The 103,192-nt window shown below is 40.1% G+C and overlaps 5 protein-coding genes across 8 annotated transcripts; 3 read left to right on the plus strand and 2 right to left on the minus strand.

Moving 5' to 3' along the window:
• Positions 1-2,938: 2,938 nt before the first annotated feature.
• On the minus strand, positions 2,939-19,881 carry mrrf (mitochondrial ribosome recycling factor). Its single transcript, XM_053516022.1, has 7 exons — positions 19,795-19,881; positions 13,991-14,155; positions 13,510-13,662; positions 10,065-10,183; positions 5,770-5,861; positions 4,130-4,289; positions 2,939-3,549 (listed from the first exon to the last, which is right to left on the minus strand). The coding sequence occupies exons 2-7, from the start codon at positions 14,151-14,153 to the stop codon at positions 3,472-3,474; spliced, it is 765 nt and encodes a 254-aa protein (XP_053371997.1). The 5' UTR covers positions 14,154-14,155; positions 19,795-19,881; the 3' UTR covers positions 2,939-3,471.
• Positions 19,882-19,939: 58 nt separating this feature from the next.
• On the plus strand, positions 19,940-35,467 carry rbm18 (RNA binding motif protein 18). Its single transcript, XM_053516023.1, has 6 exons — positions 19,940-20,092; positions 21,050-21,163; positions 27,096-27,222; positions 28,004-28,084; positions 32,688-32,776; positions 34,531-35,467. Exons 2-6 carry the CDS (start codon positions 21,057-21,059, stop codon positions 34,694-34,696), a joined length of 570 nt encoding a protein of 189 aa, XP_053371998.1. The 5' UTR covers positions 19,940-20,092; positions 21,050-21,056; the 3' UTR covers positions 34,697-35,467.
• A 2,075-nt stretch (positions 35,468-37,542) lies between these two features.
• lhx6a (LIM homeobox 6a) lies at positions 37,543-56,833 on the plus strand. Of its 4 annotated transcripts, none has more exons than XM_053516015.1 (8): positions 37,543-37,791; positions 41,282-41,470; positions 44,102-44,223; positions 53,805-54,025; positions 54,174-54,274; positions 54,382-54,477; positions 54,644-54,818; positions 54,916-56,833. In XM_053516015.1, the coding sequence occupies exons 1-8, from the start codon at positions 37,714-37,716 to the stop codon at positions 54,993-54,995; spliced, it is 1,062 nt and encodes a 353-aa protein (XP_053371990.1). In that variant the 5' UTR covers positions 37,543-37,713; the 3' UTR covers positions 54,996-56,833. The 4 variants fall into 4 exon arrangements, with proteins under 4 accessions (XP_053371990.1, XP_053371991.1, XP_053371993.1 ...); XM_053516016.1 differs by having other exon boundaries at positions 53,808-54,025; XM_053516018.1 differs by lacking the exon at positions 37,543-37,791 and adding an exon at positions 38,541-38,696 and having other exon boundaries at positions 41,279-41,470.
• Positions 56,834-58,692: 1,859 nt separating this feature from the next.
• Positions 58,693-74,716, minus strand: morn5 (MORN repeat containing 5). The gene is made up of 7 exons (XM_053476195.1): positions 74,527-74,716; positions 74,202-74,349; positions 72,697-72,808; positions 72,396-72,527; positions 59,540-59,633; positions 59,339-59,401; positions 58,693-58,966 (listed from the first exon to the last, which is right to left on the minus strand). The coding sequence occupies exons 1-6, from the start codon at positions 74,571-74,573 to the stop codon at positions 59,395-59,397; spliced, it is 540 nt and encodes a 179-aa protein (XP_053332170.1). The 5' UTR covers positions 74,574-74,716; the 3' UTR covers positions 58,693-58,966; positions 59,339-59,394.
• A 315-nt stretch (positions 74,717-75,031) lies between these two features.
• On the plus strand, positions 75,032-81,227 carry ndufa8 (NADH:ubiquinone oxidoreductase subunit A8). Its single transcript, XM_053515593.1, has 4 exons — positions 75,032-75,189; positions 76,671-76,834; positions 80,388-80,553; positions 80,905-81,227. The coding sequence occupies exons 1-4, from the start codon at positions 75,139-75,141 to the stop codon at positions 81,040-81,042; spliced, it is 519 nt and encodes a 172-aa protein (XP_053371568.1). The 5' UTR covers positions 75,032-75,138; the 3' UTR covers positions 81,043-81,227.
• The last annotated feature ends 21,965 nt before the right edge of the window (positions 81,228-103,192 follow it).

Below are 103,192 nucleotides of genomic sequence, written 5' to 3' on the forward strand. Positions count from 1 at the left end.
AGATATAAATGCAACAAAAACCATGCATTAAGTGTTTCATTACCTATAGGCCTGATTATTAAACTGGAGAACCTTTATCTGGTGAATTTAAGGTAAAAAATTGGATAATTCCCTTGTAAAGATTTAAATTTAACATTACAAAATACCCAGGGAACATGTTAATTGTGTGTATATTGCGATTTTGTTTTTGTTTAATAAAAGAAAATGCCTCACAAGCAACTTTTGTTTCTCTGTGATAAACAATAATGCATTTTTATTTTTTACTAAATATTACCAATATTATTAGTTTGCTGGAACTTTCTAAATATTAGGGTTCACTCACGGGACCTCATGCAATTTTAATTAAAACCTATATGATAGGAAATGCATTCAAGATTCATGTGATGTGATATATATCCATTGTATTGCCATACATACAGTACATGACAGCACCACAGTGTGACGGGGAATAAAAAGAAGAAATAATATTAGAAATACTTTATGGTATAACAATTCATCAGTGGCCCTAGGGGTCCAATCATCCCTATATGCACCTGAACATTTAAAGGTGCAGTAGATTATTTAGTGCCTTTATCTTAAGGTATAAAACCACATGCCTGGCATTTATGCTTCGCCGCAGTGATACGGTTTGTGGCCTGAATGCAACTATTTAGAGCCTTTTCAATCCAAATTGCTTCTAAAAAGTGCAGTGTGTAGGGTATGACGGAATGGCTTCTACATCCTATGCACAGTATGCATCTTAAGTGTTGTCTCGAGTTTAAGGCTTATGGCGCAGATGACCCAGCTGTCATATTGTCAGGAAACAGGAGCGCTGATTAAAGTGCGCAGTTCGTTAAGGGATTAGATTGGTTCTTAAGATGTAAAAAAAAGAAGAAGAAGAAGAAAAAAAAACATCATTAAAAAAAGAAGAAAAAAAAGGAAACGACAGACCCTGAAATAATTTTACACTTTTGAAGTATGAGCAGAAGCGCAATGAAAAAAAAAAAAAAAGATTTGACAAAAAGAAAAGAAAGAAAATGGTGTTAATTTTCTTCGGTGCAATTTGCATATGCAGTGAGGCCGCGTGCCCTCTTTTTAAAGGCACCGGTGGAAAAGAGAGGAGGGAAAAAAGAGAAGAAATATCGCTTTCCGAAGTGCATTCTGCAGTTAAGCTGATTGGATCCTTGATGAGGCCGTCGGGTGGCCTCGCGCACTTGAGAGACAGGCGAGGACGCGGCGAGCCAATTCAGAGAGGCGCTGAAGTGATTAAACGCGCTCTCGAGCCCCACCGTCCTCCTCGCGCCTCACCCACCCATCCACGGCAGAGCGTGCGCGGCGTAATCAGCACGGCCCGCGATGAGAATAATAGACCACTGCTTCTTCTTCTCGTGCTTCGTCTTCTTCTTTGCTGGAGACCCCGCCGTTTGCACAAGTGCTCGTGCTCTCCACTGAAACTGGAATATCGGTGCTCGTGCGCTGCCACGAGACTGTACACGCCAGGATGAGTGATGCAGCTCGAGCGTAAATAATCTGCATATAAACCAGACGGGGGGAAAATGCCTGAGGCAGACAAAGATAGCTATACATATTATATATATAGATTTCAGAGAAGAAGAATGAATTAATCATACGGACAGTTTAGACCTGAATCTAATCATCATCAAGTCTCTAATCTCTACACACTCCCTGCTCGGCAACAGCAACAAATATAAAAGAATTTCCATCAGTTCATATAAAAAAACCTAGAAAGGGAAAGATTGCCTTGATGCATAGAGCTCCTGCTGGTTAACATTCCAATGCAATATGTTGAAGTAATTAAAAACAACCAATTACCAATTGGGCAAGGCTTCTATAAATCATTCAAGCGAGATACACAATGATGATGCATCCACGAGTCATTAGTTTGCATGTGTAGCTTTTCTTAATACGCGTTAATGAAGTATGCGTGTATAGATAATTTGTAAGGAATAAATAACACACCCCGGCTGTGCTGCTGCAGGAAAATAATCTTAATTTAGAACACAAAACGCGTTCCTGTCCCCTCTTCTATAAATGTTAGAACCTTCTGAAACTGAAGAATCCTTCCATAATTAACTCTATACTGAAAACGTAACACCATCTGAACAATTGTACACATTTTTTATTCTCCATACCATAAATAAGTCGTTGCCATAGAAACCATAACATACGACAACAAGGCCCGTGATTTGTGTTTGAGCCGAAACTACCGTCAGGGCTGCTGTCTGAAAATTAATTAACACTTTCTCTGGTATAAACAGTAATCTAGAACTGGACTAAATTCAAACCGTCCCTTCAACTTCGCACCGGATTTTCAGATCGAGCTGCCAGAAAAGCAGCAGCCATTTTGTTCCCCTCTGTGGTTTTATTATATTAAGGCGTGTTTGAGACGAGTTTGAGCGTAATCGAGAGTGAGACATCGACCGAGGAGCTCACTTTCCATCCCTGAAAGTTTACAGAGTCAATTTATGCGTGTATATTTTCAGCGACACAGAAGGAAAAACATTTGGCCCCGGCTCCTGCCACCCCGATCGCCTCCATCATGGCGGCTGTAAACAGAGAGAGACACGCCGCAATCCGCGTGATAAATGTAAAGCGAAATGAAGCTATCAGCTGAAAGCAATTTTCAGGCCGGTGCACGGAGCCAGCGACTCGGGATTTTCACCCCCTTCATCGATCATGAGCCTCCAGTCCAGGCCAAGATACACAATGCCCCCAAATTACTGACATATGGACCCGGCCTCAGTGAAAACCTGCCCGTGGACTGCCTCGCCTAAACGCCTGTTTATTCAGTCGACCTGATGGCTTTTTTTGTGTGTTAGGGACGAGGCTTTTTGCTACAAACCCGTGCATTGTGTAACCTTTAAAACTGAGGTCCAAAATTGAATAGATCTGGTTTGGTAAATGTCACCCATGCTAAAGAAAAACACGACTAAATCGGTTCCAAAAATGCTTCGTATTTTATTCTGACAAACAGAAAGTCTTTTTTTCCTTCTTCTTTTTTTTTCCCAGCAGCTATGTATGAGAAACAAACAACCTTATTATGGGGTCGGTTCTGTAAAGACTGACGAGTTTACATTTGCTTCTGCACTTTCTTCCATAAACGCAGCCGTGTGGCATCGCTCCACTCTGATTAGCAGGGAGGAGAACCCCTGAATCACATTAAAACTTCATCTGTCCTCCCGGCTGTTTGTTTGAGGATGTGAGGATGTGAGGATGGGCGTGGAACGCTAACAGCCGCTGCCGTGCCATGGCCACGTTTGTGTACGCCTGATACAAACACACACAAACAACTAACACCCAACTCGTGCCTTCTACAGTCCGGTTTCATCACCACGCTGGTTACGGGAGATTTAGTTTGGAGAAAAAAGATCCGCTTGTTTTTTTGGGATGTCTGGCTTCCGACTTGACTCACGACATCCGGAATAAATCGTGTCGTGCTGCACGTTGGAAAGCTTCGTCAGAAAGTCCGAGTCAGCCCAAGAGCTCTTTGGTTTTGGAGGCGAGCTGTTTGTCGATGTCTGCCGCGAAACCGTCTGCCATCTGCTGGACCTGCGACACAAATCAGGAATGATGAGCGGTTCTGGTTTAAAGCACATCCCACTTTAAATCTTGAGTGGTTTGCACCAAAAAGGGTTTTAATTAAACAGTTCTGAAGTAATCAAGGATTTGTTGATGCTAGTTTTATTTTTAAAACCTCGAGCTGGGGTTTATTCTGACAGCGTAATGGATCATTCGGTCTAAACAAGTACTAACCGGCAACATTTAATGCTGAGGGTAAAGGATTATATCAGGGCTGCAGGGTTTGATTAAATTGCGATTATTTCAAAATACTGCGATTTAAACTGCGATATGTAACTATTAATGATATTTAAACATATTTCTCATGACTATTTGCATCTTAGCTGTAATAAACTGCAGCCTTTTGTGATTAAACTAACGATCTGGTTCATATTGCGTTTTCGATTAATTGTGCAGCACAAATGTATATTTTCATTTAAAGTGAACGCAACCAGATTACATTTTACAATGCAAGATTACATTTTAATCCATTACTGCGAATTAAATTTTTCAGGTTAAAGTGTTTATTTACGCTTCATACTGAAAACAGAGATACTAAACTCGCCCTGACCTGCTTCTCTATCAGGCGGATGGTGTCCTCGGACACGCCCTCTTTACTCCTCTTCACCTGCGCCAGGGAGTTGGAGCGAATCCTCCTCACAGACTCCTTGGCCTTGTTGCTGAACTGCTTCGCCAGCTTGGTGAGGTTCTCCCTGTGCTCCCGGGTCACTCTGCCAATCACACACACACACGTTCAAACACAAACAGCCTATACCAAGTAGCTGGTTTTATACTGTATATAGAAATAAAAAAATAACCAAAAGCAGACTTTCATTTTTATGTCACAAAAAAAAAAAAAAAAAAAGAACATCTCACATTTATGGCTCTAACTAAATGGTTAAAAAAAAAAAAAAAAAAAAAAAAAAATATATATATATATATATATATATATATATATATGTATATATGACTGCATTAACCAAGAAATTAACATCTTAAAAGCATTAATGGAAACTTTAGAAGGTCATTTCGATGAATAAAAAGATGCGACGTCAGATTCAGTCCTGCTCAGGATTCAGCTTTTTCCATAAATATCTAAATATCTTGAATTATTTTCCTTACAACCTGCTCGTCTAGCAGCAGTTCCAGTGACTGTGTTAATGAACGCAAAAAATTAATTAAAAGCGTTTTAAAACTTCTGTTGAGATACAGAATGTAAAAAAAGTATTTGTACCCCTGTGCTTTTTCAACAAACGGTTCTCACAACTGTGTCTTATAGCAGAATAATTTCCCTTAACTGGAACCAAGAGGCCCAAACCGGTTCTCACACACACACACACACACACACACACACACACACACACACACACACAAAGCACGTCCTGTCCGAACTCCTGGACACCCTAACAGTCACTCTTTAAGGTCTAAAATCTGACCATGTCTGGTGTTTTCTCAGACTTTGACACAAATCGAAATTCCTTTCACATCCTGCTGGAACGATACGCCCTGCCAAAAAAAAGCGCTAATCTGCGTGTCTTTAATTTCTGGTAGGTGTGTAAGCCTTCGTTTTGCCGCTCCTCCTTAATTAGCGCTTCCACACGAGACGCTCTGCAAACAGTCCAAGAGCGGCGCGTGTTTACTGCAAACAATGTGTGTAATTAGTGACTGGGATCCAATCAAGACACGCACTCTGTATTTTATACATGTAAATGTGTGTGTGAGGAGACTGCGCTGATTGCAGACGCCTCGCCCGGCCCATTCGCGATCCGCCGCCAGGCGAGCACCTGCCACGCCGGAGCAGACGCAGATGCAGCCGGCGCTGAGGACGTGATGGCACGTGACATCACTGCTGAGCTGTGAGACAGGACAACATGAAGGGGCAATGACACAGAGAGAGAGAGAGAGAGAGAGACAGAAGGACAAACATGAGACAGACAAGACAGGGGGAGTGAAAGGAATGGAGAGGTAGAAGAGGACAAAAAGAGTGAGACAGCGAGAGAGATACAGAGAGAGTGAGACAGAGAGTGGGTCAGAGAAAGACAGGACGCAGGACAACCGGGTGAGACAGATATAAAAAAAGAGAGAAAATATGAGAGAGACAGAGAAAAGTAAGACAGAGGCCATTGGAAGGTGAAAGTGGTTTAGAAGTGGCAAGCATTAGCCCTGAGGCCACACACACACACACACACACACACACACACACACACTTACTTGGGAATGGGGACTCTGATGATGGTGCCCTCAACTTCTGGGTTCAGCTTCATGCTGCTCTCCCGTAGCGCGCGTGTGGCGGCTGCTGTGGCCTGAGGACGGACGGACACACACACACACACACACACACACACACACACACACACACACACACACACACACACACACACACACATACAAACAGACCAGGGTGCGTGTTAATTACCGCCAGCTGAGGTTGGTGTGTGTGGGGGGGCAGAAGCTCTGCAGGGCAATGTCAGCACACACACTCCTCTGGGAGACGACTGAGGCGCTGCAACACACCCTGCTGACCTCTAATGACCCCGCCCAAGGTCCTGGTCTTGCTAGCTCAACAAGTCACACACACATCACACATATACACATCACACACACATCACACATATACACATCACACACACACACCACACACACATCACACATATACACATCACACACACATCACACATATACACATCACACATATACACATCACACATATACACATCACACACACACACCAGACACACATCACACACACATATACACATACACATCACACATATACACATCACACACACCAAAACACATGCATGCACACCCAATCATAACAACAAACTCATAACACACACACTCAGAACACACACACACACACTCAGAACACACACACACACACTCAGAACACACACACACACACTCAGAACACACACACTCACAACACACTCTCACACACTCACAACACACACTCACACACTCACACAACACACACACTCACAACACACACACTCACAACACACACACTCACAACACACACACACTCACAACACACACACACTCACAACACATCACAACACACACACAACACACTCACAACACACACACATCACAACACACACACACACTCACAACACACACACACACTCACAACACACACACAACACACACACACACTCACAACACACACACACACTCACAACACACTCACAACACACACACACACTCACAACACACACACACACTCACAACACACACACAACACACTCACAACACACACACAACACACTCACAACACTCACAACACTCACAACACACTCACAACACACTCACAACACACACACAACACACACACACACTCACAACACACTCACAACACACTCACAACACACACACACACTCACAACACACACACACACTCACAACACACACACACACTCACAACACACATACACACTCACAACACACACACACACTCACAACACACACACACACACTCACAACACACACACACACTCACAACACACACACACACACTCACAACACACACACAACACACTCACAGCACACTCACACACACACACACACACAACCTCACAACACACACACACTCACAACACACACACACACACGCAACACACACACAACACACACACACACTTACAACACACACACACACTCACACACACTCACAGCACACACACACTCACAACACACACACTCACAACACACACACACACAACACACACACTCACAACACACAACACACTCACAACACACACACACTCACAACACACACACACTCACAACACACACAACACACACACAACACACACAACACACACACAACACACACACTCACAACACACACAACACACACACACACTTACAACACACACACACACTCACACACACTCACAGCAAACACACACTCACAACACACACACTCACAACACACACCTAATCAACCCCGTCATAAACACACAACACAAGCCACACACTCATTACACACTACACACGCAAAACACACACAATCACCACAACACACAAACACCCACATCACACTACACTTCCAACACACTCACACCACAACACACACTCTTACAACACAACACACACACACTCTCACAACACAACACACACACACTCTCACAACGCAACACACACACTCTCACAACGCAACACACACACTCTCACAACGCAACACACACACTCTCACAACGCAACACACACACTCTTACAACGCAACACACACACTCACAACGCAACACACACTCTCACAACACAACACACACTCAGCTTCACCTCCCTACTTATGTTACTCTGTCTCTTACGGTGTTCCAATGTTTTGGTAAATCTCTCTCACACACACACACACACACACACACACACCTGTCCATTCCTGTCTGTGACGATGTAACGCAGGTGTTATTGAACTCATTTGCATATTGCAGGTGCAGCTCTAACCAACACACCCACAAACACACATACCCATACCCATACCCACACCCACACCCACACACACAAACACACACCGGATGATCCTGATAACTTTTTCAACATTTGGGACTCAACCCCAAACCTCTGACCGCCCGAGAACAGCACAGCAAAATTATACCATAAAAGAGCTCAGATATAAAAGTGATTCGTGACATATTTGAACTTTACACATAAAAACATCTGGAGAAACGTCTGGTGCAGCTGTGCAACACGAACCCGGAATACGTGAGGATTTTTTCTGTATATTGGCGCATAACTTTATCTCGATCTCAGAAAAAGGTGCATTTTTTATCGTGTGTGTGTGTGTGTGTGTGTGTGTGTGTGTGTGTGTTTTTCCCCCCGGAGCACCTCTCACGCTGAATGATCGATACGGAGCGTGTGTGTGTTTGATTGCTCTCTGAATTTCATTTATCATTATTTCCTCGAGCAGTTCTCTGCCTCTAATGGCAAATAACACTCCGGGTTTAGGTAATGCCTTAGAAGTGGAAAAAGAGAAAAAGAAGAAAAGAGAAAATGCGAGCAGAGTTCAAAGTAAAGTGGGGCAAAGTGGAGCTAAAGTAAACACACCCCTAATGACTGTGTGTAAGGCAGCGAGAGAAGGCTTAAGCGTTCGCCCGCTGCTCTTTGATGAACTCTCACACAACAGACACTCGGAGGGGCGTTTTTTTCTCTTCTCTTTTTTCTTTCCCTGCAACTTCAGTGCCGCTGTAATGAATGACGGGAAAACATCCCGGTCTCTGCTGCAGGCTCGTGTAATGGATTAGGATCATTATAAAGCTGTTTGCCTGCGAGCCCGGGCCAGGCGTTAGTATTGTGCAGATCTGGTACGTAATCGCTGATACACAGACACTCAAGTGAGTGTGGACTAGAGCGCTCCGTCTCGATGTGATCTTATGGAAAAAATAATGGAAAAAATTAATAAATCAGTGACTAAATAAAGTGTCATTTAAAAAAATATATCGACTCCAGAATGTCATCAGCTCATCAAGTCAGGTCTAGGAGAAGAGAAGAGTCCTGACGTGAAGTCGTGAAAACAAAGGATATTAAATATCATATCTTATTCTAAAGCGCTGCAGATTCGATTAACTTCTGTTATTACACAACTCCGAGCTTAAAAACCGGCTTCACTGAAACCCTGTGCCGCCAGGGGCGAGCCACGGACTGAAACTAAACCCAGAGCCGTGCAGTCACTCTTTAATCCGAGAGGAAAACTCATCCATCAGAGAGAGAGAGAAAAAGAGAGAGAAGATACAGAGTCAGTGCCAAGGAGGGAAGAAGGCAGGGAAAGAGAGGCATGCAAAAAGACAGAGAGAGAGAGAGAGAGAGAGAGAGAGAGAGAGAGATGGACAGAAAAAGAATTGAACAAGAATCGAGCAGGCAAATGAGAAAAACAAGACAAACAGAGAGAAAAACAGAATGAGACAGATATGGGGTGTGTGTGTGTGTGTATATGTACATGTGTGTGTGTGTGTGTGTGTGAGGGCAGTGTGCGGTCATTTCCTGATCGCTGACAGACTCCTGGCCTCTGCTTCAATCGCTCTGAGAGATCAAAGAACGTTTCCCCCGAACCATCCATCAGAGTCCCAGACAGCAGGACTGACTCACTGACTCGTTCTGGACGCTGACTCGATCACGACGCTGACCCGCTCAGGACACTGACTCGATCAGGACGTTACTTCACTAAGGTCACTGACTCACTGAGGCATGTATTACTTCCTCAGGACACTGACTCGCTCGGGACACTGACCCTCTGTATGCTGACTCACTGACTCACTTAGGAAACTGACTCGCTCAGTACGCCAACTTATTATTTTATATATAGGTATAGACAGAGATAGACAGATATTTTATATTATTATACATGTTATTTTTAATATCTTATTTTCTTTTCATGTTTAATTCTTTTCTTTCTCTTCTCTTATCAGGAGAACATGTCTTTCTCTCTACACACAAACCACAGCTTTAATAAAAAAACCTCTGAGAGCGCTTAAACACCCCGAAGCCCGTCCAGCTGCCCTGTGTACCTCGGGGTAGCTGGTCATGTTGACGATGATGAGCTGCGGAGATTTCATGGAGATCTGCCCGAGCTGGTTGAGGGGGAATTTACCGTCCTTGGTGCTCACTGTGATGTGGTCCAGCGCACCTGTTTACAGGAAGAAAATGAAACCCAGAAACAGATCAGCGCAGGGAGATTTTTTACAGAACATTAAAGTACTGGCGTTAACTCAGTGATCTGTTCAGCCACGAACGTAAGGCGCTGAGAGTTTGCGGCTGAGGGATATTTTCCCTGCACTCTTTCTTCCTTCCTCTTTAATTTGAGCGTAAGATCAGGAAACAGAGCGCGAGGCCCGAGTCGCTCTGAAAGTGAGCCGCTCCGCCTCCTCGCTCTGCTCCTTCTCAACTTGGAGAACAGAGAGCTTCACGCCAGCACGTCTCCTCCACTCATCTGCATTTCCTCACACGCCACTGCTCCTCGTCTCGCTGTCTCTCCTGTCTTACCTCACTAACCGTCTTACGCCAGACACGCCGCAATCTACCATCATTCTTTCTACACTCTGGGCTTTTTTTTCCCTTTTCGTTTCCCCTCGCTCGACCCGAGCGCGCGCCAAAAACTCCATATTTATACCATTTTCTTGCATAACCCCGAGTCTCGATCTTCCAGGCAGTACCTGGAAAAAAATTACACCATTTGTGAAACTGCCATCAGAATCCGAGCCAGTCCTAATCACAGATGTGAGTTTAAAGCGAACCAAGCTTCCATTTTGTCATTAGGAAAAGCGCGTGCCTCGACTATGAGCAACAGCGCTGGCTGCCGCTAGCGGATAATGACTGGTCGCGGCCTGGATGAGTGTGTCTCAGGTCCCTGTCTCACGTGCGTTATACCTGGTCCGTCTCACATCTGCTAACGTTTCCCCCCGACTCAGACACCGTTTCCTCCATTACAAACCGATGAGGATCGTCAGGGAGGATATCAACCAATTGAGCTCTTCCTGGTCGTGCCACCACCACGTGCCCTCTCCTGGGGAAATGCCCAAAGGTCACGCCGCTCTCAGATTAAAGACATATTCCTTAATTAACGCTCACAAAAACCAACGATTTCCGTCTCAGCTCGCTGAATATCCTTACACACACACACAGTGCCTTTGTACAAGGCACTTATTTCTTGCAGGAAAACTTTACAGGTATCCAGGAATCCAAAAATCTTTAGAAATTCAAAACCTGTTTTGGCAATCAAGAACCTCATTTCGAAACCCAGAGACATAATTGTTTAGAAGCTCCAAAAACCCAGGAAGGAATTTAAGAACCACTGAGGACGCTTTGTAAAAACCTGGAACTTAAGAAACCTTCTTTGAGAGTCAAGGAACCCATACAGGAACCTGTTGGCAACCCAATAATTACTTTAGGAAACCAGGAGCCCATGTAGGAACCGTTTCTGGATCGTTGTGCCGGTTTATGGGATTGTAATGCTCATCTGTGCTCAACTAGAAGCAGCTGTAATGATAAAATCATGGCACAAAGTATGGTCAACCTTTAAATGTGACTTTCTGGTGCAGTTTCAGAAGGTAGATAAAAAGCATGGCATCTTGAGGCTTTCAGGAAGTGGCAGTGGGACCAGTTGCTGGTTCATCCAGTGGCTCCTCACATCCGGGAAACATTTGGTATCCCAGGAACCTCTGCAGGAACCTTGATGCTTTATAGGAACAGAGGAATTAATAAATTTTTTTTGAGAAAACCAAGAAACCAAGAAATTCTTTCAGTAAACCAGGACCTCTTAAGGTAGAATGGAATGAGTTTGTGAAGAGTGGAGCTGACGAGCATGGTGCTGTGAGGCCTCCAGAACAGCGGTGTGACCAGACGCTTGGTCATGGCATTAATCCACCGCCTCGTCATGTCCTTTCCAAACTTAAGGTGACTTTCTGCCCCTCCTCCACAACAAAAACACTCAGTAACGAGCCCCAGATGACTATCAGACCTTCTTAAAGAAATGAAGTCAGGCACTCCCAGTTTCTCGTCCAGCTCAGACGCTGGACAGATCCAGATCCTCCTGCTGGCTTTCCCACAAATGAGAGCAGAGAGACCAAGAGAGACGGATAAACGGGAAGGTCAAAAGGTCAGAGAACAGCATCCACCTTGCCGATACAGTTCCTGGACTGTTCTGAGGTGGTCAGCTTTGTCCCTGAATGACCATAAACAGGGTGAACATTCCCACCTCGGGGAACAATAGTCCACACCAAAATGGATCAGCGAGTGGATGCTTGTGGAGTAATCCCTAGAGGAGCTCGAGGTGAAACAATGCTTTTTTACCCTGACATAACCTCCACAACAAATATAAAGACGCCTCTGAGCAACCTGCAGAAACCTTGATTCTCCCTGAGCTGCTGGAATTCTCACACATGTAAACAAACACACACACACAGCTGACCTATGTATAGGTTTTTATTCATTTCAGCAGCCTTTTCCTTTAACTCTTTCAATCTTTCTTTAACTCAAACTCCTCTATGAACCAAGAAAACCATTTCAGGAGCCTAAAAAGCTTTGAACGAACCTTTGCAAAGCTAAGAAATCTCGTAAGAACCCTGCAGGAACTGAATAACCTATTCAGAAATCTCTTCAGGAATGCTGAAAACGTTTTAGAAACTCTTGGCCCCTTCTACAATTCTAACTAAAGAAATTTTTACTCCAAAGCTCCTTTAGAAACCTGAGAGCATCGGGAACCTTCCCAGGATCGCTCTGAACTGTTCAGGAACCCAGAGACTGTTCAGAAACCTTTTCTTGAACTTTTTTTTTTTTGGGGGGGGGGTGAAATGTAGAAATGTAGGAACCCAGGAAACAAGCGCACACTAATAAATTCAGGAAACTTTCAGGAACTCTTTAACCACTTTTTCAACCCATAAACTCTCAGGAACATTGGGATCAAATTGGGATCTCAATCAGGAACACTGAACCTTTTTGGAAAACCTAGGGACCTTTGAGTGAACCTTGGAAGTTTTGTTAGGAACCTATTAAGCAACTTTTTTAGGAGTTATTTAAGGAATCAGAAACCCATTTGGAAATATTATTAGTAGGAAAGGTTGAAGGAACTCATTTTGAAACTTTGTCAGGAACCCAGGAAACTTTTTTGCCATGGAGTAAACTAAAAACGTTTTTTTTTTCTTTCTGGAAACCAGGACCAAGAAAGCTCTGGATCCTTTTAAAAAAGTACCTGTTTTTTTTTTTTTTTTTTAAATAAAATGTTTTCCGGTTGCCGTAATAATTCCATGTTAGAATTAAAACAGAAGAACTGTTTCTTGTCTTCTATTATGGCACAAATGAGTCAAAATTATAAAACATCACCAGTGTATGTATTAATACTAAGTGTTTATACGGTTTGAAGTACATCAATCCTGACTAGAGTACATAAACTCAGGAATGATAACAGTTTTCCTTTAGTATAAGAGTGTGTGTATGTGTGATGATGATGATGCTGACCTGGCGAGGTCCTGATGCTCAGGTTACGGCTGAAGTCGTCCTTCAGCGTGGCCAGCACGGCAGCCATCTCCTCCTTCACCTCATCCAGGCTGATGATGTCCTCCACCAGGGCGGCGTTGATGCTCACTTTACCCGTCTGGCTCTTCGCTTTCGCTTCAGAGAGGGATGGGTGGAGAAGGCGGGGGACGAGAGGTGGGGAGGGGAGAGACAAGAGAGTTTAAAGCTACAGATTTTTCTGCTGGAGAAATGAAAGGACTCGCCTGCATGCTGGTAGATCATCAATGCCATTACATATGAAAGCAGGACGAGAGAAATGCCTCGTCCCCTCTCATGTGGCCACTTCACCGAACCTAAGCAAGCACTACAGCTGGAGAGCCGAGATTTTCTCCCAGAACAAAGGTTCGACCCCGAGCTCAGCCTCACAGACGGCTCTTTGAAATGCTCCCTGCGGCGAGACGGATGATGCGGGCGCTACACTTACCTTTGCTTTTCTTCGTAGCGTAATGGCGGCCGTAACAAGGTGGAGAGACGACAACATGGGGGCAGAGATGTTGAGTGAGAGGAGGCACTCGTGCGCTGCTTACAACGGGGCTTCTGATGTAGCAGAGTAACGGACGCAGGAGGCCTAGACGACTAGACGCCATGTCTGTACATAAAAACACACGCAAGGGCAAAGGGAACAAATTCAGCTTTTAGAATCAACTAAGATGAAGTTATTTATGAGCTCTTTTACTTCTCAAAGCCTCAGCTCTAAGGGTCTGATTTTAAAAGATAATTTTCGCAGATTGAGCTCAAACACAAAACTTTTTTAATTAATAAAAAATTACATTGGTTTATTTGTATTTTATTCAAGAATGAATAAAAAAATCTAATCTTTTCAGCGTACTAATGTACAGTTTGTAACACTTTCTTTCACCACCAGAGGACAAAAATTTGACAATTATTTGTCATTTAAAATACAAATACTTTCCCTCCCTGACTGCTGTAATGAGATCATACATGGTGTTGGTTGTATAACAATAAGCCCCGCCTTTTTACCCATGGCTAATTAATTAAATTTGTATGGAAAGGTGTACTAGGAAATGAATACAGCAGATGCTGGGTTATCAGTTTTATTTTAAAACCTAAAAATGTAATTTGATTACAAATTTTATTGGAAGCAGCGTATTTGATCTTAACATTTGATACACAAGCATTATTATACTAAGCTACACGTTTCATGTATCACAGACACGCCTTTGCGATAATCGCTACCCGATGTTTCTGTCGTATCGCCAAACCTTATGTCTGTTGCCATGGCAACAGCTGTAAACAATAACACCCCACCAAAAAAAAACTACAATTCACTAATGTACAGATTCTAACAGTGAGGCATCATCACAGGTCTCTTTCTATTCGAAAAGTCTCGCCAGCTAAAGGGGCGTGACCAAAATGGCCGCCAAGTGAGCGCTCTTCTCTCTTGATGGTCTCTGACATGACTCACTACGGATAATTCGAGTTCCCAGGGTTTCTTCTCAGGATCTTTCCGTAAGTTATAAACAGAACAGCTGTTAGTGATAGAAGACGCATCAGAGACTGACTCACATCTGTGCACATCCTTACCATTAACGTCAACAACGCACAACTCCTAACCACACACACACACACACAAACAAGGATTTTTAACTCATTATCATCTGATCGCATGTTTCACTGTTTTAAACAGAGACTACTGTTTAACACAGGATCGAGTTTAAACGCAAAAATGCTACACAAGGAAGAAAAAGGAGAAGACGAGAAAAAAAAAAAAAAGAGTCGAATCTCTCCACATTTTCAGATCTGATTTGTCGGCCCTGGTTAAAGATGGCACTGATCCAGGGCACAAGACAGGTTTCGGGTGGATGGAAGGAAAAAAAAGTGGATCAGACATGAGGTGGGGAAAAAAATAATGACTAATCAGATCTTTTTAAAAAAATTTATTTTTCATATAAATTTTTCATTTAAGTGTTTCTTCAATGACTTCGGTAACGTTAGTGTGACTTGACGGGTCTACTTTTTTATTATATTTATACATAACCTGGTTAAAAAAAAAAAAAAAAAAAAAACGTCGCCATTTCAGAAAGTTCAAAATATCAGGCTGCATTAAGCAAAAAAAAAAAACTAAGGAGATCTGATATTACAGATGGAAAAAAATAAGTGTACTACTTCTTCACTTATATCAGGTTTATGTTATTATTACAGTGTTTTCATTTTAACATAATACACTACCAATCAAAAGTTTGTACACCACATCTAACCCCATGGTCTCTCCCAATGTTTATTTCTCTCTACACTGTAAAACAATACTGATACTATCTAAACACTACATCTAAATAACAATACAATTTAAAATACACAATAATCTCCTTTGAACAGTTAATATTGAGATTTATATCTGCTACTTCTGCTCCGTAAAGCTCCATAACGGCTCTAATCTGAGGTGCTGGTTGTTAACTGGTGATTTCTAAGGAACAGACTTGTTTAAGTGACATTTAAACAAGACATTAAAACATCTGACATGTCGCATATTACCATATAAAAAAGCTTAAATGAATAAAACATTGGACTATAATCAGACTCAGACAGAGGATATGTCCGCTTCATCACGTCACACCTCACCATTGTCATTGTTAATTATTTTCCTATGAGGCATAATCTCCTGTAATATCTCTCAGACTCTCAGTTGTTACGTTACGTCGCTGACAGACGTCATTGTTTCCTTTTTTTCAATGACGATTTAAGCTCCAAACACCTCTTTCACAAGCTAAAACGTTCCATAATGGAAGCAGCAGCTGCCCTCGGCACCGGTCAGAGGTGCGTCGAGGTCCACGTTGCACCTGTGCGACACTTTTTCCGCTTGGTTTGCTCTGTTAGAACCTGCCATCACCCTCTCAGCCCGCGTCCTCGTCCTCTCCTCCTCCTCACCAGACCACTGCGCTTGTCAGGGTCTCTCTTGTCGGCTTCGCCTTTAAACTGCACCAGCTGTGGGCTTTTATTGAAGCTGCCACGCGCCGACGCCGGGGTCTGATAACGATCACGGTCGCGGTGCGAGGGCAGGAATCAGAGTGCTGGAGGTAAAGCTTGTGTATCGTGAAGCTTTATCGCTCACATGCGACAGCTCGAGTCTCCTCAACTCTGCAGAGACAATAATCAAGGCCATGTTTTGGCTACAGCGATACCTCACACCTAAACACAAAGGCGGAGCAGCTTTGTAAACATCTGGAACAGCAGCACCCTTCATGCTTCTGAAGAAGAATGGGCTTTTTTAGTTTCGCGTGCAGAATTGTTTGTAAGTACAGTGCCACGAAGGCGCCGGGAAGATCTTTATTAGTTCAGTATGTCTGAAAAAATATTAATTAGAAATCAGAAAATCGTAATATCATAATCAATGACGCATCATAATATGATATTAGAACACATTTCTACTAGCGATTTTTTAAAATCATTTTTGTTATTTATTTTATCTGTTTGCATTTGAGGTTGCAGTTCTTCTATAATCCTACAGGTGGAGCACTCTAAACTATTCACACATCGGCAGGCGGCACAGAATCCTCTGTGTTAGGAGAGAATAATTTGTGAAGTTTGTTTAGAATTGTAACAAAACCTTTAAAAAAAAAAAACAAGAACATATAAAATCGTGACACTCACAGAATCGCAATACAGGTGGAATTGACACCAGTAATATCGTATCGCCTGCTCCCTGGTGATTTCATCACTAATTACACTGATACACAATACGGTATAAGATTTCACAAGATATAATCTTCCTAAAAAAAAATTTTTTTTTTAAAAAAGCATGTGCTAAATAATAGTTTGTTTTTATTTTTCTTTAATTTGTAATTTTTTTATTTCTCATTTCTGTTTCCAAAGTTTGGAACTATTATTTAAAAAAATTACATTTTGTAAATACGCAGGAATTTACAAAATTTATCATGATATCGATATTATCCCGTCATATCACAAGGTCTGTTTGGAGTTTGAGTGCTTCATAAACTACCGCCTTGTTAGTTTTTTTTGTTATTTTTACACTTTGATATTTAGATAATGAAACCATTTCAGTTAATTCCAGTTAACATCAAATTATTTCTCACACATAAGTGAAAAGAGAACTTTCTGGTAATCCTGCTTCTCAGATCTGTTTGTGTCGCTTCATGGAAAAGTGCTTTGTAGTGATGCTCAGGAAAAAAACATGAATACACCATTTATTCAGCGTCCCACATCAGGTTTTATCAGGTCGAGTTGTAAACACAGCTGGACTAACATCGGCTTTGTCCGACCACCATGTTTTGATTTTTTTTTGGCAGGTTATAACTTTTCTTGATGAAAATGAACTGACAGGAGAGCGTACAGTCTGTGCAGCGACTCAGATTTATTTCGGCTCACAACGCTCCTCAAAGCTAAATCAATAAACAATAATTTATGAATGAAAGTAAAACTCTACGTTGCTACATCTGCACAAGGCTACTGTTTATTTTACTGCCTTTTGCGCTCTCGTTCGTGTCCTCGATTTTACTGCACAAAATCCAGCCTCCTAACACACATCCGATGTCACACAAATGAGGATGGCTTCTCTGCTGGGTCTGGTTTCTCTCAGGTTTCCTCACTACTGCCATCTTAGAGAGTTTTCTCGATCTGATCATTTAGATTCATATGTATTTCCTCCCATTTTTTAAACTTATTTCCCTAATCTTTTTCGATTCTGTAAAGCCACTTTGCGACAAAGACCATTGTTAGAAGTGCTGTGCAAATAAAACTGGCCAGTTCATGCGTGAAAATGATTCCTCATGCTCCATAGATGTGATAACCCGGTGGTTCAGTACATTCAGGTGGTCAGCTGACTTCATTTTATTGCCCCATAACATTACTGAGTCTAGACCTGAGCAACTGATCAATCCCAGATCATCACACTGCGTCCAGAGGCTTGTACAGTGGACACTATGCATGATGGGAGCATCGCTTCATGAGCTTCACTTCTCACATCACTCTGGAATGGAACTCTTTATGCTCCCCAGCACTGAAGTCTCACTAATAAGGGTTTATTTATAGACACATGGCTGTTCAGTGTGATGTGAGTTCCCATCACACTGTGTGTGTGTGTTGAAATGCTCTTACTTTCACTATTTAACATTGCTCTGATTTCTTCTGTTGAGTTAATGCAACTTCAGCAAGTGTTTAAATGTTCTCTATTTTTTTCTGAGCACATTTTAGTGAACATGCAATTAAATATTTAAACATAATTTCCCCTTTTTATTTTCAGGAGACATAAATAAAATCTTTATATATGCATAAAATTTTATTTCAGGAAAAAAAATACATTTCAGTAGAAATTTTTTATTAATTAATAATTCAACAATTTTACAAGTTTCCTTTAGGATTAATGAAGTAATCTATCTATCTATTTAAAAGTATATATAGCTTACACTACCTTTTTGAAATGAACATTCGTCATGTTTATACTGGGCTTCATTCATGCATTAAACATTAAAAATTCCTGCTTTGTTCTCTTTTTTTAATTTCATATTTTTAGTAATAGAACTTTGTCTTCTATTCCATCTATATTATACTTTATATTTTAGATATATTTGTGTAATTTATTTAAACACTGTTAAGTTTGTACCTTAACCATTTATCTTTTTGCTAGTACATACAATTACATTAATTTTTGTGAGATTTTTTCTTTACACTTTTCCTATTTGATTTCAGAAAAAAAATGTAAATATTTTATTTTATTTATAATAAAATGTATTAATAAATTATTAATCAAACCTGGCCATGTGCAAAGTTTTCAGTGCTGATCACAACGTTATTTAAAACCTCGAATAATCAAATGAATTAATTAAACAAATGATTGATATTTTGAAAGATGTTTGCACTAAACTTTAGTTAGAATGAGTCTAAAAAATGCTGAAAAGATCCAAACAACAACAATCAGATTTTAAAGGCACAGAAATCAGGGAGAATAAATCTACACAATATCAGCTGTTTATATCACAGTCCTCACAGTCACTATAAAGACAAACTGATTTTGCCTGTGATTAGTTTAAACTTGATTAATAATGTATCTCAATGATGATTTGGTTATAAATATTTGATAAACAAACACACAGCAGCCTTAGCCACAGCTAAAGGACACACGTGAGACACTCACTCTCTGTAGTGTGAAAGCTCTCAGCTCGCTAAACTTTATTAATTAAACAAATAGCACGCAGTTTATACATTACGTCATGCTGACTTGTGTGACTGTGCAGTATTAATATAAACACGTACCTCACACACTACACCGCTCTCCTCTGCACTGTACTTCAAGCACGGGTCAATCCGATGCAGGAATGTGTGTGAAACGTCATCAAAAATGGCGCCCTGGTCATACAAACTGCTCAAATCTGCCGAAAACGTCATTATGTTGCGGCGCTTTTTGATGTCTTGTTAGTATTGCTAGCATCGAAGCTAAATAACAATTAAGAGATAGACATTTTGTGATAAATAACGACATGAGTTGTTTTTAGATTATTCCCAATCGTCGCGACTTCATTTCTCGTTTTTAGTCGCGATCTTAAACAGTGCGGTGAGTAAACAAGCATTTATTTAACGATAAACGCGACGTTAATCTAGTCAGAGAGTTAGCGAGCTAACTAGCTAATTTAGGAAAATAACCGTTTGAAGTTATAGATTAAGTGTTTGTTAAATGGTGTTTATGTCTTTGTCGTTGGATTATAAGTGTCGGGTAGGTTGCAAGCACGACATTTTTGGTTGGTGATTTTATTTAACGCAATAGGTATTGCGTTGTAAAATAATATGTCTATAAGTTGTATTGTCTTATATTTAAGGTTGTCATAGAAACCATAATCAGCCAGAAAGGTTAAGATATGTTTATTGTATGTTAACGTGTGTTTAAAGGTTGAATTGTAATTTATTTATGCATAAATATTTAGTTTTTATAGCATTAATTAGTCTTTGTGCAAAATACCAAATAAAACTAATAATTTCAGTATAAATCTGGTTTCTAAAGGCTTTTGAGCTTATTGATAATATGTAATAAATAGGGAGGGTTTTATTTGTGTGGTTGTCATGTGTTTATCTTGTGATCGACTGAAATAATGGATCTGGTCCTGAAAAAATGGGATTGGAAAATCTTTGCAATTTTTTTTAAATCCAAACTGTATTTGTAGGCAGTGAACAGACAAATATTGTGTAGATAATAATCCTAGAGCGCTGCTTAATTCTGGATTCTGATTGGTTGGAAGGCATTGATTAATTTTCTCTAGGAGTAGATTTAAATTAAAAGGTTATCTTTTCTATAGTAACAGCTTTGTTACTGTAAAGCTGTAACTTTTACGTTTTCCGATATGTACAGTACAAGACAGGGGAGGTTATAAAATTTTTCTTTGATGGAAAAATAATCAAAGTTGTCATGGTAACAGTAACCCTGCTTCATCATCATCACATTGTTGTTGATTATTTCACTACTACAGCAGGCAGTTTCATTGTTTAGTTAAGTGAACTACAGCCCCTCTGTCTTTAGGAGTCCAATGCAGTCGGCTGTGGAAACGGTGGAGAACGCCTCCATCCTTTCGAGCGGCTCGTCACAGGAAGGTCACCGCCTGTGGATCGGCAACATCGACCCTAAAATCACAGAGTGAGTACCCGGAGGCCACGATACGGTCTTGACCTGTTGGGATGATGGATTAGCCGTGTGTGTGTGTGTGTGTGTGTGTGTGTGTGTGTGTGTGAGAGAGAGAGAGAGAGAAAGAGAGAGAGGCTGGAGAATGAGCAGATGACCACAGGGGTGTGTGAGAAAAGAGCCGTGGAGAGCTGCTTGGTCACTCGGACGTCGTTTCCTACTCACCTGGCATGTTTACTCTGTCAACCTGCAGAGAGAGAGAGAGTGAAGGAGAGAGAGAGGCTGGAAAATGTACAGCTTACTCAGGCTGGTGTCTAGACAGGCGTTTCCTTCCCCCCCTCTCCGTCCCCTCCATCTGCTGTTTCTCTTAAATAACCTGCTGGATTGAAAACAGCCTGGATGCCCACGGGCTGGTGTTCGGGGAAGATTAATTAGTTCACATGCCGGCACTGTTTGTTGTATCAGGGTCCACTTCACTTCTCAGTAAAAATCCAGCAGTGTGACGTCTGCGCTCAGTTAATGCCCTCGCTTTCCCCCCTCCTTCTATGAGGTTTCTAAATCTTGTAGCTTGGGTGTCTATGTGTCAGGATAATGGATGGAGCCTGAGAGATGATGCTTTGCTTATTCTGCACACGGAAAGCGATTCACACTTGGTGTAAATATAAAGTGTGACCCTAATATAAATATCATGTACATGCAATGTGTTTACTCTTTATAAAACTTTTATTATGGGAATATTTTGGATAAGTCGGATCGAACTTATCAGCTTTACAAAGTGACTTTCCATGGTTTCCTTGGAAACGACAGCCTTCAGGACAGAAATGGATTTGGAATACGCAATTAAAAGTTTTCCTAATAAACTGACAATCACATAGTCAATCAGTAAAATGCTGATAAAACTTTTACCAACTTTTACATTTGGAAAGTTGAATTAATCAACTTTAAGGAGTAACTTTTCTCCTATGCGGAGGGTCCAGTGCGACAAAATCAAATTAATAAACTCATTAAAAAAATAATTAAGCTTTTAAGTAGGTAATTAAATAAATGAGTAAATTTTAGCTGAAAGATTTTTATGAAGTTTTCTATGAGGCTGATGTTTCCAAAGCAATCGACTTGAGAAGCTCAGCATTAGACTCTGCCCACTCAGATTGATGGCGCTGTCGGTATGTGGTGCGTCTCAGACCGACTTCAGTCTTTAAAGAACATGTTTAAATAGCAATTGAAAAAAAATACTTGTATGTATTTAAGTGTTGATTTTAATCATTATCAATTAATTGACACATTTAATCAATTCTAATTATTCTTGATCATTTATTTAATAACAATTATAAAAGTCATTTTGTTGTGCCCCACCCAGCGTATTCTCCCAAAATCTATCCTCAGTAGTGTCTTATTCCTTTTCCCGGAATTAATAAGAGATTTTCAGAAAAATTTAGAAAGAGTTTGATAAATAATTACATTTATTATAATAATACTCACTTCCTTCATGCAGGAGTCTGATAACTGTGAAACCCCGAGTGTCGGACAGTCTCAGTGTGAGCAACTATCATTTAAATATTACATAAACTGTAAATATAATAACGTATAAATTATAAACATAATAATACTGACAAAGAAAAGAAGTAAGGTCTCTCTTCTGCCTTAGTTATTTTGTTTTTTCTAATCTAATTTGCTCACCTGGTATACACTTTATTAGTTTTTTTATTGATTAATTCATCGATTGATTGATTTGATTGTCTGAGCCTGACCTCTGATTGCTACCATCTCTGTTTAATAGTACTGATCTTATTGGTCTTAAACCTGCCACATTAATACACTGTTGGATTTGTCTGATGTGTCAGAGCTTTACATTAACTATGTTCGTATCTGATTTATTGTGTAGAATTTAACATGAAGTGAAGTAAACATACACACACACAAACACAAGATTATGATCCTTTAATTTCACTCACGTGTACACACGCTTAAGAGTTGAATTCAGGGTTTGATACCATGGTAATGTGAAAGGTCAGCGACAGAGCAGCATGATGAACCCACTCACATTGAATGGCATGTTCACACACTTTCCACTTTACCACCCCCCTTCTCTCTCTCGCTCTCTCTCTCTCTCTCTCTCTCTCTCTCTCTCTCTCTCGCACTCTCTCCCTCTCTCTCTCTCTCTCTCTCTCTCGCACTCTCTCCCTCTCTCTCGCCCCCCCTGTCCTGCGCTGCATCACATCAGCACCTGGCAGCTCGCAGGAGTTCACAGCTCAGGAGAGGGAGAAAAATAACAAAAATTCGGGAGACTCACAGACTTTCCACGAGTGCTTTCACACTTTCTGTTTGCACTTGAACTTGAGATTTGTTTAAACTTGAAGCCGTGATATGGCTGACCTGAGGATGCAGTGGAGTGTGAGAAAGTCCATGAGCTCCTTCATTATCACGGCTACTTTCTTTCCCGGGCCAAATGTCGAACTTTAAGCGTTTGTGGTGGTTGACTAACAAACCGCTTGAAAAATATAATCGGCTCGGTCGGGCTGAAGTGTCTTAAGTCAGATTCTATCACAGGCTGAAGATTTTTTTAAATAAATATTAAAAGGTATAAAATGTAAATGTTTTTCAGAAACTTTGGGAGTTCCATTTTTGTTAATGCTGAGCTCGATGCAGTACATGTTCTTTATGATCATTGAACAATTAATCTTTTTTTTTTTTTTTACTATTCAAACCTCCTTCTAACCTCCTTAAACCTTTTAATTTGTTTCTGATATTTATAATACAGGAAATTGTCCACTTTATAATTAAGTATTGAGTTGAGCTTTATTGGGCTGTTGTCGTGGTGACGATATGATGATCCCTTCTTAAATCCCTTATCCATGGTCCATTCTTACCTCCAGCTTTGCCAGTTTTGGCCTTGAAAATATTTTGAACAGCTCCAGATTAAGCAAATTTTCCAAAGCAAACACACAACCTTATCAGTGGAGAGTTTCAATTAAATATACAAATAATTTTACTGTGATAATGATTACATGAATAAGCCAGTATTACCATACTGACTCTAAAATTAATTTTTTAATGATTTATTACATTTATAATAGAGGCTACATTTAATTACTCATGTTTAATTCAGTTTTGATATTAACGAATAAAGCTGAGGTATAAAAAAAGGTTCAAGGTATTAAGATTGAACATTTTACAAGAGCAGAAAAAAAATGTGATATTGATTTAGGATATTTATTAAATCGTGATACTTACAGAATTGAATTGATCGGCACCCCGGTATCGTGTTGATATCGTATTGGGTGAGAATTAGAAATCAATTAATACTCATTATATTACATAATTATAAATTGGTGGGCAAAAGATGTGTTAAAAATAATTTCTGGTTAGAATTACGCTGCTCCTTCTGTAGTTTTTTATTCATGAATTCACCTCTGATACTGAGCCCAGCTGGTCACACTGCCATGTCTCAAGGCATACAGGCTGTTTGTGGTGTTTACACGCTTCATCCTCTTTAAAGTGGCCACAAATCACAGAGCCCGAAGGTAGAGAAAGCGACCTCCTGCCATGTGCTTGGATCATCAGAACCCACAGAAGTAGATCTGTATAATACGCCTGCTGTTTAACTGGGAAACACTGCCGTGTTGTTTTCCGATTATTATTATTTATTTATTTTTTTTTCGTTTACATCTTCCTGCCTTTCGCACTCAGATCTCCTGAAACCTCAGTGTGAGAGGTGGGTGGAGTGCTGGAAAAGGAGAAAAAAAAGGAAGGAGTACTCTCATTCCATTGGCCTGCACCGCACTCTCTCTTGGCTCTAGTTTGTGCCGTCAGAGAACGAACTCTGAATCCAGACCCTGCTTCTTTTTCCTCCCAGCCGCTCTGTTTATTGCCCCCTGGAGAGGTGCATTGTGGTCTGCGAAAAGCCACAGGTCGTCCCTTGTGCATCACGCCTCGATACCCTTCTCGATCCGGAAGATCTGGTGGCCAGGGTCGAGTGGGTGGAGTCTGGGAAAGTGCGAAATGCTCCTCGGGGCAAAGCTCTTGGGAGAGGAGGGGAAAACATTAAGACAGTGGCCAGGACCCCAATTCTGGCCCAGGATTTTAAAAATAACCCCTGAGCAGACCACAACAATAACGCAGACCCCCCAATCAGGCCCGCAGCTCGGCCCGAGGACCCGCCGTTCCCATACCGCTCTGATTGTTTACGCAAGAATAACCAGGATAGACGTGGTGTGGTGTTGATGTTGCGTCCATAATAATTTAGCAGAAACTTTTCATGTTTTGAAAGTGTTCAGTTGTGAATAAAATGTAACTTGTACATACCAGTACACATGATGTTTGCTCCACATTCCAGTATAACTCTGGAAACATGCAAATTTCCCAAAAGTTTCCTTTAAGGGTTCTTTAGTTTATCCCTCTGAAGAACCTAAAAGTGTTTTCTGATTAAGGAGGATTCCAAGTAGAACCTTTAAGTTTCTTAGATGTTTGTCGTGTTTTTGTTTAGCAAGTTCATCTAAGGAGTCATGGGAGAGTTACGCATTCTTAGCATTCTTAAAAGTGTTTCTGACAGGAAATCAGCTGGCTTATATTGATTTACGGCTCTACACAACCTTTCACGTGTGAGAGAACCAGAACTCGGTAGCAAGTAATTTATAAAAAATAAGTACATTATTTTTGTCTACCCCTTTTAAAACCTTATAACAAAAGTGTAACATGTGCTTTATTTAACTATTCAGCTAAAATTGTTTTCGTTTGAATCTGATTAGATTTTCCAGTCTGATGCACGTTGATATTACTGGATGTTTTTGACGTGGCCACGCCTCTCAAGCAGGATGGTTCCTTACAGCTGCAGTCCAGACGTACGCAGGCTGAAGCATGAAGGATTTCACGTGTTTTTTCTCTCTTCTTTCTCAGAGGCGTGTGAGGAAAGTCACACATCCTCGCACGGTGTGCAGCTCGAGTATGGAGAAGTCGTTCCTGGTGTTGATGGATTTAAGGATTGTTCAAGTGACTGCAGTCTATTGCTCTCACTCACAGCAGATATGGAACTCGTGGGGCGGGATGCTGATGGTTTTTTCTCGTCCGTGATTGGCTGTCAGTGCATCCGTGAACGTTTTGGGGGGTTTGGATGGATGATGTTTGTTCTGTATTGAGCTCTGGAGGGAATTCAGACTTCCTCTTTTTGATATTTTCATTGTCCTCTTGCTGTATCCTCTGTATTGTGTGAATAAAAGATTTACGGTTGCTAAAAAGGTGTAAAGTGACCTGTCATTCTAATCAAAGTCATCTGCCGGGTAGCCGGGGGGGGGGGGGGAATTTTTATCGTTTTTCTTTTTATACAGAGCCATGTATAAGATCTAACGGGTTAACATGACACATGCTATTAGTTGTTTGAATTCTGAATCCTAATTGGTCAGAAGATTAAGTCTTGAGTAAGATTCTATAACTGCTTATTCAGGAACTTGTACAGTGTGTGTCAGCATTGTCGCGGTGAAGTTTTGTGTAAACAGAAATGTTTTACTGTCTTGTTACTTTTCGGTAACAAGACAAACTGCATTTTTTTTTTTTTTCCCCATAAACTGTGAAGGAGTAAAATATGAGCTGTCTGTGAGGAAACAAATTTTTGTTTGGTATAACAGGAACTCATTTGTTTCTGAAATTTCATAACAATAAATATAATTAAATAATATTTAAAAAACAAAAATAATTGTGCATTAATAAAATTATACAAATTAAATTGCATGGTTTTATTATTTAATAAGTAAAACTGTAATCATTGCTATTGTATGAGATAATAAAATCACTTTAGGTTTTGCTGTTATGTTGTTAAAGGAAAATAATCAATTTCAGCATGGAAACAGTAACTCCACTTCATTACTTCACACTGTCGTTGATTATTTTACTGTAACGGAATGACCTGTAGCGTTTTATTTAACACCTTGATTGAGCTGAATTTGTTGTTCTGCAGGTATCACCTGGTGAAGCTCCTGGAGAAATTCGGAAAAGTAAAGCAGTTTGATTTCCTGTTCCACAAGTCCGGACCGATGGAGGGGCAGCCGAGAGGATATTGCTTCGTCAACTTTCACACCAAAGAGGTTTCTTTCACATGTCCAACTCTAGTGTCCATGTGTGTTGCTAATTCTGGTCTAAACCCGTATGACTGGTTTTATATAAGAGCTTCTAGACTTCCAGGTTCGCTAGCCGAGTCCAGGATGTTTCAGGAATTAAAAAAAAACTCTGATATCGCAGACAATTAGCAGTTATTAAATAAAATGATTCTAAACTAATGCTAAATAATTTTATGTGTCTGTCAGATTTAATTCCTCTTGAGTGGTGTAAGCTGGAGGAGCGCTTAAACGTGAGCGTCTCGGGCCTCCGTGATCCATCAGCACCATTACTGCTGCTTTGTGTTGTTACTGAGCAGCCGCTGATGGAGGCAGTCGATTTCTAAATCTTCAAACAGTCTTTATTCTTCAGCTCTGGCGTGCGTTGAACGATTCCTGATGAAATGGAGATCATGACATCATCTCTGTCCCTTTTACACTGATCTTCTCGAATGGTTATTGTCTTTAAATAGACCTTAAATAAGAAAGTAATATAAAGACGAGTTTCTATTTAGACAAGTCATACTGAATTCTGTTCTCACTACAGTTGGATAAAAGTTTATTTTTTTTTGGGGGGGGGCACACCCAAAATTAGATTATTATCTGTTTACCTTTCCAGATTACACAGTGTTTTATTTTTTTTAAGTGTTTTTTTTAAGTGGTTAAAAGAAACAGTATTATGTCATACTAAATTCCCTGTTGGAGTGAGAGTCCCAGAAACTCATCGCTGTATAATTTCAGTTCCATAACGCAGATTTTTCTCCGTACACAGGAAGCAGAACGGGCCATCCAGTGTCTCAATGGAAAGCTGGCATTATCCAAGAAACTGGTGGTGCGTTGGGCCCACGCACAGGTAACGGTAAGTCTCAAAGCCATTTCAGACTGTAAACCCCAAATCAATTTAAACTCAGAGTTAAGACTTTAAACACCAAGTCATAAACAATATTTTAATCCCAAATTCAAAATGGAAACTCAAACTCGAACCCAACATAATTAGTTTTTTAGTTACTGATGATCTGATAAACTGTAGGAAATCTAGCTTGACCAATCAGGATCGCTTAATGTACAAAACCATAAAGCAGGTTAAAGTAGGTGACGCACTCACAACAGGAGCCACGTGGCTTAAGGTCAACAAGAACAATAAAATGTGAGCTATTCAGTAAAGTCATTCACAGGAACAGATTTTTGTGTGGAAATCTTCAACATTTAAGGAAACTGGGATGCAAAATCTTCAAATATATATTGATTTGAATGTATTTTGGTTTGGATTATTATATTTTTTTCTACATTCTGTATATATCTCTATTTACAGAACTATGGTTTTGTACCAGGACTGACTTTTTTTTATATAGGACTGCGTTTTTATCTCATATTCATAGTTAGGTTTGTTTTGTTGTTTTGTATATTTTTATTAAGGGTAGTGAGGGTATTAAGCGCTGCTGTTAGTGTCTAAAGAGAAACACTCTTATGGGCATCAGTATAGACTCTTAGCCAACAGTTTCAGGATCAGTCTTAGAATTAAACGTGGAGTCATGCCATCTGTAGTTAAGGTGCATGGTAGAAGAGAAACGGATCAGAATGTCAGAATTTTCCGGTAGCCGCTCAGTGAGACAGAAGCAACGCTGGGCGGCTGAAGGACTCGTTCAGAGAAGCTGGTTTTGTAACAATAGGCAGCTGCCTCCGAGGGAGAGGAAATCCTGTATGGTCGAGAATGACGCCCCCCTCCCTTCACCCCATCTCCTCCCGTCCCGGTCGCTCCCCGTCAGAAAGGAACGGGACACCAGGCTGAGGTCAAGGTCATCAGAGCAGAGCTGTTGACAACAACAAGCAGGAGCTGATCTGAGCCGCCTCCACCCTGCCCTGTAGAGCCGTGGCGCGCACTCCTGACTCCTGACCGCTCCAAACTGCACGTTCGGGTGTCCTCTGCTTGGTTTTCCATCCGCCTTTTAAAACACTTGGCAAAGACAGGCTGCTTTGTCTCTGTATCAGAGCTTCCATGAACGTCAGATTTACTTTAAGTAATCTGTCAATAATCGGAGCGACAGAATTATCTGTCTCAATAGAAAAATAATATATTTTTTTTTACAGTCACATTTTGGGCACACGTTCTGCACACATGTATTTATATGAAGGAATGATTTTTTTTTTTAAAATTGAAGAAAAAACATTTCATGTTGAAAGAGGTTGGAAATATGATACAATATTGATATAAGATTGGATAAGTGAAGCCCATCTTTATTATTCATTCTTCAAATGGCATTTTGCTGAGAGCAGGAAACTATTTGAATCCTGCATCTTTTGTTTTCATGGAAACATTGACACCAAAAACCCATCTCCTGTAACTTTAGATCAGATTATAAATAAAATAAAAAGTGCATGGGCTTGTACACTGTTTTAATGACAACGTTAAATATTTTATGTATGAAATGTCTACACAACCATCAATATGTAGTAGTTTATTCTTCAAAACCTTCTCTATCCGTCTGGGCGTGGAGTCAGAAAGACGTCTGCAGTACTCTGGTGTCACTCGCTTACTCGTGCTTGCTGGATTGCTTCCTGAAGATCATGTACAGAAATAAATTTACAACAGAAGTTCGCAATTAATGTGCAGACGTGGATACCCGGGCTTCAGAAAATTCTGGGGCATATCTTTTTTTCGTTATTAATTCAATCAGCTGACTGCAATTAGCACAAGTTTTCAGCCTGATAGGAGAGAGAGCTAATTAGTGACGTCACCTGCTTGTGCACAGGGAAAACTAAAATACATGCTGTCTGTTGTCTTAATACTTTTAAGCACTGCTGTGTGTAATTTTTGGATATACAGTAACAGTTTCTTAAGAATCTGTTCACATTGCAGTTTTTTTTAAAGGATCGCTAAAAATTTCAATTTTAGAAAACAAAACTTTTAATGCAGAAAATAATTTTAGGTTAAATTCTGGAAATCCAAACTGCTTTTTTTTTTTTTCTTTTTCTTTTTTACTCATCATTTAATGAAGGTTCATAATTTAACTTTTTTCTGAATATCTGACTGTCCCAAAAAATCCCAAATTTATCCTGTGGCATTTCAAAATGGCTGCTCATATTTGTTAGCAGTAAATAATAAATACATGACTACTTAAAATTAGGTTATAGGCATGTTATTGGATATTAAACATGCAGTTCACTATTTTGAGAAAGTAAATACATCATAAACTCATGATTGCTAATGTTAGCTGTTAGCTTGTAGCTTTCATGGAAGCATCTGTTTTGTTTTCTGCTTTGTAGTTTAAGCACGGCAACCTTAAAAATGATTCGCGTTTCTTCTCTTCTGAGGATAATTTGTAGTTAAAATCTGCATTGTTCTGGTCTGAGGTCATGCCCCCTAGAGTGTGAAGCTGGAACTGACCCTGAAATCCAGACATAACGCAGATGATGATCTATAAATTCACCTTCACTGTATTACAGACCAATTTTATTCAAGTCTGAAAGATTTTCAGCTTCCGTTACATGTTAGCTTTCAAACTCCAGAAACTTGAGATACTAAATCAGCTACATTCAGCGTAATAAGAACATCATGCACGGTTCATTTCCATGAGGTTCCCTTTCAAGTGTACTTTTTAGCCTCAGAGCCCGGCTCAGTCTCGTGCGTTTCCACGGACACGTCACTGAAAGCACCTCGTCAAACCTGCATGTGGATCGATGTTACAGGAAAACCTACAGCGCCATATTGAAGCCATCAGAGATGCGCTGTTTAGTTTGGATAATTATTTACACATGCGGCGGGCACGGGATTCTTTGTCAGTCTTGTTGGTTTGATGAGTAGCTACAGGAAACCAGCTGCTTTAGCGTAAATAGCTATGAGGGAAAGTTTCTCTAAAGTTGCTCTTAAATTGAAGAATCTTTTTTTTCTATTGTTTGATCAGTCAGAGAAATTAACGTGTTTGAGAGAGTCGCCCCCTGAGTGCTAGGATAAAGCATTGACAATTTGGCTTACCTTTTTTTTTTTTTTTTTTTTTACGTAAACACAATAATAAATTAGTTTAAAAATTTTAAACCCAGAAACATAAACTACCCTGAACAATATGTTGTGGTTTTTTTTTTTTTTTTATGTTTATGACTTGAAGCACTTTTTCAGCTTATTATCATTACTATTATTATTATTATTATTATTATTATGTAAATTTGTGTGTAGTCATAAATATGCAAAAGCAGTTTTACCTTTAACATGAGTAAATATAATTTTGATTTAAGGTTCAATTTGTCTTTTTTTTTTTCTTATAAGTTTAACGTATAAATCTGTCAATGTTACCATGACGAGCATCTTATATTTTTAGTATTAACATTATCTAAGTCAGCTAGCTGACTTAAGCATAGTGTGCGTTTTCAACCAATAAATGGTCCCTGGAGACAGGGTGTGATCCGTCTCCAAACCAAAGCTTTAAATCTTATTTACTGACATTACAATGGGTCCTAAGATTTAGCCCCTTTACTTTAAATAAGTAAAGATTTTACTTTTTTTTTATAAGCCCTGCTATGAAAGACCCTGCAATACTGTACTCAATACACCACAGAGTTCTCGTAGTTATACACCACTATACAATTACTGCCATATTTATTTCTACCACCTTAACTACAGTTGTCTTTTTTTTTTTTTTTTTTTTTCAAAAGTTTAGTTCTCACTTTAAGCACTGCTCTAATTTCGCTGTGCTTAGTACAGTGACAAAGAATCTTAAATATTAAAATTGCATATATTTAACCTATATTTCATGTCAAATCAGAATCTAGGAGAAGAAAATAGTTTAAAATGTGATGTTTGAGTTATTATTTCTTAATTTCTTAACGCTCTCTGAAATTTGCCATTTATGTTTTGCAGATGCGATCGTAACTCTGCCTCTTGTTCCTGTTCTCCGCAGGTTCTCTCATCACTACCGAACTCACAGACGAGGAGGGAACTGGACCCATCATGGCATTTCTTCTAGTTCTGGCTAGACTGTGGACTGAATATTTACAACAGTTTTCTTCATCATTAAACGCCATTCACAGTATAGTTGTTTAACAACCATAGCCACGCCCACAAAACTCCAACTCTCGAAAAGAAAATGCCAACTCTCTATGTAACATGCGCTAAATCTTCCAGTAACGCAGCACATCCACCGTCTACTGTAGACATGCTGACTCCGCCTTCTTTTATAGGGGACCAATACTTTTGTGCTTTAGTCTTGAGTGTGTAGTATTTATTTGTAAACAGATTTATTGTCCTTTAAGTTGTTAGAATTTGGAATGACTGAGATTGACGTAATGTTTTTATTCGAAGTGATTAAATAAGAGATTTAAACAGACACACACAAACACACTCACACACACAGGATTAAAAAAAACTGAATAATATGTGAGTTTGTATTGTGAGATGTGCTACAGTAGTTTTTCATTAGGATCATTCTTGTGTGTGTGTGTGTGTGTGTGTGTGTTTGTTTCAGAGATTTGAGCCCTACAGAGGAGATAAGAACCTGCCTGCCAGCTTGGAGCCGTCATGCAGCGAGGCGGAGGACCAGCCCACCTCTCTGAGGTTTGTAGAGTTCGTTCCTCCTCCCCGTGACGGAGTGAGAGTTTGTTCATCTCCTGTCACTCGTCTTCTCTCAGAGTCGCATTAAATCTTCCAGCAGAGCAGAACGACCGCACTGTGTTTCAGATCTAATGTCATTAGCGCTCCATCTCCAACCGCCGTTACTGTATGTCCTTAAGCTCTGTCTCTGTATGTGCGTCTGTGTGCGTGTGTGTGTGTGTGTGTGCGTGTGTGTAAACCTTTGCTTGATTTCTGTAGAACACAGAAAGTTGTCTGTATTCGCACGCTGTGTTACACTGAATAAACTGTAACAGGCTTCTGTGGGATTAGTTAGGCTACTATTAATATTAAAATGATTTTATATTAATTTATTTAAAGCTTTAATTATTTTTTATGTTTCAGATTTATGTCTGTTAGTGTTTCAACATTATTTGTTATTTATTTTAAAAATCCTTTATATAAAAAAATTACTGAATAAATTTAAATAATTAAAAATCCTTTTTTCCCCTTTGTGATAAAAGTACTATAATAACTAGTGCCAACAAATATCTAAATTAACATTTTTAGTTTTCCAAATATATTTTATTTGTTTAACACCTAATTTCTTTTTTGCAATTTATGTGAAATAACCGTTGTACAAACTTTTTTGTTTTACTTTCTAAATAAAACATCTTGCTTTAGTAACAGAGTAGTTATATTGAAAAAAATGTGTGTGTGTGTGTGTGTATATATATATATATATATATATATATATATATATATATATCATATTTTTTATATGGATTTATTTTTTACTTATTTGTTTTTTTAGCATCTAAATTTGTTAAGCAATTTATTCAATACAGTAATGAATATATGAATAATTAATTACTCCTATATTTTTATTTAAATATAAAACAATAAGCAAACAAAGATCTAAGTTGAGTTTAAGGCATTTTTTAATTTATTTTAATTTTTTAACTCTTTCTTGCCTATTTATACAACAAAAAACAAACGTATAGATGGGTAAATCCCTATTTTACAAAAGTAATTTTTCTAGCTTTTAAGCTGCTTTTAAACCCAAGTTTGGTTTTACTGAATATGTGAACTGGAACCAAGACTAGACTAAATAAAAAAATGAATAAATATAAATAAATAAAAATAAACAAAAAGAGCAATTAAAAAAAAGTGTATATATATATATATATATATATATATATATATACACACATGTATAGTTTTTGTTTTTTATCTTTTACAACACAAATATTACGATAAATAATAAAATACAATTGAGACACTTAGCTTTTTTTGTACATTTATTTGTTTTTCTTGTTTGGTTTTTGTGTTACTGTTGGAGAATTAATAAAGCGATCATGAGGATGGCACTAAGAAATCCAAAGACGAATAGAGACAACAGATCTCGGGAAAAACTTTGTATTTGTTTATTGTGTTACAGCATCTGAGGTCTCTGTGAAAAAAATGAGTCATTATTGAAGATTTTTTTAAATAATTCATTTCATTAAATTTCATTAAATTTGATAATGAATTATAGTTGCAGCATTTATATACAGTAGATTAAGAGAAAGTATGCACCAATTATTCCTATTTTAGATTTAGAAAGTGAAAAGAAGTCTAAGTCTGATTTAACAATCTCAATTAATTTTTTCTTGTTTTAATCACAAGCTGTTATTTGCATCTCATGAGTTTTGATGTTTGAGGTGATCAAATCACAAACTCTCTCCCTTGTGTATGTGTGTGTGTGTCTTGGTTAATAGTGTGAGTGCGAAGATTAAAGCGATCGAAGCCAAGCTACAGATGATGGAGGAGAACGTGGACGAGGAGTACTCAGGTCCGTCTCCGTACCTCTACAACAAACCTCCTGAGAAGAAGGACAAGAGATCTCAGCCCTATAGCAAACCCTTCCGCAGGTTCAAGAGATGACCTCCTCCTATCCTGCCCACATCACCTTCCCCCCCAACCCTACACACACATGCGCGCACGCACATGTGCGCTGAGGACTTCTGTTTAATAAAATACATTCTTACACCACTGGACTGTGAGCAGAAAGACGTTTGTGTAACACTTCCCTCTTTTCAAGCGATTATTTTTAAAAAAATACTTTAGTATTTTGTACATTTTGTACCTTTTCAGTTTTCAGCAATTCCTTACCTCCTCTCTAATTGAAACATTTGTGTTGATAAAACAGCATTAGTGCTCCGTCATATCGTAATTCTCCTGGCTGTGTTGTGTTGTTTTTTGTGTATTTTAATGTCGCACAATTATGATTATTGTAAATCTGAAGGCACAGGACTGGACCTCAGCACCGCAAGTCATTTCACTGTTTGCCCAGCTTTCTGCAGAGAAATTTGATCATGTGATCAACAAAGCCACAGCAAGGAGCAGTGTGACACCATGTCACGTGACATTCGGATCGCTGTTGAATTTTATATCTATTGTAACGATAACAAAACACGAGTCCATAAAACTTATAGCTGTGCTTTTATTGTTTAGTAACATCAAGAAAATATCTAAGTAATTATTACGTTGGTTTTAACCCTGAAATAGAAACTGTTGTCTTTTCATTAGTCTTCTTAATGTCAGTGTAAACCTGTAATACAAGGCCTGTGTTCATTATTATTAAAGATAAATGTTTAAATAATGAATAGGCTTATGGTTTGACCTAAAATAAAAATGGGAATCTTTTTTACTGGCTTTGCTCTGTTTGTCTTTTTTTTTTAAATATACCTAACATTTAATCATGCCTTTTATATAATATTTCCTTTATTTGTCTGTGTTATTACGTCATAAAACTCCAGACATTTATTTTTGGTTGTTATAATGCAAATCCCGCCCACTATATGTCACACGTCCCTTTATTGGGTAGGGGGTGTGGTTAGCTGCATTCCAAATTTGCATATTAAAATCACCTGGCGTTTATTGTTGATTTCTCTGTGCTTAAATAATGCTGTTGTTAAATAAATATTGTCTGATACGTCTGGTTTAATAAAGCATTAATGAAAATGATTTTTATGTTTATGCCCTTAAATGCATTTGATGTCACCATTTTTCTTTTTTGTTCAGAAATCTGGTTGTCATTTGGTGTCTCTTAATACAGGTGTGGTAGAGTTCCCTCGGTGTGCTGGAGCTTCAGATTCTGGAGATTTAATTACAGTTGGTCCATCACATGCATTTCTGTCAGCCTGATATTTAATAGTTTATTATTACTTACAGAAACATTTAAACATTAATGTGTGTGTGTGTGTGTGTGTGTGGTGTTTGTACTAGAGAGACAAAGGGAGAAATAAAAAATTGTGATGCTGAAGTTACTCGGTTAAATATTAATTTTCCTCTTCATTTTATAAAGCCTACAGCATCTCTCTCTCTCTCTCACACACACACACACACGCACACACCGCTTAAACTTTTCCTGTTTTGTTCATTACTACCACTTATTTAATATAATCATATAAAAAATGTCATGTTTTTCCCTCTTCCACTGAGCTTTAAATACAGGGCAGATTTTCATTATAACCTTTATCATGAAAATTAAATTATAATTTTGGGCTGTTTTAGCGACAACATATTATTGTTTCAGTCAATAAATAATACAGTTAATAAGCGCGTAAGTAAATAATATTTAATACAAATGTAATAGGTTTCTTGTAATAGACTGTGTTTTAGAGCTTTAAGCTTTTTCACTGGGGTTAGAAAACACACTTATAGTCGATCAGAATATAATTTTATATATTTAAATCAGTATAAAATATAGAAAATAATAATTCAGCTTTAAAAGTGCGAATTCGGTTTAGTAGTTTACAGTGTCAGATTTTCCAGGTGACTCCAGGTTACTTTTTCATATTTTACTTTAAATTATGTTTTAGTGTAGAAAAAAATAAACATCATTTGCTTTAGAGTGTGTGCGTGTGTGTGTGTGTGTGTGTGTAAGAGAGAGAGCGAGAAAGAGAGAGAGAGAGAGATTTAAAACATTGCTGCCTTTTCTGGAAATAATTTAATGCAGTTGTGGAAAAGACTACTGCAGTTTATTCTACAAAATGTTTATTATTATTATTATTATTATTATTATTATTATTATTATTCTGTTTATTTAATAAACATTGATAGTTTGTAAACTAAATTTTGTCATAACGTATTAAATAAGCAAACGACCGCCGGGAGTCAACGGGGCTGATGTTGATTTTATTTTATTTTTTTTAAGTACTAATAATTATTTAATATTTTAGGGAATTAAAATAAATAGAACAAAAACAAAATCCTGCTGCGGCCGAGGACAGCATTCTGAAAACATAACACAAACAACTAAACAGACATCAAAACGGAATGCAACAACAATTAGTATGTAATAAATCATGTGTATATAATAATAATAATAATAATAATAATAATAATAATAATAATAATATATGTGGTATAGAATAATAAACTCTAGATTATACTGTATTAGTTTTCACTCTAAACCTGATTAAATAGACAGGATACACCCGCGGTAAACACCACGCCGAGACGCTGCGTCACCATGGCAACCCGTTTTACCGTTCGGATGTTTAGTGCGTTAGTGTGCGGCTTCAGAAGCCTCGCGCGTAAAAATGTAAATGTTCTGTGAGCGGGAGAGGATTAAACCCCGCCAGCCCCTCAATTCCCATCCACTTCCTGCAGTCAGCAACTCCATCCATCCTCAGGAAAAAAAAAAGAGAAAAAAGGAGGTGGAGTGGGGTGGGGTGGGGGGTGTTTGGGGTGAAGGAGGAAGAATTTGAGCAGCAGCAGTAATCCTGAGTAACGCGGTGCAGCAGCGGAGCTGAGCGGACCGACTTCAGCGACTTTACACCAAACTTTCCGAACCGGGATCTTTATGGGAGAGAGAGCACCGGCGCAGCGCCTCCTCACACCCGCGGCACGACCGACTGCGCGCTCACGTCCGGCTCGCACGCCTTCCTTCTTTCATGTATTGGAAAAATGAGATTTTGGCCCCTCTGTCAGAGGGAAACCGAGTTTTATCCGGAGGAGTTCACTCTAAACAGGTAGGTAGAGTCGGCATGCAGGGGAGGGAGGAGGGGGGCAGCCGTGTCCTGGAGGTTGGGGAAGAAGGGAAACGTACAAAACGCACAAATTTGTTTTGTTTTTGTTGTTTTTTTTGTTTTTTGGCGTCACGCGGAAGGGATTAGTCCTGAGTCTCGGAAAGTCGAAAAGTGCAGTGAGAAAGAGAATCAGCTCCGTAAACACACACACACACACACACACATACAAAACACTGGGCATGTGTCATTATGATGAAGAGAGAGAGAAAGATAGGGAGAGAGATTAATTTTTAATTATCGCAATTAAAAAAAACAACAGATTTGCAATTCTTTTGGTGTCTCGTGTGTTTTTTCGTCTCCCTCCTGACTGACAGCTGAAATGAACACTCCTCCTCCCGGAGCCTCAACATTTCCAGCCAGTTGTAATTACAGGTAGTTTGTTATTATTGTTTTTTTTCTCTCTTCCTCTCTGTCTTTTTTTCTCTGCGCGATTATCCGGAGAGGTAATGGGTTAAGTGTTGTTTGAAGGAGGGGAAAAATCAATCCGGATTGAATGTAGCTTCATTAGTGTGTGTGTGTGTGTGTGTGTGTGTGTGTGAGAGAGAGAGAGAGAGAGAGAGAGAGATTTTTTTCAGTCTTGTATTTACGTCGGTGTTTTTATTGTTTTTGATGTCATGTCGTGTGTGTGTGTGTGTGTGTGTAAGACAGAGAGAGGGAGAGAGATATAGGGAGAGAGACAGAGGTAGAGAGTGATGCCGCACGTTGACGTCGCCTCGCCGTTGAATTGTGTCTTTGTAGCTGATCCGTACACACACACACACACACTTGCACGCACGCGCGTGCACACGCGTTATACCGGGAGAGTCACGCCGCGTGGACACCCGACACCGACACACCGACACTTCGACACTTCGACATGGTAAGCGGCTTCTTACGGATACACACGTTCTTCCGATAGAAAACGAACGCCGTTAAATCCTAAAGGCAAATTCGCTTTAACTTCTCAGTCTGACATTTCTGAGTTCTCTCTCTATTATTAGATTTAATCTCATGTTCAGCAGTTTCTCCGAATCTCACTGCGATTTAAAATAAAACTCTTTAACCATTTAAAGTCAATTTGTCCCAATGCTACAAACTTTGAAAATTAGACATTTACTCGAGCAAATATTTTCTCGGTTGTAGATTATTAGAGAACATTTGTGTGTTGAGTCAGTTTTGTCACATGAAGTTGTAAGTGTACTGTAGGTTGTCTCTGATGTTTTTGGACGTTTTGTATATATTGATTTACTTTGTGCATATGTTGTAACTTTAATAAGGTGAAAAACTTACATTTTAAATCAGTTGTAATCTTTTTACCAGATGAAATAAATATACTAAAGTTACAAAACCAGCAAAATGCAATACTTTTTATAGTAACACACCAGCGACATTAAAATGATCGTATCATGTTATTTGCTTGTCTAAGTTATGCAAAAGTAACCGACATAAACGCGACTTTAGTAAAAGATGGAATTATAATCTCTGAGTGTGTGCACGTTTTGTTGGGGGGGATAACACTGACAGTTTGCAGTAAACCTCACTTAGTCTTTAAAAATAAAAACACACTCCTGCACTCCATCTCCATTTTGTGCGGGTTTTGCCCTGCGTGCTGCTGCTGCACACATTTCTTTCTATTTATTTATAGATGGATTATTTGTGCATGTTCCGTACTTTTACTTTCTGTCACACACACTCAGGCTCACACACACACAGCGTCCTGTCCTGTCGCGGGTCATTAATGGTGTGTTGAATGTATTTATTTGTATTATTTTATTGTTTTTAATCATTAATTTTACCAGGATGGACAAAAACAACACAATACCATTTTGAGACAAGGCATAAGAAAATAAATATCTTCTGCTAAAGTAGCAATATATTTAATTTAATATTATTACTAATAATAATAATAATAATAATAATAATAATAATTTCTCTGTAGTTGTTTAATTTCTCCACTAGGATTTTCTGTGCTGCTTGCTTTATATAATCTCTCTCTCTCTCTCTCTCTCTTTCTGTCTGTCTCTCTCTCTCTCACACACACACACACACACGTGTAATACTTGATTTTAAATTGTTTCGGATGTAACTTTTTAACTCTCGCACGCGCGCGCTTTTTCCTTTTTCTGACATCATTAAACGTCACTAATCCGCTCCGAACTGCAGCGTGAGAGCAAAAGCATCAAACACTGTCCTGATTATCGTTTAGAAATAAACTAGTTATATTCATAAATGTTGTGACATTACGTAGACGAATTAATAGGATGTTTTTGTGCTTGTACCGCAGTAAATCGCGTGTGTGTACTCAGCACAGGTTTTGTGTAGTGTGTGTTTGAAGTCAGATTTTCTCTTCTGCCTGCTCACTGACCTTGAGCTGAGTGTTGCGTTTTGTGTTCCGACCTAATAATGCAGTTCGATCCTTTTTGTGCTTCTGTGTTCAATTCTGTAGACTTGACACTTCAATACACAGCTCTAAAGAAAATCCAAGAACAAACTGATGCACTTTTCATTGCCACTTTTTTTGTTTTTGTTAACATTCACGCAGTGCAATAAACAGTAAAACCCACCCGTATTTTACAGTAGAAAAAACACCAGACTAACTCCTTAATAAAGTCTAATGTAGGCAGTGTGACAGGCTGAGTGTTATTACAGGTTATTACATGTTATAGCGCTGTGTAGGATTGACAGCATAACGTCTTAGCAGTAATCAAGCGTATATTCTCTCTCTCTCTCTCTCTCTCTCTCACACACTCTCTCTCTGTCTGTCTTTCTCTCTGTCTCTATTTATTATTAAATATATAAGCCGAAGACTTATTAATCTCTGACTATGCAGTGTTATTGTGCGTTATAGATCAGAATTTGCTAATAGGTTTGTGCTAGTTATTTATATTCAAACATACAAAAAGTATAAAATATATAAGTAAATAAAGCTGTTTGGTTAAACTTTACTCCATAATGTGGATTTTTACAGTGAATCGTTTTCTAGGCAAGTACCAGGAGGGTTGCTTCATATGTTCCTGTATCACTAAAGAATTCTATTTTTATATTAGTGTTTTATCTCTCTCTCTCTCTCTCTCTCTCTCTCTCTCTCTCTTTCTCTCGCTCTCTTTTTCTCTCCCTATATATATAAACCTTTATTAATCTCTGATTATGCACTGTTATCGTTCGTTATAGCTAAAAATAAGTCGCTTATTTGTTTGTTGCAATATGAAAACAGCCAGAGCTAATTAATTATTTTGAAACATACAGTAAATAAAAAGACAAAATCGTTTATCAAAGTTATTTAAACTTTATTCCCTGATGTGGGATTTTACAGTAAATCATTTTTAGGCAAGTACCAGAAGTGTTGCTTCATAAGTTATTGTATTACTAAATAATGATATTTTATTATTAATGTGTGTGTGTGTTTCTCTCTCTCTCTCTCTCTCTCTCTCTCTCTGACCCCGGCCCTGTGCAGTCCCACTCCGACGGCGAGTCTCAAAGGTCGGTGATGGAGAAAGAGGAGCCGCGCTGCTCGCCCAGTCCTCCGTCTACACCGTCCATCTGCTCGCCCACGTCCAGCGCCTCCGCCTCGTCCGTCCCCTCCACCGGGAAAAACGTGTGCGCGAGCTGCGGTCTCGAGATCCTCGACAGATACCTGCTCAAGGTACGACAGTTACAGCGTGTACACCCATGACGTGTGGCGGCTTGTAGCGTTTTGTGGCAACTACACGTTATACGGCACGTGTGTTATGATCTCGCTTCGGCAACATCTCACGTTAGCAGATGCACGTGGGCAAAGTGCGTATTATAAGAGAATAAAAAGTTGAGCATGTGTCATATGGTGCACGCGGTGTGGTGTGATCGGCCGTGCAACTGTTGTGCAACATGCATTCAGGGTCTAAAGAACAATGCAAAATGTTATAATATTTACGCGACAGAAGCAATAAAAGTAATAATAATAACAACATTAATAATAATAATAATAATAATAATAATAACACAAAGACGCATGTGACTGTTCTGATTATGATTATGCAAGACAATTGAATTTACTGAAAAGCGATGTAATGTAATGTAAATGTAGCCTAATTTAATAACTAGTCCTAATCACAGTGTACGTGCACGCCGCATTTGTTCTGCTATTGTTGTTTTTGTTATGGCTTTTATGCAGCAGTAATATAATTACACAAAATTTAAATAAGGGGAAATAAATATAAGAAACTGAAGGTGTAGATGCATCTCACTCAGCGTGTCTTTATTTGTTAATGCAATGCTTATATGTATTTTTTATAGAAAAATTAGGCTATGCATTAGCAATATGCATGAGCAAAAACACTGACTAGGAGTAGAGCTGCGCGCGCGTGTCTGTCTATACGGTGCAATGGTTATAATTATGGAGCTAATAAATTATATCATTAAAAAGCCATTATAATGCCTTGACACTGGATGTGCATGTGGTGTGTGATGGTCGTGCATCAGAGATGTGTGCAGATGCGCGTGAGGCAGGTTGTCTTGGGTCGAAAAAAAAGTTTAATGCGTATTTTTAAGAGCAGAAAATGGATTTAAATTGTTGCGCGTGCACGTGGATTACAACGATTATTTATAATTATGATTATGGTAGACCAATCTAACTAATGCGAAACAAATGCAGAAAAGAGATTTAACAAGCTAAACGCTTGCTGCAGGTCAGACAGCGTGTCTTTTTGTTGTTTTATAGGGGTAAAAATTAAAGGTTCAGCATGCATTCATGTGGTGTGTTCTGTGCTCTGGTCACACACCACTAATCAGATGAAGCGAGAGTGCAGCCCATGCAGTGGAGGCAGCTTCAGCTTCTGTTTTTCAATATCATTTGTTCTCATTACCATGATTTTAGTGTTAAAATCAAGCAGCATCGTTATTTATTTATTTATTTATTTATTTATTTATTATTATTATTATTATTATTATTATTAGTCGTTTTGACAAATTTATAGTATAAGCTCTACAAAATCAGAAGAACGGAAGCGGTTTACGATGTTTTCAGATTCGCAAAAAATCAAGTCTTGATTTAATTTTTTTTTTATTGAAACATGAAAACAATATATAAAACCGAACTTATACAATGATATATGTAAGCTAACAACACTCAGCACTTTAATTGCTCGAAAACTACTGTATGACATATACAGTATCATTATTTTCCTCTGGGCAAACTGTAAAACCATAAATACTATAAAAACCATAAATAACTTGTTAAGGATGTTTGTTAGATTTTTATGAAATGTAACTAGGATTATAACGTTATTCAATACGTAGCCTATATTAGTTATTAGTCATTTAATGTTTACTTAAATTTAAGCTTCTTAACGTTTATTATAATAAGACATCGGGCTTGTGTTGAATGTGATACGGGGCTCAGAAAAATCTCCAGAGATTTAAGACGTTTTAGCAAAAAATGTTTTCGTACGTTTTTTTATTATTATTATTGTTTTGCATTGATTTTCAGACAGCCTTTAAGAATTAATTTGACAAACATTTGGTTGGATCAAGAACTTGAATTGACAATTGCTAATTTCTGCTATTTATTCAGGCTTTTCGGACTGTATTAATGTCTAAATTATTTCAATTTTTTTCCTGGTCAAAATCTACCCAGGAGACCGGAGTGCGGTGTCTGAGGTTTTTGTCCCGGCAATTTTTCTTTTCTAAGATAAGATAAGAGTGTTAATCTTTCACGAGGAACCAACGCGTTTCAGCAATATGACATGTGTTTAAAAATATTCATATAAACATAAACATGACGGTAGAGGTGTTACAGTGACAAAAAGACACTTAGACATTACTGAGACAATACCTGTGTAGTGTGCAGTAAATATCAGAAATATCTTGTCCTTGGTTTTAACGTTTATTACACATTACCTTCCTTAAAAATATATAATTTATTATAAATAATATCTAAAATATAAAATATTAATTGGTATGCAAAACGTTCATGCTTATATCTAGCACTTTGTTTATGATATAATTGTACGTAATCAGGACAGGACTTTTGCACAGGCTGTATTTATTATTTAATTGTTTACGTGCAAAAAACAAAAAGCAAATTTAACCTCAAAATATATTAAATATTTGTAATTTGAGCAAGGGTACAAACTTAGTATGCAATAAACCGGATTGTTGTGCACATGTTTAAAACTGCGGCTCAAAAATAATTGATACAAAATTGTCACAACCCGTCTTACAACCTACCAAGCTAAAAATATAAGTGTATTATTATTTTTATTTTTATTATTATTATTATTATTATTATTATTGGCAGGTGAATAATCTGATGTGGCACGTGCGCTGCCTGGAGTGCTCGGTGTGCAGGACTTCACTGCGCCAACACAGCAGCTGCTACATCAAAAACAAGGAGATCTTCTGCAAAATGGATTATTTCAGGTAGGGTAAGTTTTATTCCACTTCATTCTGAAACCAGGCTGCTTTTATTTTCAGTCTGCAAAATTAAAGAAAAACTAAGACTATTAAAGGAAATTTTATAAAGCAAACTCTAACGCGTCATTACGCAACCTTTGTGGTCTTTTAAAAGAAAAGAAAAAAAACACATACGACAAATATGAGGCTCAATATGTAAATGCAAATGTGGAATAATATTTGGACCTTTAGAGGTTTTAATTCAGGGACATTCCGCTCGTTCATCAGGTGCATGTGACAATTTACAGGACAATTCACCTCAAATGAGCAAATAAATCAACTACTTAATTATATGAACTCAAAAATAAATGTAATAATTTTGATAAGTAACTGTGTGTTGTGAAACAAAAACAAACCGCATGCTGCACTTTGGCACTTTGAGAAACACTCTAATAAATGATCTTGCATCAGCTTGCAAGGCAATTTATTTGTGCTGTTTGGAGGTTTATTAATTAAAATAACAAGAATGTTTATGGAAAAACAGGAATTCTTAGTTAAAAAAATAAGTATAAATCTTTTCCCGCTTTCTGTTTGTTTATCCTGATGCAACATGGCTTCTTTATGCAAAAGTGGAATATCTCTGTGCCTCAACTTAAATGCACACAGGATGACATGCTTTCAAAAGGAGCTAAGACATTTCTATTTGAAAGAAAAAAGTATCTATCTATCTATCTATCTATCTATCTATCTATCTATCTATCTATCTATCTATCTATCTATCTATCTATCTATCTATCTAAGGGTACTAAACAGTCCTTGTTCTTGTCTCTGGGGTGCTTCCCATATTGTACCTGTTCAGATGTACATTTTAAGTACTCGAATAATATATTAAATGTGCAATTAAGTACCTGAAATCAAGTTCCTAATGATTCATGTTTATTTAAAAGACGGGCATCAAAGGTAGAAAGGAGGAAAGGAAGGTGTGGTCCAAATGGTGTACTGACAAGGAAGTAGTATCTTTTTCTAAAGTGATCTGATTGATTATGAAGTAGGAAGCTTTGAAAAAATCAGTGCACCTTCTGAGAGTTGTGTTTTGATTTTGATTGTTTATTACATATAAAGCAGTTATCATATATATCTTGAACTATAGTAAGTGCTGTTTTGACTCATATCACACCTGTCATCGAAAATACCGACGAATAAAAATAAAATGAAATGATTTGGAGATCCAGTGGCATTTTTCCAAAACACTGTCATAAAACACTGCATGATTATACCCCGAGTGTTTTACACCGAGTGTACTACATGGCCACAGGTTAAAAGGTTGAAACTTATAGGTTAAAACATATATATATGAAGCATTGTGGATATGGAAACATTTCCCAGGTGTTATTACAGATGTGATGAAACGGCAACGTTTCGGTCACGATATTATTACAAGCCAATTTCCCTCTAATAATATTTTATTGCACGGACGAGAACAGCTCTGAGGATGAATCCAGGCATTGACACGATCCATCATGAACTAATCACGACAGGGCATCCCACTGAGACGGCTTTATGACATCCAGCCCCGCGGTGGAACCCCGAGCCGGTGGCGTGGCGGGATTGCGGGACTGCGCTCGCGCAGGCTGCGGGGCGCGGCGGTGTGAAAAGACACGCGCCGCTGCGCAATTGTCCTCAGGATGTGAGGGGATGTGAGGGGTGTGTGTGAGATGCGGTGATTGCAGTGTGTGCAGGATGTTGGCCTGCCTTCCCCGCTCGTTCGCAGGCCGTGTGAAGTGACTGGTCCTTTTAAAGCTGATACTGTGTTTTTAGGAGAACATTTGTTTTCTGTGTTAGGGCCAATAATCTGAAGTGATGCTTCACATGATAGGCTGTGAATGCTGCTGGCTCTTCACGAGCCGTGTTGGGGCTGGGCGCGCGCGCGCACACACACACACACACACACACACACATCTGTGCTGCAGTGTTTTTGGAGGAAGGCAGAAGTGCTGGGTTTACTGCGTTAGTTTTCTTAGACATTGTTGGTGTGTGTGTGTGTGTGTGTCTGTGGGTGAGTGTTTTTTCTCCATTCTGCATGCAATCAGGCGGATCAGATTCAAATCAGCACGCAGGGACAAAAAGTGACAAATCACCCAAGATTGAAATATTTTTCTCATTTGAACCGTGATAAATCTCACCACCATTTGTATTGTGATATAAAACATTTCACACACCACAATTCATTTTTTACGTGTCCTGAAGGCATGTTTTTTGCACACACAAAAAATCTAAAATACAATTAAAGCAACCTCTGGGACATGTTTTTTTTTTCTTCTCATTAGTGAAATTAATTTTAAAAAAGGAAAAAACTCTGGTTCCCACAGACACGTCAGCTTTATGTATGTGCTTTTTTTTAAAATTATTAATACCATTATTTCTGTGGAGGCCCTTGTATATCAGGGCATCATGGGAACATTCCCGAAGGCCATGCAGTGATTGACTGCGTTAGATATCTGTGCAGACAGGAAGAAAGCCTGCTGTAATAGTTTCAAGTTGTCAAGCAGTCATGGGTAAGGATCGAACTCTGAGCTTTTCCTGCATTCTTTTTGTACAGCAGCCCTGATACTCTCTGTTTCTCTCGCTTTGCTCTCCAGTGTGTTCTGTGATCAGGAGATACAGTGGCCTTCTTCCAAAACACTGTCATATAAAACACTGCATGATTTTACCAGACATGCCAACAGGTTCAAACACACATATCCATCATGCTTTTATTCAATCCGATGTAAATTCAGTTTCAAATAAAAAGGGAGTCCAATCTAAACCTGTCTACCTTTTAGATCACCTATATCTGTCACCTGGACACTGAGGTATAGTGACCTTTAAAGAGGTTCATCCTCTGTCCATATTTGCTTGTTTAAGTAAAAGTAAGTAAGTAAAAGTTTGACAAGATGGACAGTTTGCTAGATTAACAGTAAAAATTGTCACATCTTTAAATCCTTTAGCTGTTTTGATCCACGACAAAGTTGTAATTAGACTTCTTACTCTCAGCATTTTGAGCTCAAATCTCCGTTATTGTTGGTTAACTCTTTTCAAGCCGTGCTGCTGTTTATATTTATAACCTGCATTTTGTATATTGCTTAAAGAATAATTTTGTTAAACTGAGGACTGAATTCATATAAAGCCGTAGTCGTCTATTCCTTTGTGCTCGAGGTTCTAGAGTTTTAATTACTTTGTGCACATGGCTCTAGAGTATCTATTTCTTAATGTCTTGGTCTAGACTTTCTAATATGTTACATTCTTTTCTGTGGAGTTTTAGAGTTTCTATTCCTATGCGGTGGTCCTAGAGATTTTGTTCTGCTATACAAATAAAAGTGAATTGTATCCCTCTACAGTAAATGGGGTTCTAGAGTTTCTATACATCTATATGTATGGGGTTCTAGAGTTTATATCTACTTGCATGTTGGGTTCTAGAGTTTATCTTATCTTGTATAAACTAGAGTATAGGTTCTAGGGTCTCTTTTTTGCTTGTATTGTTCGAGAGTTTCTATTCCTGTGTGTGGGGATTTTAGAGCTTCCTTTCCATCGTTCTCGGAGTTCTAGAGTTTGCATGAGTTTTTTTTATTCCTTAGTGATGAGGTTCTAGATATCCTGTTCTTCTGTATATGAAATTGGTATTTCTATACCTTTATTTGAGGTGGTTCTAGAGGTTTTATTTCCTTGTATGTGTGGTTTTACAGTTTTTCTTCCCTTGTGTATAGAGTTTTAGAATTTCTTTTCCCTTGTGTGTAGGGTTTGAAAATTTCTATTTTTTCAGTGCATGGGGTTCTAATGTTATTCTTCCTTGTTGCAAGGGGTTCTAGACTTTCTGTTTCTTCATATCTTGGGTTCTATCATTCCTTGGTACTTGTGCTAAAGTGTTAAATCACAGCTAGAATAGACAAAACCTCTCGATTTATTGGTTAGGGAACTTACAGAGACTTACAGAGACAGTGCGGTTCTGCAGTGTGAGAATTATCTCATCATCAGGTTTACACATGCTCGCCATCACACGTCCATCATTGTGACTGACTGTGTGGATTGGGAATGATGTGTGTGCTCTGCAATGCTGCAGAATTCTTTTCCATGCCGTGGCATTCCCACACAGAACCCAAGAGACAGACAGACAAACAGACAGACGGACAGACAGACAGACAAGCCAAACTCATCTGATGTTAATATTGAAGCGACTCTAAATTAAGGCAGGATGCAGTAGGCAGATTATTGTCCATAATAACCTTATTGATTTGTCACACACTGCTTATCGATCCCTGGAGGTAAATCAGCAGCCACGTTACAGATTGCAGACACCGCAGACAGCGTTCCACATTGCAGGTTTGGAGAGACAGAACCTATAATCTGATTTTCTCTGGAGCGCAACTATGTGTTTTTATGCGTCTGAGCTGAATGTCAGTTTCTGGCAGGAGACATGAACGTGGACGTGTCGGTCTCTCATCTGCGCCGGACTGACAGCTGCTCTAATCGGGTGTAATTGCAGGAAATCAGAGTGGGTTTGCTCTCCGCAGCAGGGGAGGCAGGACACAGCAGAGGCTGTACCTAAGGAGGAAAAAATAACAACTAAACAGGCTGAGGAGCATGAGTAGAGGGCCACACAGGGAGGTAGAGACGGCTGCTAATCAGACGGGGAGCAGGGATGGTGGAATCTGAGAGGTGCTGAGACTCATAACGCAGAGACTCAGCTCAGATCCTCACGTCACTTCTGCACGAGTCTCGGAGCCGCTCGGGTTTCGTTATGCCTTCATTTCGAGTTTAGTCCAACCTACACCTTGACATTTTTTCACTGATAACTATCTTTGCAGGAAGCACTAAACGGATATTATCAGATAAAATGTTATATTTTAGAGAATTTCTTTTCTTTTCTTTTTTTTTAAGTTAACAAAGTGATGAAAAACACCCCGGTAAATGTGGAGATTTTTTCCTCATATATGGAAAATGAGTTAAATGTGTTAAGTAAACTTCAGGTGGCTCCACATCTCTGGTGCACCGCTGTCTTTTGAGGACGTTGTCAAAACTCCCTCCTAAAGTAAACCGTTCTGTTTCTGGAAATTAGAGACCGGCACGTCAGGAGAAATTCTCCAGTCTTGTACCTCGTCAGGTTTCGGGTTTTCTGTTATTTTACCCCTGTATGTGAACGAGATTAGAGTTCAGACGCTGTCAGAAATGCTCTGAACCTTTAAAAGACTCCTGTGGTGAGTTATCGCTCTGAATGACAAACGCAAATCCAGAACAAAACCGCAGGAAGCACAATTATACCTGCTGCACAAAACGCTGCTCTCATGGTTCATATTCACTGCACTGATGAATTCTGTTCCTGCAGGAGTGTGATGTGGTGAGGAGGATGAAGCTGCCCCTGGGGTAGCGGGGGTGTGGGGTGGGGTAGTGGGGGTGACCCTGCTGGTGTAGATGGTGGTGGTGATAGTACTGGTGGTAGTGCTGATAGTGATGGTGATGACAATGGTAGTAGTAGTATGCTGGTGTTGTATTGTTGGTGTTGGTGGTGATGTTGAACGTGCTTGTTGTGTTGACAGTGACGGTGGCGTTATGAGGGGCTGTGGTGTTGGTAGTGGTTATACTGTTGATTGTGGCAGTGTTGGTTGTGGTAGTGGGGTTGGTAGTTGTTGCACTGTTGATATCGGTGTTGGTGTTACTAGATTTAGCAGTGTTGATGGCAGCAGTGATCATGTTGATAGTGGCGGTGTTGGTAGAGGTTGTACTGTTGGTTGTGGTGTTGATACTGGTACGTAGTGGTTGTGTGTTGATAGTGGTGCTGTTTGTAGTGGTGGCAGTGTTGATAGTGGTGGTCAAGACTTCATCAGGGATCCACATTTTCCCTAAACAATCCCCTGAAATGGAGATGTCGTGTTGTTTGCGAGTTTGGTTCAAACAAAAATGCTACTAATTGGCCTTGAATCCTGGTTTCAGACATTTTTCTTTTTTTGTTGTAACGAAACAAACCTCTTATAGTGGCTCTGTGTTTCAGAAATATTCAGAATTTTAATTCAGATTATTGAAACACTCATTTTATTCTGGATTCTGTATTTTAGAATTATAGATTATAGACGTGCGTTTCCCTTGTGCCCGGAGCATTATAATCTCTTTGTGTACGGTGTTCTAGAACGATGTGGTCTGGGAGATTTTAGAGTTCATCTGTGCATAGGTTAAAATTTTTTTTTTTTTTTTAGAATTGATGTTCAGGTAATTCTAAAGCTTCTATTTCATAGTGAATAGACTGTTAGTATTTCTTACTAAGAACAGTAGAGTGCCTTAAGCTGTAGGATACCTTTTTATCCAGATTCCTATTCTTTAACTTCATTGTGGGATTGATTTTAGAATTTCTATTCTGTAAAGTATGTGATTCTTGAGATGCTTGCGCAGTGGTAAACTAGACTTTCCATTCCACAGGGTTCAAGAGTCTGAGAATGCATTTGTTCCTGGGCTTCTAGAATTTGTACTTACATAGATTTGCGTTATATTTATTATTATTTGTTGTTTTATTTTACTGAGCCTTCAGTAAGTCAAGCTTTTTTATGACACGTTTCTGAGATTTCTCAACATGGCTACTTAGTTAGCAGTGGATGCTAAATGAAACAATAGCGCGATTACAGCAGTCCCGAGGCTTCACTTGATCATCCCTACAAATATAGAAGAAACATGGATATTGCCAGGGGGTTTGTTTCCACTTCACATTGTCCTTAGAAAAGACTCCATGTCTGCATGCTAGCATACAAATCAATCATTAACTAGCTTATACTCTGTGACCGTGTTTTCCAGTTGCCTAGCAACAGCGTTCTAATGACTTCAACCACTTTAACAGAAGACGTATTGTGTGTGTGTTCTCCTTCCCAAGTCTAAAGCACAAATTCGCAGGTTCCATTTAAATGTATCAGATTTCTGGGACGTAAATAGAAACATAACGGCAGGAATTTTCTGGAACACGTTTCCAGGATGAAAAAATCGGTGCTAAAATCAGTGTTCGACAAAAAAGCAGGGCATTAATCACACTGGGTAACCGTTTTACAAAGTTTTTTTAGGGGACATGGGTACGGATCAGGACCATTCCAGCCGAGTTTTGTTTAGCTATCTATGAGCCTTTCTGAACTGGAATGATGTCATTTTCAGTGGCCAAAAAACCTATCCGACCTCCCGCTCGTCCCCCAAACCTGGGCCCCTCGGCCCCGCGATCCGGCGTGCAAGCCTGGTGTCATCATTCTTGGGACGAATGGAAAGGGGAACCGCAGCCAGATCAGTCATCTTGATATCCCACATTTCTCTGTGGTCGGAGGAGGTGGTGTACGACACGTTGTTTACACAAGCGCTCCGTGTGCCAGAGGTGTGGTGGTGGTGGTGGTGGTGGATGGGTCCATGTGTGTGTGTGTGTGTGTGTGTGTGTGTGAGAGGGTCCAGGCTATGGGGCTCCCACGCAAGCCACCGCCATCTGCACAGCATTAGTCTCAGCCGCTGCGCCAAGCCGCGCTGACCTTCTCCGTAGCAGAACCTGAGAACCCTCATATGGTCACTGCGCTATGTGTTCAGTCCGGTTCCGTCAAAATAAAATAATATCTCAATACCACTTCAGTGCTTCTGTCTATTTTGGTGCTGCATCGGTATGTAATAATGTCCATAGAGTCCTCATTTATCTGAGAAACGGAAGTGTGTTTTTTTTCGGAGGGGAATTTACATCACATATATCACATAACCACATCCCGGCTAAATTCTTATATATAAATCTTAAATCTGCCTGGTTTGAAGTGTTTCTTATCGACAGAAAATCCTTTACGATTTAATGAAAGATAAGTCAAATAAAATCTAATGTTCCTACTGAGCATTGTGTAAGGTCACACTGGTATGAGATTAAAGCATAAGAGTTTAAAGTTAAAATAAAATAATAATAATAATAATAATAATAATGTGTAGATAGTTACCAATCCTAGGTCTTTTTGTAAAATCTATTCATGCATTGTAGTTGCCTTTTACATAAAAAAAAGTAAAAAAAAGAAAAAAGACCAGCATCTTTATTTCAGAGGGGGCGTGGTTTATTTCAGGGCTGTAAAAAAGTCAAGAAAAAAGTCTTTCTGAGGTTTCTTCACGATCATATCATCTCATCAGGTCATAAACTTACTTCAACACTAAACACCATAATTTAAGTAAGATATTCCTGTTTCTTAAAAAGCATATTGGTGAAGGTGTTGGGTCATTTTTTAAATATATTTTATGGAAATTGAAGGCAAATTTTCACGTCAATACTCTTAAAAAAACTGGTATAAAGACACAACAGAATAAATCTCAGGTGGTCTATGACCTCTGTCTGCACTGCGCACTTCAGTCGTACCCACATATATAAAGGTAAAGTTACACCGACACCGCTTCGAAACCCAGCCATTCAGATCTGAAACACACTGCAGCACATTCAGGGATGAATTAGGTGTTTAGAAATAAACGAGTGCTGAGATCACGCTGGAGCTTTTGCCTACCGTCTGAGAACTTTAAACATTTTTCATGGAAAACGCTGGATCTGATTTCCGTTTATCACAATATCTCTTCAGTTTTATTACCCTTTGAGTAAAATGTTTCAATTAAAGGACATATTTTATTTGTGGTTTTTACAGTTGGATGAATTGCAATCACAATGAAACCCATTAAAAACGTTTTCTCAATCGAAAACAGCAGTTGGGGGCAGGGCTTATTTTAGGGCTGTAAAAATGTAAACAGAAACCTGAAAAAAAGTTAATGTTTCTGGTGGTCCATGAAAAAACAAAAAGTCAATAGGGGTTTCTGTACTTTACTCTGCATGGGTTAATCTCTTTGTTGTTATTATTTGATTACTACTCCATAACTCCATAATATTACCCCAAAATGCACTGGAAATGTTTTTTACTTAAAACACGTCAAACTTGCCCTAGTGTCAATCCGCAAAGGTCACGTGGCATTCTGAGTCAGTTTAACGTCAACACAAGCGGTATAAGGAAGTTGAATACTTTGCTTAATAATTGTTTCTTGTTTTGACTTTTGAAGGTAATAAAATTTTAACATTCTAGAATATAAGTGGCACGATAACAAATGTTCGTCCTGCTGTCCTGTAGAGAATAGAACTGTTAATCCTGCCGATACACAATCCACTCGGTCAGTCACAGTGACTCTGGCCAATCGAAGGCTATCGTCTCCTGAGTTCTGGCATGCGGAAGAGGGCGGATAGCCTTTTCCTCGGAGTGAGTTACAACACCCAGTTTGAAAAGCGTGGTGTCTGGCTTCATGTGTCTCAGGGGAAGCATGTGTTAAGCTTCATCTTCCCCACTTTTAAGCAGATGTGTGTAATAAAGAGCTGATGGGTGTGACAGAACTGGAATATAACCGAGTTGGAATAAAATGAGGTACAAAACAGATATAACTTTTACGCTTACGTTTGAGAAAAACCTTCGGGTTCAGGTAAGTCTAGCGTTCGTTCTCACGCTGCCAGATGAATATACAGTACATAAAGAGGGAAGGGTACTGTCGAGTTATCTGCTAAGTGCTTAAATAACTAGCAGCTGTGCAGAGTATTGATGCGCCAGGCCTTGTCTCTCTCACAGTAGGTTTGGTACTAAGTGTGCCCGCTGTGGGCGGCAGATCTACGCCAGCGACTGGGTGAGGCGAGCTCGCGGTAACGCTTACCACCTGGCCTGCTTCGCCTGTTTCTCCTGCAAACGCCAGCTTTCCACTGGAGAGGAGTTCGGCCTGGTCGAGGAGAAGGTGCTGTGCAGGATCCACTACGACACCATGGTGGAGAACCTGAAGCGTGCTGCTGAGAGCGGTGAGTGTGTGGGTCGTGTCTGGGATTCGGAAATGACAGAAAATACTCTATGCTTTCTGTGTAGCTCCCTGTACTTAAGAGTCATTTTGAGATTTACTGTGTACTGACCGCTCGCTGTTGGCTCCTCTCTCTCTCTCTCCCTGTGCAGGAAGTGGCCTCACGCTGGAAGGAGCCGTGCCGTCGGAGCAGGACAGCCAGCCCAAACCGGCGAAACGCGCTCGCACATCCTTCACCGCCGAGCAGCTGCAGGTTCGAAGCCCTGTCACTGATGACATGAGAATCTTTTAGAGTGATTAGTGCTCGCAGAGTTCAGAGTGCTTCGGTTGTGTGACTGTTTTGCGATGCTTCATGTACAGGTGATGCAGGCTCAGTTTGCGCAGGATAACAACCCTGACGCTCAGACGCTGCAGAAACTCGCGGACATGACGGGTCTGAGCAGACGAGTCATCCAGGTGAGCTGAGTTCTAACAAGTCTTCTTATTCTTTAGCAAATATAAAACATTGACATTGTGCTGGTATCGGAAAATGATCAACTTCACTTCATCACCCTGTCGCATGTGGTGGGGGAGGAGGAGGTACTGTAAGAGAGGCCTGAATCCTGTCCCGTTTTGTTTGCAGGTTTGGTTCCAGAACTGTCGGGCGAGACACAAAAAGCACACGCCGCAGCACGGCGGCCCTCCTCAGGCTCACCCGCAGGCCCGCATGCCACCGTCGTTGCCTGACGAGCTGCATTACTCGCCCTTCGGCAGCCCGGAGAGAGCGCGCATGGTGGCTCTGCGCGGCTACATCGACAGTGAGTGGTGGAATCCTGTATCTCGTAAAAGCTAACGTCATCACAAGATGAGCACAAGTGTAAAATTTGTGTCTTTTTTTTTATTTTTTTATTTTAGGTCATCCCTTCTCAGTGCTGACCACACAGAGTCTCCCCCACCAGGCCATGTCTCTGCCGCAGCTGCCCCTCAGCCGCTAACGACCCCGCCACATCGACCCCTGACCCCTCGACCCTGACCTCCCGCTCCTGACTTCCGTCCGCTCTTCAGAGGTCGCCTCTGGCTGAAGGACAGGGTCACCGTCCCCGCGTGCTCTTGACCTCCGATCTCATGAGGAGAGGGGGGCGTTTCCTCCTGCCTTTCAGTGGACAGGATTTTCCTCACCTGCAGGCGAGTCTCACACGCCAGTGAGCCGTTAGAGGCGGCCCGGAACCACCGCGTTATCCAGAGCAGGATTCGGACCTCTGATGTGCACACTGAAGAGCGGTTCGAGTCGGACTAAAGAACATTTGAGGTTCTTACTGCAGGAATAAAAACTAAGTAAAGACGTCGGGCCTGTGGAGTGAGACGTGCAACGTAGCGGAAAGATTCATCTTTCGCTCTTGTAAAAAACAAAACAAAAAAAACAATCAATAACAAACCTGATCAGTGATTATTTGTTGAGTTTCGCGCTGGATCTGTGAGTTTGTTCCCAAGTGTTTACATGGATCTATAGCACAGACTGCATGTGCTCTCTCTCTCTCTCTCTCTCTCTGTCCGATTCGGATGGATTTATCGGCGAAAAGCCATTTTCATCGCCTGCTAACATCCGAGTCTCCGTTCCATCAGACGTGCAGAACCCCAAGACTGATCACTGTCCGGAGACGCCGGCCGGGCGGAGCAGCTTCACAACATACACGAGTGACATCACCAAGATCTGACTGAGGATGAGCGATACGATACGGAGAAAACCAGACATCAATACTTGAAGACGCTTTTTAGAGTCAATCAGACGTATCTTCAAATTTTTGAGACTGAAGTAAACTGCAGTGGCACAAGATAGAAAAAAAATAAAGTTGAATTATTTTTTAAATATGGTATAAAATTGGTATAGAATAGCAATCTGGTTGTTACTGTAAATCATAATGGAGTCAGTGGAATAAAAACTCCCAACACACAAGATCTCAGAAAAATAAATAAATGTTTTCAGCGTGCATTGGTTGGGTCTTCTACTGATACACTGATGTGGTTTAAACAGTAAGAATCTGCAAAAAAAACAACAACAATGACAAAAAAAACAGGATGTCAGGAAATCTAAAATGGATTGTTTTTTGTTTTGTGGATGTTGTACCCAGAGAGTAGGAAGAGATGAACAGAAAACCGAGTACATGTAAAGAAACTTTAGTCCCCATGTATTTTATTTAAGTCGTGTCCTGTCGTGAAATGGAAGCAGAATATGTGTGTGTGTGTGTGTGTGTGTGTGTGTGTATGTTTCTCTGTTTTTTCGCTGATTTTGTGTCATGTTGGCTCGAGCCTCAGGTTCCTGCGGAGGAAAAGCGAGAGCGTGGCTCGGCCCCGGATTCTGACGTAGCATGGGACCGATTTGGGCGAATAAAGAAAGAAAGAGAGAAAGGCAAAAAAAAAAAAAGCTGTAGCTGTCACTAAACTGTATATTTGTGTTGCGGAGTACGCTTGTGTGTTCTGAGCGCGGTCGTGGGGGGAGGATGAGGATGAGGATGAAGAGGAGAGGCCTCGACGTTCTTGTATTTATTAAAACCGATATTAGCCTGTAAAGCACTTTTCCCCTTTTTGTCCTGTTGTCTGTTTTGTAAAATTGAAATAAATAAAATGAATAAATGACATGAAGCACAGCCTTCGAGTGTTCCTTGAGTGCAATCTGTCTCGATGTGGAGTGCACAAAGAAAGACGAATGTTCAAAGGGAAAGAAAGACGGACGATCCGGAGCTCATCGAGCTCTCAGACACTGATTTACCCCGAGCTAAATTAAAAACAGCCTCGCTCGCTGAGTGGAGGGAAAAAAATGGCTGAAAATATGTGTTTATCGACATGTTTATGTAAGAACGTACTGTCGGATGCTAACGGGAGAAAATGTAGTGTAACTTTCCATACTGTATTATTTAGTTATGTGTGTGTGTGTGTGTGTGTGTGTGTGTGTGTGTGTGTGTGCACGGAGTAAAGCAGGAAGCAATCACAGGCCGATGGTGGAGCTGCCAGGCCCTTCACGGGTCAGCGTGTGCAGTAATGACTCACTCACTGATTCCAGCACCATCACACACAGGAAGTCACTGTCAGGCTGCATCATGGGGCTGATCTCCTGTCCCGGGTACTGTTTCAAAAGACACACACACACACACACGCTTAAATATAAAGGAGGGTTTAGGTCTATTTTCCCAAATGGATCATTTGTTGGATGGAAAATTTTGGGGAAGGATCTGGAATAGGTGGGCATGAAATACACACACACACGCACACACACACACACAAATGTTACTATTCCTCCGCAGCAGCTCTCGCATTTTTATCTTTCCATCCATCACTCCATACACTGTGCATTTCAATTAACATTGTTTATTTTCCCTTTATGGAAAAAGTCTCCAGTGTCAGCACTTTATAACAGTCAGAGTTAAAGGTGTAACTTTGTTTTTAATCTATAAACTTATATCACAATCATTAAACATAACTATAAAAAGATAAATAGTGAGATGTGTTTGTTAATAAATGAAACACTGCAGTAGTACAGCAGGAATAAAACACGACTCAGGCTTGGAATATTTTCCTATAAGAGCACGACAGTTTTTTTTTTTTTTTTTACAAATATATATTTCAAAGGTATTATATTGTTGCATAATTTATAGAAAGTCTAAAAGTTTGCACCCCCCTTTTTGGGAAAAGAAGAAGACACATAAATGAAATTTCTACAAATTATAAGATGTGTTGCTTTTGCCAATAATTCTTTATTATCACATGTAACTAAACAGCAACTGTGTAGGTTAAATATTTACATGACAAAAACATTAACATTTGCCCACACTTTCGTTTAATTTAATTTTTACCTTCAATACAGACAGGAGAGCTTTACTATCCACTTTGACTCACTTTCTTTAAATCAGGCCTGAAGACACAAAGACTCATGACGAAATTTAATCCTGAACCATTAAATTTTTTTAATTCACGTAAAATTTTCAATTCGCTTTATCTTTTTTTCAATACACATAAGGGGGTGCAAACTTTTGCACTCATTTCTAAAAGCGACCTTAACAAACCTGTTCAATGTGACAATGGCTGGAGGAACATTTGTGCTAGACTTGTTCTAAATCATTACGAATTTGCTGAATTTATTTTAAAAATCACTTTACACTAATGCACTGATGCACCTTTCCCCTCTTCTTCCATGTATTTACTAATTATTGAAGTAATTTCTCTGCAAATCTTTCTTCAATATTGTTTTAAAAACTGCTGTAAATCATCTGATTCTTTTTTCACACACTATTTTTTATATTATATCTCATATTTAGCTGTCCTGCATTTAAGAAACATAGATTTAAAATGAAAGAAGACACGATACAAATACTGTACTAATAATGATATTAAACACTATCAACCCATGTCTAATCCTTTTCTTCTTCAAAAAACTATAAGCAAATGCAAATAATTTTTGTATAAAAGTTTCATGGAATTTGTTAAACTTATTAAGTTACACGAATTCCACAAAACTTAGCATTGCAAATATGAATATTATTTTTAAAATATCCTAAAGAAACTATTCCTTTCTTTTCCAGTTCTTACAGGATCAGGTAAAATGAATAAGTAATAATAATCTGATAAGTATTTTTTTCTTTATATTATTTATACTATGCATTTCTCTAAAAAGAAAATAAATTGTGCTATTTCAGTACACTTGCACGGCCTGCATTTTCCAAAATTTAACTAAATGTAAACTGAACAAATTTGTATTATAGAAAAGCATGAGACTGAAACAACACAAAAGTCTGTGCTTGAAACAAAACTGAATTTTATGAAGATAAAATTGGCTTTTCCTTTCTTTTTTGCTTTCTGGTTTCAGTTTCAATCAGGAATTATAATCCTTATGAGGCTTATCAATAAATTACTTCTGCAGATTCTATTCTGCTTGGATTTCCTTGTTCTGCCCCATGCATCTGCAATTTTCTCCCTGGGGTAAAGATCAGGGAACACACACACACACACACACGTTTAATCATTTAACCCACTGGTTCTCAAACCATCTTGCATCAGTTGCATCTTGTCTTTTAAGAAAAAAAAGGAAAAAACTTAATCCACCACTAAGCCCTATATAATCACAGCACAGGCATATGTTATAAACAGATTTATTTTATAAACAGTATTCAATAATATAGAGTTAAAATATGGTGCATTATAAACAGCAGTATTATGTTGTATTTTAGGTAAGAAAATTATTTTTGACTTTTTTGGTATTTTTAAAAAACTCATTAAATTTTATTGTGTTTTATTATTTTATTTCTGCTATCATAATGTCATTTAAAATAAATAAATAAATACATACATAAACAAATAAATGTTGATATAAAAGGTGCATCAGGCTTTCCCAGGACTTTAGCTTTACAACCTGTAGATATAAAACACAATAAATCCCACAGTTTAGTTATTAACTGCTTGGTATGTTGTGATTGATCTTGAATTCTAGAGAATCACTATGTCTAGCATTTTTGTCCAAATCTACACCACTCATGTTACTCAAACTTACTTTGTACTGCTCCCAGGAGCACATCCTACAGACTCATCCATCTGTGGCACGCCCTTCCGGCATGTCCGAGTGATCCACTCGTGCTCCTGATCATCTGCAAAAGCAAATCTCTTTTTTTTCTGCAAAAGTAAATCTGTTACAGGTCTCAAATTTACAATCGCATAACAGTCAAGCAACTTTTCAGACTGATCTCTATGCAAAAAAAGTGTTTTTGTTAAAAAAAAAGAACTTTTCAGGGCTTTTATACTAAATATAAAAGCTGAATACACATCTTCATACATTTTCTACAGCTGCATGCCCATGGTAATATGAGGTATGGTAAGGGGCAGGAGTAGCTCAGTGGTTAAGGACTACAGATTAAAAGGTCCTAGGATCATCGCCAAGATGCCACTGTTGGGCCCTTGACCAAGGCCCCTAACCTTCAACTGCTCAGATGTAAAATAAGATAAAATGTAAGTCGCTGGCAGCACGGTGGTGTCAGCACTGTCGCCTTGCACCTCAAGTCAAAGGTGCAGGGTCAAGGTTTGATTCCCGCTTCTGGTGTGTGCATGGAGTTTGCATGTTCTCTGTGTGCTTGGTGGGTTTGGTTCGGGTACTCTGGATAAAGGCGTCTGCCAAATGCCCTAAGTGTAAGTGTAAGACAGAAAGTCTCAGTTATTATTATTTTTTATTCAGAGAATGTTGATTGTTTAAATGTTGTAAATTATGCATCCTGATTTGTGAACAGTACGGTTGTACAGTGCCGACTAAATGCCTGTCTGTTTCTTAGATATTTAGGTTTATCCCTACAAAATAAAAAAAGAACCTCCCCAACTGTGTGTGTGACTGATGGTACTTATAGTTAGTAACCTAGTAACCAGTGTAAGGATCTGTCCAATGGTGGAAACTTCAAAGCACCTTTTTTAAGTTGCTCTGGGTAAGAGCGTCCGCCAAACGCATAAATGTAAAATGTGAGAGTAAAAAGCACCAAACTTATACACTTTTAGACTTCCAGGCAGAGATGTTGGTGATGCAGGACTGGGTCAGAAATTAAAGCACCCCCTCCGAGGGGAAAAAAACCCAAAACAAAACAGGAGGCCATGTGTCAATCTCATCATTCACGCGCAGTTAAGGCAATTTCCATTTTTTAAGCGAAGGATTAAGAGCACAATTATGAAAATACACTCTTGACGCGCCACTCGAGGCAACAATCACTCGCTGCTTTTCTCCCAGAGATGATTCCAAGGAGCAGAAAACACAGGCTTAACACTGCTGCTGGTGCTGCTGCTGCTCTGGGTCCTTTCTCTCCTCCTCCTCCTCCTCTCTGCTCCTTTTCTTTAAATAGAGGAGGAGAGAAAAAAAGTGAAAGGAGTTGCTAATTGCGGCGCGAGAGGTGGCCGGAGCTGAATCGCGCTCGCGCAGCTGCACGCACTTGAGCAACAACCCCCCCTCCTTACTCTATCTCTACACCCCGCAAAAAAAAAAAAAAGGAAAAAAACAACCCAAGCCGCATTGTGGAGAAGCGCGGGGTCTCGGCCCCTCCCCCTGATTGTGTGTAATAGCGGCCTCGAGGCGGACTGCCTCTCCAGAGCGCGCGCTGCTACCTGCCCGCGGGGCCGCGTGACGCTCCACCGCCGCGCACGGGACGTCACTTCATTACTATTTTAACGCCAATTAATCGGCTCCCTCTCGGCCTGAATGTGCGCCGGGGGTCGCGCCGCAATTACACCCCTGCGCTCGAGCCGCGCCTGTGCGGTAATGGCTCCAGAAATTTGCGCGTTTTCATATTTGCGGCCAAATTGCCCTCTTGAGGCTGATCGTTTCCCAGGCGTTTTACCCCGCGCGCTATAATTCATGGGCTAATCTGGCTCTGTTTCCGAGCACAGGTGGCCTCGCGCTTCTCACTGTACAGCCCCCCGTTACACCGAGCCGCGGGTGGACCTCAGCCTGGTGTTGTGTTGCTTTTTTTTGTTGTTTTTTATTTTTTTTTATCCGCCGCATTTAACGGCTCGAAAATAGTCACCTTGTGACACGCAATTTCAATATCAATAGTGCTTTGTGAGCGCGAGGAAGTTAACAAGCGGCGCGGTTTTATTCTGCAGCAGATTAAAGAAAGAAAGAAAGAAAGAAAGCGATGCAATGCAACACATAGACCGCATGTTGCCTCGGTGCGTCTCATAACCTGCAGGAGGGTGTGAATAATAATGCACAATACATCGATTAAACAACACAGGGTTAATTATAATAATCCTCACGTGTCCCTTTCATTCACGTGTTGTTGTTGTTGTTGTTGTTTTTTAATCACGTCACATATTTCTGGCATTCAGTACACGTCTCATAAGTGTGTGTGTGTGTTTATTTTCCACACGTGATTATTATTATTATATGTATTTTTTTAGCCTTTTGATTTTTTATAATCACTCACGTCATACTTTACGTGATGCCAAACGTGTTTATTTTACGAATTCACACGTGCAGTGGTCAGGGTCTAAAGGAAAACCATTAGTACGAAACATAAAAATTCAAGCTATTTTATAGTCTTTATTTATTCTTCTTGTTGTATATATCAGTATTTTATTTCTTTTTCTTAGCATTGCTCTAGTATCACATTAACCCTGTGTGTACTCACTGACTGTATGTAAGACACAGTGTGTAATCACATCTACAGACCTGTCTCTGTGTTACTGTCTCTACTGCTGCTGGAATCTCCTTCAGGTTCAATAATCTATCTATCTATCTATCTATCTATCTATCTATCTATCTATCTATCTATGTATATATGATGATGCAGATTATTAGACATTATCAGTCCTTTTGTCAAGCTTAAAAGTGTGCCTCCCTTTACAACCTCTAGATAATTTATCTGAACAGTGCCTTAAACCCAGTCCCACACACTCTCAGGGCAAAGGGTACTAAATAATAATTTATAAGTACCTTTATCTCGTATCGTTGATTTAGAAAGGTGTACTTATTTTGCACAGCTTTTTTTCAAACGATAATTATACACCTTAAATCTTTACTTAATATCCTCATATCAAGGGATTACGAGGTGAAAGAAACATGTTAAAAATTTTACAGTGTTTCAAATGTGAAAATTCAGAACATTCTTCAAACAAGCTCTCACATGCCCTAAACCAAAAATATGCACTGGGATGGAAGACATGATCCACAAAGACACAAGCAAATCATCAATATAAATTAAAAAAAAAAAAAAACAGGACATTTTTGAGTCTGGACAGAGAAATTGAGATGGTGATATAGAAACAGGGCACACTCACTTTCGTTGATTTATTAATAATATCCCGACCATTGACCATTTCTGAAACTAAACTTGTACACGTGTGCAAACTTTTGCACTCTAGCTTTTCATAAAGTCATGGGCTGTTCCAGCACTGAGTTAATCCTGGATTCATCTTGATCTTTCTATCTGATCCACTACTGCATTTTTGTATCAGAATACAAAAAAAGGTCTAATTTATTGCCTGGTACCCAGAGCTCTGATATCCGTATTGTATCCGACATTTTAAAAGGAGCGTCTGTGATTTCTATAAGGTTTCGGTATCATGCATGAACACAATGAAGACTTCATTAAGGCTTATTTGCTTTCCAAAAGGAAAACCCTCTATTTTTTTTTGTTCCCTAAAAAACCCTTTTAACCTTTAACTCCTGTTAACCTTATTTTTAAAACTGCAGAGACACAAGACAGGAGAATTGAAAGCCCCTGAAATCGTGCCTGCGCTGTTATTCTACTTCCAGCCCATGTTTCAGTGATTAGACGAAGCAGGCCTCGCTGTCCTCCAGCGTCTCTCCTTTCTCTGCTTAACGCTGGCAATAATTCGTCACTCAGTCTCTGTGCTGAAGCCCTCCAGCGGGACGGGAAGCTCTAATGGCACCTTGTTAAAAGGTGTTTATCTTAATCCCTAAAATACACTCAGAAGGAAAAGTGTTTCCTTCCAAACAGAGCTGCACTTGCATTAATGGCCTTAAGATCACAGCGAGCTCGTGGTGAAAGAAGCGAGAGATCCTCACGCTAGAGAGCCACAAAGCAGCCCTTCAATTGTTACGCACATGTGTGTGTGTGTGTGTGTGTGTGTGTGTGGGAGAGACAAGGAGCTCCGATTTCACAGACAAAGCGATAACATGACGTTTAAAAATTGTATGCAAATCAAGCTTTGATTGCAGTAAGGTGACAAATCCAAACATTTGCGCCAATCCTATGGTGTGTGTGTGTGTGTTCTGACATTTCTCTGGTTTTCCTCACAAGACTTTGCTTCCTAACTACAATTAGGGATAAAGAACATCAGCAGAAATGCGTAGGCTAAAACCTGACTATGGTTTTATTTTATTCTTGTCATATATATAATCTCTCATCAGAAGACCTGAGGATGAACAAACGTGTGGAAAGATCTTACAGCGTTTAGATTTAGTACAGTTAGCTTTATTGCTAATCTAATCTGAGAATGGAACCTAACATAAATAATAATAATAATAATAATAATAATAATAATAATAATGTGATATTTAATTTGTGTAAACCTTAAAATGTACCGCACAAGCCACGCCCACAGGCTGGAGCTGAGCGTCACGAGGGACTCGTCACCTGCCAGTGTGAACGCGGGGATAGAAAGCCAGTTTGGAGCCTGTACGTTGTGGAGAAGGTGTTTGGGCTCGTCCTGTTTTCACTGGCAGCGAGGGCGAGCGGGAACCTTTCGCTTGTTTCACAGGAAAAATTACTTTACAAGCAGGAAACCTGGACAAACAGTTCAGCAACAGAGACTCGGGGAAAAGATCCAGAGAGCCACAACATGTGCTCATTTATAATACATAAATCCAATCCATTTTAACTACAAATCTATGAAAATATTACATTCTTAGCACAAACAATATCTAGCTCAGCACACACACACACACACACACACACACCACATCTTCTAATGTGCCTTCTGCAGTCTGCGTTCATCCTAAAACTGAAACATTTCTAAATTAAACACAGGATCTGTTTTTCTCTTTTGCATGCTGATGAATGCAGCCCCGCTGCCTCGGACGCCTCACTGAATCAACAATTTCCCTTCAACCCATAACGACATCCTTCAGAAAAGTCGAGCACGCTGTCTAAAGTTTGCAACGTTTGACAGTAAAGCAGCTAATATACAATAAGGTTAATACATTATTAATATAACGTTCAAATCAGGATTTTATTATCATCCACATCAGCAACCTATCTTTTGTCCCGGGGTTGAACAATTCCAAGTTGACGAATGGCAGATTTTAAACACGATATTTCCCAGCGGCAGCCTGGATCATTAATGTCCAGGATTGGGGGTTCAAATCTCGCCTCTGGTCTGTGTGTGGAGTGTGTCTGTTGGATGGGTTTCCTCCAGGTACTCTGGTTTCCTACCACAGTCCAAAGACATGCCACCTTGTGACTCCAAGCTCCACATGGCCCTACACAGGATAAGCACCATGCATGATGGATGAATGAATGAATTAATGAATGAATTAATGATTAATGCAATTTTCAGAGCACGTTTACAGACTCCATTTTCAATCACTGACCTGGAAAAGCCCGCAATTCAGTGGCTCTGGCAGCTAAACCCAAGACGTCCTAACGAATAAGCCTACAGGTACTATACTCACGCCTGATTAACAAACATATCATTTCAGATCACTTTTCAAGGCAATCTAAACAGGCTCTTTTTACATGACCAGCCTGAAGTAACTCAAGTCCTATTTTTTACCCTAATGTGAGACAGATCAGATTTTTACGTGTCTGAACGAACAAATCTCATGTTTTTCAGACTGGATGAGTTGCTTTTGTACATGGTCCTAGATCGGATATATATATTTGTTACAGACTCATAGAGCTTTCTCTTTTTGCCCTGCACATGTGTACGACGCTCTCTGACGTCATCAGTCAGCACCGGCAGTGTTGGGATTTTATAAGGGTTTTAGCAATGTGTTTTAAAACCGTTAAGCGGTGTCTGGCTTTTTTCCTTCTTCTGGATCTTTAAAAATACAGCAGACGTACTGCTCGCCATCCTCCAGAGCGAAACCCAAAGCACATTTTTGTTACTGTATGAAATGAACACACGCTCGCACAAATATGACGTGTTTTAACGCAGATGGAGCGAACAAAGACGTATCGATGTGTGCATACGTGCCGTTTCAGACACACACTTCCACATTAGCAGATAAAAGTCACTTAAAATTATGAACGTGAACCATCATGACATGCAAATGTGATCTGAGCTAAATTAATCAGGTCCTTCGAAATGGAGATTCACAAACCTTCATAATCTATAATATTATCTTGTTCGTGTTTAATATGCTGCTCTTGACCTTCTCTTTGCTTACGGACTTCTTGTCCTCAATGACAAATCCAAGAACGTCTCCAAAGTCCAAAAGAAATCTTAAAAGCTTCCTGTTCCAGTTTTCGAACGTTGGGGGCGGAGCCTAGGGGATATATGGGAACACCACAATAGAATAAATATTCAAAAAATTAATCCAGTCTTTTAAGATTATTACTCAGCACACTGTCCATCACATCTTTGGACCCACTAAGCACGGTGGCGTTAGCACTGTTGTCTCGCACCTCCGTGGTCCAGGTTCGATTCGTGCCTCGGGGTCTGTGTGCATGGAGGTTGCATGTTCTCCCCATGCTTGGTGAGTTTGGATTGGCACCCCATCCAGAGTGTACCCTGCCTTGTGCCCTAAATCTCCTGGGATATCCTCCATATAGACGATGAGTCTGTGGGTGTGTGACCTCAAGCAGGTCTGATATAAAGAGCTGTATTTGAGGTAGACGGGAAATTGAGCCTGGCTGCCTGAAAGCAATTTAAACTCTAGATTGCTAACCCTATGTTGATCGCTTCACCACGGCACCCTAGTTAACATGGATGTGAAGCTCCTACACACTTTGGTTTGCTTTATCACACCCTCACGCGCTAACGACAGGATCTTGGCAACGTTCCTCAGAGCGTCTCTGGTCTGGGAGGAACCGTAGCAATCATCTGTCCTTCCTCTAAACGCCTCCCTGGCACGCAGGAAAACACCCCTCATTTCAGAGGAAGATCCAAAAACCTAAAGTGCACTGCCAACGTGTGTGTAAGTGAGTGAGTGTGTGGAGCTGCGCAGTATAACAAGGCCTTATTTGTTGATGGAATGCTTACACACACACACACATACACACACACACACACACAGTGACACTGTTATTTAGAATCGCGTGTTTCGAGGTTTTTAAGCAGAAACAGATATTTGGCGTGCTGCAGTGTGACCAGGTTATATATAACACTGCAGTGATCATGAAGAAGGAAACATCGGAGTGTAATTACAGTTGTTAACATGCACCGTGGTTAACGAATAAAGCTAATGAGTTTAACACAAATTGAATAATTACTGTGAAATCGACTCAGTTGTATGATTTATGTTTATATTACATGCTCAGCTTTGTTCTTAGATTGGATTAGCGGAGTGCGCTACCTGAACTAGCTGCATACTCTCTGCTAATTCGTAGAGCAGGAACGCCATTGTGCATCGGAGTAATCGAATACGTACAAAACGTCAAAATTTACATGGAATGTCTACAGGGAACCTTTCAGAGAGTTCCTGTTTGAAACACAACAGATAAGAAAGTACGTACCACAACAGCATTTTACCACATTTTAGTCGGCGTCTGGTTGAAGAACTCCCACAATTCATTTCTAGCGTACAAAATCATTTTTAGCGTATGCCCCAATAATAAGCGTTTGTGATGCATCGTCACATAAGTGATCGATTACATCAACGTGTCGCTCCAACCCTACTGTACCCTACAACCCTACTGTACCCTACAACCCTACTTTTACGGACATGGCATTGTGTCGATAAGCTTGTACAACGTCGCAACATTTATTTCAGTCCAGAGTCAAATCTATTCCTCTCCAAGATCTTGTATTGATGATGTGAGAGTCGGCCCGCGGCGTAAAGCCTTCTGCATCACATCCCAAAGATTCCTACTGGGGTTAAGATCTAGACTCTGTGGTGGCCGGTCCATGTGTGATGATGTCTCATGCTCCCTGAAACCACTCTTTTACAATCTGAGCCCAAAGAATCCTGCCATCGATATGCCATCTTGGAATAATGCCTGTGAATAATACCTGATCGTTCAGGACATTCAGGTCATCAGTTGGCCTCATTTTTCGGGTGCGTAATGTTACTGATCCTAGACCTGACCAACAGAAGCCCTCACAGGCTTGTACGGTGGGCACTGGGCATGATGGGATCTGCCTCTCTTCTTACCCTTACGCCCCATCACTCTGGAACAGGGTAAATTCGGACTCACTGACCACATGACCTTTTTCCAACGCTCCACACTCCATTCTTTACGCTCCCTAGCAAACTGAGGGCTTTTTTTTCGATTAGCCTCTCTGATAAGTGGTTTTCTTAAGGCTACACCTAATCCCTCGAGTTCTCTTCGCATTGTGTGTGTGGAAATGCTCTTACTTTCACTATTAAACATAGCTGCAAGTTCTACTGTTGTGTTTTACACAATGTGAGTTAAGCGATCTCCCATCATGCTTGTTCAGGATGTTTTTCTGACCACATTTCTTCCTTGAAGATGATGGGCCACCACTATCCTTCCAGGTTTTAGTGTAATGCATTTTTTTTTTTGTTTCAGCAGCCTCCCTAGTTGTTTTCTTTGCCTGATGCAGGACAATAATTTAAACCTTTCTGAAACAGGGTAACATCTTTGTCACAACCACAGGATATGTCTTCTGACATGGTTGTGTATGGAATGAGAAGCTCCTCAATGCATTAGTTAGGGTTTAATAACTTATTGGAGCTGAAGCGTATTAATCACTGCAGGAACTTATCCAGTGGAAGACCCACTGGATAAGTTACCGTGCAGTGTATTTTTCTTTATAATATTTCTGTAAACGTTAAATGAGAAGTTGTAGAGTATGATGACAAGGTAAGAGGACGTTTTTATCTTACTTTTGCATGTCAGACAGTAAATGGGAAGTGACTGCAGGTAAGAACTGAAGCTGTGGTTGGGGATTTGACCAGAATTGAAAAGAGTCTCAAAAAAAGGTGATGCGCTCCGTGCCCGCTGCTGTTGCTGAAATCGGACAGGCGATAAGATATCTGGCGGCGTGACAGGGAATCTGTACGTGTGGCAGCAGCAGGTATGCAGTGACTCATGTTCCCGTACAAAAAAAAAACCACACACACATTCTTGTCCATCCATTTGACGTTCGGCTCCGTGTGGCGATCCCTCAGGGTTTCCTCCGTTCCTGCTCCAGTGTTTGGCCCCGAGCCGGGGCATTTCCTCAAGGCTTCCTGCCCCGGTCCGAGCTGCTGCTCCCTGTGCCGGCTGCCTCCTGTCATCTGTAAATTTGTCCGTCTTTCCTGTCCTTCCCTGATGGTTCCCCCCGCTGGGACAGAGGTTCCTCTTCAGCGGTAGCTCGGTGTGTGTGCCTCCCCTCGGCCGTCCCTCATCCTGGAGGGAAGCCACCGGCAATAAATTCCGTCTTCACACCCATTCTGACAAATAGACCTTCACCTCTGAGTGATAAAAATATCGCCTGGCCGTGCTGTGCTTTCTCGCACAATGACCAAACACCAGCAGAGAGGTGTATGACAAAAACACATGGTTATACAGCCAGAAAAAGAGAGTTTGCATTTACAAAATACACTACTGTTCACCGTGTAGCTAAACCCTGAAACAATATGCTTCCCCGCCCTCATGGGCAACCAAAACGGTTAAATGTTTTTATTATTTTTTTTCATCTGACTCGCCTAAGCCTGTGACATTGTGATGTAACGGCGCAACGGTGATGCATCAGTGAGGTAACGGAGCTTCATTAGGGCTCAAGCACTATAGGGTGCGCAGGACCCTCTTGTTTTCCTAAGGATTATTATTGGGGTTTTTTTTCACCCTTTTGCACTTTTTGGGGTCTTAATATGCTCAAAACTCATGGAAATTGTCAGACAGGTTGGAATCTGCTGCCATTAGGACGCCTAAGAGTTGCGTGGCCCGGGGCTCTCAGGGGCCCCCACACAAGATTTTGCTGGATAGCTCATACACACTTTCACGTAGATACACAAAACTCAGTACACATTTAGAGCTCATTGAGCCGAACAACTTTCGCGCTGCATGTCCTGGGTTCAACCCAACAGGACGCCGGTTATTTTGTGTCGTTCGCCAAATTGGATTTTGATGTACTCCTCCTAGGGAGGACATGACACATACATACAAACACATTACAAATTTTACACTCACAAACACACACACGCATAAACACATTTATATCACAATGTTAACACTCTCACAGACACACACAAACACGTACAAAAATGGCACAGGGTGCTTGGGCCCGTCATCACTGCTTGCAACTTTATTTTTAAATTAAAGTTTGTGAATGGATTTTTAATATATGAAAACCTTTTGAAAACACAGCTCCAATGAAGGTCCAGATCTGTTCCAACATGGCATGGGGATGTGTGTGTGTGTGTGTGTGTGTGTGTGTGTGTGTGTGTGTGTGTGTGTGTGTGTGTGTGTGTGTGTGTGTGTGCTCGAGACGTGTAGTTACTTCAGACAGGGTTTACCAAACTATGGTGGAAAACACAGCCAAGTGCCAAGTGGAAAGTCAGAACCATCCATTCATGCGCACACACACACGCACACACACACACGCACACACACCTGAACACACGATCGATGAATGTGATGACGAATGAGTATCGTATTATGTCTTATTGAGGTAGTCCATAAAACCCAGACACTTCCTGTCAGTGTAAATCGAACTAATATCTCAGATACGGTTTATTAAAAACACATGCTGGTGTTATAAATACAGTATATAATATACAAAAACATCTAACCACAGACACATACAGTATATATATAAACCCAGACTGTCTGCGCATGTGTGTGTGTGTGTGTGAGTGTGTGTGTGTGAGTGTGTGTGTGATTTAATTCCCAACCTTCCTCTAATCCGTGACACTGCCTGGTGGTCTGCCGATCTGAAAGTCTGGCCCAGCGAGCACGGTTCCTATCTATCGCTCCTGACATCCCGAATTCTCTTCACATCACAAACCGTACATGGCATCGCACACGGTGGAAAAAATAAAAATGTGTTTTACATTTGCCTGTTTTTGCACACACAGCTCAAATGACTGCTCTAGAGGAGCATGTCAGCGTGTCGGCATGTCAGAGAGAGAGAGAGAGAGAGAGAGAGAGAGAGAGAGAGGACCTACCCTGGAGTTATGGTGTGATGGCAATCTTCCTGCCTTCTCCCTGAAACACCTCAGAGAGACAGCGGTGGTTCTGTGGTTACACTCACTGCTGCACTGCTCGCCCGAAGAGTCAGAGTTTAACTCCAGGCTCTGACAGCATGGTTACAGAATCACATGGGACACCGCGGGTCTGTTTACACCGGCGGCCGGATCGTATCAGGAGGAGATTGCAGATGATTATTTTGTCCCTATTTTTAGCTTCAACAATTATGATCTTTTTGTGCCATTTTAAAATCTGGCTAATATTTCTAACTTTATATTAATAACAGAAATGCATTCTTGACTTCCTCCTAAAGTGGCAGAAAAAATGCTTATAATAAATAAAATGAAGGCTTTGATGAAGTGTTCCTGATGCTATAGAAGTTTTTTTTATGTTTATCTAATACTTCCTCCAGATAAATAAAAGAAAGGTTTTGTCTGTACATTGGTCAGAACTCGCTCTTTCAATAATATCTGAACGTTTCATATAGTGAAGGACCAGAAACCAAAAGTCTCTAAATGTCTGCATGTTTATCTGCATGTCAGCATCACACACAACTGGCTCGGCAGAATGTAATGGAACTTTGCCAGTCCACCTTTATGTGCCATAAATGAAATCAAAATGTTGAGTAGAAGGGACATTATGAGCAGTTCTATGCCAGATTACCTGACAGCAGCCATCGCTTTTTTGGGCGAATGCAGTCCCTTTGCCCTTAACGTGGGCGTGGCTATATGCCTCACTCAGTAGAACCAATCAACACGATCGTTTATGGTAAATACACACAGTATGTGGAAGACATAGAAACAATGTTTGTGCCTCTGCAAAGCTGGCAAATTCACCCGAAACACAAACAAACACGCAACACAGAATGGCTTACTCCAAAAAATAAACAGATAGATAGATAGATAGATAGATAGATAGATAGATAGATAGTTAGATAGATAGATAGATAGATAGATAGATAGACTAATCGCAGCAGTCCAAAGTGAGTGTGTGTAAAATACCAGAACTGAGAGCCCAGTGTTATGCGCTGAAATCAAAATGTTGAGCAGAAGTGATGTTATAAACAGACTGGATGTAATAATCTACTTTAAACAGGGAGTGTATTTGTCTGACAACAAAAGAAGAACAGCTTAGTGTAAACAAGGCATAAAAACTTACAGAATGGGATTTCTTTGTATTAATAAGTTAGACAGAGAGTTCTGCTGTACAGAGAGACAGACAGACATGTACGTGGGCTTCAACCTCAAATAATAATAATAATAATAATAATAATAATAAAAATAGACTGATTACATTAAAGATCAGCAGATTATTTTTAGCTTTTAACTGTTTCCACAAACTCTTTAACCATCAACAACACAAACTTACGCTAGTTTAAAACAAAGTAGATATTTTAGTTGGTTGTGGCTCTTTGGAAAGGCATGCTGGTAGAAATCTCTTTAGCATGCTTAATAGACTGTTTCTATTTCAGTTTTGATGTAAAAGCTTCTATTAAAATGTACTGGTAAGCGGTAAGTTTGCCACCAACTGTAAAAGTCTGTTTCCTTTAGGTTTTGTCATTTATTTATTCTCAGTCTTACATGCTTAAACAGAATTCATTGCTCATTCTGTTACCAGCGTTCCTGAGAAAGCCGCCCGCGTAATCCGTGACGACTCTGGTTTTGGGATCGTAGAATCCTTCTCCGCAGTCGTAGCAGCCGTTAGGGATCTCCGGAGAAGAATCGGCGTTAGTCAACTGAGATTCTCCTAAAAGCACAAAACAGCGGCTCATTATCTACATCAGCTTTCTGAAGAACCGAACTGCACACCTCCAACAAAGTATTCACTTTAGGATGAACAATGCCTTACCCTTGGTGTAACTTACAGCTAATATCAGGTATTAGCAGAGAAACGACAGATCAGATGATCTACTCACCAGCAGGTTTGACTCCAGAACATCTCTCGGTGTAGAAACGTCGATCACAGCCGTGACAATAATCCCAGTCTCTCTCCTCATACTCTAATCCATCAGAGAAGGTGTAGCGACCCTGTAAGAACATCTACTGTTTATTATACCACAGTTCCGCTGATGTCTTTATTCTGTTTAGCAGGAAGGTGTTAATGGATTAATCCGTAACATCTGATTTAACACAGAAAGGGTTTGTTAATGAGCTGATTAATTGAATTATGGGGTGTATGAGAGCAGGAATCAGGGCCCTAAAGGGTGATCAAAATCATTTAAACCTAGTCTATGACATGTGTGCAAGTTCAACCAAGTGTTATTAAGCCACTAATACAGAGTGGCCCAAAAACAATCTTCTATAGAGGGACTATCGAGAGCATCCTGAGCGGGTGCATCACCGTCTGGTTTGGGAATTGTGCCATCTCGGACCGCGAGGACGGCTGGCCTACAGCGGATAGTGAGGAGAGCTGAGAAGATCATGGCGGTCTCCCTCCCCTCTATTACAGACATCTACATTACACGCTGCATCTGCAAAGCCACCAGCATTGTGGCTTATCAGACACACCCCTCACATACACCTTCCTCCCCCTTCTGCCATCTGGAAAAAGGTACCGAAGCATTCAGGCACACACATCCAGATTGTGCAACAGCTTCTGTCGACAAGCCATCCGTCTACTTAACAAGAAAGGATTGGACTAATATGCACACACACACACACACACACACACACACACACACACATGGATAATATTCACCTTAATAAATTGAGACTGGACTGATAAACACACATGTGCATACACACTGATCTACAAGTTTAAAATTTCAACCCCAACCTACAGTAAAATAGTTCTTTTGCACAAATATTTATATTATTTACTCCTATTTGCACAAGGACTCTTTCTCGTTTTTGCTGCTATTTACAAGAAATGTTTACTGTTTTTTCATGTCATTAACTTGCACTACCTCAACCCTCTATCACAGTATGTCACAGTATGTTGCATGGTGTCATGTTTTCATGTTGCTGCTCCTGCTTGCACACTTGCACGTGTACTTCATGCTGTCTTGTGTGGTCCTTTGTATAGTACTTGGAATCGTTTCTGTTAATTTATGGTGTCAATTTGTTATTAATTGATGTTGCATGTATGCAGCACCTCAGTCCTGATGGAACTCGGTTCAGTTTCGTTTAAATGTGTACTGAACTGTACGTATATGGTTGAAATAACAATAAATGCCTACTTGACTTGAGTTGAAATGCATACTCACTTCAACATGAAACAGATATTCCGCTCTTCTGACAGTCACATGATAGCATTAATGTTGGTGCTACTTCTGACATGTTTAGAGAAAACAGAATGCACAACATCGCTGCCATAATTAAATTCAAGTTTTAAAAAACAAACATGTGTGTACATGTTTGGGCCCCTCTGTAGTGTGTTAAATAAATAAATAAATAAATAAATAAATAAACACTCAGGAACCTGCTTGCATATGCCTTTTTCCCAGATTCCTTCATATTTCCCTCCATTGGGAAAGTGCAAAACTCCTTTGCCATGAAACATGCCGTCCTTCATCTCCCCTTCATATCTGGTGTCAGTGGGGAGTGTGTACACTCCTCTGCCCTCCATCCTGAAACGGACAGGATTATTCAATACGATTGTTGAGTATCCTTAAAAACATTATTATATTATAATATCAATATAACAGCATTTATTATATTATAATATCAATATAACAGCTTTTAACCACTACCTACTTTTAAAAATGTTATGTTATACGTCTAAATGTTCTTTTTTGCTCATTTACCTGGCATTTTTATAAGCTCCACTGTAACTGCTCCCTGTAAACTCCATTGTGCTGGTATAAACGCATTCACGTTACCATGGCAACGCTTTGCCAATCAGGATTTCTTTTTTTTTTTTTTTAGCTTTTAAATGAGAGAAAGCATTTCTACAAATTGACTCATCATGAGAAAACTTTAACATTTACCTTAGTCGAAAACATGTACGTTTCTGTTAAATAAAATAACCGAAATGTTTTTTTTTTCGTCTTCGATCTTGAAATATACGCAAATACATCGTCGCATAATATTTGCGTCATGCACCAGCGGCGGAGACTTGCGCATGCGCGTCTCACTGACCTTCCATTGAGTCCCGCTGTCCTCCTGCAGCGAAGTTGTTTTTTTCCGACCTGTATTCGGACAACTCACGCGCACACAAAAAGCGCTGACATGATGGGGTGATTTCTTGTCACTCTGACCTGTTAGCCAATCCCAGCGAAGGAGGCGGGTTTTATGTTTGAATACGGGTGGGGATAAAAGTTAACGTCTCTGACCGGGGACGTTAAGACGGGTTAGCAGCGAGTGAGCTGTTAGCCTTTTTATTTTTATTAGCTTCGGGGTGTTTCTGAGGTAGAGTCATGCCCGGTCAGGTGGATATTCCGACGGTGTCGGATTTGAGCGTCGAAGAGGTTTGTGTGTTTATAGAAGCAGAAACTGTCCTTTGTTTTAAACCTGAAGGCAGCCTGGTGCTAGCTAGCGTGTTAGGAATGAAGTTTGGGCTAAGATAACTAGCTAGCAAAGATGTAAACAAAATAGTGCGATATAACAACATTTTTGACATTATTTGCTGCATAACCTGGTCATAAATGTCTTGTTCTGTGTTTGCTAGTTATTTATCAGTGGCTAGCTCATGTCAGTGTGCTCTTTATATCATAATATTAAGTTACATCAGTTTTCTTAATAACTTTTATATTAACTAATTATCTATAAACACTCTAAAGCGCATTGTAAAGGGTGTATATCTATATTTTACTGTAATAGGAGATGGTTAGACAAAAATTTAAACTATAAAGCACATGAAGTCTTGAATTTAAGATGCAAACAAGGTTATAAATATTAAACGCGCCTATCATGAATATCATGAATATCATGAATAATGCATTCCAGATGTTCTATCTATCTATCTATCTATCTATCTATCTATCCATATCTACACACACATGCAGAAATACAAGGTGGTTTCAACAAGTTTCAATAGTGACACGCCGTTCACTTTCACCGTACGTCCTTTTTAGGACACCTTAAAACCTGCCAGTAAAATTCTCTGTTGACGGTCCGGCTCCTGGGGACGAATTGCACAGTGACTCGAATGTCAAAAAACACATTGTGCATGCACTTGGCCGAGCTGCCCCACTTTTTTGGTCATGGAGGTGTTGACTGTTGCTTCGCCTCCGCGTCGTAGCTTTGCACCCAAGTTGTCGCCACTAATGATCCTCGACATGAAGGACGGGTCATACATGGCACGCTGACGGAGTTCACGACAGGCTTCGACACGATTTTCCTCCTGCTCCTGGATCAGCAGCCTGGGAACGACCTCGGCAGCATGTTCAAATCACACGTGAGAACCACTGCCTGAACTGTTCCGTATGACTTCAACAACAGCAGGGATGTTGTGGATTGTTCATGATGAAACGGCTCAGTGTGTTAAGGCCGTTAAGTTGCCACTGTTGGGCCCTTGAGCAAGGCCCTTAACCCTGTCTGCTCCAGGGGCGTCGTAAAATGGCTCATCCTGCGCTCTGACACCTGGGATATACGAAGAATAAAGAATTTCACTGTGCATTAATGTATGTGTGACGAATAAAGGCTGAACAGCAGACGTAAAAACTCACATGGTCAGAATGGCACCAGGTGCACAGCTCCTGATGTACACTGGATGATGTCTTTTGACTTCTGAAGGTCGGTGCTCCCTGTGACCGTGCGTGCTGCCTTGTAGCTGTGTTACAAAACTAGTCCCCAAACCTTTTGATACCACCTCGTATCAGCCCTGAGATTAGTGCACCGTGTGTGTTTATTTCACTTGTTCAGTGAGTCAATTTAGAGTCAAAACACTTTGGAACAAAGAGTTCCTGAGTGACCTGATAACTTTATATGAAAATTTTTTTTTAACAAGGTGAATGTCTCGTCTGCCGTCCTGAAAGCTGCAGCACATCACTACGGCTCGCAGTGCGACAAACCCAACAAGGAGTTCATGCTGTGCAGGTGGGAGGAGAAGGACCCCAGGAAGTGTCTGGAAGAAGGGAGGAGAGTCAACGAGTGCGCACTTAATTTCTTCAGGTACTCTCATGCCTCACAGGAAGGCTCCACGCTTCATCAAAAAAAACAAAAAGGCAAAACACTATTAGACACTCTCGCTACTAGGGCCGCGCAATTAATCGAGAAAAAAAAAATCAAGACTGCAATTTGATCACACAGTGTGACACAAACCGCTAATAATTTACCAATCAGGCCGAATAGTGATTCGGCCATATACACCTCTATTACTTTTGTCTTCCCGCTTCTTATTTATGGTGTTGCAATGTTAGTGCGAAAAAAAAAAAAAAATTATATATACATATTTCCTCACACATTTCAAACTCATTTCCATATTTTTTTCCTTATGATTCTGCAAACCTGCTTTGCGACAATGGCCATTGTTAGAATAAAAATAAAACTGAAATTAATCGAATGATGAAGTTCTGAATTTGGCTGCGTGTCCATTAAGCACAGGAAGTATGTTTAGCAGCTTTTAAGTTATTTACTTTAAGGCTTGAATTAGGCATTCTGAGAGAAACACCATGTGATGCTCTTCAGATTTTTAGAAAATAGATTTTTTAGCATTTATCTGTAAGGAATAGAATTACTCTTAATTACTTTTAATCCATTTCATGTAACATCCTTTAAAATCAGACTGTAAAAACATTAAATAAATAAAATGATAAATGCACAAAAATAAAATTAATATATGTTTGCAAGAATAAACAAATAAGCATAAAAAGCATATTTATTGAATTTTATCGAATGTAAAATAAAAAACAAAATGTATATATAACTGATTTGTTCTTATTAAAGGTTTTTATAAAAAAATGTAATGTATGTTGAATGATTTTTTTAAAAACAATAATGGAACTAATTGAGTCTTTTGTAATTATTAATTAGTTTTAATTAATTAGGCTTTCTTAATTGATTTATTAATAATTAAAATAAATTTTGAAGCCCTGTCCCAAAACAAGACCAAACGTGTACCTTGATTTATCCAATTTTATACTCTTATTTTATATCTGACTGTCAGCACAATCCTATATCTACTCACTGTCCACTTTAATAGGAACACCTGTACACAGCTTTAGTGAGCGATCACATCAAACATCAGGATGAGTTAACTTTTTAGTGTGACTTTGATGTTGGGACCAGATGGGCTAAGAGGGTATGTGATGTTTGTTTGTACGGCGAATGAACAGACTGATCTGAGGTGCATGTCAGTAGTAACTCCAGGAATCACCCTGCGCATCCGCGTTGAGCAGAAAGACATCTCAGTAACAAGAACAGGATTCTCAGTCTCTCGTGAGCACAGAAGAGCAGAAATAAAAGATAATGTACAGTATTTTTCCAGTCGCCGTCACAGCATGTTTTTTTTTTCTTTTTTTCTTTTTTCCCTAAATATTCTGATTAAACTCTAGCGATTGCTGTGTGTGAAAATCCCAGGAGATCTGCACTTTAGAAAATACTCAAACCAACAAACATGTCATGGTTACAGGCACAGAGATCACATAGTTTCTTCATCCCGATGTTTGATGTGAACATTAACTCTTGAGCTTAAACATTGTGCTGTTACATGATTAGCTGATTAGATAACTGCATTATGTGGTAAAAGAATTCTAACATTCTGCTAAATAGTCGGAATAAAAAGCATCACCTCAATCGGGACCGCCGATCTGAATGAAATTTAAGTTGGGATTCATAATGCGTCCCGCAGAGGTAAAATTAGATTGTGACTAACGTCTCGGAAGGAAATTTTGCTTCCATTTCTCATTTCTGAGTAAACTCCATGAGGACAGCTCTGGCTGAGAAAGGAGCACTGATTGGCTGGAACTTAAACGCAGTAAAGCATCCAACCAATCGTAGATGGGACTGAATTGTAACACAGGAGGTGGGATTTATATTAAAAAAATTATTTGTGACGGATCAAAATCTGACTTTGTAAAGTTAGATTGAGTCTTTAACTGGAATGATTTTAATCAGACTGAAGGAATTATATCAGCATAAACCTATTTACAAAGGATTTAAGAATTAGTCATCTAGCGTAGATATAACGAGACAGAAAGCTTGTGTTGTGACATTATAATTAAAAGATGGCGTATGTAGCCCACGCGGTCCTGAGGTCCTTGGCCCCGTGACATTACCATGACGCATGACTAAATCCCATAATTACGTGTCGAGTCTTTAGCGTCTGGTGGCTGTGCGTGTATCCTGCGTGGAGCGGAGAGCTTTGACCCCCCCCACTCGCTCGATTATATGTAGGAAGTCGTCTGCTTCGTCTCAGTCTGGCTAATGGCAGGCGCTCGGCTCTAATAACACAGCGACGCCTCTGCACCGTGACTGGTGTCTGTCATTAAAACACAAAACAGCTTTTTTTCAGGGGGGGATGCGTACAGATCTAACCGCTGGCTAAGGAGGGTGGAATAAACCATTCTGTCAGCAGTGTAAACAAGCAGGGTTAAGCACAAACAGAGCGGAAAGGGACCTGCGTGAGCCGAGGGACAGGCAGGGGGGAAAAGAGAGCCATGGATTGAATTATTAACTGGCGGATGATCAAACCCAAATCCTGGTAATCTGCAGCTAGAGTAGTTCTCGTTGGGTTTTAACACTGATGCACATAAAAAAAATAAATACATTTAAAAGGGGGTTGTAATCCCAGTGTCCTCTCTCTTCTTAAAGCTCACGTGAGCGTTTGTTTTATCGATTGACTGCAAGTTCGTCTAGAAGCATCTCAGGTTTAGGTTTGGGCACAAAAGCACACAATTTCCCCAGTCTCAAATGAAAAATATTTTTGTCACAGGTTTACGGACTTCAGGAATGCAGGTTTTTTTTTTTTTTTTTTTTTTTTTTTTTTTTTTTTGGGTGGTTTGGAGATCATTGTTGAAAAAAATGTAGCGAAAAAGAACGCAGGTCTGCACAGCGTTCAGAAAGCGTCTCCGCCAGCTGGTTGTCTAAACCTGAGTAAACAGCAGGCACTTAAATAAGGCAAATGAAATAACGCCCATCCGTGATGCAGGTTTAAACGGGAAAAGAAATTGCTGTATCTGTTACTGATTTGGAAAAATCCGTAGCTCTTGCTGAAAATGTTCAGTATTGCAGTGAAATGGTCGACTCTTTTATTAAAAAAGAAAAGGCTGATTGTGAAATTACATATTTTCCCCTGGATATTTGTGTAGATTTTATTTTTTTTTAGCTTTTCAGTTAAAAGTACAGATCTGCTTCAAAGAACACTGAGTGAGTAAAATTGTACCTAAACCTCTATTTATTAATGCCACACACACACACACACACTCACACTGTGATAAATGTAGTTAGTGTATAAGCAGATGATTCGAGGCCCCCCGAGGGTGTGAGACCACCCCTTTTTTGCCCAGCCCTTTGATACGCTCCTGGATGCAATACTCTTAAAACGTCTAAACAAACGTCTTCAGAAGGACCGCACACTCGGAGATAAAATGGCTAAAAGCAATAAGAACATATGTACTTGTGATGTATAGACTAAATGCAAATGGATGTTCTTTTCTGTATTGTTCCCTCACCCCCCATCACCACACACACACACACACACTCACACACACACACACACACACAGGCAGATCAAGGGGAACTGTTCCGAGTCGTTCACCGAGTACTGGACCTGTCTGGATTACTCTGGTCTGGCTGAGCTCCGTCACTGCCGTAAGCAGCAGAAGGTGTTTGACGAGTGTGTGTTGGAGAAGCTCGGCTGGGAGAGACCCGAACTGGGAGACCTGTCCAAGGTCAGATATGTGCACACACACACACACACACACACACACACACACACACACACACAAAGGTGCAGCTGAATGTTATAAAGCTCTGACACTGGAGTCCCTTTCCATACATGTTAACGTTTACTGTCCAAGAGTTGTCGCAAGAACAAGCATTATTAACCTGTGATTGTTAGCCATTGGTAAAGAATTTATTTATTTTTATGCGTTATCTGGAGCGAGGACAAAATCATGACGTTATCTGTAGCTGAGTCCCGCATGAGATTGTGTTTCAGCACTGGGGTAGAATTACACCACGAACAGATCTGTCACTTCCTTTCCTCATTACACCCCCCATCTCTCCCTGTGTTGCGTCAGGTGACTAAGGTGGCGACCTCTCGGCCCCTTCCCGAGAACCCGTACCACTCTAGACCGAGACCCGAGCCCAACCCTGTGATCGACGCCCCGCTCGAGCCCGCCAAGCACGGCAGCCGCCTGTTTTTCTGGAATTGGTAAAGAGAGACTTTTCCTTATTCCCCACCGAACCTGCTGACGCTCCTCTCAGACATTTCCAGAACCTGACCGATGGACAGTAGTGGAACCGGCGCTTCACTCACAGCACCGATCTGCTATCCTACATATAGAAATGTATTAAATGAACACAGTTAATTATGTGTTGTGGATTAAATAAGTTTCATTCAGACTTGTGCTGGTGATTTTATTTTGTGTCTTGTTGTCTGGGCAAATTATCTTTCCCATAGATCTCTAGGGCTGCATTTATTTATTTATTACTCATTATTATTATTATTATTATTATTATTATATTCTATAAATCTATTTGAATATTACTTAACTTTATTAAGTTAAATTAGAAAATTTATGTCTTTATGTCTAAATTTAGAGGTCTTTTATGTTTTTTATATATTTTTATTTCTTTATCAGTGAAAAAGTGATTTTGGTCCAAATTGGACCAAAAATTATCTTCCCCCAGAGGTATAATTACTAACTTTTTCGATTAAAATAAGTAAATACTTAAGAGGCTTTGATTGGATAATTACTGCAGTGATTAATATGTCAGCTGCAACAATTCTTTAACTGATGCAGTGAGGAGCTTCTCGTTTCTTCATATCCCATGACGGTGGAAAATATGTTTATTGTCCTGCATCAAGCAAAGACAACAACTGAGGTAAAGCTGACGAATGGAATTGGGTTAACAGCTCTGTAGGGACAGAGCTGAAGCGTCAACTTCACAGAAGAAATGTGATCAGAAAAACCTTTTAAATGAGCGTGATGGGAGATCACTTAAACCCCTGGTACAGTTGCAAGAAAAAAAAAAAAAGGCGAAATAGAAACCAGAGGCCTGTTTAATAGTGAAACCAAGAGAATGTGAGCGGTTCTGGGAGCATCTTAATTCTGTCGAAAGTCTTGTGTATATGCTGGACTGGAAAAGGCCTTACGGAGTGCTTTAACTGTCACATCGTCAATATGATGTCTCGGATAAAAAAATAAATGATGAAACATTGATGCCTGTACGGTGCCTTAAATAATGCCAACAGTTTTCCAGACAGTGATAGGTTATTAAATAACTGGGTTATAATTTGTGAGGGAACGACTAGCGGTTACAGTATATCGTGAGTAGAGCAGGTGCTAGCATGTCACTGTTATATATTAATAATTAGTTATAATAGTCATATTAATAAATAGATCAGGTTTAACATTATAGTTTTAAATAATTAAGACATGATTTCTCATCTCTTGATGATTTCTCAAAAAAAGAGTGTTAGCGTAATGTAACATTGATATCATACACCGGTCCTGTATCCACAAATTTTAAGGCTATGACCGTGACATTCTACATCACAGTACATCTCTCTAAAATCTCAATAAAACTTTTAAAATAACTGTTTAGTTATCTTATCTCAAGTTTTTGGTTTTGTAAACTATGTTTGAATGTTAAACCAGAACAAACTAAAAAAAAAAAAAGATAACTCATCGTGTCTTTGGCATTGCATCTGGAACAACAACGTTAAGAATTAATTCAATCAACCGGATACACTGTGAAAACCTCAAGAACAAAGGACTTAATAAGCCTTTATAAGCCTTTATGAAATAATACCTATGAGTGTTTGAGGAGTGTGTGTTTCAGAGAATACGCGGTGATTCATTCGGCATTGTGCCTCTGGAGTAAATGGCTTCATTCAGCTACAAATCAAGTGTAAATTTTCCTCTTCTCCAAGCTCCAAGTACTAGATTTGTGTGTGTGTGTGTGTGTGTGTGAGGCAGAGAGCGAGAGAGAGTGTGTAAAACCAGACTGAGGCTGTGTAATGTCAGAGACCTCGAGGTTGGAGGTTCGGTCCCTTTGGGCCGAGGCCAATTTCCTCCAGCGCTCGGCTCTGACTTCCTGTTTCGAGCTCGGCAGCAGGAGCGTCTGTGCAACACAACTCCAGTTCAAAGCGCGAGAGCAGGAGAGCAGATCTGTAATGCCCTTCTGCTCAACTGCACCTCTCCAGACCACCTCGGGTCAACCGGGCCCACAGGCAACGCACCGCTCGGCCCAATATAAATAAAACTAATGGGCAAAGCTCTGTTTTTCACCACCCTTGATTAATATATAGAAAATAGGCGAGGACCTTTTGGGGTGTTCTTTTTTTTTTCTTTCTAAGAAAGCATGTTGTGGAGGATCGAGTTTCAGTGTTAATAGGGATTCAGGGAATCTCCAGCAGCTCTGAAGGTGAATTAAGACTGTAGGAAAAGATCTTATCCTGCAAACCTGTGTTTATTTTAAGGGAGATTATAATCTGGAAGTTGTGTGTGTGTATGTAGGTGTGTGTGTGTGTATGTGTGTGTGTGAGAGAGAAAGAGAGAGAGAGAGCAAGTAGCTTTTGGCTTAATGTCTCCCAAGCATACCACATCTGGTCATCTGAGTGTTTACAAATTTTTTTAATGAAGCACACTCATTTGTTGTTTTGGATTATTTCTCGTACCATTATACCACTTTTGGACCAAAATACACTTGCCATGCCTAGATTTATTTTTTGTTTCCAGTAATGTATTTTTTTGTACATAATTATATTTGATGAATTTACACAGACCCTTCTTCTGCGTGAAGCTTCTGCACATCTGACTCACTTTGTATTCCTGCATGCATGTTTTATATATATATATATATATATATATATATATATATATATATAAACACTATACCCTGTTTGTTTGTTTTTTTTCCTCCCACACAAAAAATAACTGTCCAAATCTCACCCTTGCTTTAGTGTTTGATCTCAATTCGATAGCCCCTCAGCTCAGACCCTAACACAGGAAAGTGGGGTCAGATCGGGCTGACACTGCCCCAGCTCAGGAAGCCGAGTCTGGCAGCGGAAAGAAATACAATACAGTCTCAAAGTCTCAAAAAAAAGCTGTGCTAAAACACTCAAACACGCCACCTCGTTCAGAGAGCTAAACTGTCCATATTCCTGTTGTTCGCTCCCACTATTGAGAGGTTTAAAATAAATATTTGAACGCAAAACATCTCGTGGGCCAGCGCTCGGTCTCGCAGGTCACAAGGTCGCGAGTGCTAAATGGTCAGGGACCTCGGTCCAGGAAGAACGAGGTGTTTTCCCCTATACTCCGCTACGCCAAGTGAAGGTGTGGAGTGCTCTCTTCACACAAACAAGACCCAAACGTTCCTGATGGTTCCATCGCCGGGGTCGAGGCTGCTGAAAGAAAAGATTCGAGTGTTTACTTTCTCGCTTTCCTTTCGCTCTGATCTGTAGCTTCAAGACGTGCTTTTATGTTTCCTTTTAAAAATGTCCACTCACAAGAACGACTTTGAACTTCCACGCATGTCGAGCTCGAAACCCTAACCGCCCAGATGGTTCTCCTCGCGTCCGCACAACTTGGAGAACGTTCCGGGATACCGTGGCGTCTGATCCATACCATATGTATAATGAAGCTTGCATTTTTAATGAGATTAGTGTCAGGTGTTTGACACGAGAGAATGACTGAATCCACACACACACACACACACAAAAAACTGTTTAAAAACACAGAGTTCCAGGCAATCAGACGAATCATGCACCAAGCAGGACCAGAGTGAATAAATGAAATGTTTGCTCCTAATATTCCTAGTTTATAGATAGATAGATAGATGGATAGATGGATAGATAGACAATTCTAGATTTTCTACAAATTAAATGTAAAATATATTCCCAAGTAAACACAACGAAAAGAATTGTGCTAGTAAGCTAAAAACAATTAGCTAACCCTTATACTGTATCATGTGAATAAAATAATTAGCTACGTACACTAGCTAGCAAGCTAGCTAAATTAAAACCAAGTTTGGTAGCAAGCTAGCTGTTATTTGGCGATATCATGTTTGCTAGCAAGGAGCTACATTATGCCAGTTGTGATAATTAGCAAGTACATGTTATCAAAAATGTACATGTTATTACTAGCAAGCTAGCCAACAACAGGCTAATACAATACAATAAGCGAGTAAGTAGCCAAGTTCACTAGCTAACAAGCTAGCAAGCATTTACTCTATTAGCAAATGGCTTATTACGTTATAATATTATGTTATTATGTTGTATATACTGTATGTTATAGCAACTAAAATATGACGTTATATTTACAGCACTTGGCAGGCGCCCTTATCCAAAATCACTTACAACTATTTCATTACACATATGTACAGGTGAGCGATATATGCTAACGATTATGCTATTGTGTGTATAATTTAAACCTGAGATTACAAGCAAACAGCGTAACTTTTATATTGTGCAATTCAATTCAGTAGCCACGTTTGCTAGCTAGCAAGCCACTGTGGGTATCAGTGCATTTCTTTGCTTACAAGCTAGTAATTTTGCTTGAGTAATAAGGGTAAGCTTATTATTACAAATAAACACCTTTTTTAGCAAGCTGGCTGGCTAATATTATGTTATATTGGGATGTGACTAGCACGTGGAAATTTGTAATAACTACACAGAAATGAGATAACGTTTTTTGTGTTTGTCAGCAAGGCGGCACTGTGGCGTAGTGGTTAGCGCTGTCGCATTGCACACCCGGAGTTTGCATGTTCTCCCCGTGCTTGGTGGGTTTCTTCCCACAGTCCAAAGATTAGGCCAACTGGCGTTCCCAAATTGCCCGTAGTGTTTGTGTGTCCTGTGATGGATTGGCACCCAGTCCGGGGTGTACCCCGCCTCTGGCCCAAAGTCTTCTGTAATGAGCTCCAGGCTCTCTGCAACCCCGTACACATGATAGTGAGAGTGAGTAAATGAGTGTTAGCTAGCACATCATTTTTTGGCTATTGGAGGTAAGTGGAAAATTGTAGATTGAAGATCTAAAATGATTCTAAATCAAAACTTTGGCTTTCCTAAGCTTCTCTTCCTGTCTTCATAGTGTTATAGACACCAGAGGAGTGTTTTACCGTCTTGGAAAAGTTAAATGCCAGAATGTCGCCCAGTTTTATTCTGTTCTGCTCCTCACTGAAGAGAGAATGTCAGGCATCTGGAAGCTGACGGCTACCACGAGTCCGGCTGTTTGCATTCCGCGCAGCCCACGCCGTGTAAAGCTCTTTTGTGCTCGCGAAGCTGTGTGAAGGTTTCGCTGTGTGGCCGGTATGTTTTGGAGCGAAGTGTTAGCGTCAGGGCCTCGAGAGCAGCGCTCTGAAACACCTGAGCGACTCTGAGTGGTGTGATCTTAGCGCTCGCTGGAGAACACAGTACCACATGTATGCGTAATGTGTCCAAGCTTGCCGGGTGTTTGTGTTCTTTGGCTGCGGATCCAGAAAAGGTTTTGTCCTACATTTCAAATATCATTTGTAAAAATTGCAAAACTCAACTTTAAAAAAAAAAGACACCAGACCAGCAGGTCGTGCAAAACTCTGTGCACTCGTGTGTTATGACATGAGCCGTCTAAACAGTGTGTGAGCGACTGTGGGGGTCGTCATGCCACTGAATATCCGCTGACTGATCCTCAAGCCTTAAACCCCGGGCTAGCTCAGAGGCCTTTTTGCAATATTACAGTCCATCAGAGTGCATACAATGCTAACGTGACTAATCTTTTAAAACCGGTGGCCAGGTTTCTTTGTAACATTACAGCAGCTATCATATTTTGTTATTAAAAACATTGTTACCAAGATATTTAAAATAACACCATGCAGTTATTTCTAATCACAATTGTAAAAGAAACTAGAAAGCCGAGCAATAAGTAACTTTTTGTTGTGTAATAAAAAAAATCAGTAGTTGTTTATTCAACACTGCTAGCAAGGATGCAAATGTTAAACCATTTATTTTTAAAAATCCGTTTATTAAATTGGTTGCTAATTTTAATGCAAATTGATTTTTTGTATATAAAAACATAACTAAAGAGGCCTAAACAAGCTGATTACTTAAACAAGCCGATTACATTTTCCCCCTAATATGACCTCATATAAGACAAGCCCCTCCCCCAACTTGTTGCTCTGCTTGTTTGGAGGAAAAAAAATGCATTATATGAGGAGTATTTCCTCCTCTGGGGCTTTTACACACACACACACACACACACACTCTCTCTCTCTATGTGGTGGAGCTCTGAGGCTTGTGTTAATTTCTAAAGGAACTCCAAAGCCTCTTTTTAAAGATAGTAACATGTCGATAAGAAACCCGTTTAGCGTTGATTGTCACCGTGTCACTGCTTTACCTTGAATCCTCTGCGAGTTTTTTTTCTCTTTCTTTTAATTAGGTTCCATTTTTCTGCTGATATGTGTGTATGTTTGTGCCATGTTTATTTTCCTGAACCTTCGACGAGGTGTTTTGTTGTCTCGCACGCAACTCTGGCCCGAGGCCAACACGCCTGGCCGGGGCCGGAGCTCGCTTCATGCCGTACTGTTGTTAGACGCGTAAACAAACAGAGCGAGTGATTGATTGCTGGTTCGAAGAGGTTGCAGTGAGTGACAGGTCCAGCTGCTGACAGCTGGAAGGAGGGATGCAGATGACAGCGAGAACAGGGGTGTGGGTTTGAAAAGGAGGAAAGAGGGTGCACAGCCGGCTCTGTTTGTCTTGGCTCGTTCTCAGGCCTTCATTACTCCTCCTGAGATACAGAGCAAAGCCCTATTTACACACTCGGCCTACGGTGTTCGTGCGAGCTGCAGATTTTTTTTCTCTGCCTTTCTTTCTCTCACTCCATCTTTACCTCTGTCTGTTTCAGAGCTAGTGTCTTATATACATATATATATATATATATATATACGTGATGTTTGTTGAAATTTTATCCATGATGGATCACTTTTGCTTTATGGAAAGGAAAGAAGGCCAGGCCGTGGCTCTCTGCACATTCTTCCTCCCTGTCTCTCTACACCTCCTTTCCTCTTTCGTCTTTCCTTTCCTCCAAGGCTTTCTTTTTCCTAAACATGATGATGTAAGTATACATCACCGGTTTTATTCCAACTCACAGTGGGCCTCGAACACAGTAACGCTGTGTGGAAATGATTTCAGAGAAATTAGAAAGAACATTTAGCCACGCCCACAGAACGCCATAAAAGGTAAGGCTCACATGGATTTAAAAGTGACACACTAATAAACTAAGTGCCTCTTAAGGGAAGCAAATCAGTTCAGCCATGGCAGCGGACATGAAACCAGCTTAGCACGACTACATAGAACATACAGTAACTATATGAACTGTGCAACAGGTGAAATTTAGTTGGTTGTGTCGTGTATTAATGTGAAAATCTTTTAGAAACTTGTTCTTACTTACCCTTTTTATATTGTCCCCTCAGAAGCCACACCTCTAAAACTGATAGAGGCGGAGCTTCCTGGACGAACATGTATTATGATAATTAATTCCGTTTGGTGATGTTTACTGAGCTTCTCCTGAAAGGACAGAATTTTATTGACCAAGATGACCAACCACACACACACACACACACACACACACACACACAAAACGGTGTGAGTCGAAATTTGCTTATTGCACCTTTAAAACTCGTGTTCTGGTTTGGATCCAACACGTACACACACACACACACACACACACAAACACACAGTGAGCTCTCTATCATGCCTCTGCTTTAAGTTCTCCTGGATTTCCTCCTGAGTGTCAGTCATACAGCATGTGTATGAGTTTGGGTTGGAAGATGGAGTGTGCTGCAATTTAGACAGACAGAGTGAAAGAGGAGGAGGAAGAGGAGGTGCATGATGAAGACATTCCTCCCCACTGTGCTCATCTAAACACGGCGAGTTCCAAAGTGGTTCCGTGCGGCGTGTTCGGTGGCAGGCGGATCTCTCCGAGCTCAGCGGCGTGCTGCAGTTTCCTGAACATGTCAAGGTGTGTTAGTCTTTTCCTGCAGCTCAGGTTTCCTAGACTGCGGTGGGTTTATCAGTCACTGTGGGCCAGGACCCCGCTTTCACCCCGAGTGCCCCCCCCCCCCAACCCCCACCCACCCCCACCCGCCACCCTGACAACTTTCATAGCCAAAAGGTTTGATCCCTTGCCTTCACCTTCCACAAAAATAAAACCACTAGGCTGCTTATCTGATTGAGTGCAAAAGTTTGTGCCCCCATACCTTATTTTACCGTTTATCTACAAAAACTAATTCTATATTTTAGTTTTTTTTTGTATTGCAAATTTCCGGTTAAAACTCTTGTTAATCACAAGCTAATCACTCTAATTTATTTAAAGGTGACCTAATTGAGGTGTTACACAGTGTTTCAAACTGTTGATCTAAGAGGAATCATGAAAACGGTTCCCAAACACTTAAACCTGACATTATCACATTCTCATGGAGCAAAAAATTTTTAAGGAAAGATTTGAAGTAAACAATATTATTTAGAAATGATAGAGTCATTAAAAACTTTTACAAAAACAATTAATACATAAAGCAGAAGACATGAAAACCTCGGAGAAATAAAATATGGGTCCATATCACATGGGCTCACTATTACTATATTAACAGATGTTTCTTGACCTTTCTGTTGTTGCTCGCAGTAACATGTGTAAAATCAATCTCACTCAGGATGCACAAACTTTTGCACTCATCTGTGTATTAAGAATGCCGCACATTAAAAAAAAAAAAAAAAAAGAAGTTCTTGTATGATGTTTTTGCAGATGTTTAATGTAATAAATGAAATTTTTTTTTTTAATTGGTTAAATTGCTCGGAACTTGTTTAAAGCGTTAAAAACAATCTTGTTTACTCCTCATCACCCTCTCGGAGCACCTGCAGGGTCAAACAGCAGCTCGAACCGCGTGTCAGAGGAAGTGAAGAGAGTTTAGTCACTGAGCACGCTCTGTATTGTGTAGAAATTCCTCATAGAGTCATTTGGAATTCTTCTGCTGTTGCCGGTTATCCTGGAAGTTCCAAGGAGGATGTGAGGATCTCATCGTTCCGGGCAGTTTACTGCACTAAAGGCTGCAGAAATAGTTTGGGTCTGACATCATATTTAAGTACCGTGAGCTTACATCATGACTAATGTATCTAGAAACGTTCAAAACTTTGCAGCACTACACAAAGTTGTGAAATTGTATCACAAAAATCAACACGTATTTAATTACTGAATTCATTGAGATATTTGTTGAACCTATTTGTTATACCACAGGGAGATTGCCCAGAATTCTGCATTCTGATTGGTTGTTTATTTTCTTAGCAGTTCTGACAGTAGTGCAGCGCCAAATCAAACATTTATATTATTTTCAGTGCAGTTGTTCTGATATGGTATTGTTGCTATAGTAACAGCTCCTTCTGCTGTTGCTTCATCATTCTGCTGGATAAAAGAAAAAAAGAAAGAAGTGATTGTTAGCTAGCTAGATTTACCAGCAGGAATTTTTGGTTGTCAAAACATTGTGACGGCGTTAATTTGACAACGTTACAGACATGGAGACAACATTGGTATCTGGTTGGTTTTGGAAAGTTAGAGTAACAGTGATGAAGTGACGTCAGAGCAACGTTGTCTCTATGAAGATGGGATAACGTTCAACGAATGCCCCTAAATCAATGTTGCAAAAAATTTACCCCAAAACAAATTGAATACCAATCCGCTGGACTGAGCCAGATTCGAATGCCAGTCACTGTAGTGGGAGCAGTGGGTGGTTACCACTAGACCACGAGGGGGCATGCTGTTGATGCCAGTAAATGGCTGTAAATACAGTAATAACAACAACAACAAAAATCGTTTTGACGTGATTTATGAAAAAAAAAAAAAGCTTCTGTTCTGCAAAACAGATGCCATACATACAGTACACTTGTCTTATAAACATTGAAATGGGTTTTATTAGATAGAACCCACCCACTCACTCTCCCATTCAGGCCTAAAGGGATGCGGAGTCTGGGCGTGGCCTAAAATGACATGTTTAAAGCATTTTACAAGCTAATCTACCCCAAAACCCAGGATTTGAAACACGGCATCTCCGGGCGTCTGACAGTTCTGTGTCAGGAGCTCAAACCAGTTAAATAAATAAAAAGCATGATATTTCAGTACAATATCTGATTCTATAAAATCCTCATATTAAATAAAAATCGTCTGTGATTGTAACATGCTAAGAGGACAGAGCTATCTGCCGTTTTCTGCATGCATGACCTCGTGATTGGCTGATGTTGTGGTGATTGACAGGAGAGGGAGAGAAAGAGAGAGCGAGTATGCCTCTCCCACCCTGAGATCTCGACCAGTTTAGCACACACTCCCTCTGTCACGTACGGCTGTGACATCATCTTGATTCAAACTAGCGCTCCACTGACTCAGATTACACATTTCAATGGAAGGTCAAAGTGCACCGTTGTTATTTCACGGGTTAATTGCGTTTAAATTGGAGTTTCTGTGGTCAATAATGGCTCCTGCCAGATCCCAGAGTTTGCGTGGAGTCTGTACAATTTTTCGAAAAAGGATATGTTGTATTCTATATTCATATTCTGATACTCTTTCTATGAGGATAAGCGAACGTAACAAGAACTTTATCATCAGAGGACGCTTTTCATGACAGGGAACATTTTGACTGACGCACGCGAAAACTTTCATACCGCTTCCAGGGGAAACATTAGCTAGCCAGCGAGTAGAGCGGAGTGTCACAGGCGGTAGCTGGAGGTTAGGAACAGAGCTGCACCTTGTCAGGAGGTCTGCGGTGGCCAGCAGCTGGCTGAACACCGAGATATGAAGTGATGTGTGGACTCATTGAGAGAAGGAACCCAGCCGAGCTGTCCAGCTCCCCGAGCACAAATAAACAGCTCACTTCCACGTTTGCCTTGCCTGTTAATGTCAGACGCTGCACAGCCCCGGCTCAGATCCCCACCCACATCCCCGATCCCGTCCCCACCGTCCACCGTCCATCTCCCTCTAGCTCCTTTTGTCCTTTTAATTGCAAACGTGGCCTTTTTTCTTCAAATCGAAACTCCGATAACGTTTTGGGGGCACAGGAAAATAAACAGCGGAAGATTTTTCCTGCGAGGAAACCTTCAGTTTACTATATAACATGTTTCTTAATAGTGCTAAAGTGTTCTGTGTTCTTTAAATAAACAACAGGGAGTTTTGCATAGAAGGGCATGAAAGAATGCAGGATTTCACCAGGCCCTCGCACACATGTCAGCAATTTGGCTGCCTTGTGTATTTTGGATGTTGGGGAGAGAAAAAAAAAAAGAAAGCATTTCAAAGTAAACGAAAGAGTGAGAGTCTTATCCGCCTGGCAGCTGTGCTGTTTCGAGGCCAAATTGCTTTCAGCTGATGCTGCGCAGCTCCAGCTTGCTTGGGTAATGTCAAGTGATGCATTGCGATACTGAGAAAACAACGCAGCAAAAAATAAATAAGGACGGACGAGAGGAAATGGCTGAAAGTCCCTCTGCTGGTGCTCGGCCTTCACCTCTCAGACCCCCGAAGCGAAGCCCTGGCTCACGCACACAGCCGTGATGTCACGCACCAGTGTCCGGCGTGCAGCTTTTTGTTTCTTTTCTAATCATTTAATCATTCAAATAGCAAATTAATAGCATGATGAAATGACCTCCATCCCCTGCACACTGTTACTGTTACATGACATCATTATTGTCGAAATGTTGGTGCAAAGACATAGCAAACAAAATAGTGCAAAATATTAGGACGTGCTGGATCAAGATAGAGAATCAATAAATATTATTGCATACAGTAAGTCTGTTTTATTTGGAAATTTTTTAATTGTATTGCTTTTATGTTTCTCAAAGTACATTTAGCAACCAAGACAAAAATAAGAAATCATTTTCAAGGCTGCGTTTTCTATCCCTGATTTTAAACCTGAACTCTTGTGTTTAAAGGTGGCGGTCTGAAAGCTTTTACAGTATTTGTACAGTCGTATATCTGGAATAATTCCAGGTGTATTCATTAAAGTATGCAGATTTCCCAAGAGTCTGCATCAGTTTTAATAATGTTTCAAACTGATTTAATGGATCAAATGTGTAATGCTTCTTTAGGGCAAAAGGTTTTATTATTTTATTTTCTTTCTGTAAAAAATGCATTGGTTTTGTTAACTTACTCTTCAGTAATTAACCACCGTTAAGCAAGAACTGTATCATTTAGTAACTAAACATTGCTTCTAAATTAGTGAGCGTTAGTAATTAGCAGTAACTTTTATGCATTAAAAATACAGCTCGCATTAGATGGACAGACATTAGAAGAAGAAGATTTAGTTGTCTACTTCTTTGGTCTTTTTATATAACATTTACATACAAATATAGGCTATGATGTTTTTTTATATTTGTGTATATTTATATTTATTAAAAAATAATTAAAGTCAATAAGCAAGGGGGAAATCATTAAAAACCTTTTTAAAAATGAAAGAAAAATCATAAAGTGTGTTCAAATGTGTTTATCTGTTTTTTACACCTATGTATTAACATTTATGTTGTTTTAATGAGGGGTGCCAATAATTCTGGAGTTGACTGGATATACTGTACAGTAGAATGGACACTATAACCAAATACCACTAAGAATATTTACACTGTGTGCAGCATAATGAGCAGCATAGAATCAACAATCTGTAGAAATTAACAATCGGTACGCCCCCCTGTCAGTCAAAGACTCTTTGTATGCTAAAAAAAAAAAAAAAGTCTCTGCTACGTCTTTGTTTTTTATTTTTTACCCATGATTCATGCAGGTGGCGCGTCTGCTCCGTTCTGATACGCTTCCATCAATCACCAAACGCAGACCTGCTAGAAAAAAAACACAACAGCCATGTCCTCTGTTAGACCTGACCTGGTTTTATCCATCCATTCATCCATCCATCCATCCGTCCATTCCACTCGTTTATTTCAGTCATTTGTTTTAATTATGCCCATAATCTGAAATGTGTGAAAGCCGTGTTTATTTTAGCATTGCACTTGGAATAACTGCGCTGGGGTCTGAATAAAACCATTGAACAGAAGCACGAGAATAAATAAAGCGTCAAAAATTCAATAATTAAAGCCTCGCTGAGCGAAAACAGTGATAATAAAGTAATAATCTGGAACTTTTCAGAAAAGTGCCAAGTGACGTCAAGGGCTATTTAACTTCCTGGCTGTAAGTTAGATGACAAATGAAAAAAAAAAGCAAAAATGGAGTTTTAGAAATTCAGTGAGTGATGACGGTAAGACAAAAAAAAAATCTAACACACAGCGAAGCCTCTGCATCACTAAAAAGCTTCATTTAATTCTGTAATAATAAATCTACAGAGCAAAGCTAGGCTAGTTCGCCAATACGTGCTAGGATTTCTAGAAGTGTTGTCATGGTTACAGTGTGCGCAACCTTCTTTTCAGCACAAAGACACTTTTTCTAGCTTTTTATTTACAGAAAAGAAACTAAAACGGTGTGCAAGAGAAAGCTGGCCCAGGTTCAGCTGTGTAACATCGACCAATCAGTGACCAGAGGAGGGGTTTCTGTTGTCCAATCAGGGTGCGGAGCTTTAGTAACGTCGTTTCCATCATCCTGAAGTTCCATCAAAAACTGAATTTCCATTAAAACTGAATTACAGTCACAATCTGGTTCTTCATGTGTTTTACCTTCGACTGCACCGTTACAGAATTAAAAAATAAACAAGCCCCCTATAAAGATCTCAGGTGTTCCCAACGAGTAAAACACCAGTAACAGACTGAACTGCAGGTAAAAAATGATCAACGGCACAGCTCAGATATAAATAATATGCGAGTACAGTATTGTTTTCATGGTTAATTCTTTTAGCTACTCGGAACGTCACCAAATCAAGTAAAAGATTTTTCCATGAGAGGTTTAGGGTCAGGGTTCTTTCAATAGTTTTTTTGGAGAGTTAAATGTCCTTAGCTTCCAGGTGTGGTTCTACTCTGTGGCTGGAAGGCAAATCCTCTCCTGCAGGATACAACACAGAACCTTTAAACGTTTCCCCAAAGACCTCCTGGAGAGAAAGGTGCAATCTAGAATCTGTATCAGTTCTGCACTGTGAGTGTAAACAGTTACAAAAGACATTATTAGTGAAAATCATGAAGGTTTCTTTGGCTTTTGCTTCTTGAGGAACCCATAAAGGTTTTTTCCTGAAGAACTAAACAACAGATCACGTCTCACGTGCGTTCCGTGTAGAACATCTTTAGAAATCTAGGAACCGTGCAAAGAACCCTTGAGGAAAACTTTTCCTAAGAGTGTAAAAGTATACAGTATATTATGTAGCTGTTAAAACTCATAAAAGGCCAAACATATACAGGGTTCAGGATTGTGCAGTAAAGAGTGACCTATGCTTTTTTCAGCACTAAATTGGCAAAATAAAGAACAAAATTTGATTTCATTTTAACCAACTATACAAACAGGCGGAGCAAAAGAAAAAAAAAAAAGCAATAACATGGGCAAAGAAATAGCACAGATACCCATGATCACATGTTTTATGGTTGTTTTTGGTTGTTTCTATGACCAAAAAGATAATAATAATAATAATAATAATAATAATATGCTCAATTTGAGAGGTCTACATATTTGCAATGTCATTTCCATATTCCAGTAGCATCAAATTTACAGTTTATAAAAGTAATTTCATTCTGCCTGACGTATCTGAGAACCTGAAATAGTTTAAAGTCTGAACATCCGGCAAGGCTTCTATAAAAGCACATATTGTACAGTTTTTTAAAATCATCATCGACCTGTGCTGTGTTGCACAGATGTGCACCGCTTGGATTTTAAGGGTTAAAAGAAAGTACTGGATTCTTTGGGAAAATTGTTAAATTAGGATCAGAGGGTTTCCCCTTTAGACAAGTTTGTAACCCCTTTAAAATATCTAGAACCATGTTTATTACAACTTTTAGACATTTTTTAGAACTTTTAGAAACTGCAAGAAAAAGTTAAAATCCTTGACTAGTAACGATCCTGAGAGGAACCTGTTTGTTTCCTGAGAGTCACACAGCGTAGACTTTTAGCAAACCTTGTTGAGTCTTAATGTCTAACACTGTGGGCGCTTTAAATGTTCTACTCAAAACGCTTACGGGATATACGCTCTATGAAATCTACAACACTTCAGTTCTATCATTTTTCAGCTTGTTCATCTTGAGGGAACCCATGAAGCTTCTCTGTAGAACTCTTCAGCAGAACTGAAAAACCGAACTGAACTGAACTGAAAAAAAAAATTCTATGAATCCTTGAATCCTGAATATTTAACACTTCATAAGTACTTGGAGTGCAACTGTGCAACCGAATCCAACTTCTTCCCCTTTAAAGTATTTCCGTAGACGCTGTGCAAGTTCTCCACGGTAGACAGGGTTGAAGGAACCTTACACGTTTAGATAAAAGACTAAGGACTCTTTAAATAGTTTATGGTTCTGGATTTTCTAAAATGAAAAATGAGAATTTTTTTTTCATTTTTTTCAGAACTCTCATTTCAGAGTTCCCTGAATGATCCAGTTGTATACAGAGGTGCTGTTTGAAAATATTTTTTTTATTTTAAAGTTTTTAATAGTATTTTTTGGTTGTAGGGTTCTATACTCAAGGATACTAGATGCAACCTTTGTGTGTGTGTGTGTGTGCATCTGTAATATCTTGGACTGAACCACAGTAATGTGTCTTAACAGCATTAAGAACATTTTTCATGCGCTCCAAGCCGGCCACGGTGGAACGCTCTGATTCTTTTGGCCTCGGCACACGGCTCACACTCTTCCCAAACCCCGAACACATCTGCTCTGGCTGGCGTGCTCTAAAAAACCCACTTTCATCCCTCTCTTGCGGCCAAGGCCGTGTTTCGGGCCGAGGCGCCGCCTCTGAGTTCCGCGCACATTTGGAGCCGATCACCGTGCTGGCTTCGGATCGCGAGACGGATTTTTGTTCTGTTTTTTTTCCGTAAAGGTTCTGTGACTCGGCGAGCCGCAGGTGAGGCGGCTGGTTTGTCGGAGTCGGGGCTCAACAGGTTCACGGCACGCACGAAAAAGCCGGTTCCCACTATGAACTTGTTTACATTGCCGGCGGTGGGGAGTCTGGAAGTGTTTGGTGGCTTTGCACGCTGGGAAATATCAGCTCAGTTCTTTTTACACTGTGTTGATATGGGCTCTGAGGAGAGCTGGCTTGTGCCTGAGAAACAGGCTCCTCTGGGCTCCAGAGCCTGGCTGCACTGCAACAAGAATAAACACAACGACAGACTCGGCCCACAGCGGCCCGAGAACCGAGACGTCACCCAGCGCGCAGTCACCCAGCGGTAATACTATCTTTATCTGGCCTTTTCATTGTACTCTACGTCATGATATACTAATATACACAGCGGCCCATTTGTTAAAAAACAAAAAAAAAGGGGTGGTGTTGGGTTTGAGTTATAACCACATTTAAATACTTATTTTTGGCGTAGCTAGCAAGCCTTTTCCCAAATGTCATTAAATTGCTCTGGAAAATGCCCTAAACCCATTTCACAAGAGAAGAATGTTAATCTAACAGGCATGAAAAAAACCCATGCATCTGCCCTGAAATCCACTCCAGACTATACATGTTTGCTGGAAGCTGCTTATTTCCCAATAACCACCTCTAAGTGTTTTATTCCTCTTACACCACAGCCATTTGTTGGCAATTACATGCACTTTTTAATTAAACAGCAACACAGCATGCAATCACGTAAAAATGCCCACGGGACGACTTCTCACTTGGGTTATAGCGGCTATAAACAGTCGTTCCATCACCATCGCCTCTCTCTTTAATACGAAGAAACTCCTCCCAGGAAAAAAATTAGCTAAAACTGTCTGACCAACCAGGAGGCAGAGTTTTGTTGCCAAAAAAAAAATCTACATAAATTAATCTTAATAAATTCAGTATATCATTAACTGCCATAATTAATGATTAATCAATCGAGTCCATATGCATCTTTACATAACCTTCAATACTATATAGTTATAGATCTGTGAAGTTATATATCAGTATATATTATACTTGTACATATGTCTTTAAATTATAGGCTCAAATTAACTTTTTATAAACTTTTCCGTAATAATTATTGTCTTTAAATGCTAATAATATTAGATATAACATCAAGTTGTTTTTTAAAAAAATAACAGAAACGCGCAATTTACAAATCGGATAATTCTTCTTGTTTCTGTGTGTCCTTGCGACGTCTCTACTCAACTAAACGTTTAAACAAAAGACACACACACACACACACACACACACCATGCTTCTGGTTTCTCACTCATCTCAGCTAGGTTGATTCTCCTTCCTTGGAGGCTAGGTAGGTGAAACTTCTCCCAAAGTTTCTGTAACCAGGAGGAACCAGAACACATGGGGTCAAAGGTCATAGGATTATTGGAAATGCTGCAATTAGTGCTGCTTAAACTCTCACTCTGCCACACGATCGGAGGTCGAACAGACTGAAAATGACGATCTCCTGCGCGGCAGGCATGTTCCCTCTGACCTGCTGCTTAAATGTGTTTGTTCTGGGAGCCACCATTACCCTGGATATGATCCCACCATGGAGCTAATGGCCAAAATTCCCCCCGTGCACATGTTTTTTTTTTTTTTTAAAGAAATAATTGATTGCATGTGGACACGGCTAGTGTGCTTTCCTCTATTATGGGAGGTGATATCACGCGGTCAAGAGTGTTCCTCTGATACGGTGATTGCTTCCGCCAGCCGTGGCCGAGGGGGCGAGGAGAAGGCGGAGGGCACGGTGTTACTGCACGCTGCTGGAGATTTTTGCGATTCTTGATCTCATCAAGTAATCACCGTCTGGAACCACGCTGGATTCTGGTTCTGTTCTTAGCAAGACAACATGACTTCTGTCAGTCTTGAGAAGACGTGTATGGTTTATGAAGGCTGGAGACGACTTCAGTTAAGATTGAGGTAATAAAAGGTGCCCAGAATGCCCTGCAGGGTCGACATGACGGACCAGACCCCTTAATCAGACCTGAAGAGTTTTCGGGTTTCGTCAGCGTCTGAACTTGAATACGATCCCGCTCCCATCCCCCCGCCGGCATCATACGGTTTCCTTAGGAAGAACAAGCCGTCCACATGAACTTCACGTTTTTGTATTTTGACAAATTTGCGTTTCCAGGAAGCAGCTGAGGTCAGCTCGGCATCTGTTGCTACTTATGTCCAAGATGCAAGCGCTGCTTTGTGTGTGTTGCCATGGCGAACAAGACCTCGCAATCAGATCTGAAAGACAGCATCTTCAAAGGCCTCGCAAAACACAAGTGTGTACGTACGCATGCTTGTGTGTGTCTGTGCGTCTGTGTGTAATTCCTATGACCTTTTGGTTTGTGTACATATGCAACACTGAATCTGTCCAGCACTGGGCCAGATATCATCCTTTATGCTCGGTAATTAAAAATGAGGACGGGTCAGAATCAACGCAGCAAATATGTGACCAAATAAGGAGATCACTGACTTTACAGAACTCTAACAGACCTACAGACACCTGAGGGTTTATACAGTAAATAGCATGTTTAAGAAAGATACAGTAGCACCAGTTGTGCCGTAAAATAATCAACTATATTATTGATGGTGTGATGAAGGAGAGCTCCTGTTTCTTATCCTAAGTGGATCATTTTCTTATAGCAGCACAAAAACTTTGTTTATTCCTTTTATTAAAAAACAAATTGCCACCAATTATAATTAGTCATTTATTAAGGGGTTACATGGCATACAGTATGTTTTATCCATTTATAGTTAATGGTATTTAATGGTATTTTATTGGTTTAATGGTATTTAAACCAATAAATATTTATACTTGTCATAGGGAAAGGAAATGTAGCAAAAAAGTTATAACTCCTCTGTCACAGCCTTTTAGAAAACACTGACACTGGAGACTCCTTTGATAAATACCTGTCCTTACAGAAAACTTAAACACCATGTCAAAATAATCCGGTTGTGGAGTGGAGCGTCTGCTATACGAGCCCCCGAGAACACGTTGTTACTATAGAAACCATAACGTATCAGAGCGAGCGGGTTATTATAAACCTGGCATCCCGTCACAGCCTCTGACCAATCAGAACGCAGGATTCGTCAGCGCTGTTGTGCGACAACGCTAAGGTAATCTTCCAGAATCGAGTCACGCGGTTTATCGGGACAAACCTTTGGCCGGATATCAGTTTTTCTTGAGTCGCAGTTCACTCATTGATATGGAGCCATCTGAAGATACTTCCTTTAGAAGTGAAGATAAAAAAAGAAGCCATTTCTCAGTCTAGCAAATAAAAAGTCTCCGCTCGCCGTGCGCCTTTCTGTCGCTGCCGAATTGAGCAGCCGTAGTTTTGCTTGATGTTTAACTCCAGCGACAGCGCTCCCCTCCCTGCTCTTTTATCTCAGCTCTTGAGCATGAGTACACATTTATGCACTTCCACTGAGGAAAGCCTTCTGGCCTCTGCCAACGCTGTCACCGAGGGAGCTTCCCGGCCCGAGAGATCGGTTTTGGCAGCCGAGCCCGTCTCGAGGACGCACATCTGCGCTCCCCTTCTTGGCCCGAGCCCCTCACTGTATCCTGTTGACGACTAATGAACCAATTAATCAATTTGACAGGCACGCATTCGACTCCAAAGATGCCTCCTTTGAACTAGCTTTCAGTGATCAATAATTGGAGTGGAACCAATGGCTATCGCTAACCCGTGGACCTGCATGAAAGAAATGTTCACTTTTTTTTTTTGTTCCCTTGTTTCAGGAGGCCAGAGTGCGTTGCATTAAAAGGACGTTCTGCTTGCGGTGAGAGGACCACCCTAGCACCAAGTTCTCCCCCAAAACTTAACCAGATGTGTAATGAGGCCGGTAGTAGTAGTAATTATTTTCACCTGTCTCATGACAGGCTACATGTAAATGCTAATGCGTGCAGCCCTAACGTAGACCTAGGCTGTCCTGCAGAGACCCCGCGGACCTTCCCGACTCGCCTCTTATTTCCGAGTTGCTTTTTTGGCCCTGAGCTAGGCCTCCATTACAAGGCAGCCAAGTCAAGTCTGTCACTCACACACACACCACCACTTTTTTTCTTTTTCTTTTTTTTTCCCTTTTCTTTATCCGTCTTTATTCTACATTAGTGTTCCTTTGCATTTCTGTTGACATCAGGATTTAATTTCACTCCTGCCTCCCCTCAGACACGCACATGCACAGACAGACACGCACACTCTCTCCTGCGTTTCAGCCCTTGTTTCGGATTAGCGCAATAACTGCCGTCAAATGAAATTATCCCTCTCACACGCCACCCACTGAGCATCAGGAAAAGACAAGCGTGTGTCAGAGTGTTGAGTCAGTCTCAGGGACTTCGGTGGGTTGCTTCGGAGCCCGATTCCCGAAGATCCCTAAAGGCCAGAGCAGAGCTCGCGCGTTTACATTTCTCCTCTTGCACTTTGCCTTCTTTGGAGCGAGAGAGTGGAACTGAAACAATGGGCTCTTGACAGATCCAGTTCCCTGTTACTTCATGCCAACATTAAATGCATTTCGTAGTCTCCATGTTGACCGCATGCCTCTCCAATTAACGCGTGGAAATCAATTAGCCAGGGAAAAAAAAATGGAAAATGGATTAGCAAAAAAAAAAAAATTAAAAACCTAATCAAAACGGGGGGAAAAGAAATCAGCCAATCAGACGAAGCACTTTCACATTTCAATGCGAGTTTTCACATTTCATAAGAACGTTACGCCACTCACTAAACCGGTCCAAACAGCAGCCGTACGGGTCAGTTGAGTGGACGCCGCTTCACATCACGCGCATTAATCTCGCATGGATTATAAAATAAACATCAGAGTCAAAACACAGAAAGATAGAAATGTCTCTTTTATCGTGTGGTTTTAATTCACACCGTGACATGTTCAGCTTTTGTTTTTCCAAGTTTTAAATTGCTGCAAATCAAAAACATCTCAACATTGTGAAGATGTGCGTTTAATAGTCGCTTTGATTTTTATTACGAAAGAACAGGTTCTTTAAGTGTTTAAGTGAGCTTCCCTATCAGAAAGGCAGAACCCATGACGAGCCCTTACTTCTCCATGGAAATGATAAGGAACCATTGAAGAACACGTTCTGTCTTTATTTTACACTTCATTACACTACACTAAAGCTAATGTTTTTATGTAAAGCTGAATATTGATTTTGATAAGAAATAATAAAGATCTAAAGAAAAATACAGAACCCTGTAAAAAAAAAAATCCATCCTTTGTGCACTTGAACTTGAGGAAGCATGGCTGCTGTTTACCTAACCAAGCGTTCTCCACTCCAGTCCACTCTCTCCTGCTGCCCTCCTGCCCTCTCACAGAACCAAAGACACACACCGGTCTCCTCCTCACCGAGATTTCCTGTGAGAGACAATGGAAGGGGCAGCGTGGGGACGATCCTGCCCCCTGACGGGGCAGATTTATCGCTGAGGAAACTGCAGTCGGTGTCAAAGTAAACAAAGGAGGAACCACGGAGCACCGATCTTCCCGGGGCAGACGTGCTCTCTTCCCCAGACCCCCTTTTTCCTACCACTGGGAAGTCCCTAAAGAGCAAGGACAACAAGGACAGAAACCTCTTAAGAAGGAAAGAAAGAGGTGTTTTATAGAAGCAGTAAAGTGGAGGCTACGTGGTTCTATCATTGTGAACAGAAAGTGTTAGATCAAACATCCCAAGAATCATCCAAAGAAGCTAAATGATCAGAACATAAAATAATTTAAATACTTTAAGATTGTTTAAATGCATTTTAATTGGTGTTCCTAGAGGAAACGTATTATCATTTTAGCTGCATACAGTAGCTACAGTTTATAGTGAAATAAAATTCCTCCAGGACCATGACACGACATAAAACGACACAGAAGTACACGAGACCACACGTATCCAAAGATTATACTGAAAGAACGCTAAACTACACAAAATGCACGAGAGTAAGTATGTGCAAACAGTGCAGGACAGAACACAAGACACTGTGCATGACAATGATCACAGTTAAGTCAAGGATCTATGCAAAGATTTTCAGTTTTCCTGCTTTTGTATTATTAGAGAATGTTCTTATTATAACCGTTCTTTATAGAAGCTCAGAGCCATTAATTATCCTTTAACCCTTAAAGAATCTTATACAACAGTTAGTTCTGGCCGAGTAATCTGAATGGATGCCAGGCGTTCCACGAGTGCTGATAATAGAGTGTAACAGCACAGTGATGTGTAACTATACGTATGAGTGGGCGTGTCCCAGGTGTTGTCCAGTGGTTAATGACGCTAACTGTGTGTCTCAGCGTGGGTGAGAGTAGGTCTGTACGGTCCGCAGTACTGAGGAGAGAGCAGCTGTCTGACTAAACCCACATTCACACCCAGTCACAGAAGCACTTTTAGTGAGAA

This window comes from Clarias gariepinus, chromosome 17, assembly GCF_024256425.1.
Source record: "Clarias gariepinus isolate MV-2021 ecotype Netherlands chromosome 17, CGAR_prim_01v2, whole genome shotgun sequence".
Lineage (NCBI taxonomy): Eukaryota > Metazoa > Chordata > Actinopteri > Siluriformes > Clariidae > Clarias > Clarias gariepinus.

Coding starts and splice junctions, on each gene's coding strand:
- mrrf (XM_053516022.1), bottom strand. CDS start 14,153: ATGGCGTCTAGTCGTCTAGGCCTCCTGCGTCCGTTACTCTGCTACATC. Junction 10,184..13,509: donor GAGCATCAGGACCTCGCCAG/GTCAGCATCATC, acceptor TCCTGTAAACAG/GTGCGCTGGACCACATCACA. Junction 5,862..10,064: donor ACATGACCAGCTACCCCGAG/GTACACAGGGCA, acceptor GTCCGTCCTCAG/GCCACAGCAGCCGCCACACG.
- rbm18 (XM_053516023.1), top strand. CDS start 21,057: ATGCAGTCGGCTGTGGAAACGGTGGAGAACGCCTCCATCCTTTCGAGC. Junction 28,085..32,687: donor TGCGTTGGGCCCACGCACAG/GTAACGGTAAGT, acceptor TGTTTGTTTCAG/AGATTTGAGCCCTACAGAGG. Junction 32,777..34,530: donor GACCAGCCCACCTCTCTGAG/GTTTGTAGAGTT, acceptor CTTGGTTAATAG/TGTGAGTGCGAAGATTAAAG.
- lhx6a (XM_053516018.1), top strand. CDS start 38,541: ATGCCGCACGTTGACGTCGCCTCGCCGTTGAATTGTGTCTTTGTAGCT. Junction 41,471..44,101: donor TCGACAGATACCTGCTCAAG/GTACGACAGTTA, acceptor TATTATTGGCAG/GTGAATAATCTGATGTGGCA. Junction 54,026..54,173: donor GAAGCGTGCTGCTGAGAGCG/GTGAGTGTGTGG, acceptor CTCCCTGTGCAG/GAAGTGGCCTCACGCTGGAA.
- morn5 (XM_053476195.1), bottom strand. CDS start 74,573: ATGGAGTTTACAGGGAGCAGTTACAGTGGAGCTTATAAAAATGCCAG. Junction 74,350..74,526: donor GGAGCTTATAAAAATGCCAG/GTAAATGAGCAA, acceptor TGTCCGTTTCAG/GATGGAGGGCAGAGGAGTGT. Junction 59,634..72,395: donor CGGCTTTCTCAGGAACGCTG/GTAACAGAATGA, acceptor TTGCTTTTGCAG/ATGATCAGGAGCACGAGTGG.
- ndufa8 (XM_053515593.1), top strand. CDS start 75,139: ATGCCCGGTCAGGTGGATATTCCGACGGTGTCGGATTTGAGCGTCGAA. Junction 75,190..76,670: donor CGGATTTGAGCGTCGAAGAG/GTTTGTGTGTTT, acceptor TTTTTTAACAAG/GTGAATGTCTCGTCTGCCGT. Junction 76,835..80,387: donor TGCGCACTTAATTTCTTCAG/GTACTCTCATGC, acceptor ACACACACACAG/GCAGATCAAGGGGAACTGTT.